This window comes from Dipodomys spectabilis, unplaced genomic scaffold, assembly GCF_019054845.1.
Source record: "Dipodomys spectabilis isolate Male_0828 unplaced genomic scaffold, ASM1905484v1 ptg000069l, whole genome shotgun sequence".
Classification (NCBI taxonomy): Eukaryota; Metazoa; Chordata; class Mammalia; order Rodentia; family Heteromyidae; genus Dipodomys; species Dipodomys spectabilis.
In genome coordinates, this window is record NW_024870746.1 from 23,277,407 (window position 1) to 23,420,034 (window position 142,628).

A 142,628-nucleotide genomic window follows, 5' to 3' on the forward strand; every position below is an offset into this window, starting at 1 on the left:
CTCGGCCCATCTGCTGGCTGCAGGGCATCACCAGGAAGCTGCTCTGAGCATGAAGGGGTGGGGCTGCTGGCCCACCCCCCGCACTCACTTCCTCTGCACCTGTGCCACTCCACACTGCATCCACCGCACAGCTTGTTTTGTGTCTTGGAGAGCATGTGATACAATCTGCTGTGTGTGTGGGCGAGTGGGAAGTGGTGAACACACACCCCAGAGCAGCCGTATGCAAACAGCTGGGATCCTCCATGGCCACAAGCGGCCGCAGTGCCTGGTGGGGGAGCCCGGTGAACCCACCGCCTGGAGTGGAAAATCTGCTCCTTTACCTTCAAGGGCCTGCAAAACACTTCCACAGCCGTGGTGTCTGCTGGTGTCATAACAGCTGTGTGAGACAGGACAGAAACTACCTCCATGTTATCCATGAGAAATCTGAGGCTCAGTAAAGTTTGTCTGAAGCTAGAAAGTGCCAAGAACTCAGGGCTTCTGATTTGAGTCCTAATCTCCCACCATGATACCTTATGACCTCCACCACTCTCCTTCTTCTTCTTCTTCTTCTTCTCCTTCGTCCCTCCCTTCTTCCCTCCCTCCCTCCCTCCCTCCCTCTCTCTCTCTCTCTCTCTCTCTGGTCAATGGACCTACCCCAGGGCGCTTGAAGGAAAAGCTGTTGTGACTTATGTCAGAGTTGCTGTATGACTTGTCACCCTCTCCTCCTGGCCTTGTTTCTGTGGTCACTGCTCAGTGGTTTGTGCTTCAGTAAGAAGGAAGCAGCACCTCATGGATACCGCTGGGGGCATGTGACAGCGGAGGGATGGCTCAGGCACTGGACAAGCTGCAGGTGAGACCCAGGAATGACGTTCTGTGTGAAGAAACGCACCCAGGGTCCTTTGATCTCATCTTCACTGAGGCACAGAGAAAAGCGGATATGCTGCATCAAGTCGATGGTTAGCAGCCCCACACCATAGACACTGGACAGCACTGGACAGGGTGATGACGCACAAGGACCACAGCTAGCATCTTCTGATTTCTGGCCCAAGCTTCTGCCCACACAGCCTTCCAGAGATGAGGAGAGTTGGTGATGAGTATCTTTGGCTCTGAAGACAGGGATAGCATAAATAACTCCAGGTCAGGAGTCAAGCAAGATGCCTAAAGTTGTACATCCAATCCTGAAAAAAGTGCCACAGTAGCATGTGCCACCGTCACATGTTTTCTCTTATATGGGGAAGCTAGATCTGAAATACACCTAGACATGATAAATCGAACAGGACTGTAGGTATCCCCACACAATGAGACCAAAGGAGGATACTCTTAAGGGAGAACACAGGCACAATGCCTACGTGCCTCTGATCATGTAAAATAATATTATCAACATGAATTCCAGGAAATGGAAGAAAGGGATTTTTTCCCTTTGTTATTCTTTTCTTTTGGCCTTATTTATTCATTTCTCTGTCCTTGGAAGAGTAAGGGGGCATAGAAATGGAGGGATTAATGGTGAATAAATGCAGCTGTGGTACTCACTGGACACTGTTGACAAGGAACTATCAGACTGGTGAGTGGAGATGGGAGGGAAACACTAGGAGAGAGCGAGAGAACCAGTGACACTGTCCAAAAAGAAAAGCACTCCTGACTTTACATAACTGTAACCTGGCTTACATAACTTACCCCTTCTGTGTAACACCTGTAGAATATAAACAAACAAACAAACAAATAAATAAATGTTCCAAGGCAAAGAAATTCACAATTCACCGGCAAGGAACCAGATCCCCCCGGTGGTTGTACACAGTCTTGAGAGCTTCCTAGAGGCTCTTTGAACCCCGGTGACCCATCTCGCAGCCTGTTTTCTCAACCCCTCACTTCCGCTGTGGTTTGTCATTTTCCTTTTTAGTCAAAACATAGCTAGGGAACATGATGGGTTGTCGTTTCCTCATTTTTACGCTTTTGCCCCCTCGAGAGGATCAAAATCTCTTTCAAGCTCACAATTGCGCAAGGCTCCTGGGTGGAGAGCGGGTATCCGGCCCCCTCCAGGAGCTCTTGGGTGGCACCTGACTCTGGAAAAGAACCATGGACTTCTGGCTTTGGTCCCTTTACTTCCTGCCAGGTAAGTGCTTTGGGAAAACACTTCAGGTTTCTTAAAAGATTGAAATGACCATAGGGATTCAATTGCTGGGCACCTCCACCTTGGATGTGTCTAGACAGATCCACTTGCAAATTAGGAGAAGGCAGGAGAAGGATGAAGGCTCCAGACAGCCTTGAAGGCCTTTCCCACTGGCATCCAGGGGTCCCCTCTCCACTCCAGACACTGTTATGTTAAGTTTATCCCGCAAGGCCATTCTCCTGGATACCTTCTTTGCCTACTAGTATGGGTCCCTAAAGGAGGTGCCTCTAAAATTGTATTCTTATCTCTACTTTCTCTTTCCTTCGATCTCTTTTCACACTTGAAATTCCAGTGTTTACTCCATCTACTAGCTTGAATCAGTTTTCTGATTCCATAATTCATATCAAAACCTCCACTTCAACTTCCCTAGAACATCTGAAGCACAGCCATCCTAATACCTTGCCCCAAGCTTCTCATTGGTCCCCATGCAAGGCCGCTATTCCATCTGGCCTTCGTAGCTCTAACATCAGCCACAAAATTACAGAACGGTTTTTTCCTACCTCTGCCCTTTCATCTCCATAAAGACTTTGCTTCAATCAGTGGTCGATTCCTGTGTCTTCTAGATCCATATTTACCATGCAATAGCAGATGGAGAAAGGAAAGAAAACACACTCATCCCTCAACTCTCATTCCCACTTCTTTCAAGGTAGCGGGTATGCAGCTCCCAATTAATCTTGACTCAGGGTTGCTGCTGTGGAAATGTCAATGGCACCCACTGTTTACTAATTAAATACACTTACAGTAACCTCTCTCTACTAAACAGGACTCTCCCTTGAACTAACGCTAACATTAGTGGATTTCGGAGTCCACCTCAAATACCATTTCTTCTCATAGACACTTCTGAGTGCCAATAACAGACCACGTTCACACTGTAGCTCAGTGTGAGTTTATATTCTTCACTTTATTACATGATAAATTCCTCAAGGGTCAACAGATTCCTCATCCATACTTTATAATGTCTTGAATATGGAAGAAACTCAAATATTTATTGTATTTTTTTTAAAAAAAGACTGAAGTGCTTGGAAAGGCCAAAGGTATGGAATTTAAATGGACTTACCAGAGACTCTGGGAAGTAGAGAGACAGAGGGACACACAGGCACAACAGTTGGTCAGCTAAGCATGGGCCTCAGAAAGAGGAGGCGGGGAGGAGTGGAGGATGGCAAGGTATAAAGGGTGCTTAGTTTGTGCTTCCACAGTCTTCCTAAAGAGCAACGCCATTCCAGACCCTGCTCCAGGCCCCAGCCTTGTCTAGCCAGACCCAACCCCCTGGGTAAAGAGTACACAGGTCCAGGATGGAGTGTCCGCCCCAAGTTTACACTAATTTCCCCCCTGCTAGAACTGGAATTCCTTCAATGACTGTACAAGCTTCTATTCTGGGTCTTTCTCCTGAGGCTGACACCTGGCCAATTAACGTGGCCACAGGTATCTATCCGGGAAGGAGGTAGTAGTGGGAGGGCTATACATTCAGAGTAGGGTGTCTACTATGTCTACACCAGGACCCTTTCAATGTAAGCAAGAGCCAGGGATGGAGAGGGACCACAGGATGGGGACAGGAAATTTGGGGCCATTTTCCCTTGCACGGTCACATTATAAAGTGGACATCCAGTATGATTTTGCTAAGATGGGGAAAAATGAAATATTTTGTTCAACAGTTTATTATAATGATTAACTATTCAGACAGGTGGTATTTGGACCTTGATTTGTATTACCACCCGGGATCCTACTAATGTAGGAGTGGACCTGTCCCTGGAGCCCAGGCCAGTAGACACTCACAATGCCTGGGCCCCAGTGAGGAGTGCTACCATAAAGCAAGTGATACAGGAGTAGTAGTATAGGATGTGGGCTTGCAACTCTCTTAGTACCTTCACCTTAACAACAATAATACCTATACTTAGTGTTGTGACTCAGGATATGTGCACACACACGTGCACACACACACGCGCACACACATACACACACACCCCATACACTTAGGATGCATTTTGGGTTCATTAATATGAGGGTATGTGTGGATGAATGGTAGTTCTGTTTTCTGAGATGGAAAGAGTATCTGAAAGAACAGGACTGGAAAGAGGAATCCAGAATTCTCTTGTGGCTGTTGTGGTAGCCTCTTAGATATTCAAGCAGAGTGGACATGGAGTGGTGTCAGAGGGAAGGCAGGAGCTGGGAATATGACATGCACGGAAGGAAATAGACACTTAGGTGAAATCTATACCCCATCGTCACCAAAAGCCACTGGGCCTTTGGCCATAGTTTAGGAAAACTACAGAATATTTTCCACAACCCTAACATGTATTTACATCCCATTATACATGAAGACAAAGAGCGCGTGTGTGCATGCGCCCGTGTGCGTGAGCACATGTGTGATAGTCCTGGTGCTTGAACACAGGGCCTGGGCACTGTCCTTGAGTTTTTTTGCCCAAGGCTAGCACTCTATCACTTGAGCCAGAACTTCACTTCTGCCTTTTTGGGAGGGATGGGGGTAAATTATTGGAGATAAGAGCCACACACATTTTCTTGCCTGGGCTGGCTTTGAACTGTAATCTTCAGATCTCAGCCTCCTGAGGAGCTAGGATTACAAGTGTGAGCCACCAGTGCCTGGCAAGAGAGAGTTTATTATTATTTTTTTAAATCGGTCATGGGGCTTGAACTCTGGGCCCGGGTACTGTCCCCGAGCTCTTCAGCTCAAGGTGAGTGCTCTATCACTTGAGCCACAGTGCCACAAGAGAGAGTTTTTAAACCACATAGCTCCTCACCTCTACCATCGCTACTGAAACTTCGAATCTCCATTTTTGTTAATTTTTTTTTTACTTTGTTGTGAAGATGCTGCACGGAGGGGTTACAGTTACATGAGTAAGGCAATGACTACATTTCTTGTCTATCATTGTTACCCCTTCCCACTATCCCTTCCCTCCAGTCTCCATTTTTAAATGTAGTAATACAGGATGGAAGACCTAGACAGGGAACCTTGGGATGTTTCTTTAAAATATAGATCTAAGGAGGCTAAGATCAGAGGGATTGTGGTTCAAAACGTTTATGAGCCTCTTATCTCCAAGTAACCAGCAAAAAGCCAGATGTGGAAGTATGGCTCGAGGGATAGAGTGCCAACGTTGAATGAAAAAGTCAAGAGAGAGATCAAGGTCCTGAGTTCAAACCCCAGTATAGGCAACACAGAAACAATGTAGATACCTAGCTCCTGTCTAAAAATCCAATCACCATGCATATGTGATAGCACCAAAGGTGCAGTGAGTTCTCCTACGTGGCTTAGGTCATTTTATAATTCTAAACCAAGGGGTTTTATCTACTTGTCTCTCTTGGAAATCTGCTTTTCTAAGTCTTGGGTGTAGGTTTGCAGCTACCATGCACATCAAAGCGAGTTGATGCTTTTTTCCTGAAAGCAGGCGGTTTTCACATTGCCAGCTGGTGCTTTCTGGTCAACAAGAGCTCAGTGTGCCCAGATTTCCTTGGGCTTCATCTGCTCAGCGTATATACCATGAGACTTCATAGGCAATGGCCCCATCTCTTCTCTGTCTTGCCCCTGTTCCATTGTGTAACATCCTGTTCCTGAGCCTCCCCTCCCTACCCCCACTTCTGGCTGGGTTAGCATCATTCAAAAACACTCATGCATTTCCACCCTTGGTGCTGAGGTGCTCAGCTCAGTGCTCAGCTTCCCATGCAGATATGAGTGCACAGGGTGACTCACCCCCTTCCCCCAACTCCTGATTAGATCTGGGACATCGGCTGAGTCCTCATGAGCAGGTCGCCCTTCCATCACCACATTACTGCTGTGATTGTGCCTGGACTTTCTATCTGGGCCCTCTCCATCTGGTTCTACATTAATATCAGCTACACTTGTAGAACTCAGGATCTCCTGTAGGTACCCACTTTCTAGCCCCTTCCTACCCTCGCATACCTCTATCTCTCCTCCATGATTATTTCTACCTCTTTATCCTGTCTGTATCCTTCCCTCCTCATCCAGAAAACTCCAGCCTTGCCACTTGCTGACCCTTTTCTTGACTCTCATTTGACTAGACCTGGGCCTATTCTGAGCACACGGTTTGGATACATCTACTCTTTGTAGACATCTTACGCCCATCCACATGCTCTGTTCTCTCTTGCCTTCCCACTTTTATGGGGACTTTTTTTTCTTGCCATTTAGACCCCTCTTCAGTCCAGTCCTCTAACCTTACTCCAACACACAAACGCTTTACTCCACACACCTTCTTCCTAGAAATACACAAACATGTTGAGAACGACTTAGCTGACATTTAATCAGCCCAGCCTTTACCCTCTTCTGTACCGGTCAAACTGCACTCATCTGCCTTTCTCTTACCCAATGTATAAGCTTTTGGATGGTAGGGATTTTTTAATACACAGCTCTTACTCTTCTCCAACACGCATATGATGTGTTCACACACACCCACATACATGTGCACTCAGATTCATACATGCCCTTAATTTCCTTCCTATGCGTTCCTTACCTCAGGGATGAGCATGGCGCCTCTTGATCACTCTTCCTGCCCATTCCTTCAGGTCACAGCTCGCACAGCACCTCTTCCAGAAAGCCTCCCTTCAACTTCTCATTCCCCCTCAGCAACCTGGATCAGGTGCCCCTGCTTGTCCTCCCAAGAAACCTGGTGCCTGTCCCCATTATTACACCATGCCAGGGTCTCTGTCTGTTCATATCATCGCCAGATGATTCATGCACACGTGAAAGGCTTTCCATACCTACTTGTTGAATGTCTGGAAGACAGAGAATGGGTGTAAGGAACCGTTGGCTGGCTAAGACTGAGCAAAGCAAAACTGAAAAGGACAGTTTGCTGCAGTATAACTCTACCACACCTCCCAGTACCAACCTGAAATGACTTGCAGGGTATATACCATTGTGGGGGGCTGGGGTCACTCAAATATGAGTTCTCCTTTGGTGGTGCAGGTGTAGTTTTGACTATATTCTCAGAGGGAAGGTGTCTCGATCCTTGCATATTTAGTAATGAGGCTGGATCTTGGGACAAGAGGGAAATAGGGTAAAGGCTGGGAAATAGGATTGGGATGGGTACAGAGCTGGCCTGAGAAGAAGTTAAGGATGAGGCCAAGATAGAAATCACCATTGTGCCAGGGCTAAGGGCTGGCTGGCAGTAGGCTGATGAGGTGGATGGGACTGGATCTGAAGATGAGTGTGAAGCTGGGATGGGGCCTAGGTTGGAGAGATAACTCAGAGTATGGAAGTGGCTGGGTTGGAATATAGATGTGGATGGGCCTCTTCTTGTATCAACTCTCTCTCTCTCTCTCTCTCTCTCTCTCTCTCTCTCTCTCTCTCTCTCCTTTGCAGTCTCTGGGGCTCTGAGGATCCTCCCGGAAGTACAGCTGGATGGAGAGCTGGGCGGATCCATTACCATCAAGTGCCCAATGCCTGACATTCACATGAGGACGTACCTGTGCCGGCAGATGACCAAGTCTGGAGCTTGTGTTACGGTGGTGTCCAACACATTCATCAGGAAGGAATACTGGGACCGAATCACTCTGAAGCCATGCTCAGACAAGAATCTCTTCCTGGTAGCGATAATGAAGTTGACCGAAAGTGACAGCGGAATCTATGCCTGTGGGGTGGGCAAGTACACAGACTTGGGAAAGACCCAGAAAGTCATCTTGAATGTACACAATGGTAGGTGCCCCAACTGCATGATTGCTCAGGCCACCCGGGAAATGTTTGCATCTAACTGCAATAGTCCCTGGGCTGTTATGCTGTCGTCATGCTAGCCAGTCCAGCAACAACTAGGATTTCTGAAGCTAAACTTCACCTCTGGGCCATGAAACCTTCTATCCAACAGTGGATGGAAGGAGAAGGACAGGTGTTGTCTATGTGTTAGACCATCCTGCCCATGGCTTGAGGAGAAAGGAAGGCATGAGGCTGAGGAGAGGCTCTCAAACTGGAGAAAACTTAAAGGGACATCATTGTCCTGTGAGAAATACTAGAAATGAATATAAAGGACACGCATTTATCCAGCCACATTTTAAAACCACGTTTATCATTGTTTATAAACCACAACTTCTATTATTTCTCTTGAATCGTGCCTTTATCTTCCTCTTCAGGGGCTACATACCCAGCATAATGCTGCAGTTGACAGTCCCAATTATCTCTGATGATTTTGAAAGAAATGTCGGCTGAGTTAAAGAGAGAATATTTCCTTCCGAGAAGGGAGCCCATTTCATTTTCTGCTCATCCTCAGTTCCTCACTGCCATCTACCCTGGCTCAGTCAGCATCTATTAATAGCCACCAGCCCTTCCCCAGGCCTCCTCCATTATCCCCAGACTACCACCAAATTTCTCTTGCCTCCAATAGCCTATGAGCCCTTCTTGGAAGAGGAGCCGATATCCGGGCCTCCAGAATGGTTTCACAGATACCTGCACATGCAGATGCCCAAGTGGCTCCAAATCGTCACACAAACCAGATCTTCTGAATTCATCGCCGCAGGTCAGTTTACCAAAACAGTAGTAGAAAAGGTGGGGCTGGGGAGGGATGCTGTGACATTGTGAAAAATGGAGGATGGACAAATCCATCTAGTAGAGCAGAACTGTGTCTCACATATGTATTTCCAAAGCCTACTCTTCCTTGCAGCCAAGAAACTGAGCCCTAGTTGTAGAACTTACACACCACCACCACCAGGTGGCACCACACATAATGAAGTCTGTGTTCCATTCACAAAACCTAGATCCTTTTTTAATGACTGCCCAAACCAAGATTGCACAGAGGTTTCCCTACTGGAAATCATCATGCTTCCTTCTACCTACAAGGGTACCTGATGTCCACCAGTGATTTTTTTTTACCAACTCTCTTTTGTAATTTAAGGATGAATCTCATACTAATAGTAACTTCATATTTCAGAATCATTTTCCAATTTTAAATACAGTTTGACGCACACCGTTTTCATCACATCTTCACACATATCCTATGTGAAAGATACACTAGTAGAGTATTATTACACCCTTTTAGGTGCTAGAATAAGGTAAGTGGGCAGGTCATGGAGCCATAGTTGTGACCGACAGGAAGGGGTTGGGAGAATAGATAAGTACACACATAGCAGTAGGAGTGTGGGACTAGAACTATAAACAGAGGAGGGTCAGTTTTCTCCCTGAGAAGTTAGTGAAGGTTTCCCAAGGAAGTGGTACTGATCTACACCGATTCAGTGTAGATGATACGCCGGGGAGACACGTGGGCCATGAGAACTTCAAGAGCAAAGGTAGCCTGGGCAAAAAGAAAGAGCTTCTTAAAGACTCTGGAGACTAGAGAACATTGTATGAATGGAAAATTGGTGTTTTTTATTTCCTACCACCTCCTGCAGTTACCACCCCAGCTCAAAGGATGGAGAGCTCTCCAGCCCACCATTCCTCCCCAGCCACTCCAGCAACTCACTATCCTGGAGTTTCCAGAACATCTTCGGTAGCCACTGCCAAGCCTCCAACTCTCCTGACAACCACTACCTCAAAAACTCCCACTCAGGAGGGGCTATTCGGGCACCAAGTGACCAGCTACAACTACCACACCAGGCAGAGGTAAGAGCCTCCACCAGCCAGGATAGGCTAGAACCCAGGCAAAACAAGCTAGAGTTAAGAGATGCCCGGAGGCCATCCAGCAATGTCCACTGTTGGCCACCCTTCTTGGCACTGTCACCAGAAGGCTGCTGCAAAATATGCTATAAATGTATCACATTAATTCAGTCCTATTAACAAAAATACACTGGCCAACACTCCAAACATTGACCTTGTAGAATGAAATGAGATCTCTCTCAATCACTCAGGTTCATTTAAATCTGTTTTGATGGAGAACTAAATGAGAATGGTGTTAAGGACAGCCACTAAGCCATTTAAATTGCTTTCATTTTAGCAAATATAAACATGTTAGGGAGGAAAAGGACCTCACACATCATTTGTGACCTATAAATGGGGAAACGGAGACCATGAGAAACTAAGTAGCTTCAAATGAACCCAGGACACCTGATTCCTAGTTTGGGTAGGGGTTTTATTAGTGTTTACAGCCAGTACAAGACTATGTGATAAGAACTGGAACCCAAGACTCTAGTCTCTTTGGGTGAAATGGGGGAAAATTATATTAACAAAGGGACGCGTCAGTCAGTCATCTCCACCCAAAGAAGAGTGCTTCTGTATACCCATCTTCCTTGCTTACCCTCTTTCTCCCCTCCCCTTCTAGATCCTTCTACCACTACGATGGCTCAAGCTCGGGGAGCTTGGACCATGGGTTTCACATCCTGGTACCCACTATCCTGGGCCTTCTCCTGTTGGCCCTTCTGTGGCTGGTGATTAAAAGAGCCGTTCAAAGGAGGAAAGGTGAGCAGCTGAGCTGGGGCCTGGGTGGGGGAGCTGCACTCCCAAGTACCCAGCATATATGGACCGGGCTTGGACTCCAGAGGCATCAGGCCGGTTACCTCGAGCGTCCCTGGGATGCAGGGAAGGGGGGGGGGGGGAGTGCCGAGGGGCCGGAGGTGGGGACGGGCGGGCGGGATGGGCGGGCCGCCCCGGGCCTCCCCGCTCTGCACACCCCGCAGCCTGCCTGCGCGGGAAGGGGCGCAGCCTTTACCCTGGGGCGGGGGCGGCAGGTGGCCGCTGGGCTCCCGGGCCACTTTTCTTCTTCCTTCCTTCCTTTCCCCGGGGCGGCCGAGCAGCCCTCTCCAGGCAGGTCCGCCGGCTGGCGCGGAGGGTGCGCGTCTCGGAGTCGGTGCAGCCGCCGCGGGCGCCGCGGGCTCCGGGCGCGCCGCGGGCTCCCGGGGCGCAGAGGCCGCGCTGCCAGAACAACGTGTACAGCGCCTGCCCGTGGCGCGCCCGGGGCCCGGACCCCGCGGGTAAGCGGACGCGGGTGGAGGGAGACAGGGGGCAACGAGCGGCAGACCCCGCGTGGACGCCAGGCCGGAGCCCCGTACTCCAGCTCCCGGGTCTTCCCAGGGCTTCCCGCAGGGGCGGGCTGGGGCGTGGCGGAGCTCTGGCCACGCCCCCACCCCAGCTCCGGGGCGGGGTATGGAGGTGGGACTGACTGTCTGGCCACGCCCCCATCCCAGCCCCGGGACGGGGTATGGGGGTGGGACTGACGGTCTGGCCACGCCCTCACCTCAGCCCCGGGGCGGGGTGGGGGAGCGTGGGAATGAAGGTCTGGCCACGCCCTCACCTCAGCCCCGGGGCGGGGTGGGGGAGCAAGGGAATGATCCCAGCCCTGGGGTGGGGATGGGGGGGGGGGGTTGGAAGAAAGGGCCCCACGCTTTGGCCAGACCCTCACCTCAGCCTGGGGCTAGGAGGGGCGGAGCTTATGTTTTGACCACGCCCCTAGCATGGGGAGGGTACTGTCTCGCCACGCCCTCACCTCCCCCTCCCCCTAGGAGAACTGGACACCGCTCTTTCCGGTCCCGGAGCCTCGGCGCCACCCCAGGGTCCACCGCAGGTAAGCCGCAGCTTTGCTCCACCAGCCATTGGGCAGCCACCTGCGTGGACCTGAGTGCAGTTAGTCTGGCTGAGTCTTCTCCCAGCATTTGGGCCCCGAGTGGGGCGCACATTAGGTCCTTTTCCTCCTTTGGTGGTTGGTGTTCAGACTCTGGCATCCCAGCAATTGTTGTGGCCTTGGTTTACCTGGCTTGTTGGCCATGCATTTCTCAAGGGATAAATAGATGTCAGATGCCCACAGTTTGGTAGAGAATAGAAGTGGTAACTGATGTGAGCCAGATTAGATTTCTGGAAGGTTCTAAAAGGGGTGGAATCTACCTGGACAGTTTCTCCTTAAAAGGAGGAAGAATTTTCCAGAATTTTCATTTCTCTAATGAAAAAAGGTAATTTACCTATCACTGGGGAGAGTAGGCTGGACTTACACAGTGATTTTCTGAGACCTGGTCAACAGGTGAGGAGAAGAGGACTGGTAAGGAGGACTCAGAAATCTAGAAATGGGTAGAACGGAACTCCAGCTTCCATAGCTTTAGAAGCCTTTAAACTATTCATCCATTTTCCCAAATTAAGAAAACGTTTGCATTCTCTGAAGTATCTTGTCATTAAAATACTTCTAAAAAAGATTTCTGAGGGCTGGGAAGGTGGCTCAGTGGTAGAGCGCTTGCCTTGCATGCCTGAGGCCCTGGGTTCGATTCCTCAGCACCACATAAGCAGAAAAAAAAAAGGCCAGAAGTGGCGCTGAGGCTCAAGTGGTAGAGTGCTAGCCTTGGGCTGAAGAGCTGAGGGACAGCGCTCAGGCCCAGAGTTCAGGCCCCACGACTGGACCCAAAAAAACAAAAATAATAATAATAAAATCTAAAAAAAACAAGATTTCTGAACGTCAAAAGGATATACAAAGAGGTTACAGGTTTACATGTCCTTCTAAGCGTCCAGCGCTTCTTGACCAGAGACATCATAATCAAAAAAAGGAATAAAACTGTAAGAAGAGTAAATGCACACTTTAATTAGTATAGATTAAGCTAATGCAGCAGACAGGAAAGCACAGAGCTCAGGAAATGGAGAGCAAGTTTACTCTCAGGGCCAGAGAGGGGACAAGAAGTTGTGGCCAGAGCCATGTGGTTATCCAGAGATTTGTTACTCTGCCATCCCGCGGGGTCTTGCCTTGTGTACTACCATCCATAACGCAGTCACGGGCACCAAGTCCATTCCCTGCCCACAAGGAGGAAGACAAAGCTGCTTCTTTCAGACCATGTCCCTTAAGTTTGACAGATCACCTCCATGGTGCATTGTGCGACCTCTACCTTCAAGGGAGACTAAATTAGGAGCTCTGACTGACAAGCATGTGCCTTACTGAAAAGAGACAACGATACACAGCTCTGCTCTGTTGCGGTCTTTTCCAGACTCTTGAGCTTGCCTCCACCCACCCACCTATGCTGGAGAAAGCTTCCCATAGCTTAGCAATGGCCAGGCTGGTGCTGTCTATTGTACACAGCCACCTGCCTTTCCCTCCAAAGCCACCCATGACTGCTCAGACTTTCTCCTGCCTGGGCTGTACCTGAAGGAAGCATATCCTGTCTCCCTCCTAGAGACCCTCATTTCCACTACGAGGGACAAACAACTTGACAGAACAAGTTTACAACAAGGTGCCTATGCCTACTGGCTGATCATATATGTTTCAGAGGGAGTAGTTTTTTTAATGCCATTAAACTCAAGCCCTGGGTGCTGTCCTTGAGCTTTTTTGCTTCCTAACACTTGAGCTACAACTCCACTTATGACTTTTTTGGTAATTAATTGGAGATAAACAGTCTCACAGACTTTCTTGCCCGATCTAGCATCAAACTTAGTCTCCTGAGTAGCTAGGCTACAAGCCACCAGTGCCCAATGAATTAGTCTCAAATGATGGCATTGGGAGAGTATTTGTGTGTGTGTGTGTGTGTGTGTGTGTGTGTTTGTGTGTGTGTGTGTGTGTGTGTCCTATGTACACATGCACTGGAGCTTGAACTCTGGGCCTCAAGCTCTTACTTGGCTTTCTTACTCAAGGCTGGTGCTCTACCACTTAAGCCACATTTCCACATCAGCTTTTTTGCTGGTTAATTAGAAATAAAAGTCTAATGGACCTTGTCTTGATTGGCTTGGAAGGCCAATCCTCAGGTCTCAGCCCCCTTGAGTAGCTAGGATTACTGGCAAGAGCCACCAGCACTCAGCTGGGAGATTTTTTGTTTTTTTTTTGGCCGGTTGTGGGGCCTGAACTCTGGGCCTGGGCACTGTCCCTCAGCTCTTCAGCTCAAGGCTAGCGCTCTACCACTTGAGCCATAGCACCACTTCCGGCTTTTTCTGCTTATGTGGTGCTGAGGAATTGAACCCAGGGCCTCATGCATGAAAGGCAAGCACTTTACCACTGAGCCACCTTCCGAGCCCCAAGGGAGATGGCTACTACTGCTGCTTCCATCTTTCACAAAGTACAAAATGTAAAAGTTCCTTTTAGTGATCACTTACTAAGGTCCACTGGATTTCTAGTTCTTAGTACTTGTGTTTAAAACATGATCGCAATCCTGACTGTGGGATTCTCGGATGGTATTACAATAACTATGAACTAACCATCCTGGGTGCAGATGGTCCTGAAGTTTCTGTCTAGGGATGAGAAACCACAGCCCCTATGTGATCTGCAGTCCCCCGCCTCTTCACTGCCCAGCCTCAGGGTAGAATGCCTTGTTGTGCCATATTATGCCAAAGCCTTTCCCAGCCCTGATGAAGGTCCAAACAAGAGTGACTCACTCTACCAACGAATAACTCCCCAAAGAAGATGCATAGTTATTCCACGAGTCACAGCATCTCGTCCCCAGGGGATACTGCTCTATATCTGGTCTCCTTCAGACCAGACATGACCACAGGATTTCAGTCTGAGCCCCACTGAGGCATTTCCTGCCTATATTAGGTCAAAGTCTCTTCCAGTTAGCTGGAGGTGAGACACCACTCTGAAAATCCCCAGGATTGGCCCACTTGGTGAAGTGTCTTTGCTTTCTAAAACTCAGCAACCATGCCCATACCTCCCCCCCATTCCCTGCTGTGAAAACCCCTCTGGAGAGAGACAAAATCATCTACCCAGTTTCAGTGATGCTTCTTGGTTATCCCCAGGTATCTGAGGCTCCCAGGCTCCTTGCCCAACCGTGGAAAGCCAGCTGTGAATATGTGAGCTTGTGCCACAAGCCTGCTGTCGAGATGGTGGACACTGATTCAGACGATTATGTCAATATTGCCAACCTGACTCACCTTCCTGGCTGTTCCCTTGGGCCCATACCTTGGTACCAATGAGGCTTATCTGCCTGTCCATGTCCAATACCTGTTCCATCTTTTTCTAGAGTCCTCAGCACCTCCTCATCCATGGACCTGTGCCTTGGCGTGGTCCTGCCTTCAGCCAGCCTTACATACCTTTACATCCTCGTGTTCATCAGTTGGGCATGCAGATCATTTGTGCCAGTGCTGTCTGCTTCCTTTCCATACCATCAAACGGGCTGTGGGCTTTGCTATCTTTAGCCCTGACTTTGATTGCCTAACATCAGGCTGGACACTAGGCACAGCTGCTGCCTCAAAGCCCTTCCCAGGTCTGGTCTCACACAAACAACAGGCCATTGGATGGCATGGTGAAGATGTTCCCAGAGCTAGGAAGGAGCCTGGTGTATAAACATGTCATGGATGGTCTTTGTCCCAGTCCAGAGGCTGGCATTTGCTCAGGAGCTCCTCCTGAATTTCAATCCTATAGTAAGGCAATTTATCTTTTTTTTGGGGGGGGGGGAGAAGGGGAGTCCGGTCGTGGGGCCTGAACTCTGGGCCTGGGTGCTGTCCCTCAGCTCTTCAGCTCAAGGCTAGCGCTCTACCACTTGAGCCACAGCGCCACTTCCGGCTTTTTTCTTTTTGCTTATGTAGTGCTGAGGAATCCAACCCAGGGCCTCATGCATGCAAGGCAAGCGCTCTACCACTCAGCCACCTTCCCAGCCCCAAGGCAATTTATCTTGACATAATGATACAGTAAATTTTTAGAACTTACCTTGTTAAGGATACAGATAGGCAAACATGCATGTCTGAATCTTCCTTAGGTCTCCTCCACTTGCTACCGAATTTACCCTGACTCCAACATTTCCCCTCTTATCCTTCTTACACATTTAGCAATGTTTTACACATTTAGCAATGCTAGTTGTGCATTTTTATCTTAACTTTGGCCTAATTTACTCAACCCAAATGATCATCTCTATCTGCTTTTAGAAATATACCAGTTCCAGACAAGAGAGAGCGAGGTGGGGAGAGAAAGCAAAGCAGCATGTGTCTTCTAGAGGCAGGGGCTCTTCAGGAGCACATCCATATCAGAAGCAGAGGCATCCTACCTTCAACATATACTCTTCTCCCTGAAGTTTGTGAAGCAAGATCATAGCTGGACATTATCTTTGGATTGATGACAACTACAAAGTACAGCCAGAGCTTAGGGCTAGAGAAGGCTTCCTCTTACTGCTGGCCTTTCCAGATATATAGCCCAGTCTTCCTGGGCACTCATTCAGAAGTAGCAAAGAAAGGCTTCCAGATCTAAATGGAACTGCAAAATAAATGTCCTCTCAGATTGAACAGTACACCCAGGGACATTGTCACTGTCAGCAATGCTTGCTTGACACTGTCACCTGAGAAAAGCAAAATGGCTACCATGAGGAAAGAAGGGCACCTAAGGAGAAGAGCCAGCAGGGGCTGAGGGGGGATGGGCTGCAAGTGTGGACAGGACAGGAAAGCTTTAGTGACACTGCTTTTGTGCTGAGTATTTTAACTACATGTTATCTTCTAACATTCACTTTTCAAATCTTTGCCCCTGATTCCTACCCCAGTGCTCTGTTCCTGCAGATAGATCATTTCCATGCATTCAAGTTCCATCTCATACCCCAACATCCCTCCTTACTCATCAATAATCCACAGGCAAGCAGAAATCCACTTTATTAAATATTTTGCCGAGTACCCATTCACCCCAGACTGTTGTGGGAATCGTGGAAGGTGACAGGGGAACAGGGTCATGGCAGTCTACTGCCTTTGTGAACCATACATCTCACAAATAAATGGAGTCAGTTGTAATACTGACAGTACTTAAATAGCATTGTGATAAATATAGGAATCCACTAAGTGGTTTTCTCTCAGCTTCCCAAGGTGACTTCCATGAATGGTGTTTGGGCTACTGGGAAATGAAGTCCTGTGAAGACAAGCCTGGGCAGACAAGGGGGCACGTTGTCAAGGAGTGCAGTGCCCAGAGGACAGCACAGGAAGCAACTGTATCTTGAAAAGAGAAGGAGGGTATCCTGGACGAGGCATTCAATGATGGTAGAATTTCCCCATCCAGGTCAAGAGAATGTCCACTTCCCCAAAGGCTTTGGTCAGAGCTGCTTCTGTGTTCAACTGCAGGGAATACAGAGATGAAGGTTGGCGGTGTTGGCTATTAGAATCGATTTCCTTCTGATTAGCCATGCCTAAAATAGGCCTGACTCCCGATTAGTAGCTAGTTCGCTTTCACAACATACCCACCCACTTATGTACATTGGCTTCAATGGTGTGGACGAAGAGGCCACTGAGCCACAGTAGTAAGTAAGGGCCAGGGGAAAGTCAGTACATGGAGCCCCTAACATCCAGAACCATGGAGGGCAGCCTGGAAGAATGTGGCTCACATCTGAGTGAATTTGCAGACAAAAATACAAGCCCAAGTGGCTCTTTTCCCTCCTATGGTTTTGCTCTTTACCATTATTTTCAAGCTAATGTAGTTGTTCCTATAAAAAGGGATCCAAGCGTGGCACCGGTGACTCACACCTATAATCCTAGCTACTCACTGGCAGGGATCTGAGGACCTCCATTGAAAGCCAACCCAGGGAAGAAAAGTCCATGAGACTCTTAGCTCCAATTAACTGGCAACATCCAAACGTGGAGTGTGACTCAAGTGGTAGAGCACCAGCCTTGAGAAACAAAAAAACAAAAAACAAAAAAAACCTACTAAGGTAAGGGAGAGGGCCCTAGTCCTGAATTCCAGCCCTAGTACGTGCATAAAACAAAACCCTACCAGAAAGAAATGACCCTTTTATTTGTGGTGTTTATCCAAAGCGTCTGCAAATTGATGCAAATGTACTGAGTTCCTGCTAAATCAGGTGGGTGTGTGGCTAGACTGGTGTAATGATCTGCCTTAAGTTCTGCATTAGGCCTCGGAGGTGCCCCCTTGTGGCAGCTCAAGCTAGTCAGTGTGTGTTGGCCTCACCTGTTTAAATGCACTCCAGAACAGCAGGAACCGCCTATGGGCACTTTCCCTAACGGAAACTGTCTCATTTTCCTGCTGGATGACAGAAAAACAAATGGAAGAATTGACAAGAGTTAGGTAGGAGCAGAGGCAAGCTCCCTTCTGCTCTTTTGGTCATGCCAAGGTGTTCCCAAGGCCTGAGAAGACAGAGCTGAGTTCTGCGTCTCTAGGAGCCCATGCCTAGCACCCTCTGCCTTGTCCGCTTTCATCCATACAGCAATTCCTCCCTGTAGAATTGTCATCTGCATTTCACAGGTGAAAAAACTGAGGCCCAAAGCGTCCGAGCACCTGGCAAGGTGTCCCTTGCTGATCAGACAGACCCAGACTTGCACCACAAACACTTTTCCATGATGCCCATGGCTTGCTGTGGTGATCTAAAAGCCAGGACCAGATAAGGCAAGGGAAGCATCCTCAAACACTCCAATCCCCAGTTGGCTGGTCTCAGCTTTGCCCATACTCACCCTGGGTTGCAGTTTTGACATGATGACAAAAAAGTTGTTGGCGAGGGTGGAGAATGACTTCATGATCTTGAACTCCACGATTTTGTGGTGGTAGTCTTTGAAAACGGTGTGCAAATAGAACTTCAGCAGCTCATGGGCGAGGTAACAACTCTCAGCATCCTGCGGAAGACCCAGGTCATGGTGGAACCAAGGCCTCTGCCCGCCCTGCCATACAGCTCAGGCCTGGCACCCTGGACACCTGGCTCTCCAGCTAATATTTCCTTTCTTCTGTAGCACCCAGCCTCTCTAATATGACAGACACTAAAGGCACTTGAACATGGGCTTTGTGGGTTGGGACCTGGCAGGAAAATGACTTAGAAGGGAACACATGACAGCCTTGAACAGAGAGCAATTGCACCCTAGCCCCCTGGGCTCCGGAACCCCAGTATCCCTCAGGGATCCAGGCTCAACATCCGTGCTCACTGACTGACTAATGGGTGATAAGAGAGTAGTAGGTGAGAGGAAAGATGCAAGTGGAAGAAGGGTTCATTTGAGTTTCCATAAGCAAAGAGGAAATAAAGGTTGGCAGCAACCCTGGGCCAATGGAGAAGGTTGTTTAGGAGCCTCAGCCCGCCCCTCCCCAGACTCACAAAATGGTAGCTCCAGACCCAGACCACTCTTGCTCATGCCTGGTCCTGTCCAATGTGGAGTAAGCAAAAAGCTACAGCTCCCATCAGCCCCACAGAGGAAGTGCCCTCCCTCTCCCTCATCTAATTACCGAGACGTTCTGGAAAACCTCCTGTTTCAAGAGCCGGACACTCGTGATCTTATCTTGAGCTTGCTTCAGGAGCGGAAAGAAAAGAGGTCTCAGGTTAAGGGGTCCCCAGTGGCACCCACCTCTGCAAACAGGCACTGCACCCCCAGACCCTAAACCATCCAGGCTGTGAGACTATTGAGACTAGAGGGGCCAAAGGAGAACTCAGAAGCTAAGCTGGCTCCTGAGGAGGGGATACAGGTCCTAACCATCAAGCTTGTCTACCACATTCCCCAGGGGTTCTTAGAGTCTGGACACAGATTTAATGAGGGACATTTGCTTCCTTGTGTCAATAAGACTGCTTGAACAATCTAGCTACTCAGGAGACTGAGATTCTGAGGATCAGTTTAAAGCCAGCCCAGGCAGCTAAGTCTGTAAGACAGTTATCTCCAATTAACTAACAAAATGCCCAAAGTGAGATTGTGACTCAAATGGTAGAGCATCAGCCTTGAGGAAGAAAAAAAGAGCACTGGTAGCTCAAGCCTGTAATCTTGGTTTACTCTGGAGGCTGAGATCTGAGGATTGCAGTTCAAACCAACCCAGGCAGGAAAGTCCCTGAGATTCTTATCTCCAATTAACCACTAGAATACTGGGAGTGGCTCTGTAACTCAAAGTGTAGAACTCTATCTAGCCTTGAGCAAAAGAGCTCAGGGACAGTGCCCAGCCCTGAGTTCAAGCCCCAGTACTAACACCAAAATGTTTCACCCTAAGAGTGTCCTCTGCCTTTGATTTTTAACTCAGAGCCAGAGTCTATCCATAATAAAGCTAGATCAAGCTCTATTTCCCTTGGGCTTCCCCCCCCCCCCCGCCCCATTTCACTAGGTGTCTTTCTGGGTCTCCATTGCTTGTGTATAACAAGTGGCTTGTGATGTTTCTTGCCATCACAGAGATGTAGGACACTGAAGAGAAAACCGTGAAGATCTTCACGATCATAAAACAGAGCAACACCCCACTCACCACAATGTCCTTCATGGCCCTGAAGGCCTTCCACAGCTCTAGAAGAGCTACCCCTTCCACGTGGCAGGGCCCAAAATGGAATTCGTAGGCCCGGAACTCTGGCACTTGGCTCCCCACAGGCAGGATTAGGCTGAGCCAAAGGGCAGCAGCTATCTGCAGCCCGAAGCCCATCTGTAGCGAAGGAAAAGGCGGGAGGATTGGATGAACCAAGAGACAGACCTTGAACAGGAGCACTGTGTCTTCAAAATAATGCTCTTTGAGTCTGCCCAAGCCAGCCTCAGGAGTACATGGATTGGGGAATCTGAGCCTAGCCTAGTGACGTGGTTTGCAGATTCCCCCCAAAACTCACATTGGAACTTAATCCCCATTGTGACGTATTCACCTGTAAGATGTAATTAGGTCATGAGGGCTCGGCTCTCGTGAACACATTTGTCCACTCATGGATTGATGGATTAATGGGTTGATGGATTGTCTGGACAGTGGGTCTGCTATAAAAGCCAGTCTGGCTCTTTCTTGTCTGGGCTTTTTTGCTCTATGATGTTAGGACTGTTCTGAGAGTCTCCACCAACAAGAACCACTGAGATGTGAGGCTGCTGATCTTGAATGTGGCAGCCTTTAAGAACTGTGAGTCAAATGAATCACTTCTCCTTATAAATTACCCAGCGTCCGTTATTCTGTGGTAGCCACAGAAGATGAATGCAGCAGGAGAGTTCCCATGCAAGAATGCTGGAAATCTGTGGGTTTGTTTGAGTGCCCTGAGGTGTGGTGAGGGCTCTTCTGACCTCAGTCTCATAGTGGTGGCCATACCTTCACTCCATCCCTTCTCCCATGGTGCCCATCCACCTGCACACCACTGCGCTTCCTGCCTTCTCCATTACCATTCCCCCTTGCCTCCAACCACCTTGCCAGAATTTGACCAAGGTAGGAAATGGAGGATTCTGGGATGGGTGAGAATGTTGTAAGGGATGACTTTGATCAACGCGTGCTGTATTCATACATTTCTTTGTTAAATGACAACTCCTGGCACAACTACTTAAAGAAAATAATTTAAGGGAGGAAAAAGGAAAAGAAGGAAAGAAACGGAGGATTCTCATGTGCTTCTGTACTTGCATAGTGAGTCTGAACTTGGGAGGAAAGGCAGCTCACCTAGGCATGTGCTGGTCTGGGACTGGGCCTTGAGGCACAATCGAGGCACAGTTGAGCATGTCTAATTCTCCTCCTGGGAGCAACTAGCTCTGATTTCTCATTTCAAATGGTTAATCCAGGCCCGTGGAGGGCAGGGGGCAGGAGGCAGGTCTGGGTCATACACTCATGCTGCTGCATCAGCTGATCTATTCACTCTTCACTCAGAGAATTGACTTCTCAAGTTACCTCACCAGAGGGAGGAATCAGAGTTCCAGATGAATCACCTTCAAAACCTCCTATAAAATACCATACCCACCCACCACACCACCAAGTAGAGAATTTCTTTCCAGTGTCCCTTTGCCCTTTCTGTTCGTCTTACTCCCCCCACCTCAATCTCTCTTTCTCTCTCTCTCCCTCTCTCCCTTTCTCCCTCTCTTTCTCTCCCTTTTTTTCTTACTTCAGTCCACAACCATTTAATTTCCTTTCCCCTCCCAGGTACTGTCTTACACCTGAAGAGAAATCTCCACACTTAGAAGAAAGAAGCTCTGTGTTTGGCAACTATGTTTATCTCAGCATTGTTCACCATAGCTAAGATATAGAACCAGTCCAGATGCCCCTCAGTAGATGAATGGATCAAGAAAATGTGATATGTGTGTGTGTATATATATATATATATATATATATATATATACAAGACATATACAAGACATATATACACAAGACACCATGTTGAAAGCAAACTTTACGACTTCGGGGTTCAAGGGAGAGAGGAGTTGGGGAGGTGGGAAGGGAAGGGGAAAAACAAAGGAGGAAGTAAGAATGCTCAATAGGACATGCACTCATTACCTTACTCATGTAACTGTAACCCCTCTGTACAGTATCTTTACAATAAAAAAAAATACTGAAAAAAAGAAGCCCTGTGTTTGGAATGAACGTCAACATCTGGAATAGGGAAGAGGCCCCCAGCGTCCCGCTGGGTCTGTGCATCCACATCTTCTCCTCACTCTGTCCTTACATACACTATAAGCCTTGGAACCCCTCTTGAAAGCTCATCTCTGGGTCTCATTATCGTGCTGGCTTCCCTTCTAGACAGTCTAAACTTCCCTTAATGTCAAGTTGGAAAAAGCAGCTCCTCACTTCATCCTGTCCTAATAGAAACACTTAAAAAGTTGACTTCTGCCATTCTACTCTTAACCTCTGTTCCCAAACCGGATGGCAGTGTACTCCTTCAGAAGACCCAGGAGCACACACACACACACACACACACACACACACACACACACACACACACACTCACCTCAGGTCCTGTGAGTGATGTGCACGGCTGGCTGTGTGAAGGTGGTCAGTTCTCTTTATAGAAGGGTGCTGCTAGGCAGGCTCTCTCACCATTCACCAGTAGAGGAGAGGATACCTGTAGATGGAAAAGTTCCTGGCCCAGCTATAGACCTTATGTCAAAAAGTCAAGGTATACAGGTAAACAAGGCTTTGTGGAGATGTATATATATATAAGAGGGCTGGAGGAGGGACAGATGAAGAAGGGGGAGGTGGAGAAATGGAAATGGGTCATACTTACCTAGAGAATTACTTCATCACTGCCTAGTCACCCTTTCCTCTAAGACAGAGGTAAAAGCAAGCCCTCGGGTCAAGTGACAATGGGCTCTCAGTGATCAGGGCCTAGCTTCCTTGAGCTTCAATCGCTATACCTACAGAACTTAAAAAAGAAGAAGAAATTGTACACCCCCCCACCCCGAGGGCAAGTGTGCAGAGTGATGCAAAAGCCAAGCAGAGGGACTTGTATTGAAAGAATCCAATAGTTATACCCTATTGGTGATGAAACGGAACTCACAGGTTGAACATAACCTATAATTACCTCACCTTTAATTCCTTTGGGCCAAGAATTTGAGGAAGAGTTGCCTGACATGCAGGTAAAATACCTATGGTCCCTCAGCCAAAATAGAACTCTTCTTTGGTTCTAGAAACCAGGAGGAATACAGACGTGTGGGCTTGAACAGGTAATAGACAGTTGGGGTAAGGGGCAGCTAGGAGGCTAGTCTGGATGTGTGCTTTGCCACTGGGAATCATCCAGGGAACACAGGCAGCATGGCGTGATGGGAACACCAGTGCAGTGGAAAGACCTGACCACGTATCCAGTTAGCTGAGTGGATCAAAAGCACCCATGAGAGCAGGATTTCCCAGAAGGAAAGTCCCTTCCTACTGTGGAAGAAAATGCCAAGACACTGTGAAGAGAAGACCAGGTAAAGAGAGAGGAGGGAAGCTGAGGGGAAAGTGTAGCCTCTTCCTGGCAGCCACAGTCCCAGGTGACTCCTGGCAGGGGAGGAAGGCAGGTGAGATGAGCTGGTACAGGACAGGCTAGATCAGAGGCAGAAGTATGGATAAGCCTGGGTAGGCTCCAGGATACCCACCTGGTTTGGCTAAGGAAAAGAAAACAGGACATGGCTAGTGTAGGCCAGTGTAGTCTAGGCCTTATCCTTAATGAATCTCCCAAAGCGCCAGTACCTGAGAAGAGAAGACAAGGAGCAAACACAGAGACCTTGGCCCAATATCCACTAAGACTGCTAGTCTTGAACACAGGCTCCTGTGGGCAGAAAACCTGGATGAGGGATGGGAAGGTAGCTCAGTGGTAGAGCGCTTGCCTTGCATGCATGAGCTCCTGGGTTCCACTCCTCAGCACCACATAAGCAGAAAAAGCTAGAAGTGGCACTGTGGCTCAAGTGGTAGAGTGCTAGCCTTAAGCTGAAGAGCTGAAGGACAGCGCCCAGGCCCAGAGTTCAGGCCCCACGACCGGACCACCGCCCCACAAAAAAAAGAAAACCTGGATGAGTGAAACCCCAGACACACAGTCTCACTCTCTAGCTGTGGTCTAGGAACTAGCAGCAAGAACATCTGTTGTTAGGAACACAGATTTCCAAGCCCTTCCTTAGCAGATACCCTCAAGTTGATTCTATTGTTCATTAGACTTCTAAAATCCTCTATGTAAAGCCCATTAAAGGGCTTCCTCTGACACCTTGCAGAAGGGAAATGCTTCCTGTAGGAAGGCTTCTAGAAAGGATTAGAACCCAGGCCTCTCCGTGGGTAAATTTTTGCCCCAGGAGGTTAGTCTGCAACATTTGAGGTCATTTTTAGCTGTCATAACTAGACTGGATGCTACTGACCCATAGTGGAATAAGTCAGGAATGCTATACTCATTCTATGAGGTATACCCATCACCATGGAGAACTATGTGACAGGAGATGTCAAATCACGGGGTTTACAGAGAAGCTGTGGCTGTGGGGGGAGAAAGCTTAGGAAAAGAACAGAGAAGGATAACAGGTTAACCTATACTGAAAGAGAGGCAGTGACCCAGGTGGGTATGGCCTGGCCCATTGGCTCCATCCTGGGCCAGACCAAGACCTGGGGCTCTTCTAATCCCCAGCAGAGGATAGAACATGGGGAATTCCCTCCACAAAAGTACTGACTGAAAGGAAAGCTCATCGGAGGATAGAGTTCCCCAAACAAATGCTGGTGTTTTGTTTTCCAAAATGCTCCTGGATTTAGGTCTTTCATTTGAGTGATCTTATGCCACTCCTGTCCTTTATTTTTCTCCGTTGAGCCTGAATTTTTCTGTTTGGAAAATAAATCTACTCTCCTCTCCTAACCTCTCCACAGATTCCTCTAAAGCTATAGGCTAGGGGAGACTTCCTCATCCTCTTTTGGATCCAGCAACCAAAAAGTCACTCTAAACCTGAGAAGTAATTAGCACATCAATTAGAATTTCCTCAAAGCCAGAAGGTAGGAGAAAGTTACATTACCATCTTTTTCCAGTGAACTGTGAGTTTAATCTTTAAAAGAGATCTTTATCTCCCTACAGGGCTGGGAAAACCATAGGGTAATGGATGTGGGCTCCAACCTTTTCCCCTGGTCCTAGTTGGAGTTACTCCAGGAGCAAGAATGTTCTGCCAGGTGATCATTCACAGACTGGCCTCCTTAGCTTGGTGCCTTGATAGCGTGCTTTCCCCAATGACATACATCAAAGATGAGAGTAAACACAAACATACATCATCATTCTACAACCATACAGTCTCTGAGACAAATGTTCTCAGTTCACATTCTCACCATAGTGTGTGTGTGTGTGTGTGTGTGTGTGTCAGTGTGTGTGTGTCAGTGTGTGTGTGCGTGCGCATGCACACACACTGAGGTTTGAACTCAGGGCCTGAACACTGACCCTTAGCTCTTTCACTCAAGAATTGCGCTCTACCATTTGAGCTACAGCTCCACTTCCAGCCCTTGGTGGCTCATTGGAGAGAAGAGTCTCTTAGATGTTCCTCCCTGGCTGGCTTCAAACTGTAGTTCTCATCTCTGGTAAGTATCTTTTATGCTAATGAGATGTTCCATGGTTAGGGGCTCCTGTGTAGCTCAAGATGGGATTGCTTGCCAGTTGATAAAAGGATTAGAAAGTTCAGTGCCACACCCTTCCTCTCCACCTTCTCCCAGGAATGAAACACCTCAGGGTAGGGGAGCAAAGTTGAAGACTGAGTTGCTCACCCAGGGCCAGTGATTCAATCAGGAATGGGGGGAGCAGAGCTGATGGCTGAGTTGCTCACCTAGGGCCGATGATTCAATCAAGGATGCCTACGTGATGATGTTTTCTGGAGAACTCGGAAGGGCAGGATCAGAGCTTCCCACGGACGAACTAGAGAGGAGAGGGAGGTCCACACCCCTTACATCGAAGCGTCTCTTCCATCTGGCTGTCACAGTCCTATCATTTCTTTTGGGGGACCGGTCCCAGAGTTTGAACTCAAGGCATGGGCACTGTCCCTGAGCTTTCATTCTTAAGGCTAGTGCTCTACCATTTGAACCACAGCTCCACTACCAGCTTTTCATTCATTCATTCATTCATTTTTTTGGTTAATTGGAAATAAGAGTCTCACAGATGTTCCTGCAAAGGTTGGCTTCAAATCCCGATCCTCGGATCTCAGTCTCCTGAGTAGCTAGGATTACAGGCATGAGCCACCAGCACTCGGCTGAGTGCATCCTTTCATAAAACACTGATATCTGTTAAGCAAATTGTTTCCCTGCATTCTGGGAGCCATTCAACCCTTTGATGGGAGCAGAGGAAGATACAGGGAGTAGCCTTGATTTTTAGGTGTTCTTCCCAGGCCCATGAGAGCCTGCACTTGCAGTTAGTGTCTGAAGCAGGGTGCCTTGTAGACCTTAACCAGTGGGCTCTGATACTCTCTCAAAGTAGATAGTGTCAGAATGGACTATAGGATAACCAGTCCATGCTCACAGAGAACTAGAGAATTGGGGGAGGGAGAGAAATACCACAACAGAATAAGATTACAGACTAGGTAGACTTTCATTTTCATCTTTGCACATTTTGCAAAATTTGCCTAAAGGAAGTGCACACCTGCCTACCACTTTAGAGAGACGGAGGTTTGCATAAAAATTTCACCTAAGGGGTGACATTGTCCAAAAAAAAAAAAAAAGGAAAGAAATGCACTCTTTACCTAACTTACATAACTGTAACCCCTCTGTACATCACCTTTATAATAACAATTTTTAAATATTTAAAGAACAGTAAAAAAAAAAAATGTCACCTGTTCAAGGCCACTTGAAGTCATCCATACAAGCTGTAAGGAAGTTCTGTCACCCCTAACTTGTTCTCTCTCTCTCTCTTCCCCCCCCCACATATACACACTAATATCTTGGATGTCATCTGCTTCTCTAACACTGCATAGCACAACACAGTAGCTTGTGGAATAACCAAAAACTGAGATACTACAGGTGAAAGCATTCAGACTTATTTCAAATCCGCACTTGGTTGGCTTAACCTCATCACTTGAATGAAGAATTTTAAGCCAGATGAAGTGAATTTTTTGGGGGGGGGTCCGGTCGTGGAGCCTGAACTCTGGGCCTGGGTGCTGTCCCTGCGCTCTTCAACTCAAGGCTAGCGCTCTACCACTTCTGGTCTTTTTTCTTTTTGCTTATGTGATGCTGAGGAATTGAACCCAGGGCCTCAGGCATGCAAGGCAAGCGCTCTACCACAGAGCCACCTTCCCAGCCCCAGATGAAGTGAATTTTAAGCCACTTGGAAGGTTGCAGCAAGTTCACAGCCAGTCTGGGATATATAACAAGACCCTATCTAAAATTAAATTTAAAAATTAATTAGTTAACATAATTAATTTAAAAGAATGTATTCTCGATATCATATCCACTTGAAGGCACGATAGACACTGTAGTTGTTCCCTCATGTGTATAGCTCTCCTCCTTTTGGAATACAGGAAAACTGCACTTGCAGGTGCTCTAAGAGGTAATCTTAACCTCCACTGAAGTCAGGGATGGCCACGTGACTGTTTTGACCAATGAAGTAGATACAAGTGTTAGCAACATGAGTCATTGTAGGTGGATGGGAACCACAGCCAGCAGAGTTCCCCATCTCTCCTTTCATTGAGTTGATAGCATTATGGACCAAATATTTCCTTCAGCCTGAGCCCTAAGTAAGACCCTGGGCTAACATCTGACAGAAGAAAAGTCAGAGACCACTTTTGTTGTTAAAAAGAAGCAAAAACAAGCAAGCAACAACAACAAAAAAAAACTCACTGAAAAATAATAAACATTCGTTACTGTAGTATTACTTAGCCTAACCTGACTAATGCAGAAGTCATGTCAGAGAAGAGGACTGAACTGCTCTAAACATGCTTAAAATGGATTTAGACTCCACCAGCAAATCAGTTTAGATTCCTATAAACAGCAAAACAATTTAGATTCCTGTATATCACTCAGACAAGACTCTTTAGAGTCTTTAGACTCTTCATCGCTAACACTTTCTCTGTGCTAGTATGACACCTCCCTGTAAGTGACAGAGATTCTCCTTTCCTTCTTGAATGGAATGCACTGGTTTCTCCTGAGGCACAGAGTTAACCATGCATTCAGCAGGATGGGGTTGGTGTCCTAGCCTGGTGCTGACTACTTTATGGTCCTGCAGTCGCCTATGCAGTTAAACGAGGGTCACACAATGGGGACAGAGATTCCAGAGCAGATGAAGAAGAGATGACTGAAAGCCATCTCCTCTTGGTAACAGTGATGTAGGCAAACTTCCCTTTGCAGAAGCTTAAGCTACCAATAAAAACTTTAGTACAAACACACACACACACACACACACACACTACATAGCTTTTTTTAAAACAGGCAAAGGAAGGCAGGTGTAAGCTTGCCCTAGAATAAAAGAAAATAGAGAGTGTATCCTCAAAAGAGGCTGACATCTAATAATGATGTTTGACCTGCAGAATGTGGAGTTCTTACATCAACATCTCCTTTTTATTTCTTCTGGGTCCTTCACTCCAGCCTCTACCAGATCAGATCCCAGGAATCAATCCAAGTCCAGAGCAGAAGATACTTCTAGCAATCATGGAGTCGGGCTTCTAGTCAGACTCTGCCTTCACCATCCAAAAGGATCCTCCTTGAAAATGGCATTGCTCAAGCAAACAGAGGCAAAGTGTTTTCCTCTGTAGTGTTATTTCCTACCTGGAAAAGTGTCCACCCCTTTTCCCAAGCCTGAGAGATGGCCTTTCCAGATAATGGCTTCAGTCTAATTCTTGACTGAGTAGACTCGGTTTGCTCCTAATTAAAGAACGTTAATCCAGACTAGCATAATTTGCATGCTGTCTCTGTAGCCTGGGATTGAACTTTAGAGATGAGAAATCAAGTTCTGCTAGTGTGAACACCACTGTCTCATAAACAAATTTCTTGCCCTAGACTGCTTTGATAACTCCCAAAGGGGTGTTTCTCTTGAGTCCATGAACCAAACCAAGTCTCCTCGGGCCAGCCGAGACAGCTCCTGCAATCCCCACCTGCAGCCCCAGCAAGGATGAGCACCCAGCTCCACACACAGGCTTCTCTGTGCCCATTTGCTCCTGCCAAAACAAATACATAAAAATTGTCTCATTCTAAACAGCGTTTGGGGGCCCAGAGTATTAGGGAAGTAAGTGAAACCCCTTTCTCCATTTGCACTCAGAGCCCTGCTTGACCTCCAGGGTCACCCCAAGGCCCCCAGAATGGTGGTTTGAGGGACATTTCCCATAGGCTAGGATGCAAACTCATGGATGTTGGTGCCCTAGCATTGAGACTACTCCACCAAGCCAAACTGCTTTCTTAATCAAGGGGAATTCTTTGACAAGTAGGATTGCCCCATGCCATCTGGCTTCTCTATGATCAGTTTGTCAGCCAGGTCCAGGGTTGTCTGAACTCTAAGTGTGAACAAATTCAAAACTGCGTCATCCAGAACATTTCTTCAGATCGATAGAAATTCAGTGAGAGCAAATCCACTCATTGGGGGAGGGAAAAGGGGGTTGTCCTGCTAGCTGTGGTGCTTGTAAGGCACAGACAGGGGCAGTCCAATGAACCAGCTGATTGTGTAATGCTTGATGAAGAACATCTACAATTGGGCACTCACAAAACCCAGGTGAGATGGAGCAGATAGCATTATCTCCCGATTTTTGGATTCGAAAGTCAAAGTAAAGTTTAGTGACTTGCCCAGACTCATAGAGTTAGAAAAAAAAAAAAAAGAAAGAAAGAAAAGAATGATCTGGAATTGACCCCAGATCTCTTTCTGCAAGTCTAGGTGTGCAGGTAGCAGAAAGGTGAGCTGGAGAGTTCACCCCCCCCCCCCCCCACCATGGAGTCACACTCTGCCTTTTCATCCTGGCTGAGCAACTCTCTAGCTGTGTGGCCCTGAGTTCGTGGATCCCTTCATTCCTCAGGGTGTCAGTTTCCCCATCTGTAAACTGAATGTGACCACATGCATTTGTGAAATTCCAATGAGAGAACACAAGCAAAGCATACAGAGGGGAGTTTGGCACGTTGGTAAGCACGAGAAAGGGAGAAATCTGAAAAGGGAGAGTGCCTATTACAATATCACTTCTGTTGTTTTTTATTTCCTACCATGTGTACACAGACAAAATGACCTTTGATCGTAGATGCTGAATGACTATAAGCAATTATTTTTACCATTACCTGCATGATTTTAAAAGGACAAATTGTTGACAAATAGCCCTCTTCGCACCCCAGAAGGGCAGTGAAATATATGGTTGTTAGTTTCAAGTTTCAGGGAGTCTGCAAAGTTGATTTAAGACAACAGTAGTCTAACCCCAAATAAGTCATATGAGAATATTGTGTGGAAACTTGAGGACCATAATCGATTGAGCAAGCTTTTTCTAGCCTAGCAAAAGTAATAAAAGGAAGTGAAAAACAAGACACATTCCCTTAAATAACAATTTCTACTTGCTCCTAATGTTCACTAATCCAAAAATGCTTTTGTTCCATCCTTTCTTTGAGACAGTCTCACTATGTATCAAAGGTTGGTCTTGAATTTGTGACCCATTGCTTCAGCCTCCTGAGTGCTGTGATTATAGCTGTGTGCTAACACACTTACCTCCTCATTTTAATTATTTTTTGGATTTTCAAGGTGAGGCTTGCTTCATGCTAAGGCCAGCATTGGCTCAACTCTTTCTACTTGTGCTTTACCCAGTCACTGGAGATGACAGGAATGAATCATTTTGCCCAACCATTGTGTTTCCCTTGTAGCAAGGATAACAGACAAGTACCACTGCACCCAGCCATTGGTTGAGATGGAGTCTCCTGAAGTTTTGCATGCAGGCTGACCTGAAGCCTCAATCCCCTAGTCTCTGTCTTTCATGTAGGTAGGATTACAGGCATGAGGCACCATGCTTGGATAATTTTTTTCAAATGGCTTTATTGAGATGTAATTTACATAAGTTCAGCTTTTCAAGGCTTACAATTTAGTGGAGGGGGCTGCATGCATACTCACGATTGGAGTACAAGTACCAGCTAATTTTAGGACATTTTCATTAAGAAAGAATCTTCATACCATTAGCAACCACTCCCCATTCCCTACTCCCTACAGTTCTTAGCTACCATTGGTTTCCTTTCTCCCATTGTGGGCTTGTCTACTTGGAATGTTTCAAATGAATGTGGTCATACAACATGCAGCTTTAAAACTTATCCATGTGATAGCCTGTTATCAGTATTGCATTACCTTCTTATTGCCGAGTAATAGTCCATCTATCAGTTGAAGGATATTTGCATTGTTTTCACTATTTGGCTGTCAAAAAGATTCATGCACAAGATTTGGTGTGAGCACGTCTTGCATTCCCTTTTAACACACAGATGTGGGATTGCTGAATCCTATGGTAACTCTGTCTTTAATATGTTGGGGAACTGCCAGGCTGTTTCCTCAGGTTCCTGCACAACTATACAATCTCACCAACTGTGCATGAGGGTTTCTGCTTCGCTCAATCCTCAGTAATATTTACTACTCTTTATTTACTACTCTTTATATACTACTCTAATATTTACTATCTCTTTTTTATGTTCAAGCATCCACATTGTGTGTATTGCTGATGCATTGTGGGTTGATTTGAACTCCTTTTCTCCTCCCTCCCGGCTTTTCAGTGTTAGGGATGGAACCCGCACCCTGGTGCATAGAATCACGTACTTCAGCTGCCCTTCAGCTGCTTCCTTGACTTGATGATCTTAATGACTAATGATGTTGACCATCTTCTCATGCGCTTGTTTAATTTTCATATGTCTTTTCTTGGAAAATGTTACTCGGTCCATGCTACGCTGTTGTATCCAAGTTGTGGGGGATTTTTTGTTTGTTTTTGTAGTACTGAGGTTTGAACTCAGGACTAGGCAAGTGCTCTACCACTAGAACTCACAAAATAGTCTGTCCTGGTTCTTAGTCCCTCCTTGGACCAGAGCTCAGCACAACTCAGTACACAGCCTATGACAAGACCCTACCACCTTTGCCTCCCCCGCCCTCACCCCTCCTTCTGAATCCAACTGGCATCTCAGAGAATCAGAATGTTTTCTGTGACTGGTATGTTCCCTCCCATTTCTAACATGTAGTAAGACTGAGCATGTTCCGGGAAAGCCATGAGGGTTCCCACAATCCATGGCTTCTAGGCCTCCAGGCCTCAGAGTTTCTACCCCGTTAAGCAATTGATTCACTGACAGTGCTGTCACCTTTCCTCTCCCTAACCTTCTAGGGAAACAGGGGAGAGACTGGATTCAGTCATTCTTTTGCTGTGTACTGTCCCCTGGGAGCAAAGCCCAGGGTGAGAGCAGGTCAGTATGACAAGGCCAAAGCTACTGAGTCATGAAAAAGTTAGCGAAAGGCCTTCTATAAGTAAAGAGCAATTTTAATTTTTTTTCTTTTCCCCAAACTTATCATTCTCTTGCTTTTGAATTGAGTCCTTCTCAATAAGGTAGTGTTACTGTGTGCAGAGGTTAAATAAAGTAGGGCAGATTAAGAAGCTGAAAGCAGGTCAAGCATGGTAGGTCTTGCCTGTAAGAACCTCTGTCATTTCTAAGAAAGAAAGAAAAAAAGGAGGGGTTGGGAATGTGGTTTAGCGGTAGAGTGCTTGCCTAGCATGCATGAAGTCCTGGGTTTGATTCCTCAGTGCCACATAAACAGAAAAAGCCAGAAGTGACACTGTGGCTCAAGTGGTAGAGGGCCAGCCTTGAGCATAGAGTGGCTCAGAGACAAAGCCCAATCCCTGATTTCAAGCCCCAGGACCAGCAGAAAATTTAAAAAAAAAGGGATTTGGTAACACCAAATCATTGTGGAAAGGAAACACAGAGGTGACTATTTCTATTATTTCAAGTCAATGGCATTTGGACCTCATTCATAGGTGTAGGGTATCTCTCCTGAGGATCCAACTTTCCCCAGAAGAAAGGTTTACACAGCCTCCTATTAAGATGGACTTACCTGAAATACTGAACTCAAAGGTGTAATACAGGAATCATGTAGACTCCATCTTGTGGCCTGATCCAGCAGAATCTACTATCTAGAAAAATCTAAGATTGTGGATCATCTATCCCATCCCATTGAGTTCTTCTGTGTGTGTTTTTCATTTGTTTATTTTCATGCCAGTACTGGGACTTGAACTCTAGACCTGGCTGCTGTCTCTTAGCTTTATCTGCTCAAGGGCCATCACCCTACCACTTGAGCCACAGCTCCCCTTCCAGCTTTTTGGTGGTTAGTTGGAGATGAGTGTCACAGACTTTCCTGCCTAGGATGGCTTCAAACTAGATTCTCAGATCTCAGTATCATGAATATTTAGGATTACAGATGTGAGCCATCAGGTGTCCAGTGCCTGCCTCCATCCCTTTGGTTTTACAAATGAAGAATAGAAATAAACAAAGATTGATCCAATGAAAAGAGGCAAACATTATGTATTCATAGCTTGCTGGGGTTATCGGTCCCATCGCCTGCATTCTGGAGAAGACTTCAAGACAGGCAAAGAAGCAGTAGAAACTTTGGAAACTTTGCAGTAGAAACATGGAAGGTTTCAGATGTTCTATGACTGAGGTCTGCTGGCTGGCCAGGAAAGCCATAAGTAGGTTGACTAGCAGCAGAACATCAATGTGACTGATTAGGGATACATATTTGGCTTGCTCTGGTTAGTCCTATGTTTGGAAAGAAGGACGAAAATGAGGAATGTTGTCAGTTATGAAGCAAGTTCTGGCCATTTGGGGCCAAGCTACAAGAGTTACTACTTCCTAGGTTCACTGAAGTAGAGTGTTGTCTAACTTCTCACAAGGCTGACATAAAGATGGCGGCAGGCTGGCTTATCAGACTGGATATTATAGAAACTAAGCTGGTTTCTTGGGCTAGTTGCTGTAGATTGTAGGTCAGAGTGGTTCTTAACCATCGTTTGGCCTGACCATTGTCAGTTGAGTCTCTCCCCAAATACTGAAGCAAAGAAAGGAAGTGGCTCTTCCAAGATCTAATAGCTAATTGCAACCAGAGCTGATAGGTCAGTCTGAGGGCAAGCATATTTAGCTTATCCTTTCCAAGGGAACACATATTCTGCTTGTTAAGGAAACATGGTTTAGATCTGTAGGAAACTGAAATTCATTAACACAGATGGCATAGAGATAAATGAACTGGGAAGTGAATCGTGAGCTCCCTGGCTTGGCAGGAAGACCCTGCACTTTTCCCTGACATTGCCTGAGATAACAAGGGTCAAGTAATTTCTGTCTTGGGCATCCAGTCAGCAAAGAATGGTGGTAAAAGCATGGTTCTCTACCTGCCAACCTACAGACATATTTTCCCTCCACCATTGGTAGCGACGCCTTCAGTTCTCTCATCTGTGAAGAAGTAGTCTTAACTACTCTCTCATCAGGCTATTGTTAAAAAAACAGAAAAAGCAAGCAGACACTTGCGCTCATGTGGAACAATGCCTTACATATACTAAGTGTCTACAAATTAGCTATGTCACATCAATCCCATGCAGTATCCTCATTTTACAGATTAAAAAAACAAACAAACAGGTTAGTGATGGCATTTGTCCAGAATAGTAAAGGTCAAAGTCAAGATTTTCATTCATGGTGGGCACTGAAGGCTCACGCCTAAAATCCTAGCTACTCAGGAGGCTGAGATCTGAGGATCCTGGTTCAAAGCCAAGCATAGGCAGGAAAGGCCATGAGACTCTTGTCTCCAAGTAACCAACAGAGAGCTCGAAATGGAGGTCTAGCTCAAGTGGCAGAGTGCCAGTCCTGAGCTCAAAAGCTGAAAGAGGAAGCCCAGGCTTTGAGTTTCAGCCCCAGTACCCACACACATATAAAAAAGATTTTCATAGCCAGGCGCTGGTGGCTCACGCCTGTAATCCTAGCTACTCAGGAGGCTGAGATCTGAGGACTGTGGTTCAAAGTTAGCCCGGGCAGGAGAGACCGTGAGACTCCTATCTCCAACAAACCACCAGAAAAACCGGAAGTGGCGCTGTAGCTCAAGTGGTAGAGCACTCGCCTTGAGCTGAAGAGCTGAGGGACAGCGCCCAGGCCCAGAGTTCAAGCCCCACGACCGACAAAAAAAAAATAATAATAAAAAAAAAAGATTTTCATGTCTCTAGAGAACAAAGCTCATTATTTCTTTCTACTATGCTTCTGAGCACAAGACGCCATTACTGGGAAAGAGGAAAGCAGGGTGGGTGCATCGTTAGGGTTGTAACATCGGTTGTGCCTGTATTCGGGTCTTAATTATGTTAGCTGTAAACTCTTGCACAAGTTATTTACCAGCTCTGGACCAGTCATCACTAAGAGTAATAAAACTACCTACCTCATAGGACCCTGAGGATCAAATAACATAAAGCCTGTGAGACCCCAGTGCAAAGCCTGACTCTAGGTATTTAAGAAGTGACAATGGTTATTTAATTTATAGTACTTCTCATTATCCTCAGGGGACAACACCCTAGGCTCCTAGTAGATGACTGAAAACAGAAGATATCTAGAGTTGTCCCTCACTTATCAATGGCAGTTAAGGGGCCCTGACCTTCCCAAGGATGCCCAAATTCATGGATGTTCAAATCCCTTACATAAAACAGTGGCGTATTTGAATATAACCACACAGGGGGTTTCAATCACCAGTGTGCTTTCAGTCACCTCTAGATTGCTTATGATACAAAATGCAAGGAAAATATGACGTAAGCCCCTGTGATAGTGTATTGTTTAGGGAATGCTGACAAGATTAGCAACTGTACATGTTCAGTACAGATGCAAGTATTTTCAAATATTTTTGATCCATGTTTAAATCCACAAATACAGAACCTTCAGATACAGAGAGCTGCCTGTGTGCTGGTTTTCCCTACATACATTTCTATATACAAACATACATACATACATTCATGCAAACAAACAACATGCATGAAGCTGAACTTATGTATTAGGCATAGTAAGAGATAAGCAACAATCAGCATTGACAAAAGAGAACAATTTTGGGCAATATACTGTAATTAAAAGTGATTTAAAACTTAGAAATTCTTTTTTTCTGGAATTTTCCATTTAATATTTTCAGACAGTGGCTGATCACTGTTAAGTGGACTTGTAGAAAGTGTGAGTAAGGGTAAGGGTAGAAACTCTTATAATCAGAAGGGACCACTGTATCTGTTCCTTAAGAGTCTGTCCCTTGACAACCCCACATCTGTGAAGTTTTCCCTCAACCTTCAATCTTCTGTGACCTCTCTTATCTGTTACTCCTAAGATCAGAAAAAGAAAAAAAAAAAGCAAGAAAGCTGAGTATTTCAGAGCAAGGAGAGAATCCATGGGCCAGCTCAGAACTCTGTTCCTGGCATCCAGTAACACTCAGTCTACTGATGGCCTGGAAAGAAGGCTTTCACTTAATAGCTACACACAAAGACAAAGCGTGCACCCAACAGCAGCCTGAACTCTAGAGCTGACAAACTGCAAAGTGGGAGGCCCATAAAAGAAAGTTCACACTTTCTCTCCCTGGGAAGGCCCTGGGCTGCAGTCTGCACAAATGTGTTCTTAACCCTTATCACAGAGCCTCGTGCCCGCTGAAGCTGCTGTTGTAATCTAGACCCCTGATGCAAGAGTATGGGAACCAGCGGAGAGAAATGGGTGCAGAGGAGACAGTGCTCAAGCCAGTGAGCTGAGAGCAGAGAGAGCCAAGACCTCTCAGTCCATCACAGCCCTTAACTGAGAGGCAGTCATGGAATCTGGAATATGTATAAATTGAGAGAGAGAGAGCAGTGGGGGGGGGGGGGATGAATTTGCAGGAGAAAAAAAGAGCCAGGTTCTTGTGTGTATCTTCCTCCAACAAGGAACTCTGCATGAACTACACAGATTCAAGCTCACTCTCAACAGATATTGTACAAAGAAAATTTTATTTGTAAGAATGCATATTGACCAGACAAGATTCCAAAGCTAGAAGACACACAGGTAGAGGACTGGGGAATTGGGCTGAAGTGCTCAGTATCTATAAAACGGGCTTATAATTTCAACTCAGGACATCTTGTTCCAGAATCGGCAGTAAATAACCATTAGCTCATTTTTAAATGTCTCCGAGCATTGGCAGTGAGTGACTATGTCCTTAATTTAATTTTTTTTAAATGACTAAACCCAGGAGTCATTCTTCCAAGATCTGGAGGACTTCTTTACTATATCAAATACATTTCCTGCAGTCAGGTCAAAAATATATTCCATAAATTTTGTTTTTAAGACTCATATTGAAGTATAAAAATAAATAGAAGTTCAATAGCAAAAATAAATAAATCTTAATGAATAAATATATCCAACAGTAGAAAAGCTCTTCCTAAAGAAATCTTATAAAATGATGGTATGTGTTAAGATTTGAGACACTTATGGACAACCGCATTGAGAAAACAAATAATAAATAAATAGTAAACACTGTAACCAGCACTACATCACATAGTAAAAGATGACAGTGTGGGGGTCATGTCTCCATGATGCCCAGGATTCTTAGCCAGGAGGATTCTCAGGAGCATCATCACGTTCTTCCTACGCTGACTCCTCCATCCATCGAAGAAGGATGTCCAGCTCTCCCAGAGCCTTCACTGTTGCTGCCTGAGGCTCGAGCTGAAAGAGACACCCATGCATGGTTCGCAGCTCAAGATGAGGAAGGAAGGAAGGAGAGAAGGAAGGAAGGAATGGGAGGAGGTGAAAGAAAAAAAGGGAGGAAAAGGAGGAAGGAAGGGAGGAAAGAAGAAGGAGGAAGAAATGAAGAAGGAGGGGAAGAGGTGAGGGAGAGGAGGAGGGAGTAGGGGAAGGGAGGAAGAAGAAGAAAGGAGGAGAAGGGAGAAAAAAGGGAGAGGAAGAAGAGGGAGGAGGGGTGGGAGGAGGAAGGGAAGGAGAGGAGAGGAGGAGGAAGGAGGGTAAGGAGGAGGGGAGAGGGGAGGAGTTGAGAGGAAGTAAGAGGAGGAGGGAGGAGGGGGAGGGAGGAAGAAGAAAAGAGGGAGAAGAAGGAAAAAGGGAGAGGAAGAGGAGGAGGAGGAGGAGGAGAGAGAGAAGGGGAGAGGAGGAAGAGGAGAAGGAGGAGGAGGAGGAGGAGGAATTAGTCACCGAGGCGTAGTCCAAAGGAGAGGTATCAAGGTGAAAAACAGCATGGCATGGGTGTGAGCAATATTTTGAGTATGTGACTTTTAAAGGCATTCCTAAGTGTGAGTGTTGGAAAACTGTTATCTCCTGTTTGTGCATCTGGGGGATCCAGATATTTCTGGAGTGACTTGGTAGAGATCTGTCCATTCCCCTTCCATCCCCACCACCATCATGTAGAGAAATCTCATCTTGGGGGATGCTCCCTAGACTAAAGCAAAGGATGAGCCACATGACCTCAGAAAAGTGTTGACCTGAGGGCTATAGGCTTTCAACTGGCTTAAGTATCCTTCCATTCATCAATGTTCTTCATTTTTTTTTATTGTGAAAATACTGTACAGAGGGGTTACAATTACATGGGCAAGATAATGAGTACATTTCTTAACAAGCATTGTAGCCTCCTCCTCCTTTGTTTCCCCTTTCCATCCCTTCCTATCCTCCTCCCCCCCCCCCACCCATTCCTCCCCCGCCACCCCCCCCCACTAACGTTTTCGACATAATGACTTTTCATTCTAAAAGCACACCCATCCCCACCAATGCCAAAAATGACATACCTCTTCGAAGTGACTCAGAATCCGGTTGTATTTTGGGATTGCTTCCTCTTCACACTGGCATGTCATGTGGGCATGCTGAGAAAGGCATTAAGAATGACAGATTTTATTATCAGTTCTGAGTTCCTGCCCTTGTGTTACCTGCAATCCTGTAAATATTCAGGCCTGTAGGAAAGCCCTTTTAGAACTCATCATCAGGGATTATTACACTAATCACCAGCTAGAACAGGAAGCCAGATTCTCAGCCTCAAATATGGAGCTCATTGCTTCCTTTTAGAAAGAGACAGAGCTGAGGAAAGCCTCATCTTGCCTCAGCTCTGGCCTGGGAGCTGTGTTCTTGCACATACTGAGCCCTCATGGGAAGAGAAAGCAATTCCTAGGTCCTATTCTGATCATGTTCTGAGATCAACTCTAACAGCTTAGTGACCAGATGTACAGAATGCACTAGGAGGCTATCGAATACCCTGATAAGAAATAAGTATAATTTCATAGCTAATAAGAGTTACCATGAGTATCACAAATATTTCCATTTCTTGAAAGCCTGCCAAGTACTTTTTGCATAGAGCAGCAACTCAAAGGTCATCAAAACTGAGTTTTTGCAAATAATTATATAGTTCAAAATAGGGAGAATAATTTTTAGATTCAGTTTCTCCATCTCTTAAAAGGTGGTTGGGAAAGGAGCTGGGTTGCTCAGTCACCAAAACTGTGGTGAGTGGATGGGTCCTGTTACTCACACAAAGCTGGAGGTCCTTCTTGATGATAAGAAAGGAATTGGCAAGACCGCTGAGCTTCCGGAGGGTGGGGTGGTCAGTGGTCTTGTAGTTATTGAACACCCTGTTCAGATAGAAGCTCAGTAAATGGTGGAGGAGGCAGCACTTCTCTGAGGCCTGCAAAGAAGACAAAACTTGTTGGTGGGAGGGTCGCGAGGGCAGAGACCAAATCAGAGTGTAGAGAGGAACTCCGGCTTCATATGGTCATCTTAGAGCTCATATGAGCCATGCACATACCTTTGTGTCTTGCAAAGATTCAGTACTCCTTAAGATTCTGATGTTAATGTTGTCATCTTTGGCTTGCTAAACATAAAGGAAGAAAAAGACATATCAGTGGTTGCTGCCAGGATCAGAGATAGCACACACATCTTCTTCCTGATAGGGTCCAGTGGGATGTATCTTTTTCTAAAACTTTTTTTTTTTTTTTTTTGTCAGTCATGGGGCTTGAACTCTGGGCCTGAGTGCTGTCCCTCAGCTCTTCAGCTCAAGGCTAGCGCTCTACCACTTGAGCCACAACTCCACTTCTGGTTTTCTGGTGGTTCATTGGAGATAAGCGGCTCATCAACTTTCCTGCCCAGGCTGGCTTTGAACCATGATCCTCAGATCTCAGCTTCCTGAATTGCTCAGATCACAGGCGTGAGCTGCCAGCACCCTGCCCAAAACATTTTTTTAATGATCAAGTACAGATATATCTTGGGAAGGCATTATTCTGGGAAGGAGATCCAGCCTTCCTCCTTTCTCGAGCACACTGCCAGGGCTGTCTGAGGGAAGAGAGACAAAGGAGGAAAGAAAACAAGCAGCCAGGAGCGATGGACACCTGCCTTCACGTACCACACTGTCCCGGATCTCAGAAAATCCATGCTGTATTTCCTGGAGGTTTATGGTGACCACACAGCTTCCCAAGTGGAGTGTCTTCAGCCCGTTGGAAGGTCTTCCAACAACAAGAAGCACAGCAGAGAGCAGACCGAAGAGAAGAACAGTACCTTTCATCTTACGCCTGGAATCTGGAGACCACGAGCTGAGAGTTAAAAGAGAAAGATGGTAGACACTGCATTCCTCTTCAAATCCATTGTCACCAGGTGTCCTGCCTCTGGTATCCACTGGAGGCAGGAAGGGGAAGGGCCTTTACTGCTCTAGTACTGTGTAAGTCCCATTCACAGAACTTATTAAGAAAAGCTCCTGGGCCTCTCCCCCAGAAGAAGCTTCTAGGTGCAAGTTTGGGTTGGTACACAGGGCCTGGCTCCTTTGTTCTGTCCCTGTCTCCTCTCCCATCATTGCCTGGTAGGTAGGGTCTGAAGCAACAGCGCCTCCAGTGAGTCCACGTAGGATGCTATATCAGAAGTGTCAAAACTTGGGAGTAACTAACATAGGTAGCCCTTCCCTTCCTGAATGTCACTGCAGTTCACCTCTCTAGTTCTCTGAGGCCCACAGGGCAACTGGGGAAAACAGTCCCACAGACGCTCTGATTGTGCCACCCAAAACACTTGAGAGAAAATTGCCTGGATTTTTATGGTCACCCTTAGGGCAAAGGAGTCTAGTTCTTTCTGGTGTTTGAGATCAGAGCAGTTGTTCGAGAAGAACATACTCACCTGAGACCTGAAGGCAAGTACAAAGTCAACGATTTCCTAACAATCCTACCGCCAGAGAAAGGCAAGATCTGATGGGCAACTGCAGGATTCTACCTTGCATTTTTTTTTCCTGAACAACCTGGGTTCCACCATGCCCTTCGCAGGAAGAGTAGTCAGGCACTCGAATAGTGAGTGCTTTACTGGCCCTGAAACTCAGGCCCCAGGGCCAAGTGATCCCAAAGAAAGGTTGCAAAACAGCTCATGACTTCTCTGGGTGGAGGTTGCACACTATGCAACCTCATTTCTCGTGTCTGTCAAGATTGAAGAAAAAATGAAATAGACTAGGGTTCAAGTAATGTGAGGGGAGTTTGCAATAGCAGTAGGGAGCAACATTTTAGGGGATACCCAAAACTTAATCCTCAAGGGACAAACTACTTTAATTCGATATTGAAATGAATGAAAAAAATCCATAGCAAACAAGATGTTAAAATCTTAAATAAAAATAGAATCCAACAATGCCATGTAGAGCTATTGTGACAAAAGGAAAAAAATATAGACTTCTACACATGTGTTTTCATATGTTTTTAAATAGTTAACTATTTTTCTCAAAAGGATATGGCAAAGCCAGTATATTACGTAGCCTGTAATCCTAGCTACTTGGGAGGCTGAGCCTGGAAGGATCATGTTTAAAGACCAACTAGAGCAACATCAAGGACAAAAGGTTTGTAAAACCCATCTCAACCAATAGCCTGGCAGAGTGGTTCATCCCAGGGATGCAAGAAACAAAAAATTAGGAGGATTGCAATCAAGGCTGCACAGAGCAAAAAGTTAGAACCTATCTCAAACTCAACCAGAGGGGTGGAGGTGGGGACAGACAGGAGAAATGACTCAAATAGGCTCACCTAGCACGCACATAGCCCTGACTTCAAACTCCAACACAAAAAAGATCTCATGAAAATACTGTGAGTTTTCTTTCCTTAAAATACTAATAAAAATAAAACTATAATTAACTTTGTTGGGGGCATAAATCAAATATTTAAAATTAAAGTAATGTTGGAAGATGTAATGAATATATATATATATATATATATATATATAATTTGGGCATACATATGTGTGTATGTCTATACATCTTGGCTCAGGACTTGGCATAGCAGTTGTAATCATTACTATGTACTGGAAATGTGCCAGACATTTTTTTTTCAATTCATGGACATCTCAGATCCTACCAAATGTAAGAAAGGGAATAAACAAGACAAATCCAAAAGTATCAGAGTTGACAGTGGATTTAGGAGATGAGGCCCCTGGATAAGAAATCCTTGTTCTGTATGTTTATTTTATCTGTTGTTCCAGTTTGTCCAGGGCTGAAGGGATGTCCACCACCCAGTAACTTAAAGAACTGGATAGCAGATGCAGGCAAACCCAAATTAATTCACCACTCTATATCTGTGTCCATTTGGATAAGTCAACTCATCTCTCTATAATTTCATTTTCTTAGCCTAAAAATGGCATTAATCCATCTTTCCCCCGAGACTTACCTTGAATTCTCATAAAACACAGTTTATACACCTAGCATACAGAGAAAGATTGATTCATTTCTTCCCAACACTCTTCATCTTTTGAGCTAGTCTCATTATAGCCCAGGCTGGTCTCAAATGTGCAATCCTCCTGCCTCAGCCTCCAAAGGAGAACCGGCATGGCACTGGTGATCAGTTCACATTAGATTAGTGTTAGTTGCCTTCTTACTTACAGTGAGTCTATCATAAATTCATCAAGTGGATCTGCATTTACTGAGCATTCATTGTCTTAAAAATTATAGTAGATCCTAAGGTACAAATAGAGACATAGCAATTCCTTGTTCTGTAAGCGATTACATCCTCATGGCTTTGGACATGGCTCGGGTATTTGATGAAGGAGATCTCAGCTGATTTCAAATGATAGGGGAAGCCTTCTTTCTTACCTGAGCTCAGGAAGGTCTCTGGCCTCTGATCTCCCAGTAATCTGTCTCAAGCGAAGAGGCTTCTGTCTTGTATATGTAAGGCACGTGAAGGAAGTGTGCTAGCCCAGGTGAAGGCTGGAACTCCCTCGGAATTTCTCTGGTAGCCCAGCACTTCCTCCAGGGCTAAGGCACTTGACTGTGCTTTATATGGCTCTGATACTTCCCTGCTCCAAGAAATACTGCCCAACGGGTTTGATAACTGGTTATAGTAGTAGGTAAAGGATGTAATTCTCTTAGGCTCCGCCTTTCTACTGAGTAAATGGCTGTTAGGGCCAAAGAGATCCCAGTTATGCAAATGAAAGAGAATGCCCTTTCTCTATCCTCTAAATTCAGTATTTGCCAAATACCTTCCAATACTGTGGACTCATTCCTGCTGTTGCTTTTGCTCCTCCCACTACTGCTCTCCAGCAAGGCAAACAGGGGTGTTTCCCTCTATTTATCATAAAAGATGAATATACTTCTCCTTAGTGATCCTGGCCTGTTTTCTTTTAAATGGCAGTACTTGAGTTTGAACTCAGGGCTACCTTCTTGCTAGGCAAGAACACATTGCCACTTAAGCATGTCTCCAACCCAATGAGAATTTTTGAATGAGTACTCATAAGTGTGATCAATGTAAAATAGGCAATGTAGTCTGACAAGAAGATTTTTAGTAAATCTAGGTTAGTTTTATTTATGTGCAATCATGACTTACAAAATCATATGTCCAAAACATACATAAGAGAGAGAGAGAGAAAAAAAATGTCTTCCCAGGGATTAAATGTATGACCTTACACTTTCCAGGCAGGTACGCTGGTACTTGCATCATACTTCCAGCCTCTATTATGATGTTAATTATTTTGAAGGTAAAAAATTCACTTTATGCCTAGGCTGGTCTGTGATCCTCCTACGTGCACTTCCTCATGCCACTGGGGATGACTGGTGCCCACCACCACTCCCAAATGATGACTGAGATGGAGGCCTGTGTTGGCCTCAATCCTTAACTGCCCTATGTCTGCCTCCCAAGTAGTCTAGGATTAAAGGCTTTCGCTATCATACTCAAAGCACTGTATTAAGTCCATTGACTAGATTCTACTTCACAGATCACATAAACACTATACTCATCTGTCCTGTTGAACATTCCCTGACACACCTTCTCCCCCTCCCCTCCTATTTCTCAAGGTATAGTTGATCCTTCCCACATTTCCACCTTTGTTTCTACAGGTGTGGGTATGTATGTATGTATATATACATATATGTATATGTATGTGTATGTGTATACACATATATATGTATATATGTATATATATATGCATTTTATACTCAGCCCAGGCAGAAAAAACACAACTTTTTGGTTACATATATCTATCTCCTTCTAGCCTGAGAGCTCTTTTTACATCTTGCTCTGCTAATATGTGATGATCACTGGATGAACACATCGATTTACAATTGTTTCTTCTTTATGTTGTGTCCTAAAGCCTGAGCTTCATGATTTAACTTATGAGAGGACCAGGAGCTCTTGGCCACAGTGACATGTCCATGAAGCTGGAATTCTATTCCCATAGCAGGAGTGCTTCCAAATCAATAGAGTTGGAAATGACTTTCAGTCCACCTGGTCCCAATTTCCCCATTTCATAAATGGGGAAGCTATAGTTCAAAAAGGCTAAGTAACTTGCCCTAAGGTCACTAGGCTGGTAAAAAGTGAACTCAGAAGTTGAACCCAATGTGTGTTCATTCCACCCCAGAGGTGTTCACGCAACCCATTGTGAATTATTCCTACATAGTAAATAGCTTTCTTCATTAATGAGACTGGGAGAGAAGCTTTTTCTACCTCACAATTCTAGTCAAAGGAAAGAGACTGTGTTAGACAGTGCATGGTTTTAGCAGTCTAGATCACAAGGATTGAGGGCTAGGAGACCCACTTCTAACACTCACTTTCCCATCAACTCTCAAGTGACTGCAACTGATCCAAACTAGATCTTAAACTTTTTGGGTATTGAGTATTCATCAACAAAATGTGATGACTCCTACCTAGTCGGGCTGGCTCATTGATTTGGCAACAGCAATGTTTATATAAACCTCTAGGCACAAAAGATGATTTTTATCACCCCTATGTTTGATGAGATAGATTGTAAATGGCATTGAGTCAATGAGCACTTGCTAAACACCTACTAGGTTCAGAACAGTAGGCTAATGTTGTTGGGATTACAACCCCTAATTCCTGATGGCTTTGTTGAAGGGATTAGGGTTGGGTTTAAAGATCCACCAAGACTGTTAGTACAGCTGAGTGCATAGGAGGGAAATGCCAAGATGCCCAGAAGGAACACCTATGGCACAGAAGAGATTCTGGGCTGAGCTTTGAAGCATGGGCACAATTGAAGTGGACAAAGATGCTGGAGAGTGTGGTTGGACAAAGGGCATTTGGGGTGGAAATGAGCTATGGAGTCCCATGTTCTTGAGGCCTGGAAGATGGATGTATTTGACTGGAGCTGGGTTGTGCGCAGAGGTGCAGTACAAGATCAAGTTGGAAATAAAATCGTACCATCAATGACAAAAGAGATCACGCCAAGGAGTTCTCTTCTGAGAAGTGTGGGTGTTAGCTGGGGTGAAGTCATTCTGTGAGGGCCGGCATTCTAGCCACCAAAGTTCAGCCTGGTTGTCTGCATCTCCAGGTAGCCCCTCCTCCCACTGACAATGTGTCCCTCCTCTTCTTTCAGGCTCCCTCCCTCTAAATGCCAGTCTCTAGATGAAGGGCAGCCGCTGCTCTGTCCTGATGGAGACAGCCTACCATTCTTTCTGGCTTTAAACTTTTCCTCCCTTCTCGGCCTTGCATGGTGTGCTTTATCCAGCCAAAACATCTAACAGTGGGAAAAGAAATGAAATCATTTCTTAAGTCCCTTTCCATTGGACCTACTTGATTCTGTAATGTGCTGCTTTCCTCTGAGGCAATAGGAAGCCCTGGAAGGGTCTTACAGGAAGGGAGAGCCACGGTAAACGCTGTGTATGAAGCAGGAACTTTCAAAGATAGTGCAGGCTGGATATATGGTTAGTTATCCGATGGAGAAGATGGAGTCCCAGGGTAAAGACACTGGGGGTTCATGTCATATGCACGCCAAGCCAACTTGACAAAGTTACAAAACAGAGGGGCCAGCATCGAAAAAGTGCCAGTGTAAAGATGAACTAAGGAAAGAGGAGAATCCCTTTTTATGAAACACACTCAGCTTCCTCAGCAAGCCATTTGGGGTCAGTAAACATTTTTCTAGACACAATGTTTTTTTTTTAAAAGGAAATCCAGCCATTCCTTTTACCCATGGCAAGGCCTGGGTTTGCTACTCTGGGTTCTTCATGTCTATGATGTCATAGTTGCTGATGGCTGGCTTTCTGCCAAGTTGCATCACTCTGCAGGAGCACTGAGAAGCACAGGCCTTCTGGTTCCTCTGGAGGAAGAATTCCAGATCATGGAGTGGCCAGGCAGGTAGAAGACATTGCCACTCCCAAGTCTTCAGTGCTAGTGACATCCTAGGAGACGGGCAGGGCGTGGGGTTAGGTAGAACAACTGAGTCTGCCAGGAGCATACACTTTTAGTTCCCTGTCTGCCAGGGTGCCAGCCAGAGTGACACGTCACTTCCCTTTCCTGCATTTTTTTTCTGTCACTCTCTGTTGAGCCAGCTCAATTTGCACGATCCTTTCAACCTCCATCTGCACTTCCTCTGACATCACTGAGTCTCCAGAGTTGGGTAACTGGAGCCTCCCCTGAACGTAGAGCCAGGAACAAAAAGCCCAAAGAAGGCCTTGAATCCACAGTTGTTTCACTTAAGAGAATGGGGATTTATTCATTTTTTGGAGGTATTGGGATTTGAACTCAGGGTCCATGTACTCGCAAAGCAGGCTGTCTACCACTGAGCTACACTTGGAGATCTTTTTATTTTGTGTATGTGTGTGCTGGTTATTCTCAAGACAGGGTCTCACTTCCTGCTCAGGGTCATGACTAGACTGTGATCCTCCTATTTTAGTCTTCCCATCTTAGCTAGGATAACAGACTCTGAGCACTGGGCCCATGAGAAAAGAATCTCATGATCTCTTCTGCCTAGGCTGGCCTTGAACTTTTGATCTTCCCAACCTCAGCTTCCCAAGTAGTTAGGATTACAAGTGTGAGCGACCTGTACCCAGCTTTAATTCCTGCCTTTTTTATTTAAAAAATAAGTATGGAGAATCTCTCATGTGTGGACTCTGAGCTTGGTGGAAGGAACCAAATGGTCATGACATCATTGTGGGACTCTCCAAAGGACCTCAGAGCATGCAAGGCTGGAGTTTCTAGCCCGGGAGGAGAACAATGACAAGAAGCTCACACCTGTAATACTAGCTGCTTAGGAGGCTGAGATCTGAGGATTGCAGTTCAAAAACAACCCAGGCAGGAAAGTCTGTGAGACTCTTATCTCCAGTTAAATCATAGAAAGAGCAGGAAGTAGCAATGTGGCTCAAGTGGTAGAGCACTAGCCTTGAGCAAAAGGAACTCAAAGACAGTACCCAGGCCCAGAGTTCAAGCCTCAGGACTGACCAAAAACAAACAACAAAAAATACTATGTCTTTTGTTTTCATTAACCTTTCATCAAAAGTGAGCATTTTCTTTAATTATGAAGATAGACAACAAATACAAGCCACAATAGCTATAGCAACACTAATGGAAATCACATATACCTTTGTGTTCTGTTATAGTGGCTTCAGATATCTCAAAATAACATTATACTCATCAGTGCTTAGAAATTATGCCAGGTTATATTAAGTAATGCCCTAATCGATAAATAAACATCCTATTTAACATTTCCATATTCTGGTTGCTGTATTTTTATATTACTGGTGTTCTTTATAATCTTTTCTATCTCCATTATGTATTTGGAAATATTATTCTGAGTAGAGTTTCCTTTTTTGGGGGGTCCGGTCGTGGGGCCTGAACTCTGGGCCTGGGTGCTGTCCCTCAGCTCTTCAGCTCAAGGCTAGCGCTCTACCACTTGAGCCACAGCGCTACTTCCGGCTTTTTTCTTTTTGCTTATGTGGTGCTGAGGAATTGAACCCAGGGCCTCATGCATGCAAGGCAAGTGCTCTACCACTGAGCCACCTTCCCAGCCCCCTGAGTAGAGTTTCTAAATTTCACTAGTATGCTGAAGAAATCAAAGGCGCACAAAGGCAGGGGCAAAGACCTGTGATGTTGTGGCCACACCTCCCCAGTTGTGACACATGCTCGGAGAAGGACAAGATGAAATTATCATCAGGACTTTCCTAGGAAAAGCCAGAGCCTGTGCTTCTATAGGGTCTTGGGTGGAGAAAGAAGATTGAGACTACTGCCGAGTGGCAAGGCTGGTATCTGAGGATCCTCAAAGTGGTTGGAGTAAGGCCTGGAAGGACTCATGGTCCAGTAAGCTTTTGGATGGAGTCTGTAGCAGGATCAAAAATGGCTTTACCCCTTACAGCAAGGAAAGCTGGAACAAAGTTTTGGAGACTGCAGAGCATTTCCTTTATTTCTTTCTAGTCCTGGGGCTTAAATTTGGGTCCTAGGTGCTATCCCTGAGCTTTTTTGTTGTTGTTGTTGTTTAATGTTCAAAGCTAGCTCTCTACCATCTGAACCATAGTTCCATTTCTGGCTTTTGGGTGGTTAATTGGAGATAATGAGTCTCATGGAATATCCTGCCCCAACTGGCTTCAAATGGAGCTCCTCAGATCTCAGCCTCTTGAGTAGCTAGGATTATAGGGGTGAGCCACCAGAGTCTCGCTGGCTACAGAGCATTTCTGTAGCAGTACTGGGTGTTGGGTGATGTTGGGGCACGGATTGAAGGAGTTGAAAATGGGCCTGATTGCAGTCATGCTGAGCATTCAAGGTCATCATGACTTTCCTGCGTCTCGTGTCTGTTTCCCCCTGGTAACGCACTCAGAGTCTGAATCAACGTCATCTCTTCTCCCAGGAGCTCACCAGACTTGCTTGCTGAACACACTGAGAAGCTCTGCCCAGATGGGAAGGTGCTTGCTTGACTGATGATGCCATATAACTTGCCCTTGTGACCACCTGGCTGCCAGGTGGGCAGTGCTAGCTTTCCTCCTTGCTCTAGAGGGGGACGGCCAGCTCAGGCATTGGGTAAGAAGCCTGCCCTTCAAGCTTCAGGGTTGTTCAATTAAGGACTCTGAGGCTAAATCAAACTAACACAAGCGGGTCAAACAGAGTGGAACACTGAGTTCTTGTGGTGAGCACGAACCCAGGGAAATGAAGCAAAGGGTAAAGATTCCAAATGGAGAACAGAGGATTGGCTCAGAGACTCCCAAAGCCCAAAAAGATCTCCTCAAGAGGGCGCTGACTACACAGCTTCTGCTTCCTGTATGCCTACATTTCTGCAGGGAACGTGTAATTACGAGCGCAACCAGTCACAAAGTCGCTGTGTCCTTGGAAACTGATTCTAGAAAGAGAAGAGCACTGAGATATCTCTAACTTGACACTTTTGATCCCAAGGAACACCAGTAGGGTGGAGGTAGAGCAGAAGAAGTAAGAAGATCGATTTCTGCCCTGAAGTGGGGTTAAGGGTTCTCTAAAATTTAATTAAGCCTGTGTTGAGGGTTCAGCTAGCTAAGTAAGGTGTAATAAAGGATGCTCCTGTTCCAAACACTGGATCCCGAAGCTCTCTCCCAGGACCAGTGATGGCCTATGCAGAGCACCTGGCTCCTGGATCCAGCTTCAAACCTAAGACACATGGAGAGGTATCACCTACAGCCCTCAGATCTTCAAGCAAGCAGAGCCACAGGAAGGGAGTAACAGATTCCATGGCTGGGCGGAGTATCTGAGAGCTCATAGCAATATATATGTGTCTGTCTCTGTGTGGGTGTCTCTCTCTGTGTATATGTGTGTCTGTCTGTCTGTCGGTCTATGTCTTTCTGTGTCTCTATGTGTGCCACTACTTGGGCTTGAACCTCTCTTTTTCATTCACTTGAGCCACATCTGTTCCAGACTTTGCTGGTTGATTGGAGATAACACTCAGACTTATCTGCCTGGAATGGGTCTGCATCTCGATCCCCAGATCTCATCTTCCTGAGTAACTAGGATTATAGGTGTGAGCCACCAGCTCTGGGCTCATAGCCACTTTCTAAGACTCTAACCTCACCACAAAATTCCTTGCTCACAGGCGATACACTGACCCCTGCCCTGAGCTCACCTCAGAAAGGATGAGTTTGCTAGGCTGCCACGTTCAGACAACGGTTCACAGAGGCATGGGACACATCAAGTACATAGACTGCTCTGTGTCTTGTTCTAAGTGTAATGAGAGACCATACTGAGCCTAGCAAGATACTGGAGTCAGTCCAGGGAAGATTCCTACATGGTGTTCATGAAGGTGCCCCAGGGAGAGCTGTCACAGGAAAAGAAGGGTAGTGAGCCCGCCTGCAATACAAGAACAGGAAGGCAGTCTGGACATGGATGCCAATGCAGAAACTGCAAGCCCCCTGCAGACACTGCAGGGACTCAACACACAGAGCTACGGAGATTTCTATCTCCCATTCTGAAGATGCAGATTTGTTCTGGCACCTCTTGTTTGTCTCACTTGACAACTGTGAATTATGGGAAATCATTCAGTAGCATCCATCATTTTTAATGAGTATGCTGTTCACATCCAGCCCTGAATACACAGGCTCTCAAATCCTCATAATAATTCCAACACTGAACAGTCCAGAAAGTAAGACACGGCCTTAGTAAACTGTCCAAAGTCACTAAGTAGGTGCTGAAGCCAAGGTTTCACACCAAAGTCCGTCCCGACTTCCGACAAGTCGGTGATTTTAGAAGATAGCTACCCTGAGCATGCTTGGCTGGCAGCAATTTTCTCTGAGGGTTAAAAAGAGTGGAAGAAGGATAGAATGTCCCCAGGAGAAATCCAGAGTGTCATCTGGGCCAGGAACATCGTGTGACATGTTCAGAAGCTTTGCTTTGTGTTGGCCCATGAACTTGTGTGCCACTTCAGGAGTGTGTTGCTCATTAGTCAAGGCTTCTTTTGATATGCCTGGGTTTAATTATAAGCATTGTTGGCATTCAGAGCAGTAACCTGGATCCTGGGTCATATGACCTTGGCCAGAGAGGAGAGAATTTCCCCAGCAGTAGGAAGAGAGGACCCCAGGACCAGATAGACAGGGCCTGGACTCAACTTCTGGATCTGCTGTCCCTTTACCATGGAGCCTTGACAAGTTTCCCACTGCCCTGAGCCTCTGTTGCCTTCTCTGACCCAGTGGGCACAGGAATTACAAGCTCCGGGGCCAGTTCTGAGGCCTTAATGAGATGCTGTACGTGAAATGCTCCTAGACACCCAGAGGTCCCCCTCCTCCCATACCAAACAGGTGAGGTAAAGCCCAACTTCTTCAGGGCAATGACCAGAGCTCATAGAGGACTCAGAAGGAAGGTTTGGGGGGAAGGGTAATTGTATACTTGGATATTTAACAAGTATTTCTTTTTTCTCCTTTTCTTTTGTTTGGCTGTACTGGGTTTGAACTCTGGGCCTTGTGCTTGCTAGGCAAATGCTCTACTGAATGCCACAACTCCAGCCCTTTGTGCTTAAGGATCTTATACTTTTTGCCTGGGGCCCGCCTCAGACCATAATCCTCTTTCCCCATACCTTCTGCGTAGCTATGATTACAGGTGTGTACCAACACACTCAGCAATTAGTGCGCATTGTGTAAGAAGCAGTTCTAATTCAGTGACAAGCCTGCTCAGGACCCAAAGAAGAGGTGAGACACTTTCTTCAGGTTTGAAAGGAAGGATAGGCAAGAGACAGAGAGTTCAGGCAAAATACCTGAGATGAGAGAGAGAAAGAGAGAGAGTGTGTGTGTGTGTGTGTGCTCTATACCATCAATGTGCCTTCTCCTCTTTCCACACTCATGGATCTTACATTTGAATAACGAGGCAGAAAAGAAACAACACAGGATGCTAGGAAAACAGGAAGGAGAGGTAAGGTTTTCCAAGGTGGAAGTGGTAGGTGTGGGGTACAGCCTACATGGTGTCCTTTTGGGTAAAGGCTGTAGGAAAGAAGAAAGGTAACTGCAGCTAGCCAGGTGCAGTACAGATGCTGGCTCAGGATAATGCACATAGAGTTCTTCTCTCAGCCTTGGGAAATGTCAGCTGTTATTTCACGCTGGTTATTGACAGGTCTTTGTCCTCTGAAGCAGCTAAGTGTTCATCTAGAACTTGGCGCCTTCTCCACAGCCCCTTAGGGCCTTGGCCCTCTGCCCAGGGTGTCCAAGGCCTCTGGGCTGTACCTGCTCAAGTTTGTCACCATGACAATCATCCCTCACTAGAAATATATTCTCAGCACAACACCTACCACCCTTAGAGAATGGATTAGCGTTAGTTTAGTCTTTATCTGTGTTGGGAAGAAAGAGAGATAACAAAGAAATGCATACAGAGAAAATCAAAGAGATGAAGGAGATGGAGAGAGAAGACAGAGGCACAGAAGAAGAGATATCAGAAATGGAGGGAGATGGAGAGGAAATCTGAAGCAGAGTGAAGGCTTCTCTGCCCCACCTGAGTGAACAATGTAAAGAGCCAGTGCTATGGTTTGATGAGGCTTGCCCCTTTCCAGGTCTCAGATGCCAGAGGCTTGGTCCCTAGGGTGGTGGATCTGTACAAGATGGGGCCTGGTAGGAGGTCCTGAGGTCATTGAGTGGGTACCCTGGGAATGAACTAAGCTATGTGTCCTGGGATCTTGGATCTCCTGAGAATACGTTGTGACAAGAGCAAGCCTTAACCCTACATCATTTTCTGCCATCCTGTCTCGAGGTGTCTTCCTTCTGCGTGCTTTCGCTATTGTGATGCCTTCAATCATGCAGCCCTCAGCAGAGCCAAGGCCCTGCCAGCCCCATGTCCCTGAACCCGCAGAACTGTGAGCTCAGTAGACCTCTCTTCTTTTGAAAGTAACCCAACCCCAGATATTTTGTTTCAACAACTAAAAAATGGAATCTTAAAACACTGTTTGGAACCATTTTCTGCACCAGTTTTGAGCCCTGGGTAGGTAAACTATTACCCCGCACTGAGCTTCAAGTTCCCCGTCTAGCTACGTTCTTCATGCCTCTTTTAGTCTACTAGTTGCTATGTATTAGTGTTTGACTGATTCCCTGAATCAGAAGGCACTTTCTCTCAGAGGTAAAGCATGGCGTTTATTCAGACAAGTCAGTCGGCCCCACGTAAACTACAGAAGACATGACTTTACAATAAGTTAATGGGAATCGGATCATTTCCTTCCAGGCTAGCTCCCAGAACCTGGAAGGTATAGGTCATTATAAATAAAATAACAGACTACTTGGCTATTTTCAGGTGGGATCAGACAGCCGGAGACCAGCCCATGAGATTTTTCATTTGCAGGGTGAGATTGGCCCAAACTCATTTTCTTTCCCTAACCCCAAAGGAGAGACTCCCAAATCAGCAGGGAGGCTTCTCCCTTTTAAAGTCTGCCATAATCATAAGAAACCTCTCCGGAGATGTTCATTCTTGGATAATTACACAGGAACTTGGTGTTGAACATGGGAAGTTTCCTGGTGATTCTTGTTGATCCAGGCTAAAAAGATGTCAAGCTCACCCAGGGATTTAATGGCGGCAGCACGGACCTCCAGCTGAAAACAATAAAACCACCATAAGTTCACACCTTGAGACTGGGCCAACATTTGCTGTCACTGTCCCTCGACTTGAGTCCCCATGTGATTTGCTTTTAATGTATCAAATATATTTGCGTAGCAGCCATTTGGCATTATTTTCCGAATCGCTGACCAGCTTGGTGTTTACAAACAAGCCAATAAATCATGCCAACTCCTTATAGACAAAATAAGAAATCCTTTCTTTTCCCTCTGTTTTACCTCTCCCTCTTACCCCAACCACCACCCCCTTGCTTGTCACAGGAAAGATTCCTTGCTGGCCATTTCTTTTATTTGCTTTTCACGTCAGCTTGCTTTTAGTACTTCTGTCTTCCCGAAAGTCTTGGTACCTTTGGTGATCTCCAGTGGAAAGGGAGATTATGCTGTCCCCACCTGACCCTAAGGGCCTGTGTCCCCTACAGAATCACAGCTGAGTAGTCAAAGAATCAGAACTAGACTGTGACTCCTGACTTCCCCACCTCTTTCCACAGGAAAGGGAGAAGATCTAAAGGTGCATCCATAGAGCCAGTGGGAACCAAAAATCCTACGTCCACCACTTAGAGGCAGAGAGGAATTTAATAACTCACTTAACATACTGGGACCTGGTTTTCCTAATTCACCCAGGACAGATAATATTCATAGCATTATTGTGAAAGACCAATGAGGCCACACATTCATTGGCTTGGGACACTATCAAGTTCACCACTTGGCTCTTGCTACATTACCTAATGGAGATAAAGAGCTCTGCACAGACCCTCACACCTCCTTGCTCTTCAAAGCTAGTGGCATCATCTGTGGGTGCGGTCAGAACACAGAAACCCCGGATTCCTTGAGCCAGTTCTCACGATGATGCGAGCATATGAGAAGCACGGCTTTTATATTGACCCCTGCACGGGAAGCACTGTGCCTTCATCAGGATGCAGAATACCTACGATGCGTGCTGCCACAGGATACTCCACACACAACGTGTTTACTCCATGCATAACAGCATGTAATTCGCTACGGATCTCATTTCCTTTATATCACCCCCAACTTACCTACCACGTACTTCTCCCCAAGTTATAACCCAGTCAGGCCTGGTAAGCAGAGGTATAAAGAAACTAGGAGAGGGATAACAGAGAATCAGCCAATGAGCTAAGACCAACACACAAGTGCGTGCGCGCGCGCGCACACACACACACACACGCACGCATGCGCACACACGCACGCACGCACGCATGCGCACACACACACACACACGCACACACACACACACACACACACGCATGCACGCACGCACACTGCAGATAAAGACGCAGGATAAACCTGCCACAAAGACTCACTGAGTGTAAAATAAATGACTCAGAGTAGGGAGGAGGCAGAAAGGCTGTTATTCTCCATCAAGACAACTACCCTTCATTTGTCATCATCTCCATCTTCTTCCCCGACCTCACCTGATCGTAGTTGTCCTGGATGATGCTAGTGGCATTGGTGGCTTCCTGACTACAGTGGCACCATCTCTGCTCCTGCCGTGACACATTGGAGGCAGCCCGTCAGCAGACCTTAGCACAGGCCCGCCGGCATGCCACCTCCCACTTGAGAAGCGACATCTCTCCTCCCACCCAGGTGAGGGGCAGGTGAGCAAATTCAGGTGGAGCAGACAGGGGAGACTAGTGCCTGTCTATGAATGTGGTCGCCATCTGACCACAGCTTTGGCTTTTTTATGAGTTCACAGCACCAAGAGCGTACACATGACATCTTCTTGTCACCCCTCTGCGATCGCAGCACCCCAATTGGTAAGGCACTCAATATTTGTCGGGTGGGGGAAATGGTTAAATGTGCCCATTAGAGTCCATGATTGTAGTATTGTAGGCAGGGTGGGGTTTATCACTTTTCTAACCATGTTAGAATCTGGGGCACAGAGAGGTGATGTCATTTGCCACAGCAAGTGAACAGCAGGAAAGAGATAGAAACCCAGGTTTACCTGGATCTAAGTTTTTTGTTGTTTCATTATGATTTTGATTCTGGTGTTTGATTTTAATAGGTGACCCTTGGGGATAAGGGTCAAGAAACAACCCAGAGGATTCCTTACAAAGAAACTCAAAAAGACTACAGTAAGACCAGAATCCTTCACATGCCCCTCACAGAGACGCTTAAGGCGAACTGGTTCTCCAAGGAGGATGGTCCAAGAGGAGACCCATCTGACAAGATGTCAGCTGACCAGAAGTCTTAGGACAGGAGTGACCACTGTGTGAAGGTTCCTGATGGTTCTTCCATAGATGACAGGGCAGCGAATTTCCTTTGACCCCACTCCACCCCCACCCCCACCAACCCTACCAGAAAGCATGCTGGGTGCCACGCTGGCCCAGGCTCTCCTTAGTCAGTCTGAGAGCACATGTCTGAAACCCTGATTCACAGACTCACACATTGCTGCAGCGTTTTCTGCGTGTGGAGGAAAGAGTTAGCAATGCTGCTGATCTGTCTCCGGATCTGGGGGTTTGGCTCCTGATGATCCTTGAACACTTTGTCCATGTAGAATGCCAGGAGGTTCCTGGTCACGCAGCACACATCTATGGGCTACAGATACAAATTAGAGAAGATTCCTACCCCCCAGAGCCTTCTTTTATGATCTGTACAAGTGGGGACAGCAAGAAGCAAGAGAACTAGACGTTATTTTCTAAAATTCCTAACAGCCTCAAAGTGTTCATTCATTCTCCCCACAGCCAAGCTACTGAGGGGGAAGACTGGGAGTTATGGCAACCAAAAAATGGGATCCAAATCTTCCATCAGCGATTAGAATCCCAAACATGTCACTCCTATATTCTGTTTAAACTTGTTCTGAAGAGTGCTGGTGGCTGAGAATATTATTATTATTATTATTTTCCCTTCCTGGGGCTTGAACTCAGGGTCTAGGCACTGTCCCTGAGCTTCTTTTTGCTCAAGGTTAGCCCTCTACCACTTAAGTCACAGCACAACTTCTGGCTTTTTCTCGATAGTTTATTGGAGATAAGAGTCTCATGGGCTTTTTGGCCTGGCCTGGCTTCAAACCACAATCCTCAGATCTCAGCCTCCTGAGTAGCTAGTATTATAGGCCTGAGCCACCCTCACCCAGCTGAGCAGGTTTCTTGAATAGGACTTCCTTCCATTACAGAGGCTGAAGCTGATTACTCAATAATGTCTCCCATCCATCAAGACCCATGCCTACAGCATGCCAGGTATATTGGGCATGATGCTACTTTTATCCTGGCTACTCTGCTGTACACCACAGTGCTGGGCTCTCTTCCAGACTGTCCTTGTAAACTGCAGGGCTCATTTGAATGCTACTGAGATTTGTAAGACTGGAAACTGACTGCATGCATGTGACTGAGAGGTTTCCTAAGCTCTCCCAGGGAAACTGGCTAAACGGTGTCCTTCTAACAATCTGTACTCTGTCCATCCCATCAATTACTGGTAGAAGATTTTAGTCCAAGTAGGGAGTGGCTTACAACATATCCATCTTCATTAGCCTGAAAGGAAGCAGCCTCCCTGGCCTCCAGGGTAGCTTTTCCTAGATGGCAGCAAAGTTGACTTAACACACAGAAATCCTTTCCCCCTCTAACATATTTATAAGATGATTTCTTTGTTGCTTTGTATGTCCCTCCCCCACATATAACCCCTGCTTTCACTGTATTTGATGTTGGTATTATTGGTGGAGGGGAAGGGAAAAACAAATCATTTAAATAGGGATACAGGTGGACCCACTGCAACAATGAGATGTACAAGTCATTATGTTGAAAAACGAACTTTACAACTTTGGTGAAGGGGGAAAGGGGGAGGTGGATTCAGTGTGGGGGGAAGTGGGGGGAGGATGGGAAGGGATGGGAAGGGGAAACAAAGGAGGAGGCTACAATGCTTGATAAGAAATGTACTCATTATCCTGCCCATGTAATTGTAACCCCTTGTACAGTATTTTCACAATAAAAATAAAATTAAATTAAAAAACAGAAATCCTTTCTCCCATTCTCACTGGGCCCTTAACTAGAGGGGCAAAGGGGCTGGGAAGGTGGCTCAGTGATAGAGCGCTTGCCTTGCATGCCTGAGACCCTGGGTTCAATTCCTCAGCACCACATAAGCAGAAAAAAATCCGGAAGTGGAGCTGTGGCTCAAGTGGTAGAGCACTAGCCTTGAGCTGAAGAGCTGAGGGACAGTGCTCAGGCCCAGAGTTCAGGCCCCACGACTGGACCCCCAAAAAAACAAAAACAAAAAAAAAACTAGAGGGGCAAAAGATTACCCTGTGCTACTAAAGATACAGCATTAGAAAAAGGAATGCAGCACCCAAAAAAATGAGGGAAGGAGGAAAAGGGGAAAGAAAGGAAAAGAGAGGGAGGAAAGAAAGAAAGAAAGGAAGGAAGGAAGGAAGGAAGGAAGGAAGGAAGGAAGGAAGGAAGGAAGGAAGGAACGAAGGAACGAAGGAACGAAGGAACGAAGGGAAGGGAAGGGAAGGGAAGAGAGGATGAGAGAAAGAAGAGAAGCAGAAGGAGGATGAGAAGATCAAGCTTTCTTTGCACTTTGGTCTCCACAGGGAAGATTTCACACACTTCACAAACATTTTGTAGCCATATAATCCCATTCTCCCATGCACCTCAGATCTCTTCTCTCTTCTGTCCCTGACTCTACAGCCTCTCAGCTTTTCAGTGGCTCTTCTTTTATTTCATTTCCCTTCATAGAAACTTCCAAATGACTCCAAACCACAAAAATCCTGCCCTCTGAGCACCTGCCTGCCTCCCACCCCCTCCATTACAATCTAAGGAAGTGGCATTTCTTTAGGACCCCAGGACAGAAGTGTGTCCAGACTTCTTGGTTAAAGAAATCCTGAGCACTGACAACACATTGGGTGGAGATTTCTTTCTTATTCCAGGGCCATGTTACTTGAAAGATTAAAACACACTTTAAGAGAAAAAGACACAACAGTCATAGACAAGCCATACCTTAATGCCCTGCAGACTTTGCAGTGTGGACAAGATGGTGACATTTTGGAAGACATCCTTGTTTTGCTAGGGAAGGAAACGGAAGAATAGACATGGGCGATGACATCTCACTTTCCCCTGAGATACCGGGGGTAATAGGAAAGAGCTTGTCTTTCCAGCCATGACTGGAGGTGACCCACACACCCCTTTGCCCACACCCTCACCCAACCCATCCTCACCAAAGTCCTTTTGATTTCCTGGAAACTCCTTTCTAGATGGCGCATGTCCACAGAAATGAGACATCTCCTGAGACCAAGACTCTGCCCTAAGGACAGGATCAGCAGTGTGCCCAGGATCCAGAGGAAAGCACTTTGTACCTTCATGTTCTATCCAGCCTCGAGAGAAACGGAAAGAGAATCACTCCAGTGTGTTCCTTTGGGGGACCTGCACATGCAGAGTAGGAGGCAACCAAGACCTGAATCACAGCGCTGAGATGTTTCAGGGGCTTGTGTCACCTCTTCTGGTTGTCTCGACTCTGTTACCAATGAGCTCTCCCCCGGCCCCAGCCCCAGGAAGCACAGGAGGGCTTGTGTCCGTCACTATGCTGACTCAAGCCGACTTACTTCGTCAACAGGAGAGAAAAGTATTGTTTTTAATCAAATGAATAAAGAAAAACAAGGTTGGTCATAAGCCATGGAAATTAGGCAACAGATCTGAAAAAAGAAAATCGAAGCACATTTGGGCTTTTGGTTGTTGTTTGACCCTCAAGTAAGCAACACCCTTTTATGATAAAACCTCAGAGTGTATCTGCTTCAAAACATTTGTTTGGAGCTAACTAGGCAGATTTGTGCCTTCTGGAGAAGGCGGGGAAAGAAGGCACAGATATCTCTTAAAAACTACTTAGTCACAGTGAGGAGCTAGGGGAGGAATGCCTTCTCCCTGTAAGAGGCCAAGCTGATGGATTTACATCTGTCATCAACAGAACAGAGAAACAGAGAGACAGAGACAGAGACAGAGATAGAGAGACAGAGAGAGAGACAGAGACAGAGAAAGAGAGAGACAGAGAGAGACAGAGAGAGAGAGATGTTTGCAACTAGCTAGTTCTCCAGCAGAACAAGACTTCATGATACTTGCTGCCTCCTCTCATGTACCCTTCTTGCTTGTTTCTGTTGACCTCTTTGTTTAAAAATGTGTCCCATGAGCCGTGTGCTGGTGCCTCATGCCCATAATCCTCACTACTCAGGAAGCTGAGATCTGAGGGTTGAGGTTTGAAGCCAGCCTGGACACAAAAGTCTGTGAGACTCTTGTCTCCAATGAACCACAAAAAGAAAAAAAAAAAAAGAAAAATTAACAACAAACCACAGGTATTTATGGATGTAGCTCATGTGGTAGAGCATAAGCTTTGAGCAAAAAACTGAGGGACAGCAGCCAGATCTTGAGTTCAAGCCCCAGTACTGGCACACTCATACACACACACACACACACACACACACACACACATCATATGATGCTCATGGGGAGACAGGTACATCACACGCCTCATTGTACAGCTTAGTATCTTTCTCTGACCCCTACCCGTAGCACAATCTTTACAGACAAAGCTTAGCCTTAAAGGTGAGTCTTAGAACAACACATATGGCTGGACTGCCAGTGTCCCCCATGGACCAACACGGTTGTGCCGGCTGGGCTCAGCATGCCTAACCTGTGTAGCAGTAGAAAAGAGTCGGGCTCTGAACCTAGAAAGCCAGCTAGGGATCTACAGAGCCTCCACCCTGACCCTTCACTGTGATAGTAGTGGCTATAACTATTTTTTAAAAAGGGGAGGAGCCTAGGGCATGAATCAGACTGTTCTAGGACTCCCCAGCTACCTCTCTAGGAAGCCCAGAACCAGCAACTCCTGCCTCTCCCTAGCTCCTGCCCTTCCGAGAGGCCAGGCAGGAGTATTCAGAGCCCTTGCCCTCATCTGAGAGAGGGACAGGCAGTAGGCTAAATACTTCTATTTCTCTGTTTTCATTTCTTCCTAAGAAAAGACAGGAGATCAGCCCCACATTCAGCAAAGTCTGTGGCAACTTCCCTGAGCTCTGCCTCATTCTAGACATCTTGGCCAACTCAGATAGTAATAGAAGGTAACGCACCTCCTACACATCGCATGTGTTGGAAACATTTCACACAATTATCATGTGCGTGCTCACCACCAGCCTGTGAGGGAACTGAGACAAACTACATTCCCATTCAGCAGACCCCCAATGACAGAGCTAACAGCTGAAGGGAAAGCCACCAGCCCCTCCCACCGGAGGGCTGCCCTCTCCCACCTCAACTGGAGATCCCAGCCCTTCGTTTTTCCACCAGAAGAGAACCACTTCTGAATGGGACCTACTGGCACTGGGGTGCACTCTACACTTTAAAAGATATTTACCAGTGCAAAGAATGTTAAGAGTATTTTAAAATAAACTATACATGGGCTGAGAAGGTGGCTCAGTGGTAGAGCACTTGCCTTGCATGCCTGAGGCCCTGGGTTCAATTCTTCAGCACCACATAAGCAAAAAGAAAAAAAGCCAGAACTGATGCTGTGGCTCAAGTGGTAGAGCGCTAGCCTTGAGCTGAAGAGCTGAGGGACAGCGCCGAGGCCCAGAGTTCAGGCCCCACGACTGGACCCAAAAATAAAATAAAATAAAATATACAGTTTGTGGGTGGGGCTGGGAGGGAAACACTGGGAGACATCTTCCAAGAAGAAATGTACACTTTACCTGACTTATGTAACTGTAACCCCTCTATACATCACCTTTGTAATAACAATACATTTTTAATAAATAAAACATATAAGGTATAACTTATAAAGTTATAAAGTTATAACTTATAAAGTTCATAGAATGAAATGGCAATAGTTAAGACATTACTTCCTTGCCTTTGTTTTATTTCCTTCCTTCTTCCTCCTTTCCTCTTTTCTTCCTTCTGTCCATCCTTCCTTTACTCTTTCCTTTCTTTCCCTTCCTTCTTCCCTTTCTTTTCCTTCCTTCCTCTGTCTTTCCTTCCTTCCTTTCTGTCTTTCCTTCCTTCCTTCTTTCCTTCCTTTTATTTCTTCCTTCCCTCTTTTCTTTTTTTCCTTCCTTCTTTCCTTTCTTCCCTTCCTTTCTTCTTTCCTTCATTCATTTTTTTCTTTCTTCTTCTTTCCATCCTTTATCTCTTTTCACTGAGTGAAGGTACCAGAAAATTCACCACCCCTTCCCATTCTACGGAAGCCCTAATACCCAGGGCAGTGCAGGCATGCACAGTGGTGACAGGCCACCCCGTAGTATGAAGGCTGAGGGCCTGAATCATGAGAAGCAAAGCCAGGGATGGAGCTTGCACCACCACTACCACCCCCCCCCCCATCTCACCGTGCAGACCAGCCGCTCAGGTGTCTTCTCCCCAGGTGCTCTCTGCCACTTGGGGAGGGCTGGTCACTTTTATCAAGTGGGTAAGAGGAAACGCTGTCAGGATTCGCTGGGTGGATCCATGCTCAGGAGATTGTTTTTTTCCCCCTCTTTCATTTCCTTAAGTGTTTTTCTTTTTTTCTTCTTCTTTGTGATACACCTGATTAATCATTAGGAAGAAATCCCTCTTTTGTTTTTTGGGTTTTTTTAGGTCCTGACATGCAGTTTCTGGGAAAGAAATAAACTCCCCATCACCATGCAAATGAGCATCACTTGCAATTCTGTGTCCATAATAAAAAAAAAATACAACTTAGGTCACTTTCCTAGGAGCTGTGGCATGTCATCAACCGAACCTGCTGTTTACCCTGCAGGCTGAATCAGGAAAGTACTTTGTGATGTACTTGGCCTAACCTTGCCAAGCACCCAGCCTCATGAGTCTCCACAGGTGCTTCTGGCTCCAGCACAAACCAACTCCCTGATGTTTCACGCAACCAGGGAGGACCCAACCTATGCATGTGCCAGATGCAAGCTACATGCTTCACCTCTATCCACTCATCTAACTTCACAGGGGTCAGGTTGTTTTAGGGGTGAATGGAAGTACTGGGGCTTTCACTCAGAGCCTGGACACTGTTTCTTAGCTTTGTGCTCAAGGTTAGCACTCTACCACTTGAGTTGTACTACCACATCTGGCTTTTTGCTGTCCTTGGAGAGAAGAGTCTCATGAACTTTTCTTCTCCTGACTGGCTTTGAACCTCCATTCTCAAATCTCCACCTTCTGATTAGCTAGGATTATAAACATGAGCCACTGGCACCCAACACAAGGAACAATTTTATTTTTTCACCCTCTTGAATGCAAAGGTCTCTTTGTTCATTTCCTTGTCCTTTGGAAGGTCCTTTATTCTCAATCAATGCAGAGAAAGAAAATGAGACTGAGGCAGAACCAGGAACAGACCTGGAATCCAGAAGACCCTTTATCTAAATCACTTTTTTGTACAAAGTCTTCACCATGAAAAGCCAGAGGCTGAGAGATGGAAAGGTAGGTATGAACAGCTTCCTCCCCAAACATGAATTCCTAGAATAAAGGGAGCTTATGCTTACCAAATGAAGCAACCCTGAGATAGAATACAATTAAAGACACCCTCCCTGACCCAGGCTAGGACAGACAGCTCCTGCAGCCATATTTAGGACATGGCAGAGCAGGAAGAAGAACAGGGAGGATCAAGGTCTTTTTAGGGGACTAGATACAAGAGAAAGGAACCTCAGATACTGGAAGACTTCTTATCCAGGATCTTGGACTTACTGGAATTATATCTCTTGAGGGAAGATGTAGGCTATGGTAATTGACTCTGTATCCCCGAATTTAAATTTGGGGTTTCCCTCTTCTGTAGGCAACTCTGGCAAAGCCACTCAAGATCTCTCTGCAGGTCCATGAAATAGGACCTGAGAGTTTTAATGAGTTAAGGGGCCCGTATCATAATAAATACTCCTACATTGTGCAGCTGGAAAAAGAGAAGATACCTTCAGTGGGAACAAATAGGCATCTCTCTGTCCCTTCTGGAGAGGAGCAAAGATCAGCATTCCAGCCATGGCCCCTGGCCCCACCTGTTTCCCAGGGCGGTGTCAGGTGGGGAGCTGGGTGCCATTTTCCTGAGCTGCCTGGGTTAGAGCCTAGCTTCCCACAAGAGAAGACTGCAACATGGCTACTCCTAGTGTCTCCTCTCTGCTCAGACTGTATGTCCTTGCCCAGCCTTCAGTTCAGAACCAAGATGTCATATCAGGAAGTTTGCCAGGGAAGAGAAAGCATAAAGCATGTCCTGTAGCTGGATAGCTTCTCCTCCCAGCACGTAGAGCTTCAGTGGTGGCTGGGGCTGGAAGGTGGGCAGACAGGCTCCACATCCTGTGTCTGCCCCACAGGAGGCTGGCAACTCAACCTCTGTGTCTGTTGATTCATCTGTAAAATGATGCAAATTGTGCCTACTGAATACTCTCCATGTAGACATGGTGTGAAGATTAAAAAAATTAAAGGTAAGCCCTCAGCACAGTATCTAGCTCAAGTCAAAAAGCATGGCCACTGTTATTAACACTCCAGCCTCCCTTTAAGCCCCCAAATCGAGAGGAAAGGGGAACAATAAGAGGTAATTTCTGTCCATTCTAAGCCTTGCTGCCTAATACTCAATATAAAAACAACTAAAATATATGCTGAGAAGTTGTTGCTCATGCCTATAATCCTAGCTACTCAGGAGGCTGAGATCTAAGGATCCCAGTTTGAAGCCAGTCGCAGCAGGAAAATCTGTGAGACTCTCATTTCTAATTAACCACCAAAAAGCCAGAAGTGGAGCTATGGCTCAAAAGGTAGAGCGCTAGCCTTAATCACAAAAGCTAAGGGACAGCAACTAGGCCCTGAGTTTAAGTCCTAGGACTCATGCGCTGCGTGCGTGCTCAACACACACACACACACACACACACACACACACACACACAGTAAATATTCAAAGCTATTGATAAATATACCTTGGTCATAATTGTACTTTTAGAATCATATATGGTTTTGAACATAAAGCAAAAAGAAAAAGACAAAATTTCCAGTTCTGGGGAAAGCAGATTGGCAAAGATGGCACACAGTGGGCTCTTCCCATCAGAGCGATGGGTGAAGGGATGAGCCATCACTCATGGGACTCAGTGAGGGAGTGTTCCACAGTTCTCAGATCATCCCCTGACTCAGTATCCCTCTCAGGCCATGCTGTCCTCTTATCCTAGGGTCAGGTGGAGCAGAAGGGAACTGGGAGCTATGGAGACCTCAAGCTGGTTCAGCAAGAAGGTGATCTCACTCTCCTGGACCAAGCTGTTCTGAATTGTGCTTATCCAGGAAGCTGATGATGTGAGCTAATAAGGTCAGAAGGACCTTCTTCCCTCCTTCTTTGTTACTAAGGGCTCTCCATCCAAGTCAGCTGATCTAGAACCTCAGACCCAGGTTGACTGTGCTGTGCCTGTAGAGATGGGGTACAAGGAATGGAAGAAATCCACTCAATGTCCATGCATGGTTCTCTGGGACTGGTAACCAGGCTCACTCCAAAGGCATCCTGCTGACCCTTGACCTTCAACCCTCAGCAGCCACACTTCCTAAAGTGCATCCCTTGGCTTCGGACATCCGGGTCCAAACTCCCAACATGCTCTGTGGTGCCTCCAGGTAAAACAAAACCCCCACCCCAAGAACTCCACACCTCACTGCCAACCCTCCTACTTCCTAGAAGCTCTCTCCTGCTTTGAAAGTAAATAGCCATCCAACTTCCAATACTGAGCTCAGGGTGAGCTTCTTGGTACAGCTTCTCCTCTCCCTTTCCCTTTTCTTTATCCCTTCTCCCCTCCCCTCTCCTGTCCTGTCTCCCCGTTCATGTTATCACCAAATATAGGATGTCCAGTTAACTTTGAATTTTAGGGAAACACATTTCCAGTGTTGTGTATTCAAAGTTCAAAATTACCTGAGCATCCTGTGTTTCTATTTGTTAAACACCACACTAGACCTCCTACTACCAAGGCCAGCTAGATCCAAGTTGCATAGGTAAGGCTAGTAACAATTTGGTGTGAGCTAAGAAATGGAATTCAAAAATCAAGTACAGCAGATGTGGTGGTATATACCTATAATCCCAGCATGGGAATCTGAGGCAGGAGGTTCACAAGTCAAAGGCCAGCCTGGACTTCAAAAGAGAGAGAGAGAAAAAAAAAAAGCTGGTCGCTGGTGGCTCACTCCTATTATCCTAGCTACTCAGGAGGCTGAGATCTGAGGATCACGGTTCAAAGCCAGCCCAGGCAGGAAAGTCCGTGAGACTCTTATCTCCAATAAACCACCAGAAAACTGGAAGTGGTGCTGTGGCTCAAGCAGTAGAGCACTTGCCTTGAACTGAAGAGCACAAGGACAGTGCCCAAGCCCAGAGTTCAAGCCCCATGACCAACCAAAAAAAAAAAGAAGTACGATATTAAGCCAAAAAAAAAAAAAAATAGAAGTACGATATTAAGGGGAAAAAGTATTTGTTTACAATGAGAAAGGGAGTCACAATTTACATTTCTTATAACACATTGACACCACAGAAATCCACAAAAATTAAAATATAAGCCAACACTTTTATTATCTTATCTCGTAGCTTGTTTCTTCCATAACAATAATCTTTTTACCTCTACTCTACATAAAGGGAATCTTAAAAATAAATCAGTCTTTCTACTGATAGAGATGTGAAAACTTGGGTTTTGTTGCCTGGATTTGTGCCCTCCAGACAGGAATTCTGATAAATTCCACTTCAGAAGACTCCCGCCAGAAAAGGAAGAAGGCTGTGATTCATTTGTAGCCATATTTATGGCATTTTTCTGGGTAATTTCACCAGATTCTTAATGAAGACCAAATCTTTGGTTTCCAGTTTTCCATGTCTGATGACTAGAAGAATTTTCAACATTTTTGCTTCTGAGGCCACAGGTCTCCATCTCAGTTTCTCTTCCTCCCCTCCCCCACTTCCAGGAACAAGTCGGGAGTTGCATTTATTTCCAGATGGCTAACAGAATTACACTACACACAGATGTGATACAAGCCTTGCAAATGGACGCCTCAAAGAACCACATGCCCCAACTACTCAGTAATCAGATTCCCCTAAATACGGGGGCTTCTCTAGCGCCACCTAGCAGGAGGGAAAGTATGACAGAGGGGATGTCAGGCTGTTTTTAACTGATTAAGACTGCAATCTCTACTTTTGTGAATTTTGTAAGAAAATCTATCATTAGCGCCCATTCCCGATCTCTACGCAAGTGAGAGACCCAAAGCTAAACAGCAAATCCCCTCTGACCACCTACTGGACAATAATTGTTCTATGAGACCAATATATTTCACAGATTTCCAGGTTGATGGTTTTAGAAGGCAACTGATTTTTTAAATTTTTAATTAGCAATCCTCCCTGCCCCTATATTTAGCTTCCCCTTTTACTCCATAGATCCAGAATCAAAAAACCATGCATTAACCCTTAATGCTTCACTTTAAGAATTATCCGTCAACTTGCTACAATGAAAGATGAAGATTTCATCCATACATTGATATGTGGAATGGAACTCCTTTTGTACAACTACTTGAAGATAATTTTTAAAATAAAATTTAAAAAATTCAGTCGATCTCCCCTCTTCTAAATAAATTTTATATTGGAAAAAAAAGATTACTATTTGTTTTGTTTCATTTTTATATATTTATTTTTGTTATCTTTTTTTTTTTTTTTTTGGGTCCAGTCGTGGTGCCTGAACTCTGGGCCTGGGCGCTGTCCCTCAGCTCTTCAGCTCAAGGCTAGCGCTCTACCACTTGAGCCACAGTGCCACTTCCTAATTTTGTTATCTTAATTCAACATGTCAGTTTGTAAGAATAATGCATCTTGGTCAAAAGATTTATTTTATAATGAACCAATTCCCAACCCCATCCTTAAACCTGTTACAATAGACTGAGTCTCTTTCTAGGCTTCGTGTCACTGAAGTCAGCCCAGGGAGGCGGGAGCTACTGGAAAACATGAACTCCATTCTCCTATAGCCCTTGTGTCTTGACTTACCCCAGGGAGAACCAGACCAATGATATCAGGTCCCAGGTGGTCTTTTGGTTTGTTTTTTGTATCTTTCATTCTAATATTTAGCTTTTCCCCTAGCCATATTCAAGAAAGAAGTATTACACCAAAAGGTATTTTTTTTAATAATTGTTAACTACCAGTAAATATATTTACCTGCCCACCGGCTCTATTTGAAGAACCTTTATGTATTATCTTCTCTATGAGCTAGGCCTTGTCCCTGTATCTGTTCTTTTGGATGAAGAAACTGAGACTTGGAGCTACTAAATACCGCTCCCAAGCAATCAGTATTGACATCTCTCCTTGGAGGCAAAGTAGTGAGTCAGGGTGTCAGTATGTATTCCAACCTGATCTTCAACTTGTGATCCTCCTTTCTCAGCCTCCTGAGCATTTCACTACACCAGACAAAACAAGATCGTCTGGAGATACCATGTAGGGAGCTGTCCTGTCCAAAGTGTCCAAAGTGACACAGCCAGCTCACACTGGTGATGATACTAGAGCTCACATCCCTGAATTTCCAGTCTCATGCTCTTCTTAATTTTTTGCCTTTTGACAGTTCTGGGATTTGAACTCACCTCCTTGTGCTTGCTAGGCAAACCCTCTTCCATGTGAGCCACATTCTCAGCTAGTGTTCTTTCCATTCGTGAGATCTCTATTACATCCTCTAACTTCAAACTTTCTTCCTACAGGCATAAAGACATCTCTCCTTGCTCCAAGTAGCCAAAGCAAGGCAGAAGAGTGGATGGGATGGGGAATGACTTGAAGGTGCTCTTCGCTACCAACACATCCAGGCATGTCACAACAAACTGTACTTCTGTGGAAACCGGATGTGGTTTTTCCCTTCTTGGTCAAAAGCAACCATGTCAATTGAAATGCACTGCACCCGTGTACGCTGTGAACCCGGGAATTCCTGGGGAGGTTTTACCTCAAGATACCTGGGAAGGAGGAGGGGGAACTGGGCCCAGAGCAAGCACATAGCAGAGTGAGGGCTGATCAGTCTGAATCACTTGAGGTGTAAGAGCAAGCCGGGTGTGAAGACCATCCTCCTTCAAGCTGTGCCCCACCAGCAGCACTCTCCCATAGTACCATCCATCTCCTTTCTACTCAAAAGCCAGAGTTTAGGGGTTTTTTTTCCTACATGATTTTCTCCTCTGGGTCAGCTACATCTCCATCATATTCTAGGTACAAATTCACTGGGTAATGCATGCTGGATGGGAGCTAACCATCAGAGTCTACTCAGATGTGAGCTGGGGTTTTCAGAGTAGGATAGAAATCAAGGTAAAATGCAGTTCCTCTGGTTCACACCCCTTTGTCTGCCCCCAGCTGCACTATTTCCTCTTTGTTCTCCCCTCAGCACCTGCAGGTTGATTTTGTGTTCAGCTCATTTGCACTTTAGACTGTTTGGGCCATTCTGAAATCCCATTAGACTTAAGGTTAAGAGGGCTGAAAACATTAAAGGGCTGGAGCCTAGCAAGCATAAGGCCCTGCATTCAAACCCCAGAACTGGGAAAGAGGAAGGAAGGAAAGAAGGAAGGAAGGAAGGAAGGAAGGAAGGAAGGAAGGAAGGAAGGAAGGAAGGAAGGAAGGGAGGGAGGGAGGGAGGGAGGGAGGGAGGGAGGGAGGGAGGGAGGGAGGGAGGGAGGGAGGGAGGGAGGGAGGGAGGGAGGGAGGGAAGAGGGAGGAGAGAAAAAATTAAATCTAGACATAGGAACCCACATCTATAATCCTAGCTAGAAGGTTACAGCCTAAGACCAGCCACTGACAAAAAGCATGAGGCCTGATCTGGTTTTTTAAAAAAAAAAAAAAACTACAGCAAGAAAAGTTCTGGAGGTCTGGCTGAAGTGATAGAGCACTTGCCTAGCAAGCACAATACTGAGCTCAAACCCCAGTACCATCAGGGAAAACAAAAAGGAAGACTGAAACCATGGATCCCAATTTAGAAGTGATCAAGTGGCTTTTAGCTTGACTCTCATATAAATTCCATGATGGCCGGGATTTTGTCTCTCTTCGTTGTTGTTTTATTCCCAAAACACTGCACACAGTAGGCATTCCATAAATGTCTATCTAGTGAGTGGACAGAGAAGAGGGTAGTCACATGGTTCCTGGTGTTTCCCACTACACCCACCTCTGAGGGCTTGGGCACTGGTCCACGTGAACAGCAGCCGATAGAACTTCCTGTCTTGGGATGAAGCTTTCCAGAGGCAACTTGGAGCAAACTGGACCCATGAAGGGCTCAGGTGACTCCTTCCTTTCCAGGGCCCAACACAGTGACAGTCAACAGGAGCTGGTGGCATGCCATCCTGCGTGTGAATTTAATCAAATAGTTGCTTTTCTCTCCATGCTTGCATCTGTGTTGAAAATTAAGCACAAGGAAGGAAAAGAAAAAGAAAAAAAAAAAAACTTGGAGCAATTGTAGAGCTAGGGTAAGGAACTGAGACCGGGCCCTTCAAAGGCCAACCTGAGACTGGCATGAGAATTGTGCTGACAGGTGCAGGTATCAGGTGACCCAGCCTGGTCCACAGTAAGACAGAGGAAGACAAGTAAGAAACCTCAACTCCATTCTCCCTCCCCCCACATCACCCATTAGACTCCAGCATCTTCTTCCAAGACTCCTGCCCAGCTCTTTCCACAGCTGGGGTCCTTCGGGGCCCTAAGTCTTGCGATTCTCACGTGTCCTGCTTTCCAGCCCCCTCTCCAGCGCTGTCCTGCCCGCTCCCCGGCCGTCCTCTGCCTCCACGCTTCATGTCAGCCTCTGACCCAGCACCCTGCCCAGCCTCACTTTCTCAGGGACATCTTGGAAATTTCCCTTCTTCCTTTGCTCCAAGTGCTTTTTTCCTCACATTTTAATCTGGAACCCCAGTTTTCCCAGTACTATATTAATCACAGTTCCAACTAAAATGTTGTGCCTAAGTTTGCCCCAACCTCAGGCAGGATGGGGCTCAGATGTGATGGGGAGGACTTTGGGGCTTTTTAGTTCATGGTCACACTCCTAGTCCCCCCCCCACCCACCCAAAAAAAAAAAGGCAGAGCAAGAGCAGGGCCTGAGAGAACATGAAAAGCCTGAGTAACTTCTCCAAATGAAGGGGGCAAACCTAACCTCCCCCACAAAGTGTGACTGGCTTTGATTTTTGTGTGTTCCCTCCAGCCTTCCCCAGAGCCCCTCCCGGGCTGAAGGGCAGCAGGAAAGGAGATGCTGCTGCTGGGTGGCTGCATGCCCTAGCAGCCTGTCCCTGAACTCACGTCTGCCTCTCCTCAATCCTGCCAGGCCTGGAGAAGCTCCAAGACACCTGGCAGCCGGCATACCTGCATCCACCTGCTGCAACTGCAGCCAATCAGAGACAAGCTGATGGGGTGGGAGCAGGGCGGAACCTCTCCCAAAAGAAAGACACACCCAGACTCTGCTCAACAGCCTGATGCTTCTGGATTGCTCCCCTCTTAGGAATGCCAGCCCCAGGGAACCCCCAGGGGAGAAGAAAAGTACCTGTGAGGGGCCAGGTGGTTCAAGGTCCCATTCAAGGAAAAGCCCGAACAGAGCTTTTCCACAGCCTGAAGACTGCAGGTGTGATCATGCTAATACCGCAGATGGTGAGGTTTTTAAGGTGCTTTCTGTGTGTAAGACACTGACTGCTTCAAATGTCCTATGGACTGAACCCTATGAAAGCTCAGATCCAGAAGAACCTGCTTCCTATTTATAGATCTTAGGTCTTGGGTCTCAACTAGTTTTGATGGTATCATTCTAACTGAAAATGTGTGTGTGTGTGTGTGTGTGTGTGTGTGTGTGTGTGTGTGTGTTAGCCGGGTGCTGGTGGCTTATGTCTGTAATCCTAGCTACTCAGGAGATTGAGATCAAAAGCCTGTTTAGGCAGAAAAGTCCATGAGACTCTTATCTCCATTTAACCACCAGAAAACTGAAAGTGGCACTGTGGCCCAAAGTGGTAGAGCACTAGGATTGAGCAAAGAGAGCTTGGGGACAGCACCCAGGACCTAAGTTCAAGCCCCATGAACAACTAAAACTTATCATATGTAAATGTATGTGTGTGTTTTATCATCACGTCATTTGTTTAATTCAACATACCAAGTGTCTACTGCACCCAAGCTAGGTACTGGGTATGCAATGGCACACAGTTCCTGCCTTTGAAGAGCTGAGTCTAGGGGAGAAGCAGGTCAGCACAAAGGTGAATCGATTGCAGTAGAATCCATGCTTTGGAACAGGGGCCACAATGAGTCGAGGTGACACGTCTGCTGACTCGCTGATTCATCAGGGTGCAGGGGAGCTGGTGGGGAAAGGGAGAGGCAGGCCTGCTGGACATCTGGGGATGGCCCAGGACAGCAGGTTGATAGGCGCAGAGTTTGGAAATGGAATGAAGAGGTGAGAGGCAGAAGGGTATGCAGCAACGTCATGAGATTCTCCAAGTTGGGCTAGAGGAGCCTCACTGGGCAAAACTAGCTGCTGCCACGTACAGAAAAGGGTGGAGGTTCTTGCCAAGACATGCCCACACCTCAAATTCATGAGGAAAGAGATGATGGGACTGTGCTGCTGCTGCTGCTGCTGCTCCTCCTTCTTCTTCTTGTTCTTCTTCTTCCCCAATCTTGGTGCTTGAACTCAGGTCCTGGGCACTCTCCTGGAGTTTTTTTGCTGAAGGCTAGCACTCTACCACTTAAGCCACAGTTCTACTTCTGGTGGTTAACTTGAGACAAAAACCTCTCAGACTTTGCTGCCCAGGCTGACTTTGAACCACAATCCTCACATCTCAACCTGATAAGTAGCTAGGATTACAAGTGTGGGCCACCAGCGCCGGCCTTCTGTGTGTGTTTCAACAACAGATAATCAAAACAATCACATTAGTGATGAGGGCAGGAAGGAGGAAGAAGAGGAGGAGGAAAATACAAGTATCTACATTAGGTTCCAGCCTTGTGTATGGTGAGAAACAAGCACCATTTGATTAACATATGGAGAATAATGTTGTCAGCTAATTTTATCAGTATCTGAGTCTGGTGTTGTGAAAGGGTTTTTAGTTTCCAAATATAGGACATCGCCCCACAATCTGGATAAAAGGACAGAGACTGGATAGGTTTATAGTACCTTCACTCTCACAGACTGGTAAACTGGTATCAGTTAAAGTGAGGGATGGATTCTAAGAGCTGTCCAGGTACCTACATCTTCTCCCTTCACCACCACTTTTTCTCTGTGCCACACTTGGAGTTTGAACTCACGGCCTTGTCCTGACCCTCAGCTCCTGTGCTCAAAGCTAGCATGCTACCACTTGAGCCACACTTCCATTTCTGTTTTTTTTTGGGGCGGGGCATTGATGGTTAAGTGGAGATAAGAGTATCACAGACTTTCCTGCTTGGGCTGCCTTCGAACCAGGATCCTCAGACCTCAGGTTCCTGAGTAGCTAGGATTACAGGTATGAACCACTGGAACCAGGTTCTTTGTTTGGGATCATCACTTGGATAAAGTTTAAGAGATAGAATTTATACTTTTTAAAATTGCACAAAAAAAAAAAGCTGGATAGAAGGCAAATTAGGACAATGATCCTAATTTTTTTTGACAATCTGGAGCACTAAGCTTATCCCAATTAAGATCAAATTTAGGAAGGAAGACTCTCACTGAATATGAGAAGAAACTTCCACAAGTAAAGAATGAATGAGATACAGCTTAGGCAAAGAATATATGAGACTCACCTAAAAGGTCAGGCTTCGGTGAACCTTAGCAAATTACTTATTTGAACCTCTCTGACCGTTAAGTCTTTCCTTGGAAGAAGTCATGTGTGTCAAGGGCCTGACTTTATTAGTCTACTTTCTGTTTTTTGTGACGAAATATGGAGATAAACAATTGAACAAGAAGAAAGGAAGTTTGCTCCCAGGGTCACTTGGCTCTGCTGCTTTGGGTGTGCAGCAGCATGGCTCAGGACAGCAGGAGTGTACGTCAGAGATAAGTGCTCCTTTCCTGGCATCTAGGGCACAAAAGCAGTGCTAGTCATCCGAGTTCAGAGGGGGGACCCAGGGGACTGCAGTCAAGTCTCTACAGAGGGACTGGCTGGCTGGTGGTAGTAGGCCTAAGGGGTGGGGGGAGGGGGGGAGGATGCTGGTGCTGATTCCATGCTGGAATTCGCTGCTGGTGGGAGAAGCAAATATTAATATTATGGTGAAGATTTGCTGGCATGATACTAACAGAAACCATAAGCAGACAGAAATCCTGAGGAGTCGTACAGAAAGGAGGAGGAGGAGGAGGAAGAAGAGGAGGAGGAGGAAGAGGAAGAAGAAAAAGAAAAAGAAGAAGGAGGAGGAAGAAAGAGGAGGAGGAGGAAGAAAGAAGGAGGAGAATGAGGAGGAGGAAGAAAGAAGGAGAAGAAGGGGAAGGGGAAGGGGAAGGGAAGGGAAGAAGAAGAAGAAGGGGAAGAGGAGGAGGAGGAGGAAGAAGACTTCTTCTGGCTTTCCATCCTTATTGTGAGAGACAATTGGAAAAGCAAAATGTGATTTATTTTTATTTTTACTTTTTTTTTTTAGGATTCGAGCTCTAGGAACACAAACGAAACCACAGGGTGTGTTTCAAGCTGAGAGTCAATGGTTTAATAACTTCTACAGCCCTCCCCTGTGGTTAATGGCAATCACAAAGCTATGCCACAAAAATATAAACTTTCATATGTCATAAAAATTATGTTTCTTCCTATTCTATAATATAATCTCAGAGTTGAGAAATCCACAGAGGCACAGTCAAAACTGACAAAGGGTCTTTATTAGTTGCCCAGAAACTGCCTTGTCCTGGACTTCAGTGTCTCAGAACTAAGAGCTATAGAGCAGGGTTTATAAAAGGCCAGAACCCCATGCATCTGGTGGATTAGCAAGCAAGCAAGCTGATTTACAGAAGCTCGAAGATCATTAAGGGTGGGAATAGTCTTCAGCTGTGGCCAGGACCAGGTGGAAAGCATTCTGCTGACATAGCTGGAAGCTAGAGATTCAGGACTGGGGGAGGGAGGGAGGGAAGGAAGGAAGGAAGGAAGGAAGGAAGGAAGGAAGGAAGGAAGGAAGGAAGGAAGGAGGGAGGGAGGGAGGGAGGGAGGGAGGGTGGGGAGGGAGGGAGGGAAGGAAAAAGCATGATGGAGATTCCTCAAAAAAATAAACATTGTCTTACCCTATGATCCAGCTATACTACTCCTGAGTATTCACTAAAAGGAAGTGAAGCCAACATACAAAAGAGAGACTGTACACAACATTTTTATGACATTAGTCACAATAGCCAAGGTAGTACATCCGCCCAAGTACCTATTAACAGAAAAATGCATAGAGAAAATTCAACATATCTAACAATGGGGTACTGTTCAGCCTTAAAGATGAATGAAATTTTGTCATTCGCAGGAAAAAGGGCAGAACTGGAAGTCAGCCAGACCTGGTCAAACACAGAAAGACAAATAACTGCATGTTTTCTTTCATATGTGAAAACTTAATTTATATTAAAAAAACAAAGATAACCCCTAAAGTAGAAGTATGACTATTACAGAAGGTGAAGGAAAAATCAATTGGAGGGGGGAGAGAAGGGTAAAGGGAGGGTGGGAATGGTCAAAGGAATAGATCGGAATCTATAGGAATCTATGGGCATGTCACAATAAACCCACTAATAGGCACAATTAATATGCACAAATAATTACAATAAAATATGATTAAGAAAAGGAAGTAGTGAGTACACACACACACACACACACTAAGCCAGTAACTGATCATGAGGCCATAATTGGCATTTATAACTTCCTGCTTCCACTACCCATTTTATGTGTCTTTGGTCTTCATCCAGCACTTTAGGTTTGGGAGTTTGTATAGTGGGTGATCCAGAGGGTCTGAGTCATCTATGGTTATGCCTAAGCCAGCATGGGGGAAGTTGTCATCTTCAGTCAACTTTTACTATTGGACATGAAATCCTGAAAGGAACCCAGAAAAATCCCCCCTGGGTTCTGGCCCAACGCCTCCCTGTCCCCACAAAGTGGCAGCAACCCAGTTCCTTTCAGTAATCAAAATATCCATTCCAGCAGCCACAACATAGCCCTCTTCTCTGCCCGCCACTTCAGTGGCACAAGATGCCAGAAATGAACCAATGGAAGCCTTAGTTCCCAAATCAAAAGGACACCGGTATATTTCCTGATATCTTAAGAATCAAAAATTCCAAACCAAGTCACAGAGATGGAAAATGAAAATTTTATGAGTGAGCCATGAGACTCACTCTAGCAAGAGCCTTCTGCCCGGGCTGCCCCCACCCAGGTAAGTCTGGCTATGAAAAACAACCATGTGATTATCTCTAAGGCCAAGACCATGCTTAGTCTTTGAAGTAGAATCCATCCTCTCTGAGTGTACCCAGTTAGTGCCTCACTGAATCTTGATAGGACGTTATATCTATTAGGCCAGCTCTTCTAGATGATGCTGGAGGAGAAGTACCAGTTAATCCTGTGTGTGTGTGTGTGTGTGTGTGTGTGTGTACTTGTGCACCCAGTACTAGGGGTTTGAACTCAGGGGCTAGGCACTGTCCCTCAGCCCTTCAGTTCAAGGTGAGAGCTCTACCACTTGAGCCACAGCGTCACTTTCTGCTTATGTGGTGCTGAGAAATCGAACCCAGGGCCTCATGCATGCAAGGCAAGCATTCTACCACTGAGCCACCTTCCCAGCCCTCTAGCTTATTTTTTAGACAACAGTCACACGGAATTTGGAGTCTCATTGGAGATGAGAGTCTTATGGACTTTCCTGCCTGGGCTAGCTTTGAACCATGATCCTTAGATCTCAGCCTCCTTAGTAGCTAGGATGACAGGCCTGCGCCAGCAGCACCCAGCTGACCAGAAGCAATGTGTAGAGTACACCTTGTTTTATGAACACAGATGGAGGTACTAGCAGATGATTTGGGGGCAGGTAAAGACTTCTGTGCTCAAGTGAAGCTGCTATAGCAGGGCTTCCTAAAAATGTGGATGCGCTGGTTGACTCTGCATGGAGGATTGCTGAGCTACAGCGTGCTATCCGCCGATTTATCCAGGGAAGTTCTGTGAGACGCATTGTAAAGGAATAACAACATCCTGGAAGCCATGCCATGGAAATATATTCCTCTCAGACCCTCAGTCCACCCCTACCTCCATCCCCAGCTATTCTAGATAGTTCTGTGAAGCCAGCAGGTCTCTTGGTATCTCATCTGCTGCAGGGAAACTATTATGGCACCATCTAGTGGCAACTGCACCTGAAGCATTCCTTTCTGCGTGTGTGTGTGTGTGTGTGTGTGTGTGTGTGTGTGTGTGTGTGTGTGTGTGTGTGTGTTTGAAGTTGACAACATGGTCTCATGCACAGTAAGAAGGCAACTGTCAAGGTAGATTAACATAACTATTTCTTCCCATGTTTGCTGTATGTATGAGAGACAAAAGTAGTTGAAATCTTCAGTAGAATACTCTTTAATTCCTACCTGTTATTAAGTTGAACATTAGCACTCTAGACATGTTCACAGTCTAGTTCTGCTACTTTGTGTCTGCCATCCTGTATCCCTGTACTTCCTTCCTTACCCCCACCCCACCCCCACCCCCAACCCCAGGAATCATTGCTCCGCTGTCTGTGTTTTTCATCTTGGATATTCCACATGTAAGTGTGATCACTTACAGGTGATCTTTTCTTTCTCTGCCTTTTTCTCCCCCTTGGTGGTACTGGAGGGGGCTTGAAATCAGGCCCTCCTGCTTTCTAGGCAGGCACTCTATTGCTGACCTACACCTCAAACCCTCTGGGTCCATTCCTGTTATAGAAAATGGCAGGTTTCCCTTAAGACTGAATGTATTTCATCATTATACGTGTCTTTGTATGTTTGTGATGTTTTCTTCATCCCTTCATTCCATCTGTTGTTTTCCCATCAGGGAAACTGTAATGCTGCAATGAACAGGAAGAGTGCCGGTGTTTTTATACAGTGGATTTCCTCTCCTCTTTGTATATACATTGCAGACTGCCTCAGAGACTTGGTGTGGGGTGCATGCTTGTCATCCCAGCACTTGGGAGAGTGAGGCAAGAGGATCCCAAGCACAGTATCATCTTGGGCTGCAAAGAGAGGCACATGAGGCAGGGAGGGTGAAAAGAACGGGGAGGGGAGGGGAGAAGAGGGGAGGAGAGGGGAGGGGAGGGAAAAGGAAGAGAAGGGAAGAGAAGGGAAGGGAAGGGAAGACCCAACCAGAGTTGTGTGCCGGACCAAGGAATATTGTACTCAGTGGGCAATAGATTTCCCTGAGGCTGAGCTGAAGTGGGATGTACAGACAGCATTTGCAGACACTCATGCCCACTCAGCCCTTACAATGCTGAGGATCAGGATGTGGGGATTATGAATCTTTCACCCCTGCTTTCCCATGAGAACACAGGAGGCACAGAGGCCAATGTTCAGCACAGATCTCTGCCCAGGAACACCAGGCTTGCTCCCTCCTCTACTCCCAGGTGCCCAAGCCACAGCCAGCCACCGCCAGGGGCTGCCCTAAGGGACATCGTTATCAACATACAGACTGATTATGTTCCAAGAATGAAGAGAAGTTCCACCCACTCCCCTTACACAGGATCTACTCCTGGGATGGTGGGGAGTAGTGAGTTTGCCTCCAGAACCTTCCCCTCTGCCTGCGGGTTCCTCATGCACCCTCTTCGCCCATGGTGCCCAGCCAGGCTGTTGTTCCTGTGGCCTCTTTGCTACATCTTTCTCACATCTGTCTCTCACCTTCTCTCTTGTGCCACAAGGTGTCCTTGTTGTCCACAGACTGACTGGGCCGCAGGCACACGCCACCTAGCTACTCGGGGTGAAGGCGTGCCCATGGCAACCATTTCATCGGGCTCTTCCGAATCCTGACTACCCTTCCCCCAGCTCCCCCCTCCCCCGCATCCCTACCCCATGGGTCCTCTGCACACCCAAGTCTCGGGTGTTCCTCAAACTTCTGCCACACTCTACTTACTCTCACTCACTTCCAGGTTTCACTTAGACTTTTTCTACTTCAGCCCCAAACACACACACACACACACATTTAATGTCCTTCCCTAACTCACTAATCCTATCCTCCTTCAAGGCTACATTTCCTCTACATGTCCAGAGAATTCTCTCAGAATTCCTGCATCAGACCAGTGTTGTCCATTTCATGGCACTGAGAATTGAAAGTCACTATAGATAGTCTGGATTTCATTACTTTAAAATCTTCCCTCTCTTCCATCTGGGGGGGTGGGTGCACACGTATGCACATACCCATGCACGTGCCAATACCAGGGCTTGAATTTGGGGGCCTGGAGCTCTAGCTTGGCTTTTCGGTTCAAGTCTGGTTCTCTACCACTTGAGACACAACTTTACTTTTGGCTTTTTGGTGATTGATTGGATGTAAGAGTCTCACAGACTTTTCTGCTCAGTTGGGCTTTGAACTGCAACCCTCTAGCCTCCTGAGTACTACAACTACAGGCATGAGCCACCAGTACCCAGCCATATTTTTCTTAGCTTCAGAGTTCATGTCTTCATAGAAGAAAACTGTTTTCCAACAACTTAAATTATAGTTAACTACTTCACCATCTTTCTCTATGTTTATTTATCTATTGTTGTTACCTCAATTCCATGTCCCATTCCACCTGCAAATAGATATGGTGAAGCATCCTGTGTCACTGGTTGCTATACAAAATAAGCATGTCCCTGCCTTCACATTCTAAAACATACAAGTATACATACTGGTACAATTTCTATATATGTGTGTATATACGTACCTGTGTCATGTGCATCTACATACACCATTCCTGATTGTCATTAAGGATTTGAGGCAGTAGTATCCAGGAATGAAGTAAGACGTGTAAGTTTAGATAGTGAGATCAGATAGCCTCTGAGTTTGTGATGTACAGAACCAAGATGCTATGGAAGAGAAGGAGCCAATCAGAGGGGTTGGAGGATGGTGAGTTTCAGATGGAGGGAATGGCATAAACCAAGCCCTGATAGAGCAAAGAGCTTGGCACACCTGCAGCCAGAGCTGGTGGTGGCTGTGTGCCCAGTAAAGAGATCAGGGTAGTCAGAGATCATGTGCATAGGCAGAGCCACGCCAGGTCTTAAAGGCCAAGGTAGGTATTGCATTTATTCTACAGACTAGAAGTAGGGACAAAATGATTTTAAGCAAGGAAGTGATATAATCACATTTACTAGGAGACCATTGGATAGTACATGGGAAATGGCTTAGACGGGTTAAAAGAGGAAAATAGTTGGGCACCCATGTATCTGATCTTAGCTACTTAAGAGGCTGAGATCTGAGAATCACAGAAGCTAGCCCAGGCAGATAAATCCAAGAGATTCTTATCTCCAATTAAACAGCAAAAAAAAAAAAATAAATGCCGGAAGTGGAGATGTGGCTTAAGTGGCAAGGCATCAGACATTAGTGACAAAAAGTCAAGCTGGAAGTCCAGAGTTCAAACCCTAGCATTTGGGAACACATTTTTCAGTTTGCTCAGGGAGAGTCCTAGAAATTATGTTTTCTGAATATATACATTACAAGTGACACTTTATCTAGGTTGAGAATTCTTGGATCACGTAATGTGTTTCCTTTACAGCTTCCCAAAACTTTCATTGTCCTGGAACATTCAGAATTGTGTAAAAGAGAAATCTGAAGCATGCTTGACATACTTTTTTCTCCCAACATATATATAAGTATGAAGAAAGGAGGTTGGTCAACTTTTAGAAGTAAAAATTCTGCCTGGATACATCTGAAAGTAGCTATTCACCTGCCCAACATGCTGTTTTTCAGCTTTTCCATCATCCTTTCTTCTGGAATTTCCCTCTCGGAATCTGTCTCTCCCTACTTGCAGTCTTGGACACAGGGTAGAGATGACCCACTCTTCATTCCAGGACTGGATTGTGCTGCTTATGCAATTAATGCATAATTGATGCAGGCACATAAATTCATTCAAGAGGTGACTGCATGACCTAAACCAAGCCAATCAAGGTCAGTGAAGATTTTCCCAAGATTCATAGCTCAGGCAATAGAAAGGAAGTACTCCTGTCCATTGGAGCTGGAATGATCCCACGTCTCTGTGGAAGTCCTCCAAACCCCACTTCCAAGTGAAGTCAATCCAGGGTGAAGCCAGAGCTGGAGAAAGATTCCTGATAAACTCGTAGATTTCATTATGTCCAAATCAGCTCGAACTAGAACTCTGACACAACCCAGAGTCCTGATTAATACAGTAAATGGCCTCACATTGAATTTGAAAATGAGATTTTTGCTTAAAGCCAATATGTTTTCTACACATGGCTTCTGCTTCAAAGATTCTGCGAATTATTTTTAGGAACTCCTGTTATTTGTGGGTTGGGCTTTTGATTATCTGTCCTTCACAATTATTCTATTGTTTCATTTTCATTTCTTTATCTTTTGCTTTTGTGTTCTAGGAACTTTATCTTGAGTTTGCCTTTTACTCATCGCATTTTATGAAATCTCTATTTGCAAGTCATGTCTTCCATTTTAGAATTTAATTCAATAACTAGGCTTTTTTCAGCCTGATAAAGTTTTTTTTTTTCTTCCACTGGGATTGTTTCTTTCTTTAATAGGATTTACTTAGTCACAAAAAAATTCTAGCCTAGAGCATACAGTGTTCTGTGAATAAACAGAAACATCAATGAAGTTGTCTTTCATTTTCCTAATCAGTGATTTCCCTGCTCACATCCCCTGGGCTTGCTTGTCAACACATACACTAATGTCGGGCACCAGCTATCATTCCAGGTAAAACAGCACACTCAGGGAGATGGCCCAAGGTAATTAACTGAGATACGTACATGAAGAAGAGCCAAATGAATTGAATTATACAGAGAGAGGTATGTAGTCTCGAATCAGATCTGCTGTTGGTGGGGTAGAAGTGGGGGGAATCTCTAAGGGCTTAAATTGATCACAAAGGATCCACAGAAGATCCAAGGACGCAGTGCACCTCTGTAAAGAGGGGGTGATCTGGAAAAGTAGGGGACTGTGGATCAACATGTAAAGAACATTCCTCCTATACTCTACCCTAACAACCCTGTTCAGTCTTCAAAGGTACCATTACTTTTCTTATAATGTGAGGGAACTGCAGGGCCTGGACAAACAGAAGATTTCCACTGAAGATCACAGTCCATCGCTTACTCATCCACCCCATGCAGAGCAGCAGAAAGCAGCCCCGGGGATGGGTTGGAGCTTCCCAGAGGCTTTGGTCTCTTTGTGTCTCTGTTGGATCCTCCCTGGGACATTCCATGAGGTGTCTCTGCCTAGAACACTTTTAGACATCACCGACTCTTTTTTCTTTTTGGACTTCCATGGTACCTGGAAAGACGCTGACATCAATAAAAGTGTGTTGTTGATCGCAAAGACGCCAGCGATGACTCAAACGATGCACGTTAGAGGAGACTCCAGACACTCTTATACCTTCCATTTCTAGTCACTTTCAGCTTCTCACTACTCAAATTATTCCAAAACACCCAACCTGAGGGTTCTGTGCAGGTACCTTAAGGACATAAAGAGGTGTAGAAAATAGATGAAAATCAAGGGGAAAAAACGCTCAGAGATGTTACCTTCAAAAACAAAGAATGCCTCTGCTGAAAAGGACCTTGGCACTCTCCCTCCCAGCTCAGAGACCTCTTCTCCATGCCTGACGCCGAACACATCCCACAGCCCACATTCTGTACATCTTGGCTAATTTGGTGGCAAAAAAAAAAAAAAAAAAACCAAACCCATATCTAAATATACTTGAAGTTCTCCTGATTCTATAATTAGGAGATTTTCTGAGCCTTCTGACATGTTTTTCTGGGAAGAGAAGGGACCAAAATGGGGCACAGAGAAAGCCAGAGTGTAGCATGATGGTAATCTCCCCACTGGAATGACTTTCCCTGCTGTCCAAGTCCTATTAGCTATAGTAAAGCCAGACTTGATTGTTCCAGAAACCCCAGGAAGTTTGATTCACATTCCCAAATTCCCAACCATTCAAAGTTGATTGTGTTGAAGCTTCCAATTACTTTAAAGTGCATAGAGAGCTCCAGATTCGATCACCCCAATACTTGTAGTTTAAAAAAAAATTCATACAAACATAGGACCCTCACATGCTCTGACAGTTTTCCCTAGTAGTGTTTTGTACTAGATGAGATTCAAGCTTGCCTGCTATCTGTCCAAACCCAGCCTGTCCTGAAGAGACCATCTGTGGCCTGGGCCTGGGCTCCAGGGCTTCTCTATCTCAGCACAAGTCCTCCTTGTCCCCTTGGTGGAGGGCTAGCCAAGTTGCTGACAGGAACAAAAGTGACTTGTTTTTGAGAGTAACGATCCAGGTTGTGACTCAGATGACGCACACTTGTTCACGAAGGGAGACTCTCATATCCGACCTACCTCCTTCCGTCCACAGTCACGTTGCTACTCTAACCACATCACTAATTCCGAAAGATGGGGACTCCTACACATGGCCTCCAGGTCAATGCCTCTGGTTAGGGCTGGGGCCTGAAAGACTACTTGTCTCCAAGTGCCTAGCATCCCTGACTTTCTTAGCAGCAACAGCAAAAGCCCATGGTTGAGAACTACATTGCAGAAGCAGTGTCCTAGATGTCAGCATTCTTCACACGGAGGGGGGCGGGGTTGTCTCAGAGAGGAAACTTGGGCCCCACAAAAGGCATTCTGAATTTTGGGGGAGGCCAGGAAATTGCCTTCTGATCCAGCAGATTCAGAGCAGATTCTGAGCAACGCTGTATTTGAAACTCACCCATTTGTGACAGAGACCCCTAAGAAAGAAAAGTAGCTGCAAAGGGAATGGTTTGCTCATTTGACGCTGCACCCAGGCACCCTCCCCCCCCCCAACTTTTTTGTCTTTCACTTCTATTCTTCTTGAGAAATGTCCTTATCTGCCAGAAGATTGGGCTTTTATTTTTAGGCTGGCTATGAACTTTGCTTGAGGTTCTATCCATTTGGGTCATGAGGACAGAGTAAAGAGAAAAGTAAAGTGGGCAGAGCTGTGTACAGAAGAAAGGGACCGTGTTGAAAGTGAAGCCCAAGCTTGCAGCACACCCACGGCAAATAATAATAATTAAATTAATTAAAATTTAAGATCTGTGCACATATAATTCCTAGAGAATCGAATCCTTAAGCTATGACTCCTACATCAAGCACGTTCCTTGTGAATCTGGGTTACAGGATCATTGTTGATTCCATCTAAGCTCCGTCGACGATTGACTTTGTGAATTTGGACAAGTGATTGAATCTTCCTAAGACTTAGCTCCTGGTTTGAGTTTGTTTTATGCCACTACGAGGGCTTAACTTAGGGCCAAGATGCTGTCCCCTAACTTTGTTTATTCCATGCTAGCATGCTATCATTTGAACCACAGCTCCACTTCTGGCTTTTTAAGTTGGAGATAAAGTTTCCCAGACTTTTCCTGCCTAAGCTGGCTTTGAACCATGATCCTCAGATCTCAGCCTCCTGAGTAGCTAGGATTACAGGCATGAGCCATTGGTACCTAGCTTGCTGCTGGGTTGTTTTTGTTTTTGTTTTTTCTCTTGTCAGTCGTGGGGCTTGAACTCTGGGCCTGGGCACTATCCCTCAGCTCTTCAGCTCAAGGCTAGCACTCTACCACTTGAGCCACAGCATCACTTCTGGTTTTCTGGTGGTTTACTGGAGATAAGAGTCTCACGGACTTTCCTGCCCGGGCTGGCTTTGAACTGTGATCCTCAGATCTCAGCCTCCTGAGCAGCTAGGATTATAGACATGAGCCACCGGTGCCCAGCTTACTGTTACTTTCGATGAGATGACATATGCCCAGCTCAGGTTTGGGCACATGGAAGGCCATATAAACATGACTACTATGGATGTGGGTGAACGACAAGACGGACGTGGCACCTTCCATCCTTACTTCCTCTATGCTTCTTCACTTTCTCTAGGAACCAGGCAACCTGAGCGGCTTACTATTCTCTTCCATCTGATGAAACCCGGGCTTTAGAGTCCAACACAAGTGGTCTTCTCTCATCTCTAGCAAGAGTTCTATGGCCTTCCTTAGCCTCAGTTTCTTTCTTTTACCTCCTCACCTAGTTTTTGAAAAGGCCAGCTGAAGCCATGCACATGAAGAGCCAGCACCCTGATCAGCACATCCTCCCCCTGTCCCTTTCCCCCTCCAAGTCCTCAGATTTTTCCATGCTTCCCTCCACACCAGGCACTTTTGTCCATCCTTTCTCTCCCACCTGAAATGTGCTCCCCTTTTTCTGCTCATTGGAATTCTTCCCAAAGTGGCCTTTATCTCATCCCAGGTCTAATAAACAAGATGCCACCCTTCACTAGCCAGAGAAGTATTTTTGAGAGTCTGTGGTATACTAGCCACGGTTTCTAGTGGCCAGGGACACAGAGATGATTGAGCTTTAGTCCTGAGCTCCAGAAATTCAGGCTATCATCCCAGCTACTCCTAGCTACTCTGGACTCTGGCTAAGGAAAGATCCTGGCATCTAAGCTCCATGCCACCTTGTGCAAGCTCATGGGAACTGTGGACAACAGGCCTGTGGTCCCATGAAGGGATCGTCTCGAGAAATCCCCAAGGGCTGATAATCCAGAGTACCTGGAGAAAGCAAGGTTCACTTCCACTTTTTTTTTTCTTTTGAGTTTTTAAATTCAGTTGCAAGATTTAGAAAATCCCTTCATTCATGAGGGAGTGAAAGTGGGCAGATCTGTGCTTCCTCAAGATGATTGCAATATGGGAATGAAAAAAATCTCTCCAGTGTCTTAGCATCCAGCCACCTCACTGCAAGAGCCAGGGGTCAACAACCGCAGAGCAGAAGAATGCTTTGTCACAGGGCTTTTTAGAGCTGTTCCTGGCCAGAGATTGTGGCTGTTCTCTTGGCAGCAAGACCCTTGTTCCGGACCTTACTGCCTAGCTAACATCATCTTCCCTCCAGACCCCAGGGCAGCCAGCTATGGATGCTCTTGGGCTTTGCACACGAAACCAGAAGGATCTGTGGTCAGTCTCCCCATTATTTTCTCGATGTCTGAAATCTCCTTCCAGATATGTTACTCTATCTGGAGAGATCTGTTCACCATTACTCTTTTCTCTTGCTCCTGCATCCCCCACCAAACACAGGTACAACAACTATTCAAAGAACACTCTTGACCTAGCAAGCGCCTTCTCACCCTGCAGGTACAGTCTTATGTCACCTCTCTCTGCCAGACATCCCTTGGGCACCCCTTCCCCATCCAGGTATAAATCACCTTGAGTGTTACAGCACATTTTCCCATCCCATAATATACTGTCCTCTTCTGCAGCAACACATCTGATCCTTCGTTTGAGCTCCCCCCAGGGATACTGATCTCCTTCAGGGCTGGGCTGGAGATTGCATACATTCCTATCCACAGTGCTCAGCATAAAGTACAGAGTGTTAGCAACCTCTGTTGCTGATGGTCTCCGTCAGGACTTTTTCTTATTTAGCGCCATATCCTCAGCAACTAAGATACTTCCTGTTTGAGCCTCAATAATATTGGTTAGTCATAGAATTAGGGAGTAGAAGAATGATTACCACAGCCTGGGAAATGTGTGGTAGAGAGGGTGGTTACTAGATACAGGTCTGCAGTTGACACGATGCACAATTATGGTTGACAACAATTAATCTAATAATTCAGTGTAGCTAGTAGAGCATTTGGAGGTGTACCCTCAGACAGGATCCACACAAAGATATAATAAATGACCAGTTTTGGAGATACACCACCTACCTGAATTCATTACACATCAAGTACATGTATTGAAATCCCACATTATCTTTTTTTTTTTTTTTTGTCAGTCCTGGGGCTTGAACTTAGGGCCTGAACACTATCTCTGAGCTTCTTTTGTTCAAGGCTAGCATTCTACCATTTGAGCCACAGCTCCACATCTGGCTTTTTTTGGTAATTTATTGGAGATAAGAGTCTCACAGCCGGGCGCCGGTGGCTCACGCCTGTAATCCTAGCTATTCAGGAGGCTGAGATCTGAGGATCATGGTTCAAAGCCAGCCCGAGAAGGAAAGTCCCTGAGACTCTTATCTCCAATGAACCACTAGAAAACCGAAGTGGCGCTGTGGCTCAAGCGGTAGAGCACTCACCTTGAGCTAAAGAACTGAGGGATAGCACCCAGGCCCAGAGTTCAAGCCCCACGACTGACAAAAACAAAAACAAAAACAACTACAAGAGTCTCACAAACTTTACTGCCTGAGCTGCCTTTGAACTGTGATCTTCAGATCTCAGTTTTCTGAGTAGCCAGGATTAAGGCTTGAGCCACCAGTGCCTAGCTATAATTTTTTCAAAATTAATTGAATTTAATCACCTCCGGATAATTCAATGAAATGAAAGATTTGGCCAAATTGCTTAGGATGCCTACAAAATTGTTTATTTGTAGATCATTATGACTTGGGGGAACTTGTCCAATTCTCTTTCCATAAACTGCAAGAAACACAGGAATTTAGCTTGGGAAGGGAGTGGATGTTTATTTTAAAAAACAAACAAACATGCAAACACAAAGTCAAAAGCATTCAATGCCAAGGAGAAGGACAGATAAAGTGCTGTGGGACTTGCAGAGAGCAGGGACTTTTTCCATGGAATTGCTCAGGAGTTCTTCATGTAGGACAAGTCATTCAACTTCGGTCTAGGATGTAGCCCATCCTGACCTAGACAGTCACGTAACACTAGTGCATGAATATACATGATTAGGGGTGTAGATATCTAACCTATGTTAACCTATTAGCCTCTTGTCTCCCTTAGGAATTTGACTTGGGATTTTAAAGCACTAATGAGTCCTCGCTGGCCCCTTGAGTTCAAGGCAAGAGACTTCAGGAGCTGTGTAGATGTAATATCCTGAAAACACAGTAGTTGGTGTGAAGGGGAACACTGAGTAAAGAGGAGGGGTGGCCAAGTGGCTTTAGAAATTAATGACTGGGGGCTGGTTTTCTAAGGACTTTCACTGTTGTTCCGGTTTCTCTGTGGCCTATAGCAGCTTCCATCTGAGGATATTCTAAGATACCCCTGGGTCCTTACAGTGAAAGCCCCCTTCAGCTTCAGCTAGCTAGACTATAGCTTGGTGAAGACTGTAGATAGGAGGACATGGGGCATGGCCTTCCCAAGGACCAAAGAGAAAGGACATAAAGGTCTAGTTTATTGGCCTTCCTTTCCACCCCCACATTCCTTCACCTACCCTTAGCATCTCAAAGCCAGAGTTCTTCCATCCCCCTTAAACTTGACGAGCATCTTGGCAATATAGGGCTTCATGACCAGGCAAAGGAAGTCCTGGCAGTTCCGTGGGTATTGAAAGCCCTGTTTTATAGATTCTTACAATAAACCGGGTCCCAGGGAATGAGCGCAACAGAAGGAACTCACCCAGTGCAACACAGCCCAGAAGTGTCTGCACACATGCCTGGCTTTGTATGTCCACCTGTGGTGGGAGCACTCTCTTAAGGTGTCTTGAAATCATGTCGCTGTATGTATGGAAGAAAAGTCATAGAGTCATCATTACAGAAAACACACTGAGGACCCACTTTCTGGTGGCCTTGAGGTCGACAAAAGTGCACACATGGCAACCTCTTTACAAAAACTTAACCCAGCCACTCTGGGTTGACTCATACCTTCAATCAAGGCTCCTATGGTGTGGGAAGGCTCTGAAGCAAAGGGGTCAGAGCCTTGCAGAGCTGCGATATACAGCTAATCAGGTGGAGTGGGGGAAAGGGCCGCCAAGTTGAGTCATATTCAATTGGAGAGAGGACTGTCTTCAAGATACAGATATAGATGTAATATATACAAATACTCATATATGTATATGTATATGTAAGTGTGTGTGTGTGTGTGTGTGTGTGTGTGTGTGTGTGTGTGTATGTGTGTCTAGGACTTTAGAACATCCTAGAAGAAGAAAGAGACCTTGAAGCTTTAGTTCTATTGGCATCACAGGAAATAGTCTTGGGGGATGGGGAGATGGAAACTTGAACTTCACTTTCCTTTTCTCAGTCCTCATTCTATGCAAGTTGCAGTCCACAAGAATGGTAATTCTACCAATGTACCTCTTGCCTCTTCAAGACAATATATCTACACTGTAGTATGGTCATCTACAAGACTACAGAGGAGGAGACTGGATTTAAACAAAAATAAATAAATACCTTTCCAGGTACACAACAGACGGGAAGGAAAGGAATGCACAGTTCATTTTTCTTACTTTGTTGTTATTCCTGGAATTCAGCACTCAGATATTCTTTTTTTGGGGGGGGGTGTCCAGTCGTGGGGCCTGAACTCTGGGCCTGGGCGCCATCTCTCAGCTCTTCAGCAAAAAGCTTGCGCTCTACCACTTGAGCCACAGCGCCATTTCCGGCTTTTTTCTTTTTGCTTATGTGGTGCTGAGGAATCGAACCCAGGGCCTCAGGCATGCAAGGCAAGCGCTCTACCACTGAGCCACCTTCCCAGCCCAGCACTCAGATATTCTTATCCTGATGCTTTTGCTTCTTCTCTTCACAGATCATCTGTTTTTCTGGACCCAACAGGTCACACAGCCCCTTCTTTGGGGAAATGAGAATGGCTGCAATGTAGCTAAGACAGCAAGCTTAGAGTTGGCTACCTAGGTTTGAAGCCTACCTCTACCCCTTACTGACTTGGGTAAGTTATTTTAGCTTTTTCTCACTTTCAGTTTCTGCTTTATAAAACTCAGATGAAGTTAATCAGCTCCCCATCCTCCTCCAACACCACCACACTACGTTCAGACAATAAATTCAAGAAAATGTCTCAGGTAGTAAGCAGCTGTGAGGTTTGGGTTAAACTCGTTCATGTTATCAGCCAACTGCTTCTGGATTTTAGCATCCTGGTTTCTCTACCTTCACAGCAGCACCATACTATTTTCTTGAAGTCTTTCCTAAATCCTCTCTCTGAGGAGCTTAAAGTCTTTTCTCAGAAAGATTGCCTTGTCACTGCAGACAGAAAACTTGGGACAATTCTTCCCATTTTACAGCCTCCAAGATAAGACTAGGACCTATTAATGACTGGGCCAAAACTTTAGAGCAAAGCAATTCATGTCAAGATCTCATGGTCCCTCAATAGCCTTCTCTGGACAGGGATGGCCTGGAGCCCTCTCCCCCGCCCCCCCCCCCCCACCATGCAACACTCTGACTCTGTCCAATAGCCTATTAAGGAGGAGGGGTAGGCATCAAGTGGTTCAGGGAAAGTCAACCTGCAGCAGGTATAGTCTCTTTCCTCCTTGAAGCCTAGCTCAACCAAATGTAAAAGGTTCCGGGTCCTTTGACAGAGAGTCAGTCAAGGGATGTCTGTGCCTAGCTCTGCAACTAGCTAGCTCTGAAATATCACTTCTGTTTGTAGGAGTGGAGATCAGACGAAATGATGTCTAAGGTTCTTATCTTAAAATTAAACCTGTTCAGAAATGGCGCGATCTCAGTGTCACTTCAAAGATGAGCCAGAAGCCAATGTCCTTGGATGGAATATTTTCTCCCTCCCATCCACAACCCTTCTCTGTCCTTCCATCAAGTACAAGAGAGGCCTATACTCTGAAATGGCCAGTTGCCATCGCCCATGGGCCATCTATGAGTGATACCAGTGGGAGGCAGCTGAGGGTTAGACCTCCCTCCCCCCCCACTCCCTTCTCACAGGCACACACAATAAGCATGGATACCTTCCCTTACAGGAATTCCTTTATTTGTGTCCTTTGTCCTGGAAAAAAAACACAGTGAGAGGATCAGAATGAAACTATAGTAGTAAAACTTTAAACATCTGCAAGGATTCTTGAGCTCCCTGAGTGTTAACAAACAGAAACGAGTGACCACAAGCCGATGTGGAAACAGTTTGCTATCGCTGATTGCCATGTGTTCTACTCAGAACATGAATGACATGACCCCTTACCTCAAGCCACCATAGATTACTCTCCTGCATGAGAACTCTAGAATTCTGCACGGGTTGAGCAAGAACAAAGTACAAAGGAAGACTGACTTGGCAAAATCCCATGGGGCTCTGGTAAAAGGAACAGGTTTGGCAATGAATATGTCACAATATGACCCCAAACTAGTGACTTGACCCTGCAAAAATTAAGGATGTTCACATCCTGTTCGGCCACAAAGTCCCTGTATTGCAGGGGTGAGCTTCAATCTTTAAAGGCCCTCAGTGGCACTATTAGAAAAAAGAGACTGTGTGACTCAGTCATCAGGCAATGGTATCCCTGTCCTGGACTATAGGCATCCTTGAGTTCATAGCACTGAGCAAGCAAAGGGTGACAATTCAGATGAAAATGATGATGACAACTATTGCCTTCAAGGTTCTTAGCAAGATAGATGAAGTAGCCAGATTAGCAGAGATGATAAGAACGTGATGATATACTACCAAGGGATTCTCAAAAAAAAAAAAAGAGAGAGAGAGACGCTAAGTGAAAATTAACATAGCACAAGCCACCCACCTAGTAAAGGATGAAAGTTTATGATGGTTAATTATTTTGTGTGTATACTGATCCTGGGACTTGAACTCAGGGCCTGGGCACTGTTTCTGAGCTTTTTTGCTCAAAGCTAGTGCTCTACCTCTTTGAGCCACAGCTCCACTTCTGGCTTTTTGGTGGTTCGTTGGAGTAAGAATCTCACAGACTTTATTGCCCAGGCTGGCTTTGAACCATGATCCTCAGATCTCAGCCTCCTGAGTAGCTGGGATAGCAGGTGTGAGCCTCTGGTGGTTGCTCTATGATAATTAATTTTATGTCGGTCAACTCCACCAGATGGTCTAGAATACTCAGTTGTCTGATAATCATTTCTTCTGGGTGTGTCTGTGAGGATGCTGCTGGAGCACATTAGCATTGAATCTGTGGACTAAGTGAGGTGGACTGCCCTTGTCTATGTGGGCGTCATCCAATCTGTTAAGGACCTGAACAGAACCAAATGGTGAAAAGGAGGGAGAATTCGGCCTCCGCCTGACTGCTTGAACCGAATCATTCATCTTCTCTCCTGGGTACTCCTGGCTCTCAGGCCTTCAAATCTAACCATCAGCGCTCTCTGATTTACAGGCTTCAGACTATATCAGGCTTCCCTAGGTGCCAGATGACAGAAACTGTACTTTTCAATCACCTTCCACAACTTTGTGAGCCAATACCATAGGTAGGTAGGCAGACAGACAGATGGAAATAGAGACACAAACACACACACACACACACACACACACACACACACACACACATTTGTTCTATTGGTCCTACTTCTCTGGAGAATGCTAGGATAGTGATGAGCGGCATTAATCCAGGAGAAATTCTCTGAGAAGGTGAGTTTCAAGACAGATAATAGAAAGAAAATTAGTCATTGATTCAGACACAATTGATGGAATGGATGGTGGTGAGGGAGGCTCTGATCTAAAAGCAGGCAGGGGCACAGCTTCCCAGGCATAGAGCCTGAATGTGCTCACAGTAAGTTATTTCCAAGCCCTGGGTCTCTTCCCTATCCATAGAGAGAAGAAGAAAGTAAACTAGCTAATCAATACAGCTCCTTGGAGTCATTTGGTAGTCACAAAAGTAGAGGAAGGAGAGCCAAGGCAAGTTGACGAGTAGAATAGAAAATAGGTGGTAAGTACTTAAAAAGAGTTGGCTAGGGCCTTGAGATATCCAACCTAAATGAATGAATTCAGGTGCATAAGCTCGTGTGGAGCAAACTCATGTCCCATCCCTGAACAAACATCATTCAGGACTAGTTTCTGTAAAGCAGCCTTGTGTCTGATTACAGAGGGCAACCAGTGACTATGACAGAATAAACCTAGCAGGATGCAGAGAAAGTGGATGCCTGTAGCATCTAGGACAAAAGCTACAGTTCCACCCCTCCATCACATACAGGTCATTGCCAGGCAGGGCAGTACCAGCTTCAGTGCCAGGTGTTACTCTACTTCTCAAGTTCTTCAGCTGCCTCTTGGGTCTGGATACACCCTTCATGCCTGAATTTTTTTCTATAGAGAGAAAAAAGCCATAGAGAGGTCTGGGCCAGAACAGGATTTCCTGGATTGCTTTCATTGGCACAATAGAGATCTGTAGAGCACAAAGAAGTTTTGGAGCCTTGTATACCCTAAAGGGTGCATTCCCTGGCCTTTGCCACGACAGTATAAAGTTTTTCATCCAATAGCCTCTTTGCTGATTCAAATGGATGCCAGGGGAAGAAATAGGTTTGGGGAGTGGGAAGTGTGGTAGGACTATAGTTTGACAAAACATAGGGCTTGGTACAGGTCATAAAACACAGTCCAGGGAAATCCCCAAAGAGAAGTACCCCAGCTAGTTTCCCCACCATTCTGGGTAACTTTCCATTACCACACACAAACCTCTCGCCAATCCTACAGGTCTCTTCTCAAAAACCTATTGCTCACTTAGTGACCTGTCATCACGGCCATCAAACATAGAGACAATAAACCCAGTTCCTGAATTTGAGAAGCTACAGTCTGGATGAGGAAACAAAACTCACCGTTATGCTTTAGGTAGGAAAGGCAAATCACAGGTAGGGGCATCCCATGTCCAATGCCAAATTGCATTGTCAGAGACTCAGAGGAAGACCATCCGTGACAGCTGGGGCAGTGGGAAAGGGGCTTTGTGGAGGAGGAACATTAAAGCACCGTTAATTAAAGCATGGGACTCGGTGGACATATGGAAGGCAGAAAGTTGTAAGTTCAGGAACAGGAGACAGAGCCCTGGAATACAGGAAATGACTGACCACTGAGAATAACTAGAGAAAGGGGGGAGTAAGTCACCATTAATTATCTTCCGGATGTCCTATTTGTTAATACCGTTTTAATCCTCCCAACCAGAGTGATAATGTCTTTATTCCATTTTGCAGTTTTATATGAATTTAGATTTGACTTGGAGGCAAATGAGCAGTCTGTGCATCTGGCCAAACTGGGCAGTAACTGGGAAATAACCTGATGGTAGTAAGGAAGGAGTAAGACAGGCCATGATGCCCAAGACACTGGAGGTGCCCAAGACATTGCCAGTCTGCTACCTGATGGTCAGAACCCCGGATCCGCCTACATATCCGACCTACGATTCACCATTATGACTCTGGTGCCTTTGTCCCATGGGCCTGCAACTCCTGGGGGGTCAGAGATGACCACCTGTCTCCCCATGTGCTCAGCCTCTTTCTTCTAAATAGCACATTCCCCTCAACCCTGGATGATGTAACTAATTACCACCAACTGTTGGAGAGCCCAAGGAGGTGTTATATCACAAGTCCCAGTGGCTATGCCTATGACTAATGTGGTAGCATTTGAGATTCAGAAAGCATTAATAATTATTCTAATTATTTCTTCCTGCCATTGTATTCTTCCTGTTGCTGAGGTTCCAGGTATGAGGAAAGGCGCAACAAGGGAAACTCGATTTTTCCGGAATTGAGAGGATGTGCTGTTCTGCTCACCCACCCCGTCTCGGATGAGTCTATGTTGATTCCCCAGTAGCACCTTGATGGATTTCTGAGCAATCCGGGGGCTGGGGTGAGTCAGGCCAGATGGGGAATCGGAAGAGTTCTACCAGAGCGCAGTTGCCGGGGCTTACAGCTGGGGAATCCCTCAAGGGAACCATGGACCCGTGCTGAACCACACCAGCTTGGAGGAAAACCCTGTCTTGCTACATGACTCCTGATTCATGTCTTTCTCTTCTGGAGGCCTGTCTCGTGTGCTGTCCCCACACCATCACCAGCTATGATGGGGATGCTACATTATCTTTTAAATAATCATCCCATAAACTCCTCTGAGAACCAACTTTGCCTGAGCTAGACCACTTGAAGAGTTAGAAGCTATGACTGTCATGAGCAGATGGCTCAGTCAGGAGCCAATTCTAGCATGGGCTGCTGAGGGCAGGGCCAGCTGGTTCTGGAGATGACCAGTGTGCTCTGTTGGTACCCCACACACATCTACATGTTCAAACCCAAGACCTTCTACCTCCACAATGGATCCAGAAAACCAATCCTGGTGCTATTACAATACAAATTATGCCGGGCGCTGGTGGCTCACGCCTGTAATCCTAGCTATTCAGGAGGCTGAGATCTGAGGATTGTGGTTCAATGCCAACCCAGGCAGGAAAGTCCATGAGATTTTTATCTCCAATGAACCACCAGAAAACCAGAAGTGGTGCTCTAGCTCAAGTGGTAGAGCACTCGCCTTGAGCTGAAGAGCTTAGGAGCAGTGTTCAAGCTCCAGAATTCAAGCCCCATGACCAACAAAAACAAACAAACAAAAATAAATCACTAGTAGACACTGGTGGCTCACACCTGCAATTCTCTAGCTACTTAGGGAATAGCTAAGGATCATAGTTCAAAGCCATCCTGGGCATGAGTTCATTCCAATTAATCATCAAAAAGCCAGAAGCAGAGCTAGGGCTCAAGTTGTAGAGTGTCATCTTTGAGCAAGAAAGCTCAGAGACAGATACCCAAGGCCTGAATTCAAACCCCAGTACCAGAGCATGTGCACGCACACACACACACACACACACACACACACACACACACACACACACACTACAAACCACTCCTGGTGCAAGGCAACTACTATCCATTAGGTACAGTATGTGTTGAGTGCCATGAAATTCTTCATTTCAGCTAATAACATGCCAAGTACAGCCCCATCACTCTGTTAAAGGTCAGCAGAGTGTGGACTCCATAAGATGCTGCTCATGTTCCCATTCTGACCCTTTCTGGCTATGTGGATTTGGACTGGGTAAATAACCTTTCTGAATCTGTTTCTCCAACTGTGAGATAGGCTAATGATAGGCACTTACATCACTATTAGGACTCTGGTGATGAAGATAGATAGATAGATAGATAGATAGATAGATAGATAGATAGATAGATAGATAGATATAGATAGATATAGATAGATGTCTATACAGATAGATATCTATACAGAGAGATAGACATCTACATAGATCTATACAGAGAGATCTCTATAGATATATGTATATATCTATATGTGTACATATGTATATATCTGTACATATAGATAAATAATATATATATATATCTTCTTTTGAACCACGCCTGAAGCATTTCAAAGGTAAGCACCTATTTCTTATTTACTCTAAGTAATGCATCGTACTTACATCAGTATCAGTCTTATAGCTCCTCGTGGAGGGAATTGCAATGAACCCCAAAGGAGCAACCAGTACAACATGTTTTCCCCATTCCCTTTCTCTTCCTAGGGAAGGAAGCCCTGTCTAGGAGTGCAGATGTAGGGTGGGCAAGGCCATGCTTCAGCTGGGAGCGAGGAACTCAGACCTGCCCTGACCCAGCAACATTCATTAACCCGGGAAGTGGGTAGGCAGTTGGTTTTTTGCATATTATTTCCAGGGTAGACTTAAAAAACTGTTCCCCAGGCTTTTTCAGAGAAAAGTCATCTCAGACTCAGCCTTCGGAAGCTACAGACATTCCCCAGATGGAGCAATTCCTGAGACATGAGCAAGTGCCTGTGACTGGCACTGTCTGTTCACCTTTCCTATTGGAAAGGGAAGATGACATGATAAAGATAATCAGACTGGGAAGGCCCAGGGCCTGCCCCAGCACAGCCTCCTGTGTGTCTGTGTCTGTGTCTGTCTGTGCGCACACACGCATGCGCACACACGCGTGCACTCACGCGCGCGTGCACACACACACACACACACACACACACACACACACACACAGAGCCAGGATTTCTCTGGTTGACTTAAATATTACCAGTTAAAATTTAGGTGTTTTCCTGGGAGGTGAATGGTTGTCATTAAAACCTATTTTCAGTTGGCCAATTACCTATAAGAAAATAGAGCTTCTGCAGGGAAAGAGAAGAGAATGTCTGGCAAGGGCGCAGAAAACCACACTGCAACTATGAAAGCAGAATGGATGGTATGGGGCTACCGGAGGGCTAGGCACAGGCCACAGGAACAGAATGAGCTGGGGACAATGTCCAGAGAGCCAAGGTCAAAACTTAAGGTCACATCTTTGTCATGTCCAACAACAGAGCCACTAGGAATTGGCCTAGCCCTGCCCTGATAATGAGCAAATCATTTTCATCGATGAAGTCTTGTCTCTCTAATACTACGGCCATTCTTAAAACAATTTTTTTTTAACAAGAAGGAAATGGAGGCAGTCACCCTGACACTGTGACTAGAATGTGACTAGTGGTGGATGTGACAGGTACTACTTATCTTTTATATCATAATCAGCTGATGGCAGGGGAATCTGAGCAGTCCTGGGAAAGCCCCCTGCCCAGAAATGAAGATATGCTCCACACAAAAGGGAATAACTTAGTTTTAAAAAAGAAAGAAAGAAATGGAGAAAGCATTCTCTATTTTCCTCTGGAATGTGGACTGAGATAAGGTGTTATGGAATCATCTCTGGCCATGGAGATGCTAAACTAGGCCGGAAGTCTTTCCTATACCTCCAAGGGCTCTGCCTAGCTGACCTGGGCCCAACCAGTGAGGGAGTAAAGGGAGAGTCCAAGCAACAGATGAGGTGTCAGAGGTTGATGATGAGCTTAAAAACCCCAGAACACCTGCTGGAGCAGTAAACTTGCGTCAAAGTCTGTCTCCATTGAAAGGAAAGAAAACAGCAAGGGTGCCACAACCAAATCACAGCAACCAGAGCGGAAAATATAGCTCGGCCACGAACCATTGGCTCTTGGGGAAATTCTGCCGATGAACCATACTGAAATTCAATAATGTTTATTGTCTATGGTTGGGACAGGGGTTCATATTTTTCCCTCTTTTTCTATCTGAAAGGCAATGGGTGTTTTTCTTTCATGGTAGTAAAGGGGTCTGGGTTGCAAACCCCTAGGTGGGCTACACCCAGAGAAAGAGGCTGAATGCTATGGGGTGTTAAGAAGATGGAGTGAAAACAGAAACAAGCCCTTAGAACATTCTTCTACCTCCCAGAAACTCGTGGAGTACAGTGTTATGGGGAAATCAATTAACTATTATTAGAAGACCACAGTTCTTTCTAAGGATTGTGTTTCAAAGCCAACCTGGGTAGGAAAGTTGGAGACTCTTATCACCAAGTAAACAGAAAAGCCCAGGAGTGGAGCTGTGGCTCAAGTGGTAGAGCACCAATCTTGAGTAAAAGAGCTAAGGAACAGTGCTCAAGCCCTGGGTTCAAGCCCCATTGCCAGCACAAAAAGAAGAGATCAAAGTTTTTAATTCCTGCCGTGTCTCTCAGGCATGTTCTTTAATAGCTCTGGACTTCATCTTCCTTCTCTGCAAAGGGAGAGGGATGATGTAGAAATGAACTAGAAAATGCAAATTCCAAAAGTCCTTTGGGCTCTACTAGCTGCAAGCACTTGACTAGGAGTTAGGATGTAACTTGTTCATTTTACTTTGGATACTTGTGTCAGCTAATCGCTTCATCTGCAAAGTGCAGCAAGAACCTATTTTATGGCCAGGCACCATGGCTCAAGCCTGTAATCCTACCCACTTGGGAGATGGAAACCTGGAAGACCTTGGCTAGAGGCTAGTTCAGACAAAAACTTCTCAAGACTCCAACAAAATCAATGGCCAAGTGTAAGGGTAAGTTCTTGTTACCCCAGCTATGTGGGGAAGCATAAATAGCAGGATTAAATCCAAGCCAGCCCTGGCACAAAGCAAGACCCTATCCTGAAAATACCCAATGCACCTGCCTAGCAAGGGTGAACCCTGAGTTCAAGCCCCAGTACCATCAAAAGGGAAGGAAAGAAGAACCCATTTTGCCCTACTCCTGGACTAACAGGCCAGGGACTCAGTGGCCTATTGTACCTACAAGGCTCTTTGGGAACCTTGGAGTCTCCAGACACATGGAGAAAGTTTACATCCTTTCATTTCCCGGGGCCAATGTAAATAGAAACTTGGGCACCAGTAAAGCTAGCAAAAGGCTCTACGTAAATCAGGAGAGGGTTGTTGTTGAAGAAACTTTTCTGGCCAGCAGGATTAGATGAGATCTTTTTACTGAAAAGTTTCAAGAGTGTGGAAAGGATGGTGCCAGATTGGTTAGTCATTTCTTGAAGAGTTAGTCCAAATGATGACGTTCCCTACTACTATTTCAAGAAATGTGGAAGGGAAGTAATCAACATGGATAGATTTACACTGGCCCATTTCCTGCTCCCAGGCTTACTGGAATGCTTCTGGGAGATTCTATCAGAGGGTATGAGCTCATGTACAACGTTTTCCTGAACAATATATCAGGAGGATGGGTGGAGTGATGAGTAGATGTTACTTAGAAGAAATTAAGAGGTCTTTCATAGTTTCACAAGGAGGAGGGAAGGGAGGGAATGGTTCATTAAGCAAATACAGTTACTTGGAAAAATCTTACTGCATGGGACAGTTCTTTTTAAAAAGGTCTAGATCAAATCTAGCCTCAGATTTTGTGCCTCCATCACTTAATGACTCTATGGCCTCGGGTGAGTTCCTCACACTTTAATTTAGTTTTTTTCTAAATGGGATCAGTCGCTGGACCACTTCTTGAGGTTGTTATACTATTTGAAATGAACTAATATAAAATATATTAATGGGCTGGGAAGATGACTCAATGGTAGAGTGCTTGCCACACATGCATGAAGCCCTGGGTTCAATTCCTCAGCACCACATAAGCAGAAAAAGCCGGAAGTAGCGCTGTGGCTCAAGTGGTAGAGCGCTAGACTTGAGCTGAAGAGCTGAGGGACAGCACCCAGGCCCAGAGTTCAAGCCCTACATAGATAGATAGATAGATAGATAGATAGATAGATAGATAGATAGATAGATAGATAGATAGATAGATAGAATGACCAGACAGTATATTGGAAATGAACTTGGGGCAGGGGAAGAATGAGGGAGGTGGGGAGGGAAGGAAGGAATAGCGAGAGAACAACAAGGGAGGGGTAACAATGCCGGACAAGAAATGTAGTCATTGCCTTACTCATGCAACTGTAACCCCTCTGTACAGCATCTTTACAATATAAACTATATCCATATCTGAATGGAGAAGACGGAGCAGCTAAGACATGTAGCCATCAGGAACCGTTTTCATCAAGAGCTCTGGGACAGGGATCTGGATATGTCAAAACCACAGCTTCCTAAAGTGTCAGAGAGCTGGTGACATCTAGTCATAGCACTGCAGTCACATGTGTACATACATGTGAGCATCCACACTGGACAGATAAGATTGCTTAAGCTCACCAGCTCCAGGGCTGAGAAGATGAATGAGATCCACACACCAGTGTGCTTCCCCAGCCATGTCACAAAAAAAGAAAGGCCCACAGGAACCCAAGAATCTGAGACAGAAGGGGATTTTTATAGGAAAGCTCTCTGAAAAGCACAGATTTCCCGGGCTCTGAAGGTCGCTCCTGGAAAGGAAAGCAAAACATGAATGGCATTACTAAATGGCCCAGAAAAAGGCCACGTGAGTAAGAGAATCTCCTGGATCCTACTGCTGTCACTGCTTTTAGGAAGAGCCACACAACATCCCTGCCTGAGTCAAGGTCAAAGCCACAGAGGAATTAACTCTTCCGTGTGTTTAGCTGTGTTGTGGCCTTGAAGTATTTCGACCTGTTAACCAGCCTCTGTAATCCTCTGCAAGGGAGGAGAAAGAAGGAAGGGGTCCCTTCATTTCCAAAGTAGAAACTAAAGTGCTGAAGTTAGAAGACATTGTCACAGTCACATAGAAGACTAAAACCCAGCTTTCCTTTTCCTGAGCCACAGTCTTTGCCCTTAGAGAATCTTAAACCTGACTTCTAGCCTGAACGAGCAAAATAGTCACACCCAACTAAACTGTGTCTTTTCTTATCCCTGGCATATATGAAACAACACACACATATATGCACGCATGCACACACACACACACACACACACACACACACACACACACACACACACACATGAGGAGAATGCATTTCACAACTCTACATGATATATTTGAAGAGTATCCGAGTATACCATGAGGTCTGAAACACCTTTTTTTTAAAAAATGAGATCTCCAGATGCCATCTAATCCTAGCTACTCAAGAGGCTGAGATCTGGGGATCATGGTTTGAAGCCAATCCAGGCAGGAAAGTTCGTGACAAAACTTATCTCTAATTACTTACAAAAAAGAAGTAGAGCTGTTACTCAAATGGTAGAGAGAGCACCAGCCTTGAGTGATAAAGCTAAAGGACAGGACCTCAGACCCTGAGTTCAAACCGCAGTACCAGAATGAAAAAACAAGTAAACAGTAAGAAATCTTAGTGGAATCAAGTAATGAAGACAGTCTCATGAAAGAGGTGTTGTTAGACCGCAGGAATTCTGCAGATGGAAAGCGTAAAGGGAGAGGGAAGGTCACTGCCAGCCAGTAAGGCCAGGAGATAAAAAGTATAGTGGATCTTCCAAGAACCCTCTGTTCTTGGCTAAAGACTATGCAGAGAATCTGTGGGAAAGCTAGTGTGAGTGGTAAGTTGGATGATTGAGCTGTGTTCTGAAAGCACTTGACAAGCCACTGAAGAATCTTAAAAATGAGAGGTTGGTGATAAAGAAAAAAAATTAGTGAATTTAAAAGATGAGTCTGGTTTGGTGAGATGGAGAACTTAGTTAACAGCAGTAAGGATTGGTTCCATTTGAACCTACAGGTGGTCATTAGCTCAACTAATGAACTTCCCACCCTAGTGGGAACTAGGGTGGGAAGTTCAGGGGGCCACAGTGGGGCCCATGTGAAGAGCTCCACCTCCCTCACACCATTTCCTCAGACTCAGATGCTAATTACGATAGTTCCAGCAGCCTCAACCCCAATTTTCCCACCGCCATTAGCCTGTATGGGACAAGCCCTAGGTCAGTGTGGTATGCTGCGACCTAGTCTCCCTCCTCCCCTGCAATTTACTCTAAAGACTCTTGCTTTACATGAAATGAAACAAAGTCTCCAGATGTGGTCATTGTGAACAGCAGCCTCTGGGTCCTGCCCAACATCCCCCCAGCTGCACCCAGGAGCCGCCACCAAGGGCCCCACCTCATTAGTCTCCTCTAGCCTCCACCTACTCACATCGGCCTTTCAATGTTCAACATTGTTTCAGGAAACCCAGAAGGGAAAGCGAAATTGTGATGGCATCAACAGTCATAGCCATGCTGATAGTAGAGGTCGTAGTAGCTGCAGTCATCACTGTGTCTTACTATGGTGAGAGGGTAAGCCATGAAGCAACAGGCTGGTCACAGGGTCCTGGCTATGTGCCGAGTGCTAGAAGACCTTTTGCCTCACTGTCTTCTTCTTTTTTTTGGTGGGAGGGGGGTGTTCCAGTCGTGGGGTCTGAACTCTGGGCCTGGGCGCTGTCCCTCAGCTCTTCAGCTCAAGGCTAGCACTCTACCACTTGAGCCACAGCACCACTTCTGGCTTTTTTTTTCTGTTTATGTGGTGCTGAGGAATTGAACCCAGGGCCTCATGCATGCAAGGCAAGCGCTCTACCACTGAGCCACCTTCCCAGCCCCTGCCTCACTGTCTTCTCTTAACCATGATATGGATATTATTATTTATTCGGTCTCAACAGATACAATGGGTCTTCTTGGAGGGGGTATATTTGGGAATCCCAGGGCTGTGCTACAAGGAAGCCAAGTTGCCCATGATGCCCCTGACAAATCTTCTATTTTCTCCCGCCCCTCACCCACCCCGTTCCCGTTCCTCAGCCCTCATCACCACTGTTCCTAACACACAGGTTATTTCTCAAAACCCAGTTGACCAGATACCTCTTATGCTCTGTAGAGCAGGTATCTGTTGGATTTTGCACAAATGTTTTTAGTCACTGTTTTAGAACCTAGAATGACATCTACATGAAGCCAGAAACCAATGGGTCATGCCTCCAATCCTAGCTTGACAGGAGGCTGAGATCTGAGGTTCACAGCCAGCCCGGGTAGACAAATCTATGAGATTCTTCATCTTCAACTAACCAGCAAAAAAAGGGCAGAAGTGGATGAATGGTAGAGTGCCAGAAATAAAAGCCCAGCAAGAAGCCAAGAGTTCAAGAGTATCTGTATGAAAATTTCTTTTATAAATAGATTTGCTTCTGACTTTACAGTCCAAATGGGTTCTATTATAAATAGCCCAACTTTTGGGTCCTTGAGACTTACACAGGAGATTTTCCCTGACTAGACACAAAGTCATTTGGAATCACCTGCTGTCTCTCTCTTCTCTGCTACTCCTTTCAGAAATATCCCTCTACCTTTTCCTCTAAGGAGCTCTAAGTCTCTCTTTGAAACCCCATCTTCACCCTGCTGAACCAAGTGCTCCCAGACAACCTGTAGTACCCCACTCATCCAATCCCTGATTCTTCTTTCCCGCTTCTGCATGTGAGCCCTGGCTCTCTAGAAGTTAGTGGTCATTTCACGAAGGATTTCTCACAGAGAAAGTAAGGAAGAACCTGTGGTTGGCATTTAGTCTATAGAAAGCAGGCCCTTCTATGTGGGAATGGTGCTTTAGTCTTTTGTACTGTGTTCCTATTTTGTGGGACTTCCATCCATTTGCTCCATGGATCTTCCTTTCTGGGTCCACAAACCTGCTGATTCCGAACCTGGATGATGGCGGTGTTGGTCTACAATGGTCAAATATCCTGTCTGTAGCCGCCTGCTCCCCACATTTCCTCCTTTTCCCTATGGGGTACAATGGAGAGGTTGGACAGACTTTAATATCTCAAAGCTGATAGCTTCTAACAACTCCCAGGTCTGAACCAACTCCCACAATGGCCTCATTGTACGGTGTCAAAAGAGTCCAGCACCTCATGGTTGGCTCTGCTGAGAAAACCTATCTCCCTTGTCATGAGTGAATCATACAAAGAGAAGGCTTCAACCGGGCAGCAGATATCAAAAAGGGCATATTTTACAGTGGGGTGTGATCTTTTCTTGAGAATGCGAAGACCCATCTGAAGGAGATATGAAGTGCTCTCGAGGGTTTTCCAGTAATATTCTTTCCTCCCTGAACACAGTCAATGTGAGAAATCCACTTCCGGAAGGTGATCACCTCCCTCACACACCCCCCTCCTGCCCCCTCCCTGTCCTCATCCTCGCTCTTGAGGAAAAGGCAGCATCATGTCCTGCCACCCGGCGGAGGCCTCTCTCGTTTCCACTGCTCTCAGCATGCTTGACTCACAATGAAACTGCAACCTCAAAGAGCTGGGGGCCAGAATGGCAAGAAGGAAACACAGGTGAACACACGCAAGAGCTACCCCCAGGGAAAGGGGTTTCTTTCTCTTACAGAATGGCACTTCCAGGGCTGGGTCAAAGCAAGAATAGAAGAGAATGGAAGGGGCTTGGTCTAGCCTCTGCTGACCTGGGCTGGAGTGGGCAGAGAAGGAAAATAGATATCAGAACTACCAGTGCCAGCTAATTCCTGCCCAGGGTAGGAAGTTGGAGGAGGGGTGCAATCACAAAACTCTAGATTTGGAGTGGATCGTGGAAAAACACCTCACACTAGTCTCTGACTTACAAATGCACAAAGAAGGATGGATAGAAGGATCAGATCAAAAGATAGAAAGTACAAAAGATAAGACTTATCTAGGTCTCCTGGTACAAAGACCAGGACTTAAAGCTGTGTCCTAAATGTCTGGGCCAGAGCTCCTTCTGCTATGGGAGTAACTTCTCTGTTCCCCTGCAAGGAATGTCTCAGAATATCAGGATCAAGACCTGGCCCAATTTCCTTTTCAAGTCTTCAGGCTCAGGAACGGATATGTGGAGTGCAAGCAGCCAAACACTGGAATAGGAACACATCAGTGCTCCATCTCAGGTGAGCCAGTCCGGCGCCCATGATGACGTAGGAACTGCTCTAAGCCCTGGGGACATTCTCTCTTATATCCAGGTCTTGTGCCCCTCCTCCACGCCCACTGTTCTCTCTCTACCACAGCGCAACAACCAATCTTCCCGATGTCACCAAGGTGCTGAGGGGCAAAGCTCGGCTGCAAACTCAGGTTGACTGCAGGGCTTCCCCTCGGAACCACCAAACTCTGTTGCAACGACAAGCCCAAGGGAGCTGGGAAGGTGGCTCAGTGGTAGAGTGCTTGCCTTGCATGCATGAAGCCCTGGGTTCAATTCCTCAGCACGACATAAGCAGAAAAAGCCAGAAGTGGTGCTGTGATTCAAGGGGTAGAATGCTACCCTTGAGCTAAAGAGCTAAGGGACAGCGCCCAAGCCCAGAGTTCAGGCCCCATGACCGCAAAAAAAAAAAAAAAAGACAAGCCCAAAGACAGGGTACATCTTGCAACTTTTAACAGAACACTTGGACCCAGGCCAACACTGGGGAAAGGGAGGAGCAAATGTGGCCAAGATGAGCTCTATGAGATCCGTGCTGGTGTAAAACCAAGCAATTGACTATACATGCCAGTCTTTCCCCTATCTCCTGCTTGAGACTCCTGACCCCAACGAGCCTCCTAAGAAGTCTAGGATCACAGCAGTCAAGGCACAAGCAGAGTCACTTTACTCGAAAGAATAGCATTTCTTCAAAAGCAGTGATGTCATCATCAAAAGAAGTATCAAAATCCTTCGAGGCTTCCTTAAATACATTTACCAGATTACTGGTGTGTTATTGGGAACTACATGTCAAGGTACCTCCCTCAAAATGAGAGGACAGAGAGAGGAAGAAAGAGAGCAGGGAAATCAAAAGTCCTAAGCATGGAAGATACAACTTTGAATCATCGCACAAAGGAGCCCCTAAAGTAAGTCTGTGTCCCCAACTACACCCAGCCCCTGGGACCTGTCCCCAGGCCTGGTCGACCTCACTGCCACCCCCCCCCCCCCCCAGCCAAGGAGGGATTACTGTAATAGATATGGCGCTGCAGATCAGTGCAGAAACTCCCCTGGGTCCTGACTTGAAACCACAAACACCAGCAACCGTGCGTGAGGCACTTCAGCTTCCATGACATCCGAGGTGCTCACGGGAGCTGCCCAACTCAAGGGCTTTACTAGCTATTTGGAAACTCTGAATAGAGGAGACAGCCACGCAGCCAGGTGCGCTGGAAGTACAACCCCACCCCTTCCTCTGACGTCATACTTCAATCATTCCCCTCTCTCTCTCACTTCTCCTCACCCAGATTTTTATGAAACACGTGAGAGATCACTTCTCAAAGCTGGGTCCCAAGGAACCCTGGGAGCCCTTCCTTTTTCCAACCTACTGCTCTGTATGAAGCTGGATTTTCTTCAATGACACCAAACAAAACAAAAACAACAGCAACAACAACAACAAAAACTCCTAGCTTAGCAGGAGCTCAGTGGGAGCAGATATGAGATTCCAGCTCCTTCCGTTAAGAGAATTGAAGGGAAAAAAAAAAAAGAGTAAAATACTGCCAGTTTTCTCCCTAAATGTATTTTGGGTTAGAAAAGAGTTGTATCTCATTTAAAAATCTGTCATATGTCTTAGTGTGGGATGGATTTATCATTGCTCATGACTTTTAAAATAATGTCTTAAGTAGACATTTTTTAAAAATTAGTTATAACTATTAATGGATATAACCCATATAAATCCTCAGTATACAAGATCCTGAATTTAAATAGATTTGCCAATAATCACTGAGTTGCGGTCCACACAATGCTGGGCATAGCTGCATACCCCACTCCCTTATCTTTCTATCTTTCTCTCTTAGGTGGTGATCTAAGGCTGGTACATGTAAATGTCACTGTCACAGCAGAAGCAGCAGGTGAGCGGAACACCTGGATCTTTCCATGTAACACCACTGTGTACTTAAAGCATGTACAACACACCATGCAACTAGGCATGGATTTGAGGTCTGGGAGAAAAACAAATGGAAATGGTTGAAGACTTGGACACAAAAAGTTCTCTGAGGATAGGCAAGGGGAGAGAAAGGATTCAACTCAGCTTTCTCATTAGAAAGTATTTTTTTTGTTTTGCTTTAGTACTACTACAGTCAGGTTTTAATAGCTACTTTCAAATTATAGAAACAATACTGAATAGAAGATAAAACTTGACTATTTTCCTAAGACAAAGATTGTCTAAGCAATCTTCACCCCCAAGCCCCAACCCAGGTCCTAAGCATGAGACTGGGCGCTGGCAGAGGAGTCAAATTGCTGGATGGAAGGAAATGTATTCTCACAGACTTCTCATCACCACAAACCCACAGCTGCACACATCCTATACATTTAACCTCCCCCCCGCACCCCGACACACACACACACATTGTTGGTAAGACCCAGAAACCAGCAACTTAATTGTAAGTCAGGGAATGTAGTATTGATCTTGGAAATAGAACTGGGTTCATTTTCTACCTTTGCTGTGAAGCCCATCTAGTGCCTGGGAATGTCATTTTTCCCCTCTGGGCCTCTGCTGCTCCATCTATAAGATAAGAAGTGAGGATCTGATTGTGGATAAGAAGTGAGGATCTGATCATGGGTAAGAAGTAAGGATTCATGGATAAGGCCACTCTTCTTCTGGCATCTTGTACATAGGACATATTTTACAAACCTAACAAAAGTGGGGGGTTAGTTAATATCTCCCTGGAAAAGCATCAATTAGTAACCATATCAACTTTAAAAATAAATAAATAAAACAACGAAAAGTATCATGGAACTAGACGTATACTATGTGAAGGTAGCTGTTTTTCCAATTAATTAATTAATTCCTCTACTGTATGTGAGATGTAAGACTACCACTTAAAGCTGCAAAAAGTCTTGGAAGCTATCAATGGTGGTACATGCCTGTAATTCCAGCACCTAAGAGACTAAGACAAGAGGATCATGAATTCAAAGCCAAGCTGGACTACATACCAAGACCCTGTGGGGAAAAAAATTGCAACAAACAAAAATGGTTTAAGAAGAATATGGCCAGGTGCCAGTTGCTCACGCCTGTAATCCTAGCTATTCAGGAGGCTGAGCTCTGAGGATCACAGTTCAAAGCTAGCCTGGGCAGAAAAGTCCATGAGACTCTTATCTCCAATTAACCACCAAAAAAATGGAAGTGGCACTGTGGCTCAAGTGGTAGAGTGCTTGCCTTGAGCTGAAGAGCAGAGGGACAGCGCCCAGACCCGAGTTCAAGCCCTACAACAGAAGGAGAAGGAGAAGGAGAAGGAGAAGGAGAAGGAGAAGGAGAAGGAGAAGAAGAAGAAGAAGAAGAAGAAGAAGAAGAAGAAGAAGAAGAAGAAGAAGAAGAAGAAGAAGAAGAAGAAGAAGAAGAGGAGGAAGAGGAGGAGGAGGAGGAGGAAGAAGAGGAGGAGGAGGAGGACGACGACGACAACGAAGACAAAGAAGAGGAGGAGGAGGAGGAGGAGGAAGAGGAGGAGGAAGAGGAGGAGGAGGAGGAGGAGGAAGAGGAAGAAGAAGAAGAAAAGAAGAAGAAGAAGAAGAAGAAGAAGAAGAAGAAGAAGAAGAAGAAGAAGAAGAAGAAGAAGAAGAAGAAGAAGAAGAAGAAGAAGAAGAAGAAGAAGAAGAAGAAAGAAGAAGAAGTTGTTCAACTCATTCAGTCTGCCATCAAATAAGCAATGTGAACCTTGGATGTGTCCTGAACTATGCTCAATAATGGGCCATTTGGTCATGGCCCAAAGCAGACTTAGGACAGGTATGGTAGTGCTTGCCTACAATCATAGCACTCAGGAGGCAGACGCAAGTGGATCAAGAGTTTTAGACCAACCTACACCATTATGCCTCAGAAACCTTGTGATGGTTACAATAATGGAGAGACAGAGATCAAGCCAATGATCCTATCACCGCATGTAATTTCAAAATTGCAGAAGTCTTATACAGAAAAGGAAGAAGGTATTTTGAGACCAATACACACAAAGAACATGATCTGGATAGGAAATAAGGGGGGGGAGGGGACTCATTTGAGGAAGTAACATTTAAGCTAAGAATTAGAGGCAAAGAGACAGAGAGAGCAGGAAGGAAGAACTTCATTTGCAAAAGCTTTGTGGTAGAAGAGAAAGCACTGACCATTTGAAAGAAAAAATCAAAAAGGAAAGCTGGCCAAGGAGGCTGCCTTACAAAGGGAAGTAGAGTTGAATCGGAAGTAATAGGTAGGGAGTTAACATCAGAAGTTCTAGACAGCGGTAAGAATATTGAAGAATTTCAGCAGGAGAGCCAGGATCACATTCTTGTCTGGAAATGGTCACTTCAAAGTGGAGAGGAGTTTACAGAAGCCAGGTCAGAATACCAATTCTGCAATCCTTTATTTTCAATCCAGGAGTGAGATGATGGCAGTTTAAAGCAGTTATTGCTGGTAGAAGTGGAGATCAAGAGACATGAGCCTATTAGAGGAATATTTGTGATGAAAAATCTGAAGGATCTGAGAACCGATCAGTAGGGGAAAGGGAAGAAGCTACAAATTATCTCTAGCGTTGGATTGGTGTTTCCACCTACTGACTCAGGGGTGATCACGTGAAGGTGATATCACAGAAAGAGATTATTTTAATCTCAGATACACGATTGATTGCATACATTAGAGGCCCTGCGCGGAATGAAGATGGGGGTAGGGGGGTGGCTCTGTTCAACAATTACTGAGAATTTCAAGACAGAGAGCAGAGTGGGCTGCAAAATTTCAAGACAAGAGCCCCAGTGTGGGCTGCAAAAGTCACGTGCCAGGGAGCCACCCCTGCCAGGATGTGTCAGGTTTAAGGTACCAGCCATGGAGAGGAGATTTGGATAAACCAAATCCCATCAGAGAAACAGTTCTGATGCCTAGGGGATCCGGTGGCGCTCCAGCCTCAGGTGCTTTTAGTTACCTGAGGGTAGCCATAAAGACGCAATAGAGGCAATTTGGGCCTCTGAGTGGCCAGTGATAACACCTGACGCCCCAGAGAAGTTTTATTTCTCACAGGAGAAGTTGAAGGGCAGAGAGCCCTCTAAGGAAAATCCAAATTGCTTGATTTGGCCCTGCAGTTGCACAAAGGGGAATTCCACATTGGACGTCGGCTGTCCCAAAGATCAGCCCTTCCGCTGTGGTTTGCAGCGTCTGCCCGCCACCATCCTCAGAAAAAAGCACCAGCTCCACTTTGCCTAACCTTTTTTCTGATTTGACTTTGTTTGGTTTTAGCACTCACCCAGGCTCCTCCCAAAACTTTCTGACCCACCAGGGCTTCATGTCAAAATACCCCCATTGCTGCCCACAGACCTTTTATCCCCACCTGGCCACATTTTGTGGGTGTGGTGCATCTAAAAATCCATGAAGAGAAGCCACCGAGAAAAGCCTCTGCCCCAGAAGCTGAGGAAGGTTATTCAAGGTAAAGCTAGAAATTTCAAACCAACAACACTGTTGGATATACTAGATGTCCTGGGTAAGAAGAAATGAAACTCCCATTATCAGCCTTAGAAAAATAACTACAGGCTGCCACTGGTGGCTCGTGCCTGTAATCCTAGCTACTTCAGAGGCTGAGATCTGAGGATCATAATTTAAAGCCAGTCCAGGCAGAAAAGTCTGTGAGACTCATATCTCCAAGTAACTAGCAAAAAGCTGTAAGCAATGGTATGGCTCAAGTAGAGAGTGAAAAAGCCAAGTGAGAGCATGAAGCCCTGAATTCAGACCTCCCCCCCCAAAAAAAATACTAACAAGAAACAGGAGGCAAGCTTTTAGCCGCCTCCCTTTCTCCAGGTGAGCACAATTCTACCTTCGCTGCCTACATCATGGAACTGTCTGCTCCCTGTGCTGACCTCTGCTGAGCAAGCTGGTGAGCCCTGAATCCAGCAAGCTCTGATTCCTCAGCCTTCCTTTTGCATCTTCAGTATACCCTACAGGGTCCCCAGCATGTTCTCATGTTTTGAGTCTAAGTTGCAGATAAAAGCAAGGCACAAGACCCACCATACCAGAAAGCTGCCATTTTGCTGAGCATGAGGGGAGATTTCTAGTATTTTGTGCACTGCAGATGAGACCTTCCAAAACTAACACACACACACACACACACACACACACACACACACACACTATCACCACCACCACCATCGTCAGTTTTCATCTGCCCAGATTACACTGCAACTAAAATGGTGAAACTTACTAAGTAGAGCATCGAAAAAGATTTATTCGGATTGCCTGGGCTGCCATGTCCTCAGACTTTGACTTTACCACCTTCCTGCTTTATAACATCTTGTAACAAATTGTAGGGATACATAAAGAATGAAACATGGCTCTTGATGATGTGTGAGTGTGATACCAGCCCTACATTGCCTGCCTCTGGCCTTCTGGTTAGTTCAGTCAGAAATATACAATCCCAAACTGAGCATGGTAATGCACAACTGTAATTTCAGCACTCAGTAGGCTGATACAGGAGGAAAATGAGTTTAAGATCAGCCTGGGTGCCAGACGCTGGTGGCTCATGCCTGTAATCCTAGCTACTCAGGAGGCTGAGACCTGAGGATCACGGTTCAAAGCCAGCCTGGGCAGGAAAGTCCGTGAGACTCTTATCTCCAATAAACCACTAGAAAACCAGAAGTGGCCCTGTGGCTCAAGCGGTAGAGTGCTTGCCTTAAGCTGAAGAGCGCAAGGACAGCGCCCAAGCCCAGAGTTCAAGCCTCACAACCAACCAAAAAAAAAAAAAAAAATCAGCCTGGGCTACATAGCAAGACTTTTCTTTTCCTTCTCTCTTTCTCTCTTTCTCTCTCTTTCTTGTCAGTCATGGGGCTTGAACTCTGGGCTTGGGCACTGTCCCTCAGCTCTTCAGCTCAGGGCTGGCATTCTACCACTTGAGCCACAGTGCCACTTTCAGTTTTCTGGTGGTTAATTAGAGATAAAAGTCTCACAGGCTTTTCTGCCCAGGCTGGCTTCGAACTATGATCCTTAGATCTCAGCCTCCTGAGTAGCTAGGATTATAGGCATGAGCCACTGGTGCTCGGCAACTCTTCTATTTTAAGTCATGCTTAGTGAGATTGTTTTTTCTCTCATGGGCAGCTGAAGAAAGAAATTGGGGAACCTTTTTTGGGGGGGATCAGGAGCAGGAGAGGTATTTCTTCTCCCACAACCTTGTTCTCATTTACTTAAATTCAACCCAAAAGAACATTAGTAGACCCCTGTTAAACATCTTGACTTGGGTCATTTGCTCCCAATAAGTTTGCAGTCTGATACGTGGAATCTTGTCCCCTTTGACACAAATTATACCCAGATATTCCATCCATTCATCCATCCAACTATCCATCCACAGGTGCCTGACATCTCACTTCTTTCTCCTCATGTTTTCTGCTCTTGTACTGAAATGCAGATTCAAATCCTCTGACATGCATTTGTTGGGATCTATATCTCATATGTGGTTATGTGGGTTTGGGCCTTTTCCCAGTTCCATTGATTTCAGATGTTCAGATGTTCTTACTCACTTGGAACATAGGAGATACCTCTGTGGCTCCCGTTCTGTCAGTAATAGAGCAGAGGCTTCACTTATCCCAAACGTCTACAACAAGTTCTTAGCATCAAAACTAGGGAAATAACTTTTGCAAAGATAGTATCTCCATTGGCTTGCATCCAGGAGTTTTCCTATGCTTATCTTAGACCATTTAGATTCTGAAAGTTTGAGGTAAGAGTGGGCAATGAGTTCAAATCAATGAGAAAAGGATATACTACCCAACATGTGGCTGGAGATAGTTGGCTCTACATTTCAAAGCAAATGAGTCAGATACTAACCTTAACCCTGTTTTCTGGATTATGTATTAAAAAATCATGAAGAGCTGGGTGCTGGTAGCTCTCATCTGTAATCCTAGCTACTCAGGAGGCTGAGATCTGAGGACTACAGTTCAAATCCAGCCTGAAAGTGCATGAAACTCCTATCTCCCATTAACCACCAGAAAACCAGAAATGGAACTGTGACTGAAAGTGGTAGAGCATTAGCCTTAGACAAAAAATGCTCAAGGATAACACCCAGGCCCTGAGTTCAAGCCCCAGGACTGTCATAAACAAAACCTAACAACAACGACAAAAAGAATCATTTTTATTTGTCTCTCTTTATCTTGCTATTGTGGGTCTGTATGCATATACATAATATATTAGATTAACACACAAAATTCAGGCCAGCCTTCTTGGTGTTCTGCTCTCCAGCCCTGGTTGAAGATCTCAGGGTGCTACGCTATGCCAGTCTCAAGTAGAGCTGATTCTTTCTGTGGGCCAGACTTAATGCTGAGCATCAAGGTAAGACAACATCCCTACCAAGATGAAACAGCATCCTGTTCAGGGGGTTCCCAGCCGAACGGCAGTGCTGTAGGGGAAGAGATTTCCCTGCGCTAAGTGCAGGGCACAATGGGGAGAAAGTTAAGAAGGGATCTATGTTGACTGGGTTGGGGAAGACCCCATTGCCTTTTCTGGGATTTGAACCCCTGGGGATGGTTTGTCTGCACCTAGACCATATAGTTCCAAGAGGAGATCCATTCTCTGGGATAAAGCAGACAACTCAGAAAACCCTGGAGCCAAGAAGAAAAGAAGAAAGTGCAAGTGTTCCCGAGCCTCGGTTGCTTCCCTAGCTTGCTGGTGACAGAATGCAGCACTGTAGGGGGAGTGGGGAGGATTGGGGGGGGCAGGGGGGGAGGATGGGAAGGGATGGGAAGGGACAACAAAGGAGGAGGCTGCAATACTTGATAAGAAATGTACTCATTATCTTGCCCATGTAATTGTAACCCCTCTTACAGTATTTTCACAATAAAAAATAAATAATTAAAAAGAATGCAGCACTGTATAAATCTGGCAGGAGCAGCACATCTTGGGTCAGCGCCCTTCTAGTTTCTGGAAGGCTCTTAACCACTTTCACAATTGGTAGACTTCTGCATTTCCCTCCCCAGAGGCTTGGGAGGGGAAGCCACAGTCCCCTGGTCCCAATCCACAAGTCACCACAATAGCTAGATCCACAAGGTATACCTGGGCCATTTCATCCTTCCTTCTTGCTCACTCTAGACTGGGTGGATCCAGCATGTCTGGCCCATGTGCTCTGGCACAAGCGCTTTCACCAATGGAACCCAGTGCCATCAGAGATGCCCAGTGCTGAGGCAGGAGTGTGAGGCTGTCACAGAACCCTTGGGGAATGCCCTGCACTGAGCTCAACTGCTCTTGAAGCTCAGTGAAGGGCAGGTACCCATTGTCCCTTTGGGTCAGATGGGAAAGAGAGACACAGGGAGGACAAGGGAACTTTCCCTAGGTCCAGGGTGACAAAAGCCAGGGCTAGCTCAGGCTCGTGGCCCTTGGCCAGTGCTCTTTGCATTAACTGTCCAAACTGAGGTGGTAGGAGATGCCCCTGTGGACCGAGGAGGTCCAAGCACAAATGACCACCGAAGAATCTCCAGACACCTGCCCTGATGTCACTGCCCTGGTCCTTTCCCAACCAAAGGTAAAGTGACACTTCTAATCATCACCCAGCAGGGAACCCTTCCCTGCTCATGGACTCCCCCCCATCACACGCACACACACACATGCGCACATACACACATGCAAATCCAAAGCTGGACTCTTAGAAGGATAGAGAGGCAAAAAAAAGAAAAGATTCCTTTCCCCAGCTTTCACAAAACCTTATTTCCTTATTATTTCGACTTCTTCCTCCCCATCTCTCCAGCTTTAGGCTCCAGCCACAGACAACTGAAAGGAACTTTAAGAACCATCTAATCCGACCTTTTATTCTCACTCTAGAGATAGGGTAGAGCGGGGTGCTGTCTTTACTCAGCAGCCAAGTGATCTTGGGCAAGGCTGTACAGCAGCTCTGGATCTTGGTCTAGCCAGCATAGAAATGGAGGTGCTAACCGTCATAGTAAGAACACAACTTGACTGGAACACAGCAGGCTTTTAGGAAGTTCAGGCTAGCCTTCCTCATTTCCCCAGGCTGGGACAACTAAGAGGGAAAGAAACTTGGACCTGAGCTTCTCAACGAATCCAGAGCCATGGAAAGAACTGGAGTCCTACTATGACCCTGCTTTGGGTCACCGAACACAAAATAAACTGGAAAGGAGTTTTAAGAATATGTATCCTGCCAGGCGCCAGTGGCTCACGCCTGTAATCCTAGCTACTCAAGAGGCTGAGATCTGAGGATCATGGCTCAAAGCCATCCTGGGCAGGAAAGTCCATGAGACTCTTATCTCCAATGAACTAGAAAACTGGAAGTGGTGCTGTGGCTCAAATGGTAGAGTGCATGTCTTGAGCTGAAGAACTCAGGGACGGCACCCAGAGCCCAGAGTTCAAGCCCCACAACTGTTTAAAAAAAGAGAGAGAGAGAATATAAACCCCACTCCGTATTTTTCCTTGGTGGAACTGAAGCCCAGAGATCTGAGGTGACTTCTCTTGTCAGCAAGAAGTCTTGAGTATTCAACCCAGGTTGAGTGTGGATCCAATTATTTCTCAATCCTGGTGTATTCTGGAATGGCCAATCTGTCCACGTCATTGTGACCTAGGCCCACGCGAATGGAAGTCACAGCTGTGGGCCTCTGCGTATAGAACAGCTGTTCTCCCATTTTTCATCAAGAAGCAAAGGCATTGTATTTCTTTTTTTACAAAAAAGGAAAGAGAGAGGTAGCCCATTCTAAAAATAGTAAAATGAGTTCATATTTTACCAGTTCTTTGCTTAGCATGCAAAAAAAAAAAAAAAAGGCAGAAAATTGAAGCCTGTTGAATGTGTATGTTTTTGGGTGTTTTGGGTGGGAGGAGTTTGAATCACCAGCAACCTTACCGGGAAATCTCTTTGTGGCTTTATAAGTGGGGAGATCTCTCAGTTGAGCCCAAATATAAAAAGGGGCCGAAGGTCTGTTTATCAGGGGCTTGCTCTTGCAATACTAAACCACAAGGCAGTCTTGCAGGAGAAAGCAGAATTCAGCTATGCACAGCTCAGCACTACTTTGTTGCCTGGTCTTACTGGCTAGAGTAGTGGTCAGTCAAGGTGAAGATACCCAGTCTGAAAATAACTGCACCCTCTTCCCAGCTGGCCTGCCACACATGCTCCGAGAGCTCCGAGCTGCCTTTGGCAGGGTGAAGACGTACTTCGTGAGTATGAAACCCACCCATTCTTTCTTCCTGGGACTGTCTGAGCTAGGCATTCTGCTGGAGCTAGAGGAAAAGCCCTCTTCCTCTTCCTTCTCCTCTTGTTCTATCCCTTTCAACTGACATGCTTAAGTGAATCCTAGATCAAGGAGTTAAGATGAAGCCCAGATGTGCAGGTAAACCTACCTATAAGGTTGAATGCACTGTTTCTCCCCTATATTCAGAAACTTTCTGTAAGATTTCGCTGGAGCTTTAGGCTTCATTGGTGGGGAGACATCAAGAAGGATCTGATTGGAGGGGAAGGTATTTCCCATACCTTATGGCAGGAAAACAAATGGTTTCTGTTTAGTCCCCAAATCTGAAAGCCTAAGTTTGGGAACAGCATTGAGTTAGGGAGGAACCTGCATTGGGAGATGTTTACTTCTTCCCAGAGAGTAGACTGTCCACAGTAGATACAAAGAAAAGTAAAGGATATGCAAAAGAGCTTGCGGACTGCAGGGCTCCTATAGATGCCCTCTGTACCTGACAGAACTCTTCAGAAAGAGCTCCATGGAAATTTCTGCCTTTTCATCAAAATTAGCAAGTTTAAAAAAGAAGAAAAAAAAAAACCCTGATCCTGAGAGGGAGGATCAGATTTAACCTTTACTTTCACCACTGTCAAATTGTTGTTGTTGTTGTAATGTTCCTTTCAGTTTGGGGATCAGGGCTACATGGATTACAAATCAAAGACAATAACTAAAAAGGGATCAGGAAGACATGCATTTCAGCTGTTTCTCCAAGCCTCACCCACTCTCTCTGCTTTTGTTCTTGCAGCAAACAAGGGATCAGCTGGACAGCATGCTGTTAAGCCAGTCCCTGCTGGAGGACTTCAAGGTGAGAACAGGCACAAGCCTCCTTAGAGGAAAGCAGGCATTGCTTGCTTGTGACTGCGGGAGCTGGGCCACTGCCTTGGTTTTGAAAAGGAGAAGTGGGAAGACCTTAACTCAGCATATCACCAGTAGCCAAGGGTTACAAAGGGCTCAGTCCTAAGAGGCAGAAGGGGGGTGGTGGGGGAGAACAAAGCTGACCCCTTCAATCTAGGTCCAGCAGCCCTTTCTCCCAGTCAGCACCTCCCAACCTTTGGCTCCTGTCTTTAGGGTTACCTGGGTTGCCAAGCCTTGTCAGAGATGATCCAGTTTTACTTGCTGGAAGTGATGCCCCAGGCAGAGAACCAGGGTCCAGACATCATGGAACATGTAAACTCCCTGGGAGAGAAGCTGAAGGTTCTCCGGTCACGGCTGCGACGCTGTGTGAGTAGCAAATCCATTCTTTCTCTTTGTAGCTGCCCCCCAGCTACCCTGAGCTTCTGCAGCCCAGACGAGCCAAGCTTATCCGGAGACACCCACAGAGACCTAGACTGGCAGGGCTGTGTGAATCTGGAAAGACTCCTGGAGTCAGAGTTCTTGCTCATTTCTTTCTGAGCAGGGTTGGGGGTGGCTGCTAGGCATTTACATGTGAAGATTTGCACTCAGCTTTCCTGTTATTTCTGAGTCATTTGTGGGTTATTAACTACTCTCCTCTCGGTTCATGTAAGGGGCCCAGAGGTTCAGGCAGGGCTTCCTCACCTCTCTGGCCTTGGGCTGGGACAGCCCAAGACAAGGTGAACCTCTGCTTCTCCCAAGTCTTAATGCAACACAACTGTCCGACAGGCAGGAGGCCACTGTCCCCAGACTAGTGTCCATGACTAATTCCCCCCAGATAATTTATTTCTCCAGCTGACAACATGAGGCGAGCACGGATGCTTTGCTTTCTCCTCTCATCGATTTGAGGGAATCCCTTGGTGTCTCCTTGCAGGACAGTGCTAGGCAAAAGATGGTTATGTTCCATTCCCCCAAGCACTTAGGAACAATCCTCCATGGCTGACTTTCAAGGACACAGACAAAAACAGGAAAATGACAACATGTGGAGCTTCTAAGAGAAAGCCAAGACCTGGTTCTCCCCGCCCACTGCCTCCCCCCCCCACACCCAAGCCTTGAAAACACTCTAGTAGCTCCAGGAATGGGCATGGCATCTCTCCAGGGTGGTGAAGATGAGGGAAGGCCTGGTAGGCATGTGGGATGCTTCTGACCCCTTCTTCACATGACCAGCTTGTTCCAGATGTGCCATGAACAGGGGGGCTGAGAGTCAGGCTCATTAACCCTTTCTTTTTTTCCCCCCTCTTTTTCTTCTTCTATAGCATCGATTTCTTCCCTGTGAAAATAAGAGCAAGGCAGTGGAGCAGGTGAAGAGCGCATTTAGCAAGGTGAGCTTGGACGGTGGCCCCGTATAGCCTCTGCCCGCTCCCCCCCAAGAAAAGGGAGTGTGGGAACCTGGCAGATGGGGTTAGCTCCTCAGACAGTGAGCAGCCACCACCTCGGTTATATGTGTGTGCTGTGAAGTGCCTTTGGGAGTTTCTAAATGACTGCTCCGTGCCTTTGTGGGGTTTGGGCTCAGACAGACCAAGCCGGTGTGAGTGCAGTGAGCTGGGTCCTGGGGAGAGTAACAAAGGAAACAGAAAGTACAGAGTGTGACTTGTTGGGAATCTAGGCTGAACCCACACGTGCATGAAGTCACCCTGTGAATGTGCACGTACAGGCACACCGGGACTCACCAGAACTCAGAATAAGCAAGAAGTAGAGTTGTCACTTAGCTAGAGCGAGTTCACATTCACTTTCCATCTGTCTCTTACACCTAAAATGCCTGAGAATATTTGCTCCCATTACCCAGTGGGGTTTCACACTCCCAACTGCCTGTCAACCTCCATTTCCCAGAAGCCAGGTGGCTTCGGTCCTTCTCGTAGACACCTGGTAGGTGTCTGACAGGGCTCCAACTGTAGAGGACAGGACAGTAGGCCAGTGCCAAAGACTGATGCTCGGTCTGTTCATGGGAGAGAAAAACATTACAAAGTTCTCTCCTTCCATTGTCTTGCTTTCATACCACTTCCTCTTAAATCCTCTCAAATTCTGCCTAAGTATCATGTGAGTGTGTGACCTTTAAAGCTGTTGAGAAGGCACCATTCTTAGAGACTGTGATTTGTAAAATCAATGTCCCTCTTGCCTTGTTCCTCAGAGCTGTGCTTAAGGCTAGAAGGAGAGAACAGTCAAGTCACAGCCCCTTCCCAGGGCAGTAAGACATGTCCTCAAAGGGAGCAGGAGCAGTTTCTGCATCCAAGGTCCCTTTGGCTCTTCCACAGCATTTTAACTAAATGTTTCTGTCTCCCTCCCCAGCTCCAAGAGAAAGGCATCTACAAAGCCATGAGTGAGTTTGACATCTTTATCAACTACATAGAAGCCTACATGACAATGAAGCTAAACAACTAAAACACCCAGGATGACGATGCTAATGGACTCCAGGCCATATATTGAAGATCTCTAATACATGACCCAGGTTGCCAAACCAGGTCCTTGGAGAAAAAACCATCATACCTCTCTCTCCTGGAATATTTATTAACCTCTGATACCTCAGCTTGAACTCTTATTTATTCACTGAGCCTTTCTGTGAACGATTTAGAAAGAAGCCTAATATTAGTCTTTTTCAGTATTTATTATTTTCACCTGTGTTTAAGCTGTTTTTATGGGGTTACGCCCTATGGTATTTAAGTGTTTTAAGAGAAATTGTTAAATTATATGAAGGGAAATAGATTCCTTTGGGGGGGGGGGTGGCCAGCTGAGGCTCCCGTTCCAAGTATGGTCATACTTTCTAGATGCTTTCCATGACCTTCATCCTTATCCCTGGGCTCAAGAGTCCAGGAGCATTTGAAAAGACTCTTATACTCTTAGGAGGAGAAATCAGGGAGTCCCTTTGATGAGTAACCTTCCAGCAGTTCAGAGGGATTTCCCTGACCTCAGTCTCCAACCACTTCAGTCTTGAAAGCTGTGGCCAGCTTGATATATATACATATATGTATATATACATATATGTGCATGTATATATACTCATATATCAACCTAAAATTGGTTCTAATAGAACTCAGTTTCAACCAGAAGTAACTCAATTCCACTGGGAATGTTACCTTGTTTGTCTGTCTTCATAGCAGATTTTCATTTTGAATAAATAAATGAGTCTTATTCAAATCATGTTATGGTGTCCGCTAATGCTGTCTGACTAAACGTGTTCCCTCAAAACTCCTAAGAGGCAGAAGAGAAGAAGGGAATAAGTTCTATGCTCCACAAGAGATCTCTCCCGAGTAAGGGGGAAGCAGGGAGGAGGGAGAGATCTCCAAACTTGATCAGAAGAAAAAGCTATCCTTACTTTGAAAGCCAACAACAAAGGCCACCATGGGCTTCCTGCAACCCCCCCCCCCCACCATCCATTAAGATGTAACCCTAAGTCCTGAACAATCAGGTCGGTGTACAAAACTAAGAAAGGTGATTCTGTGCCCACTAAAAATCAAAGCTAGGAAGGAAAAGGTTTAGAGTGTTCATTTGTTTCTTCAAGTTCCAGAGGTCCAGGGGATGTATCCAAAACCAAACCCACCCTGAAGATTAAGAGAAAATACCAACATGTTTCCCAGAATTTAGAGATGGACTCAGTACTCAAAGTTGGTAATAACTTTCCATCACAAACCCTTTCTTTTTCTAGACTTGATGGAGATCAAACCCCAGCACTGTTCACATTCTAGGCTCTACCACTGTACTTTATCAATGAACCTTAGGGGTCTCATTACATAGTTCAGGTTAGCCTCAAACTCTCAGTCCTCCTGCTTTGGCCTCTGAGTAATGGAAAAACAAGTGTGTATCACCATGGCCCACCCTACGTCTTTGAGTTGAGATCAGTGGTTAACAGGCAGGACCCAATAAAATAGACACGTCCCACTTAATAAGATCCTCGAAGGACTAAGGCAGCCACTCTCTAAGGCTCCAGACTACAATGAGACTGGGTTCTGGCTGCGGTCTGTTGAGGGGGGCCATGGTGTCTGGGGAAGCCCTACTCAAAGCCCCATGACTTGGAGGAGAAGGAGAAACGAATGGGCTGAGTAAACACTGCTCCCCCAAATGCTGCCCAGGCACCCCTGGTCGGGAGAGGGTGGGAGTCAATGGGCTGTGGTCACTTTTGCAGTAAGACCTGACTCACTTCGGTTAAAGTAACCATAGGAAGGAAGTGGGATGCATCAAAGCTGAAATTCTGAAATGCAAGGTTAAGGTTAAGAATGAAGGCTGGCAGAAGATGAGAAGGGTGGATGGAGCCCTCTGTGTAGAACTAGAACAATCCCGAGTGCCCCCGCCTGGAAAGTTCCAGCAGCTGGCAGTGAGCCTATTGATTAAATAGGAAGTTGCACTTCATCCAAGTGAAACAGGCACCTGAAACAAACAGAAACACATCTGGAAAGGCCAATGTCAGCAATAGCTACCCTTTACTGGCATGTATTTTGAGTTTGGTGTGTTTAGGTAGGTATAAGTTTTCACATAGAGCTTAAGTATTTGTTTATCAGACATGATATATGGCATTATTATCTCCATTTCCTATAATAGAAAATATGGCTATTTTCTGGAAGATCAAAGTTGTGAGTGTTGTTTGCTTTGTTAGGATTCAGGAAACTAACGTTCTAAAGATTGTGTTGGAAGGTCAAGGGCTGTTTGTCTGTTTGTTTGGTGCTGGTGCTCGAGTTTGAACTCAGGGCCTGAGAGCTGTCTTCTTAGCTTTTTCACTCAAGGCTGGCTGTCATTCTAGCACTTGAGCTACAGCTCCATTTCTAGCTCTTTGCTGGTGAATTGGAGATGAGGGTCTCTCAAGTTTGTCTGCCTGGACTGACTTCAAACCATAATCCTCAGATGTCAGCCTCCTGAGTAGCTAGGCTTACAAGTGTGAGTCACTAGTGCCTGCAAAGTTCAAGTTTTTTTAACTATTATGTTAATATAGCTCTCTATACCATAAACTGGTCATAGTTTAAACTTGGGGAATACTTGTGATTTATATTTCTACATTCCTCTGTGTATTCCTGACATTTATGTTTATGGTAATATAAACATTATAGTTATTTACCTGCTCCTTTGCCAAGTGTTTTGTATGTATTCATTCATATATTATCACGTAAAACAATGAGATATTAATTATTAATGTCCCTCTTATCCATATGTCGAAGACAAGATCCAAAGAAGTTATATAATTTACATCATTGGTCATTCAGCTACTAAATAGCAGCATTCATGTTCTTAACAATGATAGTAAACCCCTACATACCACCTTCGTAAATAAATTATTGTATCATTCTTTCTTTCTAATATTATTCTGTTACGTCACCTAAAATTAATATCTAAAATGAACAGGTAGGGACAGGAGGGAAAAATGGAGAGAATGAGGGAAGGGGTGACATTGTCCAGAAGGAAATATACACATTACCTGACTTATGTTATTGTAACCCCTATGTACATCACCTTTATAATAACAATCAAAAAATTGCTATCTACATTGGTACATACTTGTGGTCCCAACTGCTTGACAGGCTGAAGCAGGAAGATCACATGAACCCATGACACCGAGGTCCGTCTGGGTAATGTCATTAAAATATCTCAAAATAAAAATTGAGATGTAGATTGTACATGATCTATGTCCATTATCTTAAGATATTTTCCATTTTTAAGTTCTTCTTCGACTCATCCGTGTTCAGAAGCATGAGAAAAGTCTATGTGACTTGACCCAAAGGAAAATTGAGTATAGCATAAGACATCTTTTTTTGTATCTTTGTATTAATGATCCATTGTTTAAATAACAGAAATTTGTATCTCACGGTTTCTAAAGATGAAGAACCGAGAGCAAGAGCTAGAAGTTCTGTCTCAGGATCTGTCATGAGGTTGTAGTAAAAATTACAGCCGGGCTTCTATCCTAAGCTTTGGCTGGGGCTGGAGGACTCATGGCTAAAGAGGTTGATTGCATGGGTCTTGGCAGGAGTCCTCAATTCCTCACTGGCTGTTGGCAGGTGGAGCTTCCTTACAGTACAAGAATTGTTCCCAGGACCAATGATCCAAGACAGAAGTAGTTACAGTAGCTTCTATGATCTAATCTCAGAAATCTCACACCATTACTTTTGCCACATTCTACCTGTTAGAAATGGGTAAGTATAGCCATATTCAAGAAAGAGTTAGAGTCTACCTTTTCTTCCTCTCCTTTCTTTTTTCTTTCTTTTGTACTATGGTTTGAACTCAGGGATTCTCATTTGCTCAACTTGCATTCTTGCTCAGCGGTCACTCTACTACTTGAGTCATGCCTCCAGCCTGGCTTTTTTCCAGTTACTCTGGAGATAGATTCGCACCAGCTTTTCTCCCTGAATTGGTGTAAAATGGTAATCCTCCAGATCTCAGCCTCCCCAGTAACTAAGATTAGAGGCATGAGCCACCAGCGCCTGACTAGATTCCACTTTTTAAAGGGCAGAGTATCAAATAATTTGTGATATATATATTTTTTAAACTGCCACACCCTTCTAAAAATTAAGAGGAAGTCGCATTGTATCACTGGGCCGGTGGGGAAAAGGGAAACGCTGGGTGAACATCAGTACATACGACTGGATCAACATTATGGATACACTTAGTTTTCAGTCCCATCACCTGTGGGCTAAGTCCAGTGAACTCCTCTGAGCATTGGTGTCTCATCAGGAAAATTAGCAACATGTCTTCTCAAGTCCTATGGACTGACTGAAAATTTATGTCTTCCCTCCCCACTCCACCAAGACAAATGTATATTGAAATTCTAATATCCAAAAGTATGGTACTTGAGAACGGAGACTTCTGGGGGTGAGTAGGAGAGGTCACTGTCATGATGGTGGGCCCTTCAAGGAATTAGTGTCCTAATAAGAAGAGATGCCAGCTGGGGATGTGGCATCAAATGATAGACTAGCAAGCCCAAGGCCCTGAGTTCAAACCCTGATACTGCTAAACAAGCAAATAAATGAAGTTGAGCACCTGAGAAGATACAATTGAGCTGGGCACTGATGACTAACACAATACCTGGAATCCTAGCTACTCGGGTGGCTGAGATCTGAGGATCACAGTACCAAGCCAGTCTGGAACAAACAAAACAAAACATGAGCCTCTTAAATCCAATGAACTAGCAAAAACTAAAAATAAAAAAATAAAAAACTAGAAGTGGAGCTGTGACTCAAGTAGTAAAGCACCAACCTTGAAGGGGCTAGGAAGGTGGCTCAGTGGTAGAGCGCTTGCCTTGCATGCATGATGCCCTGGGTTCCATTCCTCAGCACCACATAAGCAAAAAGAAAAAAGCCGGAAGTGGCGCTGTGGCTCAAGTGGTAGAGCGCTAGCCTTGAGCTGAAGAGCTGAGGGACAGCGCTCAAGCCCAGAGTTCAGGCCCCACGACCGGACCAAAAAAAAAGAAAGAAAGAAAGAAATGACCAACCTTGAGCGGAAAAACCCAAGGGAGTAAGGCCCTAAATTCAAGCCCTAGTGCCAGCACAAAAAAAAAAAAAAAGAAAAGAAAAGAAAAGAAAATATGGCCCAGCACTGGTGGCTCATGCCAGTAATCCTAGCTCCTCAGAATGCTGAGATCTGTGGATTGCAATGGTTCAAAACCAGCCAGGGCAGGAAACTCCATGTGACTCTTATCTCCGATAAACTACTCAAAAAAAGTTGGAAGTGGTGCTGTGGCTCAACTGGTAGAGCACTCACCTTGAACAGAAGAAACTCAGGGACAGTGCCTAGGCTGAGTTCAAACCCCAGGACCAAAAAAAAAAGGAAAGAAAATATGTTGGAACGGACACCATCTTTGTCCCTTCAACACATTAAGGGAAAAGTTCATGTGAGCGTTTATGGAGATGACTGCTGCCTATAAGCCAAGAGAAGATGCCTCAAAGAAAACCCTCCCTTCTGCTGTCTTGATCTTGAACTTTCTAGCCTCCAGACTTAAAAGAAAATAAGTTTCTGCTGGTTAAACCACCCTTCCAATGGTGCACAGTATATGATATGGGTATAGGGCAGCCTATGCTGACTAATAAGCCAGGTTTGGCACGAGGGCCAAACAGAATCTTTCCAAGTATGAAAACATACACGTATTTTGAATAGGAAGCATACCAATCTGGTTAGGATGGGGATGGGGGGATGGGCAACCTGCCTTTGTTCTCTAAGGTCCTTCCCTGCCAAGAGTGAAGAACAATCCAGAAGGAAGGGGATGGGGGCACTGGGTGAAAAGAAAGAGGAAAGCAGTGAGCAGTCAGTGCAGAAGCCATCTGCTCTTTGACATGTGTCCCCCTCAAAACATGTCGATGAGTGGATTTCCTTGTGGGGGAATTAACTAGGAGCTGGGTCATGAGAACATAAATCCAGAATGAAAATGACATGATGACCTTTGAACTTTCCTAACCTATAGAACTGATTCCAATCAATACTGTCTCTGAGGAGCCACTTGTGCTTGGCTGACTTATGTGGTTCATTATTTCAAAAGCCAGTGGCTTGGGCTTGGAAGGTGGCTCAGTGGCAAAATGCTGGCCTTGCACACATGAGGCCCTGGGTTCGATTTCTCAGCACCACATAAGCAGAAAAAGCCAGAAGTGGCGCTGTGGCTCAAGTGGTAGAGTGCTAGCCTTGAGCTGAAGAGCTGAGGGACAGTACCCAGGCCCAGAGTTCTTTAGTCTTAGCCTGTCTTGAGAATTCAGTCTTCAATAATAAAATAAGGGAGTAAGTCTAAATAAACAGTTTTGGAACTTGGGGTCACCAGAGTGAAGGTGCCCGTGGTTGGTGTGTGGCAAGTGGTGGAGGAGAGGGAGTATTTGAACAATTTCCAACATTTGAAAGTGTCCAGTTGAAATTGTCCATTTACCACCACTCCCTCCAGAAGCCTACCCAGAGTCATTGCAAAGCCCTGTTCCCCATGTGACCAAAGTCCCGGCCACTCTGGAAAGACAAGTTGGCTCTTGCTGATCAAAGTTCTACTTACTAGTCCTCTATTATGTCTCTGGTTAATGAAATTTAAAAAATGGACACATTTCCTTTAAAAGTAAGCAGACCAAATATGTTAAACTGGAGAGTCTCTGGGAAAAAAGGAATGGTAGTCATACTAGGGATTGAATTCAGGGCCTTGCTCTTACTTGGTATTCCTGCTCACAGCTGGTACTCTACCACTTGAACAATACATCCAGTCTAGCATTTTGCTTTCAAATTGAAGAAACACTCTTGTTGACTTTCAGCCTGGTCTGGCTTCGAACCTATATCCTCTAGGTCTCAGCCTCCTGAGTAGCTAAGAATACAGGTTTGAGCCACCGGCACCTGGCACAGCAGACTGAATAGATGGGCCTTGAATTCTGCTTATGCTGCAGTCTCTCAGTCCAGCCTCTGAGCTCCTCAGCCACCTCAACTGTCTTCTAGGACTCGTTTCTGCTTCTGCAACATCTGCACCAGTGGTTTTCCAGGCAACTTCCTCTCATCAATACCTCAAGAGTGGCTTCCATCTCCCAACAGGGCTGAGCAGCCGTAACACCTTGAGCTTCCAGAAAACTTCATTGGTACTCTGGCCATAAAAGACATGGAGGAATTTTTTATAAAACCTGAGGGAAAGTAACCAAGCTTAGCTCTTACCCTGCAGAACAGGGATGCTATGCTGAGACTCTGGGAGCTGATAGACTTTGATGGGAAGACCAGGACATTCACTTACCAGCTTCACGTCACCTGCCTCAGTATTCTCCTTCACACGCAGAGAATAAGAATTCCTTCCAGGTGGTGGTATTATAATAAATGATAGCAAGCATACATGGGACGCTCCTGGCATACAGTAAATACCTAATAAAAGCAGGTCTTGTCTTTATACTCAAGTATACCAGATGTAAAGATGGTTACTTTACATCATGAAAAGTAATGGGACGTACCTTGAGTTTGTGTTATTCAATAGAGGAGACCTTTCTTTAAAATGCTCCTTGCTTTCCTACCCACCATTTCTGGGTAGAAAGAGAAAATGGTTCATTATTGCACAAAGAAAGAAAGAAAGAGAGAGAGAAAGAGAGAAAGAAAGAAAGAAAGAAAGGAAGGAAGGAAGGAAGGAAGAAAGAAAGAAAGAAAGAAAGAAAGAAAGAAAGAAAGAAAGAAAGAAAGAAAGAAAGAAAGAAAGAAAGGAAGGAAGGAAGGAAAAGAAAAAAAGATTTTTTTTTGTCTACTTTCAATTCCTCACGGTCTCAGAAATGCTTTGGCTCACTGAAGTTTAAAAAAAAGTATGAATTGTGACTGCTAGGGTTTCTTAAATCCAGTGAGCTACTTAAAACAAATGTCTAATTACCATTCAGGGCAACAATAGTTACAGACGCCATTATATGTAGAAGCGACTAGCCATGTAGAGGCTTTATTCTATATCCTATCTGTTCATCTACATTCACATGTCACTGATGTTCTCCATTACTGCTGTTTATCAGCTAGCAATCTGAAATGAAAGATTCATTCTATTACCCTGTTTTTTCAGTTATCACTATTTGAGTGGGGAAGGGAGGAATGTTTTGCAAGATCATGAAACCATTGCATAACAGAACCCACAGTTTGTCCAGTGCACAGTGTAGTATCTCATGCTTGTTTGAAGAAGTTTTCATGGTTACCCAGAAGAGGAAGACTTTGTTTCCCCAATGTAATACTACCATAACCCCTGCACCATAGCTGAATTAGTAACTGGCTAGTATACAGCACTAAGGAGCGAATCTAATCTCCTTACAAGACTATCTTTACCTTCATACTTGCCAATGTTGAAACGCAAATAAAAACAAAGGCAGATTAGCTCTCCCAGATATTTACCTCAAATCAAAGTCATTAAAAGATGGCCATCTATTCACTCAGAACTCAGTACGTATGCTGTAGGTATTATGTTGAGAACTGCGGGGAGCGGAGGAAACAGTGAATGACACAAAGCACAGATCTTATCCTCCTAGATTTAATAGTTGTGAGAGGAAACATGCATTACCAAGCTAACTATACAGCTTTGCATAATTGTGATTTATTTCTTTGAGAGAATGTCACTATGTTGTCTTTGAACTGCTAGACCCAAGTGATCTTCCCATCCCAGCCTCAGTAGCTGGCACTACAGGCAATAATATCCTTCTAATTGTGCTAGTTGCTATTAATGAGAAGTAGGAGATTCAATAAAGCATCTGATCTAGATTGGAAATGACAAGAAGCATGGAAAGAAGCATAAAGACTCTTTAGAATGACAAAAGATTGGGAAAGGGTTGACTGAAACAAGAGTAGATTTGTACTGGTTCGCAACATATCTCCACCCTATTGGGACTCCCTGGCTTCTTCATCTATGTTGAAGTGGGAAAAAAAAAACATGAAGTACTTGAAGAACTACAAAAAAAAGTCACAGGGGCTGGGAAGGTGGCTCAGTGGTAGAGCGCTTGCCTTGCATGCTCGAGGCCCTGGGTTCAATTCCTCAGCACCACATAAGCAAAAAGAAAAAAGCCGGAAGTGGCACTGTGGCTCAAGTGGTAGAGCGCTAGCCTTGAGCTGACGAGCTGAGGGACAGCGCCCAGGCCCAGAGTTCAGGCCCCACGACCGGACCCAAAAAAAAAAAAAAAAAAAAAAGTCACAGAAAATGAAGGACATGAGAGTAAGAGGTATTTTAAGATAAGCTTGGAGAAACAGGCAGGGATCTGATCACTCAAGGATGGTCAGCTGTTTATAAAAATCTTAGGCATTAACAGCAGGTGGAAGCCATTGTGTGCTATTTAGTAGAGAGGAGAATATATACCCTGTACAGACAACAACGACAACAAAACAATTTCATTTGGTTCAGACAAAAGGAAATGCCAGTCTTGATATAAAATAGCCATAAATAGGAATTGGGAGTTGGACTATTCAGCAGTTAGCTAGGGAGAGTGGGGAATGGCCAAGATGAATCCCAGAGTTCTGGCTTGAGCAATTGGGTAGAGGAGAAGCAGGCTTGAGGGGCCACGTGATGTGTTCTGCATTGATTCTGCTGGGCTGGACATGTCGCTACGACATGAATGAGAACATCCAGTGTCCTGAGATGGATATTGCTATCTGGTCTGGAAGTGAGTCCACCCAGTGTCGCGGATGCTTAGGGTCCTGCCGGGGTGGATACCATTACCACGGCAAAGAGTATAGAGTGGGAACCCACGCCAACTCCTCGAGAGCCCAGGTATTTATAAGCCAGAGCAGGAAAAGTCACAAGGGAGCTCATGCAAGTGTCAGGAGACTGAGGTATCCGAGGACCAGAGAAGAAACTGTTTCCAGAAAAGTGGTCAGTGCTGCAGGAAGATCACATCAGGTAGCAAATGGGGGCCACTGTTGACTTCACAGGAGTGGCAGGGAGGGGAGATGGATGGGGTTACACATGGGAGGAAAGGATGAGGAATAAAGACAGCCCTTTCAGGACATTGACCAGTAGAGGGAAAGTTGGGCTATTAAAAAGAAGACAGAGGAGACAGGAAAATGGAGGAAGTCAGGTTCTTCAGAAAGCAGGGTGGAATGGGATGCAGGCAGAGGAAAGAAGCTGTGAAACAATGCTTGATAGGAAACGTACTCATTACCTTGCTCATGTAACCGTAACCCCTCTGTACAGTATTCTCACAATTAAATATCTTATTTTTAAAAAAACAGAACCTGTGAAACAATGAGGCATGTCCACTACACAATGGCAGGAAGGTGGATCCAGCATAGGTTGGTTGGTTTGGAGACTTATTATAAGAAAATTGAAACTTGTTTCCAACACATAGTTTCCTTTTTTTTTGGAAGAGATAATACCAGGAGATTTGAAGGAAGACCTGAAGAAGGGAAGTAATACTGGCAGAGAAGTGGGGAGCAAACAATTCCGAAGAAATCTTTAGATTTCCAAACAGTGTTGAACCCAGCAGAGGCAGGTGACCTGGGTGGAACTGCTCTGAGCAATTGTGTCCAGTTTCTCAGGATTCTGATTCTTTTGACAGTCTGCAATATATACATAGAAGGAAGAATAGTTTGCCCCATGAGCATCACAAGAGGCTAGAGGATGAGGAAGAGTCTAACTGGAAAAGCTGAATAATGGGAACAGAAGAGAGCTGATAAAAAATGGGATGGTGTTACTGAACCCAGGGACTGGGAGTTCTTGACCCTGAGGTCAAGAACAGTTGTGAGGGAGGATCTGAATCACTAAGGAGAGGCGGTTCAACAGAAAAATGGGATGTTCAAATGAAGAGATTCTGGAAGAAGAGCAGTTTTGAGGAATGATTTTTAAAAAATCCAAGTTATAGAGCAAGTGGCTGAGTAGAGGCAAAGGAAGAGGTCACTAAAAATACAGAAGTTACAAAACTGAAAAGCCACAAGTCTGTTTTTGTTTTGTTTGGTGCGTGTGTGCACGTGCCTGCGTGCATGCATGCGTGTGCGTGCGTGTGCGTGTGTGTGTGTGTGTGTGTGTGTGTGTGTGTGTGTGTGTTGAGACAAGGTGTCTCAATATGTAGTCCAGGCTGACATCCAACTCAAGACCCTCCTGCCTCTGTTTTCCAAGTGCTGTGATTTCAAGCACGAGCCACTGCACCCAGCAAAACCACATTTTGATCATCATGAGTCACCTCTTAGGGCACTAGAGTCCATCTGGCTCACAGCTAGAGAAGGGAGGTCAGTACAAGGCAAAAGAAAAAAGAAAATGAGATAAGCACTCACAAGTGTATCAATGAAGGGAGGAGGAAGAAGAGATTTGAGCTTCCTGGAGCTTCTCCGTGTCTCATTCTCTGGGCCAATGGTCATTTTAGATCTCCTAAAGCTCAGAGAAGAACAAATGTAGATTCTTGGGAAGACTTCCTGGTGGAATTTCCTAATCAATGAAAAGATATAGATCCTTGTAAATATTTCTTACACTACTGAAGTCATTTTTACGTCAGAGAAAACAACAAACGTCCACGCACTAACCACACGCACCCAAGAGTCACTCAAATCAAAAAGCTTATTTTTGGCTGAGATGAATCATTGTGTAATGACACATCCAACAGGGCACCTCTGCTAAATCTCCAAACACAGCCCTTTCCTTTCACGTGTAGGGTTTTTGAGTCCCTGAGTGCCCTTGAACTCAAGTCTCTTTCAAACACAGCAGAAGGATGACAAATCACTTCAAGAGATTATTTTCTCAAATCGAATATGACTCTCTTGATGAAAGCAGACCTTCTCATGAAAAGAAAAAATAATTTCACCTCTTTCCTCTAATATTTGTCTCAGCATGACAATCAGAATTTTCCCACATTTAAACATCAATCATCCTCAGGAAGAACCCAGTGGTCAACAGCTGCTGAGTCAGAGCTGCTGAGGGCAGGCGGGGGCCTACCAACTCTTTCTTGTCAGTTTGTGGGAAGGGAGATTAATCTGCTGTTTTGTTGCTGTGAAAAAATACCTGAGAAGATCAGCACAAAGGAGGAAAGACTGATTTGGGCCACAGTAGCAGAGGCTTCAGTCCAATAGTACCCTGGATCCATTTTGTTTTGGGGGGAGGCCATTAGTGAGGCAGGGCATCATGGCAGGGAAACCTGCTAAAGCAAAGCTACTCCCCTTGTAACCAAGAAGCAAAGAAAAAGAGACTAATTTTATACCAATCCATTTCATACCAAACCTCTGAAACCCAGTCATCCATAAATGGATTCATCTATTTGCAAAGTCAGAGCCCCTCATAAATCCAACCCAAAGAACACCCCTCTCCCACCTCTGAACAGCCACAGCACTTGAGCAGTTGGTAAACGTTTCAGATTCAAATGGTAATACCAAGTAGGAACAAAAATTGGGAGTGTTTACAAGATGGTAGCAACTTGGCAGAGTATTTTTGAGTGTTTGTTAAATTGACTCATTTGCAATTTTATTGCGTTGTGTATATCTTAGTGATATTTTCATAGTAACTCTTTTCACTGCATCTTATGAAAATGTTGACTCATCATGGGGGGAATTTTTTTTTTGTTTTTTAGGGTCTAGTTTTTAGCCAGGGATGGATTGAGAAACACACACAGGTCTAAATCGTACTCCTTGACATGGTCCCAAACTCTCAGAAACAATCCTAAGTTGGAAGAGTTTGATGCGGAAGGAGAGAAGTGTTTATTTTATATATCCACCCACCCAACTTCCAATTTCCAATTCCCACTCAACCGCTCTCAGGGAAGCTACTCATTTCAATTCCTTATCTAAAAATAGGAATAAGAGTCCTTGACCTGCAGATCTGAGATAAAGGTGACGTGAGACACCATTGTTGCGATTCCTGGCCAGGACAAAGCCCAATGATGAGTGACGGTAAAGATCACAAACCCATTGCTCCAGTGAGACTCTCAGGCCCCAACAACCAACCAATCACAGATACCCTAGTACAGTCAGCACACACTGAGGATCTGCGAGGCTAGTGGTCCTAAGCTTGCCACCCCTACCCTAGTCTCCATCAGACCCAAAGAACGTAGCACCTTAACTAGAAAGGAAATATTAGCTGCCATTCCCCTATTCTCTCAATTTTGTCAAGGTACTAGCCATGCATGTGCTTCCAGGGAGGTTTCCTCCTATGGTGGCTCCCTTTCTCCTGCCTAGTTTCTGATTCATGAATGCACTGTCACAGTACCTGGTCAGTGAGACAGGAATAGTAATACAAACCTTGAGGACTGAAAAACTAAAAAGAAATACTTTCTCTTGCTTTGGGGTTCTATTTTGTCTTTGTTTTCAGTATGGAACTTGAACCCATTTTTCTTGCTCTTAAAAGCAAGGACACAGCAGGGCACCGGTAGCTCACAGTTGTAATTCTAACTACTCAAGAGACTGAGATCTAAGGACCATGGTTCAAAGCCAGCTCAGGGTAGGAAAGTCCATAAGACTTTTATCTCCAATTAACCATTGAAAAGCTGGAAGTGGAGCTGTGGTTCAAGTGGTGGAGTACTAGCCTTGAAAACTCAGGAACGGTGCCTCGGCCTTGAATTCAAGCCCCAAGATGGCAAAAACAAACAAACAAACAAACAAAAATGTCACTAGGCTTCTTTTGTGCTTCTAAATGTTCACATTTGAAGCTTGGACTTGCTGAAGGCTTCTAGGAACTATGAGCAAACTAAGAGTAAGAAGAATCAAGAAGCAGAAAATAACAATAAATGGTGAGGACAAGTAGAGCCTTGATGACTTTGTTGAACCCATGATTTAACCATTCCTAGATCAGGCTTAGCTCTGCATTTTCAATATGTGAGATAAATCATTTCAATATGTGAGATAAGTCATTTTCCTTCTGTTTAGTTTGTCGTTCGTTAGGTTCAGGGATACATGTAACCAAAAATATATACAAAAGAGATAAGTGAGCTGTCAAGCTATCAGTATGGGGGCTTCCCCTACTCCTTTCCTCCTTCTCAGCAGCTGAGTCACCACTGATTCACCCAGTGAAGCCCCAACTATTCGAAGGAGTGCAAAGGCACAGAGGCCATTTGCTTTCACTGCAGGTTACGGTGAAACCTTGGAGTTCAGCAAATTCTCAGGCCAGCCTCCATCCACTCCCTCACTGGCTTCAGCTAAGGACACCAGAGCTCTACAGAGTTGATACTGTGAAAGAAAGAGATGAAGGACACGTGCTTCTGTGCCTGGTTATGTCTGCCTCTCTCGCAGGCTTTATCGTCAGCTCCCTTGCTCCTGAAGTGAACCCACCTCTCCAACCCTTTCCCATCCCCTGAGGCCCATCTCAAAACCCTCATCTTCTGTGACGCCTTCCACCACAATGCAGCACCCTACTCTTTACTGCACATTTAAACCCCTGGTGATTGGTACTCTTCAAGGTTCTGCTCTAATAGTTCCCTGGGAACTTGACATTGTCTCCCAAATCTGACTGTCCATCTTGAGAGTTCAGGCCTGGATCCTTAATAGTGCCAAACACAAAATGGCATTGGATAAAGTCAACTTCTTTACAGCCATAAAGTCCCAGGCCTTTGGAGCTGGATCTTCAAAAGCTCTCTTGTCTAATTGTGGTCCTAGAGATCGATTCACACTTCAATGTTTGTGATGAAGCAGAACTCATTGCTTTGCGTGCCACCTGTTTCATTTCTGGACAGTTCACATGATTGAAAAGATCCTTCTATTTTCTCTATCAGGTCCAAATGTGCTCCCTTGTGACTTACCTCCAGTAGTTCTGGGGTATAATTATGTATCATTATTCCATGTATTCGCATGGTAGCCCTACACAATAGATTGAAAGTCAGCTATTGCATCCATTCTAAATCTTTAGTTCTTCAAACTAGGTATTTTTCATCTAATTATTCTGTAAAAGGTATAGTTTCCAGAATTTGTTCCATATTTCCCATATGCATTAAAGCCTCATTTATTATTAATGAAATAAATATTGACTGAATTCCTACTCTACACTAGGCTTACAGCAGGAAATCACATGTGAATCCTGACGTGAAGGAGAGGAAACACCTAAACAGTGAAAACAAGGATCAGGGTGTGTCAGTGCCCTCACTCCACTCCAGGGTCAAATTCTGGATCAAGTAAGACATCTGTAGAAGAAAATAAATTTAATCAGAGACTGAAACATAAGTTCCAGTTAATTAGGTAAAGAAACTGCTAAACCAGGGGAAACTCATATGCAAAGATGTGAGAGAAAAGATGGGTGAGAAAGAGGGAATAAGAGAAATAAGACTTGAGAAACCTATTCAGTTACACTAGAGGTTGATTCACATCCTAAAGAGGGTGGGAAACCATTGAGGTTGCTAAGCAGGGAACTACCAGGGTCATATTTGCATTATGGCTTCTGTGTAGAAAGTCATCTAGAAAGGAGAGTAAGACAGAGGTTGAACACTAAAATCTGTTCAGTAATCCAAGCCTAAAAATGTATATGACAGTAGCATGAGCCTAGGAAGTGGCTATGTCTGAGCTAGCCAAGTAAAGACCATGAGCAAAACTCAGTCTCCCAAGCTAAAAAAAAAAAAAAGGACAATAAGCTATCACTGAAGTTGAATGGCAGCAGCTATTTCCAAGGAACATGACGGGGGGTTGATTCTTTTGTGAACCTTGTGGAAGAGGACCGTGTGGCAACAGCACTTAGTAGGCAACAGGAGCCTATTGTAACAGTGGTAACAGAAGGCAGTAGTGTCATGAGAGGAGCCTTGGAATGATTTAATAATGACTGTTCAGCAGAGAAATCCACATCCCTTCTCCAAAGGACCTATTTTAATATGAAACAAAAAATGTACATTTTCATATTCAACTTTTTAAATTACATTTATGTAATAGTAAAAAAAAAAAAAGTAAATTTCACAGACATATTTGGGAGCTGGTTGAAATGTAGAGCCAATTTGATTTGATGACTTCCTGCCTGAAGGAAAGAGAAATGAAGGACATCTTAGACCAATGGGTAAATGAGGGTACCATGAACTGAGACTGGAAACCTGGAAGGTAGATCCAAGTCTTAAAAGGAAAAAAAAAAAAAAAACAGAATAAGGAAGAAGATTAGGCTTAATTTTGGATATACCTAGTTGAAATGTTCTTTAAATACAAATTGTACGTATCTAGTTGGATACTAGGAGATTTCTCCACAAGATTCTAGAATAATTAACATAAATAAGTGGTAGCTCAGGAAAACAGTATATAGAATGAGAAGAGAAGAAGGTTTAAATTGCCACCAAAAAAAGCAATTATTTCCTAGGCAAGTTGAGGGTAAAGTATCAGCAATGGAGGCCAAGGAGAAAGAACAAGAAGGATAAAAGGGAAAATAGAAGTATGAGGTGATAGAGGCCCAGGGAAGCAGGAAGAGCCAAGCATTGCTCTGTGTCTTCTAGCTGTGCCTGACCTAAGTGAACCAGGATAGATGCCCTCCTCTAGAACTACCAGTGATCACACAGCTCACCACCACAATGTTGCCTTTTAGCAACAGTCACACCATATGGTTAGCTCACATAGGTTGTGAGTATAAGTTGAACTGTGTCCTCCAGAAGTTATATTCAAGCCCCAAGCCTCTGGACCTCTCAGCTTTCCATTGCTAGGACAACATGCCTGAGAAAACCCACTTTCTAGGAAAATTCATTTTGGCTCATGGCCTTAGAGGTTTCCGTCCATAGTCACTTCTCCCCACTGCTTTGCACCTAAGACAAGGGTGAACATCACAGGGGAGAGCACACAGTAGAACAAAGCTGCTCACCTCAGGAAGCAGCAGCCAGGAAGCAGATGGGGGGTTGGGGGCTGGAGGGGGTAGGGACAAGTTATGACCTTTAAAGACATGCTCCCCAGTAGCCTTCTTACTCCAGTTAAGACCTCTTCTACACTTTACACACACACACACACACACACACACACACTAGCACATTCTGATCAATCATTAGCCTATCAGTGGATTAATCCATTGATGAGATCATAGCCTTCATGATATAATCACTTCCCTAAATCTCTGCCTCTAAACATTGATGAACTGGGGGGCCACGTCTTCAATGCATGAGCCTTGGATACTTTAGATCCAAACCATTACACTTGAAGTCAGGAAAATCCTAGAACTTTATTTGAACTTGGGTCAAATTACCTTCATCTTATTATTCTTATTTATACACTGAGGGTTTTTTTTCTTAAACTAAATTCATGGTCTATGCTCATCCATGCATTATTTACTCATATATTTTGACAGATCAACCTGGTTTTACATAAACTAGTCTTCTATACTTTTTCCCAAACTGATTGTGCTAATTGGATTTTTTTTTTATACCAGAGGTAAATCAACTTACAAAGAGGAAAGATTTTTTTTGGCTCTAGTTTGGGGAAGTTTCAGTCCATGTCAGTTGCATTTATTTCCGTTTGGCCTCTGGGGAGGGGGAAGGCACATGATGGCAGGAGTGCATAGGAAAACACACATGCTTGCTTACCATGGTAAAGCCAAAACGGAAGAGCAAGAGCCTAGATTCTTGTACAACTCTTCGATATTCTTCCCTTCAATGACCTCACTTCCTCTCACTAAGCCCACCTTCTGAAGGTTCCATTACCTCACTAGTGTCAAGCTATGGACAGAGCCTTTGAGGGACGTAGGTCTTCAGAGTATTTAAGATCCGACAATAGCATGATTGATAGAAAAGAAATAAAGTGGCCAAAGCCATATCACATCAGATATAAATCAAGGTTCTTCTGCCAGGTAGAAATAAGACATAATACATCCACAAATGGACCAGGTAAGACTTTCTTGGGTGCCTTGATGAAATCCAGATAGAGCAAGTATACTGGGAATTCAAATCTACCAGTCCAGAGACCTATGAAACTACGGCTTTGTCTAGAACAGAATGACATCAGATCTGCCCTCTTCACCCAAGTCAGGGGCCCAACAAAATTGGCTGGTTATTTTAAGAGAACTTCACCTTCTCTATCCTAGGCAATCTGTCCATTTGGCCATGCCATTTTGTTCTATTCTTGCTGAGGCAAAAACACCCATTTGAGGAACTTGGCAAAGACATGACTTTGTGGCTTCTATAAAGTATACCTATGTATCTACAGGCCCTCCCTGACTTGTGTCTGTCTCTCTAACCACAGTCTCTGCAAGTGGTATTCCCTTTAAGCATAGGAACTATGCAGAGAACCCTTAGTTACCGTCACCTCTCTCCTACCTGCTCACACACCATTGATTTTACTATCCCCATTCCATTCCACTGGAAGAAACCAAGAGAAGCAGAAGCCTGCAGAACCCAAGAGTGAGCAGGAAACGAAGGCAAGGAGCGTGCATCCCTGGAGTCTGCTGCTGCTGTGAGAAACATGGCGGAGAAGCTGAAGCTTGTTGAACAGTTGATGGACACAGGGACCGTCATGCTTACTTCCAGAAACCAAAACACGATGTGTGTGTGGGGGGGGAGGGGGGGGTTGAGGAGTGTGAGCCACTGTATCCACCCCTGACCTGCAGCTCCCTGGCCCGGGAATATAGTTTTTGATGGTTGATTTTGCTGTCATGGGCTCTTTGGATCACTCATTTCCCCTAATTTCATAATCTATGTGACCATCTCCTCCTTGTCTTTTTACCACAAGAAAGTATTATGTATGAATAGAGACATGTTAGTACTGTGGAAATAAAGAAACGGTCCATCAGGTCAGAATCATAGCATCTTTGTTGCAGTATTATGATTCAAAAAGGCCTGGCTAAACACCTTTAGTGTAGCCCAAAAGGAAAATACCCAGTGATTTTTTTTTTTTTCAGATTTGTCAAAAGCTACCCAGATACTGGGAACAATTAGATAGGGGAAGAAAGTAAAGGACCAGCTTTATCATTGGCCATGTTAGGTATGGTAACACTAGATGCCATTGCAGACACACCCTGAAATCTCAGTGGCGTAACCTCAACTGTGTATTTCTCACTTGCAGAAAAGAGTGCCTGTGGAGAGAGCCTCAGCAAAGTAGGGCAGGGAGAAGCTGTGCCTTGAAGTTAGCATGCTGATGGCCACTCTGTGTTCGACACCCCTCAAAACAGAAGGGACCCCACACACCCAAAATGTGTGAGTGTCAAGACTGGCAATGCCACAGAGGCCCCAAGAGTGAATGAAAGGGCATTTAATTCTCTCTAGGGAGAGCAGGGCAGGCTTCTGGCAGGCCCAAAAATGGCTTAAGAAAGGGCAGGGAGCAATGGCAGACTTGGGATATAAGACAGCAACAGAATGGGCAGGTGAAGGATCCCCCGCCACAGGCTGGAACTTTGGTGGTTTAAACTTCCTGCAGAGCCAAGGCAGGGAACGTTCAGACTTTCTTATCTACCTCATGGGGCAGATGGGTAAGAGGCTGGAGAGCTCTCCGTAAACAAGAACAGAGTCAGAGTCCATAATTCTGTGCCGGCGTCAATGCCCTAGATGTCAACATGAAGATGAGAAGAGGAGCAGTAGAGGGGCACATAGAAGATTCCAGCAGGTCAGATCTGGAAATGGTGGGCGGATCCCTTCCCTTCTGCCCATGTTCTATTGGTTGGAACTAAGTCATCCAGATGCAAAGGGGCTGGGAATTGTAACAACTAGATAAGGGGAGAAGATTCTTTATGCTAACGTTCCTTAGCTTCTTCTGCCACTAGGAGCACATGCAGCAATGGACCCAGGTTTTGAGACCAGAAGCTTGGATAATTGGGAGGCTGTCTATAAGCATGCACCAGTGGCTCATGCCTGTAATCCTAGCTACTCAGGAGGCTGGGACCTGAGGATTGCAGTTTGAGGCCAGCCAGTCAGGCAAATCTGAGAGACTCCTATCTCCAATGAACTTCCAAAAAGCTGGAAGTGGAGGTATGGCTCAAGTAGTAGAGCAACAACCTTGAGCAAAAAAAGCCCAGTGACCGTGTAACATCCGAGTCTAAGCTCCATTACCCCCACAAGATAGGTAGGTAGGAAGGTAGGTAGGAAAGAAGGAAGGAAGGAAGGAAGGAAGGAAGGAAGGAAGGAAGGAAGGAAGGAAGGAAGGAAGGAAGGAAGGAAGGACAAACGTCTTTAAATGCTACCACTGTTGTGTCTGGAGGAAGCTAGGTGAATCTCTAACTCCTAGCTCCATCCATCTAATATTTACTGAGTATCTTCTCTACATCAGGTTTCCTGGCAGGGGTCCAAACTGCCCCTGTGTGCCTTGCTGGATTGCACAGCCTGTTGTCAAATGATCTGCCTGCAGCAGCTCTGGTTGTAGCCTGCCAGGAGGGCAGGGGGGGGGGGGGGGGGGCGGTGAGGAATGGGTAGGAATGGTTAGTGTGGTTACTGCCACAGGACCCACTGGGGGCAGAAGGAGAGGAAATGGGTTGAAACAGTAGCAGGAGGGATTGGGGTTTGACCCAAGGAAGAAGGAGCTGCCTCGGGGTGACAGGAGGTTAAAGATCCAAAAACTGGCAAAGGCCACCCGCATGCTTTCACTGGCATAGAGGTGCCAAAAACATGAGAGTGCCAGCCAGTGTTCTCCAGGAGGTTTTCCTGGCCTCACCCATCTCTGGGGACCCACATTTAGCCCCTGAGCACTCCTGCTTCTACCACACACTGGCACTTACTCATACAGGGCCTCTAATCTTGTACATCAGCACTCTCTGTAAACAGCTAGATGCTAGAGACCCACCAGCCTTCCACGCACTTCAGAGCCTGTGACGCTAAGCACTGGAGACATATCGGGATGGGGCTGACATTCCAGATACCATAAATAAGCTAGACACAGGACTGTTAGAGGATGATCAGGTCTGTGGGAGAAATTTAAGTAAGGTCATTCTTTGTGTGTACAAACTGTTATTTCAACGAGTATAGTTTAAATTTTTAAAACAAAACCCACCAGAAGCCAGAGTGAGAAATTAGGGGGGAGGGGGGTTGCATTAGTCCACATTCTGTCCCTACAATAGAAATACCTAAGATACACAGCCTAACAACGAGAGATTTATCTTGACATCCAGCTGCAGAGCCTATCAGTTGGCGAGTTGGCCCTGGCACTTTGGGCTGGTAGTAAAGCTGAGTATCACAGTGGGAATGCAAGGGAGAGAAAAGCTGCGCACCTCATGGCATCCAGGAAGTGGAAGAGAGCCAGGAGGGGCTGGGGTCCTCAAAAAAAAAACCCTTCAAGGGCACGCCCCTATGACCTAGTCTCCTACCACGACCCCCTCCCCCAAAGCACCAAACACCCAGGAACCAAACCTTTAGCACAGAGCCACTGGGCAACATTTCAGATCCAAATTGTGCTAGGAATGGAGGGAAGATTCCAGTTTTAAGTAAGGCACTAAGGGTGGACATCATTGAACATTGTAGTATGTGAACAAATCAAAGAAAATGAGAGGTATGGAGGTCTGAAAGAGGCGTTTTCCTCTTGGGAACTGGAAGGGGGCAAAATGTCTTCATGTCCTCCTGTCATTGGGTCCGTGGGCTCCATAGCCCCCAAACAGTGGCTTGTCTTTTATAAGGACTAGTCTGTCTGAGCATTGGGCACTCCCACGCCCTTTGGCAAGGGGGTCCAAGGAAGGCACAAGCCTCTGTCAAACCTCTTATGTTACACAGGACGGTTTCCCAGAAACTTAGTGAATCTCAGCTGACAAATCTAGAAAATGGGAATAATACTACCAACTCTACAGTTGTGGAAGGTCAAAAATCCCAAAGAGGTGTTCATAGGAGTGATCTGAGCCTCTTCACTTGGGTACATTAGCTATGCGATGGGAACTGGGCCAGAGGTTAATGCCAGTCAGCTATTTGATTCTCACAAAGATGCTGTTAATTCACCTTTTACTCACTGGGGCATCACAACTTACAAGCTCTGAGCCAGCAAATGACAGACCCAGAACGTGAGCCCAGATCTGCAGGAACCCAGGGCTCCCCTCCTATACCCACCACACAATCTCTTGAATCTCTCAAGCCACATTTTCTTTGGTGGGGTGAGCTAGAAGAAACCCCAAACTTCAGAGCTAATCTCACATTTCCTCCAGACCAGCGCTACTATCAGCAGCCTCTCTGCTGGGATGCAACCCAATGATTTCTTCTGTCAACTTCTCATAAGTAACGAGAAAGATACCCCCACCCCACCAAGCCTGATTAATTTTGGCAACTGTGGGAGGGACAGGAGGGTCATTCTTAGAACTGAGGCTGGGACTGGCGGGCTTTGCATTCAGCACACTCTAGAGACCAGGGGCATGGGGTTTTGAGAGAAACCCTGTGACTCACTCACCTCCTGTGATGGGTTTCCCTCGGAGGCCCACTCTTCCCATCATCCTCCCTCAGCACCCCTTCTCTGCCCTCCCCCCCACCCTGACCAACTCTGCCTGGCTGCTGAAGCTCCTCCAGATCCACCCACGTACCACATTGTCTCTCAGAAAGCCACATCTCGGTGAGCCCAGGGCTAAAGAGCCACAAATCCAGTGGAGTATATTATTTGGCTGACCCTTAGTGGCTTCCTCAAAAGCCATATGGCCGGGGCTGGGAAGGTGGCTCAGTGGTAGAGTGCTTGCCTTGCATGCCTGAGGCCCTGGGTTCGATTCCTCAGCACCACATAAGAAAAAAGAAAAAAGCCAGAAGTGGTGCTGTGGCTCAAGTGGTAGAGCGCTAGCCTTGAGCTGAAGAGCTGAGGGACAGCGCCCAGACCCAGAGTTCAGGCCCCATGACTGGACCTAAAAAAAAAAAAAAAAAAAAGCCACATGGCCAAATATCATTGTTTTCATTCATGTGTGAAATCCAGACATCATCATCTTCTTTTTCTTCTTCATTTTCATCATCATCATGACATGATTGCAAAGGAGGACTGTTTGGGGGAGAACCAGTGGAAGGAGGAAAGAAGAGTGACGGTGAATAGACTCAAAACACACAACACAACACACACACACACACACACACACACACACACACGAAAGTAACATAATGAAACCCACAAAACATGGTTTAAAAAAGAAAAGGGAGGAGGTAAGAAGCTAAGAGTCATGTAAATGGGGCGAACTTGTGTGTAAACAGAATGATGAAATGCCTATGTACAACTGATTTGCTCTAATAAAAAAAATGTAACCCACACCACATAAAGAATCATTTTCTTGACACAAAGAGAAGTCAGAGCCAACTAAGCACAGCCACAAGAATAACCAGCAGAAAGAGGGGATAACCTATGCCTATAATCCCAGCATTCAGATGCTGGGGCAAGAGGATTGAGAGTTCAAGACCAGCCTGAATTAACAAAGTGTTCTGTGACAGGTTGGCTACAGAATGGGATTATCTCAAAATTAAAAAAAAAAAAAAAAAAAGGAAAGTGTATTAGTGGATATTTTGTTTAACCAATAGTAGATAGCCAAATAAGATTGTGGCCATCCATACTATGAAATTCTCTGCAGACGTAAATAGGTGACAGATGAGATAGATAGATAGATAGATAGATAGACAGACAGACAGACAGACAGACAGACAGACAGACAGACAGAGCATTTCTGTGTTCCGTCATGGATACTCACGGAGCTATGGTAACTTAAAAGCAAGCTATATGTTTTTTTAATGGATATTGAAAAGTTCTGAGTTGATAGCATAAATACACTAACACAAGTATTTACAATAAGTGGCCAGGTAGGGTGATGCATGCCTGTAATCTCAGGTATTCCAGAGATGGAGACAGGAGAATTATAGCTTGAGGCCAGCCCAAAGTTAGAGACCCCCACCTGAAAAACAAACTTTAAATAAATAAATGGACCAGGGGGGAATGGTAGTTTTGCCTAGCATGCCCAAGGCTGTGAGTTCAATGCTCAGTATCATAAATACATCAGCTAAGATGGTGTATTTGTTCTCTTACTCCAACTTTTTTAGAATTATAATTCCATTTATACTTTTTATAATCTTCCAATAAATTGCTCAGCCACGTTTGTAAATATCTATATATGCATAACAGAAACTTTTTGTATTAAAACCAAAATAAAATCAAATTGTTAAAGGAAGTGATGTCTGGACAGGG

The 142,628-nt window shown here is 45.5% G+C and overlaps 5 protein-coding genes across 8 annotated transcripts; 2 read left to right on the forward strand and 3 right to left on the reverse strand.

Moving 5' to 3' along the window:
• The first annotated feature begins 1,875 nt into the window (after window positions 1-1,875).
• On the forward strand, window positions 1,876-21,861 carry Fcmr (Fc fragment of IgM receptor). Of its 4 annotated transcripts, none has more exons than XM_042682009.1 (9): window positions 1,876-2,089; window positions 7,476-7,808; window positions 8,488-8,619; window positions 9,488-9,698; window positions 10,354-10,490; window positions 10,826-11,002; window positions 11,531-11,592; window positions 14,724-14,890; window positions 21,727-21,861. In XM_042682009.1, exons 1-9 carry the CDS (start codon window positions 2,053-2,055, stop codon window positions 21,821-21,823), a joined length of 1,353 nt encoding a protein of 450 aa, XP_042537943.1. In that variant the 5' UTR covers window positions 1,876-2,052; the 3' UTR covers window positions 21,824-21,861. The 4 variants fall into 4 exon arrangements, with proteins under 4 accessions (XP_042537943.1, XP_042537944.1, XP_042537946.1 ...); XM_042682010.1 differs by lacking the exon at window positions 21,727-21,861 and adding an exon at window positions 15,849-15,933 and having other exon boundaries at window positions 1,877-2,089; XM_042682012.1 differs by lacking the exon at window positions 14,724-14,890 and having other exon boundaries at window positions 1,878-2,089; window positions 21,727-21,828.
• On the reverse strand, window positions 16,382-21,311 carry Il24 (interleukin 24). Its single transcript, XM_042681407.1, has 6 exons — window positions 21,253-21,311; window positions 20,107-20,413; window positions 19,114-19,176; window positions 18,357-18,515; window positions 17,857-17,931; window positions 16,382-17,012 (listed from the first exon to the last, which is right to left on the reverse strand). The coding sequence occupies exons 1-6, from the start codon at window positions 21,309-21,311 to the stop codon at window positions 16,929-16,931; spliced, it is 747 nt and encodes a 248-aa protein (XP_042537341.1). The 3' UTR covers window positions 16,382-16,928.
• Window positions 21,862-37,569: 15,708 nt separating the features above from the next.
• Window positions 37,570-40,474, reverse strand: Il20 (interleukin 20). Its single transcript, XM_042681917.1, has 5 exons — window positions 40,316-40,474; window positions 39,722-39,787; window positions 39,449-39,601; window positions 38,718-38,792; window positions 37,570-37,647 (listed from the first exon to the last, which is right to left on the reverse strand). Exons 1-5 carry the CDS (start codon window positions 40,472-40,474, stop codon window positions 37,570-37,572), a joined length of 531 nt encoding a protein of 176 aa, XP_042537851.1.
• Window positions 40,475-53,187: 12,713 nt separating this feature from the next.
• Window positions 53,188-58,979, reverse strand: Il19 (interleukin 19). The gene is made up of 5 exons (XM_042682257.1): window positions 58,836-58,979; window positions 58,618-58,683; window positions 56,075-56,227; window positions 55,105-55,176; window positions 53,188-53,653 (listed from the first exon to the last, which is right to left on the reverse strand). Exons 1-5 carry the CDS (start codon window positions 58,977-58,979, stop codon window positions 53,540-53,542), a joined length of 549 nt encoding a protein of 182 aa, XP_042538191.1. The 3' UTR covers window positions 53,188-53,539.
• Window positions 58,980-115,076: 56,097 nt separating this feature from the next.
• Il10 (interleukin 10) lies at window positions 115,077-119,441 on the forward strand. Its single transcript, XM_042681876.1, has 5 exons — window positions 115,077-115,350; window positions 116,161-116,220; window positions 116,484-116,636; window positions 117,563-117,628; window positions 118,593-119,441. Exons 1-5 carry the CDS (start codon window positions 115,186-115,188, stop codon window positions 118,683-118,685), a joined length of 537 nt encoding a protein of 178 aa, XP_042537810.1. The 5' UTR covers window positions 115,077-115,185; the 3' UTR covers window positions 118,686-119,441.
• Window positions 119,442-142,628: the final 23,187 nt, after the last annotated feature.

Excerpts from the sequence above, each read along its gene's own strand:
- Il10 (XM_042681876.1), top strand. The coding sequence starts at position 115,186 with ATGCACAGCTCAGCACTACTTTGTTGCCTGGTCTTACTGGCTAGAGTA. Across the intron at positions 116,221-116,483 it reads CCCTGCTGGAGGACTTCAAG|GGTTACCTGGGTTGCCAAGC; the intron begins GTGAGAACAGGC and ends TCCTGTCTTTAG. Across the intron at positions 116,637-117,562 it reads GGTCACGGCTGCGACGCTGT|CATCGATTTCTTCCCTGTGA; the intron begins GTGAGTAGCAAA and ends CTTCTTCTATAG.
- Il20 (XM_042681917.1), bottom strand. The coding sequence starts at position 40,474 with ATGAAAGGTACTGTTCTTCTCTTCGGTCTGCTCTCTGCTGTGCTTCTT. Across the intron at positions 39,602-39,721 it reads AATCTTTGCAAGACACAAAG|GCCTCAGAGAAGTGCTGCCT; the intron begins GTATGTGCATGG and ends TCTTCTTTGCAG. Across the intron at positions 38,793-39,448 it reads AGAAGGACCTCCAGCTTTGT|CATGCCCACATGACATGCCA; the intron begins GTGAGTAACAGG and ends TGCCTTTCTCAG.
- Il24 (XM_042681407.1), bottom strand. The coding sequence starts at position 21,311 with ATGCTCAACTGTGCCTCGATTGTGCCTCAAGGCCCAGTCCCAGACCAG. Across the intron at positions 17,932-18,356 it reads TGTCAAAACTGCAACCCAGG|CAGGAAAATGAGACAGTTTC; the intron begins GTGAGTATGGGC and ends TCTGTCATCCAG. Across the intron at positions 17,013-17,856 it reads TCTGGAGTGCATTTAAACAG|TTGAACACAGAAGCAGCTCT; the intron begins GTGAGGCCAACA and ends TATTCCCTGCAG.
- Fcmr (XM_042682009.1), top strand. The coding sequence starts at position 2,053 with ATGGACTTCTGGCTTTGGTCCCTTTACTTCCTGCCAG. Across the intron at positions 7,809-8,487 it reads CATCTTGAATGTACACAATG|CCTATGAGCCCTTCTTGGAA; the intron begins GTAGGTGCCCCA and ends TGCCTCCAATAG. Across the intron at positions 10,491-10,825 it reads AGCCGTTCAAAGGAGGAAAG|CCCTCTCCAGGCAGGTCCGC; the intron begins GTGAGCAGCTGA and ends GCGGCCGAGCAG.
- Il19 (XM_042682257.1), bottom strand. The coding sequence starts at position 58,979 with ATGAAGGTACAAAGTGCTTTCCTCTGGATCCTGGGCACACTGCTGATC. Across the intron at positions 58,684-58,835 it reads AGGAAATCAAAAGGACTTTG|CAAAACAAGGATGTCTTCCA; the intron begins GTGAGGATGGGT and ends TTCCTTCCCTAG. Across the intron at positions 53,654-55,104 it reads TCCAGGACAACTACGATCAG|CTGGAGGTCCGTGCTGCCGC; the intron begins GTGAGGTCGGGG and ends TATTGTTTTCAG.